Genomic DNA, 122755 nt, shown 5'->3' on the forward strand with positions numbered 1-122755 from the left:
TCCTAACTTGTCCTTGCCATCAGTGAAGTAAAGGTGTGAAGGAGAATTTATCAAGGGTTAGGAAAAACCCTCTTTATCACACATTCACACTTAGAATCGACTCCTTGTTTCATGAAGGAACCAACAGTGAAAGTATCAGTTACAAAAGCTGGACATTTTAAAGGAAAAGCATCATATAATGTAATACATCTTATTTTATTTATCTTGTTTTACCTTCTTTTAGAGATGACACAGTTTAACTCCTTCACCCCTCCTTGGTTCAGTTTAATGCGAAGCTATAAATCTAATTTTGTCTCATGCGTCACTTACCCCAGCTTCCCCAAAGTAAACACTAATTCACGAAAGGCTGCAATGCAGCAACAGATAACTAATGCAAAGTGAACCTTAAATGCATTTTGATCAATGAATGTAGATCATCATGTGGATTTGGAGAATTTATATAAATCATGGTGTCGTGGTCTCCTAACAAGTGATAAATAGACTTATGCAGCACCTTTAGCTGAGCACTCACAGCTAAATCCACCGATCTTCTGATTGGTAGCCCCACAACGAGCGAATGATCCCCAGTTTGATTCTGGGAGGAGACACAAATCCCCTGGTGGTTGTGTCGTGAAGGGCATCTGGTGTAAAAATCTGCCAAATCAAACATGCGGAGCGACCCGCTGCGGTGACCCCTGGTGAATAAGGGAGCAGCCCAAAGTAGCTCGGCTATTTAAATCTGTGAGCTTCGTGCGAGGCGGCTCGTCGATAAGCAGCAGATTTTGTTCCAGCAGTGTGATTTTCAGAGTTCAGCTGCGAGTTTAACAGGCTGCTGTTGACAACATTTCAGCAGATTATGGCATGAAATGAAAAACACACTTATAATAACATTTACATGATATTCGCCTCTTTGCCAGTATTCCTGATCATCTTCATGAACGGTCAGATGGTCGGTCGCTGTGAATAACAGGATGGCATTTCCTCCTCTCTTCTCATAAAGGATGATTAAATCTATCGTCTTTTGAGGGAGGGGAGACAGGAAGCACTGAAGCTCCTTTCTTCAGTATTTGGAGACTTCAAAAGGCTCATATTGTGGCCCCCATGCAGATACTTCAATGCCATTTCACTTAGAAACCTTAGTATTCAAACACACCCCCAATATAGTCAAGTCAAGTCAAGTCAAGTCAACTTTATTTGTCAATTCTGCCACATGTACAGGACATACACAGAATAGAAATTGCGTTACTCTCAAACCCTAGTGATTAGAAAAATGCAAATAAAATAATTAAAAAGTAAAAATTTAAATAAATTTAAATAAATACAATACAATTTTACGTATAACAAAAAAAAGCTATGTAATATACAATATACAATATTTAAGTAAGAAGGCATAGTGGTGCAAAATAGGCAAAATAGTGCAAATGGGGATTGGTAGTGTATGGTAAGAGATAGTGTAACAACAAAGGCTTATGAGGTCCAATGCTTAAGCAGTCCAATGCTCCCCAAGGTGACTGGTGCAGGCCAGTGAGTGCGTCAGAGAGTGAGTGTGTGTGTGTGTGTGACAGAGTTCAGTGAGACCGTGGTGGAGAAGAGGGGAGAGGGGGGCAGAATCGGGAGGGAGTTTAGCTTCCTGACAGCCTGATGGATGAAGCTGTCCTTCAGTCTGCTGGTCCTGGCCTGGAGACTCCGCAGTCTCCTCCCTGACGGCAGCAGCTTGAAGAAGCTTTGCATTGGGTGCGTGGGATCAGCCGCTATGCAAAGGGCTTTTTTAGTGAGACGGGTGCTGTAAATGTCCTGGAGGGAGGGGAGAGAGACACCAATGATCCTCTCTGCAGCTCTCACTATGCGTTGGAGGGTTCTATGGCAGGACGCATTGCAGGCTCCAAACCACACAGTGATGCAGCTCGACAGGATGCTCTCGATGGTGCCTCTGTAGAAAGTGTACATGATGGGGGCTGGAGCTCCTGCTCTTCTTAGTTTGCGGAGGAAGAAGAGACGCTGCTGTGATTTCTTGGCCAGTGCTGTGGTGTTGTACGTCCAGGAGAGATCCTCTGTGATGTGCACACCCAAGAACTTGGTGCTGCTCACTCTCTCCACAGACGCTCCGTCAATGGTCAGAGGAGCATGTTGGGTGTGCATTCTCCTGAAGTCCACAACAATCTCCTTCGTCTTCTCCACATTCAGAGAGAGATTGTTGTCAGCACACCACGTGGCCAGGCGTCTCACCTCACTTCTGTAGTCGGTCTCATCCCTGTTGCTAATGAGACCCACCACCGTTGTGTCGTCCGCAAACTTGATGAAGAGGTTGGAGCTGTGTGATGGAGTGCAGTCATGGGTCAGCAGAGTGAAGAGGAGGGGGCTCAGCACACATCCCTGCGGGGCCCCCGTGTTTAAAATGATGGTGCTGGATGTATTACTGCCGACCCGTACTGCTTGAGGTCTTCCGGTGAGGAAATCCAACAGCCAGTTGCACAGTGAGGTGTTGAGCCCCAGCTGGACCAGTTTTTGAGTGAGCTGTTGGGGGATTATAGTGTTGAATGCTGAACTGAAGTCTATGAACAGCATTCGAACATATGAATCTTTTTTGTCCAGGTGTGTGAGTGCTGAGTGGAGTGCAGTTTGTTCGGGAGAGAGAGAAGCCGCTGCGTGTGCACGCGCCGCCATGTTGAAAAGGATATAGGATGAATAAGCACTATGATTCATGCAAAGCTACCCTAAAAGACTAAAAGGATAAAAATAACATGTTGCAAATGTTGGAGTGTAGTGTACTATTGTAGTTTAAGACTGGATTGTAAAGCAGACTATTCAGCAAAAGGTGAGAAACAAACTGCATGACTAAGCAACTCCACCAGGAACATAACAGGCCATGCAACAAGGCAAAGAGGAGGCCAGGACTATCGGTGCATATAACAAGTCAATATCAACACAGACAGGAAGTGAAACCCAGAGAAAACAGGAAACAACCCTACAGAACACCAATAGAGGAAACAGGGGAGGCAAAAATAAAAAACTCAAGACAGGAAGCAAAATGAAATGATGAGTCAGTGCAAAGAATTTCACAGCAACAACCAAGATATTTTAAAATAAGAAAAAGAAATGTAAGTCCAACAGTACGTCTCAGATTTTAAGAAATTCTGCTGTAGAAAAGGAAAGTAGTCTGTCAGACTCTTTGGGTATAAATTGTAAAAGATAAATGTGTAAAATGACAAAAAAAAGTTCTGTTAGGCGATCGTGCAGACTGTCCTGTTAATTCACAGAATATATCCTTATTTTATTTTTTAGCACTATTGTAAAAACCAAATTTCCATAGCAGTCGAAAATGTAGTGAAAAAAACAGGAGCTTTCTGTCATTTAACTGTTTATCTGCTACTTATGATTTATGCTGGTGCATTATGGCTGCAAAAATACAGTTAAAAATCTAAACTCTACGTCCTCCTTCACATTTTCCAAAGCCGCCCAGTGGGCCAGACTGGAGCCCCCAGGCTTTATTTTTGACACCCTTGGGCTGGAAGCTATGCATACCGTCTGAGAGGGTCTGTAAAAAGGAATGGCACTGGCATGAATAATGGGACTGGCTGACTGAAAGCGGCGAGTCGTAGTTTGTATTCCTTACTTGTGATGAGTTAGAGCAATGAGAAGAAGAGCCAGAGGGCAGGCTCGGTTCCAGGAGAGATGAAGAGACGGCAACCAGAGAATATGGATTTCAGCGGAGGGTGCAGGGCTGCAAGCATGGATCTCCACGAGGCAAGGCAGGTAAGTCTTACAGGTAGGTAAACAGTTTCCTTAAACACGACACAGAACAAGAGACTGGAGTTACATGGTGAGAACAGAAGTCATCAATGAGAGCCAAATTACTGCGATAGTGACATAGAAAAACATTAAACACGAGTCCAAACATAACCAGCCTCAGCGGCCATGGCAGCATAAATGTTCCCCTTTACATTTCAGGTAAAGACCTAAGAACTAAGACCTCATCCAATGCATAGAATACCAACCCATTTCACAAGCTTCAATATCATAGCTTTTCCTACCTTTGGTCATTTAATAAGAATTAATTGAGCCTGGTGTTAAAGAAAAGTAGTTGATCTTTAATCTTGCCCTTGCCCGAGGATGACAACCCAACAGCTGTGCAGGAAGTTTGGTGAAGAACCAGCAGAACAAAAGTTTATCTGAACCCTTCTGCCATGCAGCTGGTGGTGCATAAAATTAAGCCTCTGTTCTCTGTCTTTGAGTCCATAATTTGTGTTAATATTTACATTCAAACATCAAAGTGATGAAGCTAATTACTTTATTTTACAACAGAAATAGTCTTGTGGCCAATCAACACACAGTCTTTACACTCGGTAAGGATAAAGGCTGCTCAGTCTTCGACCGCCAGTGAAACTGACTTCCTTCAGCTTCAGATTTCCTTTTTGTAGCCATTCTGTGTCAGCTAGTCCACAGTTACAGGTGCTGTAGAGCTGCACCTGTGTGTTTAGTTCTAGCTATAAATGGATGAGACAGAATTTTACACTGACACGAGAGCCAGTTTAAAAACTGCAAAGGACCAGATCTGGCACAGTGTGAGATGAATAAGGATCTTTATTGAACTTTGAGTCATGCAAAGCTGAATTCTGTCTGGTATGATCATTTTTTTCTGATACATCACTTTTTGCTGAACTGAAACTGAGATTTAGTTTAATAACTCAGGGTTTTAAGGCTTTTATGTAGCCTCTAATTCCTTTTTGATTAGATGGATGTAAAAAAAAAAAAAAAAAAAAAGTCAATTTTGCAGTTTTTCAAATCTCGCTCACAGATTTGTTGTATTAATAACTGTGTCTGATTCACAGAGCCCAAGGTTGTTCAGCTTGGCCTCACAGCTGTTACTGACTAAATCTGACTCTATCTATATGCTTTTTCATTTTAAAAAAATATCCTTACACTTAAAGGATGACTAAAAGTCTTTCTGTAAGAGCCAAGAATATCACAGTTAAAGTCATAGTTGGTTAAAAAGCTTATTCCTCGAAGAGCAGGGTTCCAAGGTCCTTGAAGCTACAACTAGCTTCCTTCTGCTTTAAATTCAACAATAATCATCATCATCATCATCATCATCATATTGGTCACAATTTTCTAAGTAAGCCATTAATCTTAAATCATAACCTTGGAAAAGCTGGGCATCTTATTACTTTCTATAAGACTATAAAAGAAACATTACCAGTATTGTGGCAACTGTGCTGGGAGCTCTCTGCCTGAGGTTAAAGTATTAGCCAAACACAGACAAAAACAGCAAAAAGTATATTTTCTTGAGTATTTATGCAGCATTATCTGCACAGACGTGTCCGGTGAAGTAATGAGGGCTTCAACAGACGTTCTTTTGTGCCCTGAAGTATGATGCAATACTGGGTTTTACTTAAGAGTTTGCATAACCTTAAACTAAAACATCAGACCAGAGCACAACAGTCCCAGCAGATGTCATCCTGAATCAGCTGACAGCCCAGCTGATTCTAAGCATCTATTTAATGAATCGCATACATACGCTGCTACTGCAGTCTGCTGCTGCACACATGCAAGCCGCTTTGCAAACCACTTCCATGAGCTCACAACACATATTTCAACACAAACACGTGACCCAGTCATAAAACAGGTCGGGAAATTTGTACCAAAGCCTCCACATGTGTGCTGACAAATGTCGTCAGCTCATCAGTAAACATCTCCTGCACAGTTATTTTAGTTATTTTAATTTTGTAAGTGAATTGACTAAAACTAAACTAGACTAAAACATCAACACTTTGTTTTATTTATATATATATATATATATATATATATATATATATATATACACACATTTTTTTTTTTTTTTAACATTTAATAAAGTATAATCGCCTCGACAGGGGCAAATAACAATAATAAAATAAATAGGTTCTCTGTGCCAGCGTTGATTTTATTAGTAATTCTTTTTTCCCAGCTCTAGTCGCTCAGTTTGCCTGTTGTTAAAAAGAACGATGAATCCGGAGTTTCAGAATATAAAACCAGCAGATGAAGCTGGTGTGTGATGTTCAAACGTGGAGAGCACCGTGTAACTGAGGCGTCAGTAAAATAAAAGCTCAGCACAGTGACACATCCGTGCAGTGAGCTCTCAGCAGAGTGGCGCTTCCGGAGTGTAAATCAGTCAGCATTTGTCGCCACCTAGTGGCTGCTCTCATTGTTGTAACTCACTCCAGAGAATGGCTCAAGTCTCTCTTGGACATAAAAACAAATCACAGCTCTTGCTGCTGCTAGAGGGCGTACAGACACCTGCAGCAGGAGGTGACTGCACTCTTTAAATGTATCCTTGCAACAACATATCTGATAAGGACAATAATTATGGCTTTGGATTAAATATGTTCATTTTACAAAGCAAACATCTCGATTTTTAATTTTTGCATGAAAGCAACCCTGTTAAATTCACATTACATGTAAATACTGCAACAGCAGTATACCACAATTAAAGGGTTGAGAGCATGGCATCTTTTGTATTTTTTGTTAATAATTTCAGCATTTTAAAAATTAAAATACAAAACAAACACACATTTTGTCTCCAGCTTCCAGTATGTTTGGACTCTTAGTGTTTTAGAAACCTTATTCAGACCTTTTCACCTGTCTGCCTGTCTGAGTAGTTTTATTTCTCAGCTTCGCTCATATTCTTTTCTTTACATGTTCTCTTTTTAGTTTATGTGTTTAGGATATTATAGCACGGATTTATAGTGTCACATAAACTTTTAGTGTTTAATGGGATTTGTTGTTTCCTGTTGTATAAAGCTACATAATCACAGGAACTTGTTGTCATGTGCAAGGAAAGATAATTTTAGCCCCTGAGTGTCCTCATTAAACTGCACTGTTGATGCAAGCTGCAATTAAATCGTTGTTTGGTCAACAAGACACCAATCTGCAACAGGATTAACAAGGATTTAGAAACATTCTTCTCTTCCACATCCATTTCTTTGTCTTGTCTAATTTTAAATCGAATAATTTTGCACCACAGTTGGTTTAATTAACTGTAAAGCAAACAAAAGACGTGTTTTATTGTACTGTGCGATTTTAAAAATGAAACAAACTATTTAATCAGTATTCTTGTGGTTAATTTGCACTATTTAAAGTTATAACAAGAGCAAAACACACACAAGTTTGGTATCTTAACACTGGCTCACAGTGTTTTTAGATTCATTGTCTCACTTTTAACAAGCCAGTACATTTAGCACATTGTTGCTCCTAATAATAACTTCATTATTGATTGATTTGCTAGTTAAACAGCAGTGATAAGTGGCTTGTTTTGCCCACTCTGGTTTCTGGACGGTTTCCGGGTTATAAATTAAGTTTAAAATAAATAATTAATAAGCTAGTGCCGCCCAATTTAGGGACCTGACTCACACCAGGTGTCTTGAAAGATGATTACAGGTTAGTATTAAATGACTAAAAGCTAAATTCTTTAGAGAAATGTATCTAAAGCTACAATTTTACCTGATTAAAAGTAAAAGTAAGTTTCTCATGGACACAGACGTGCGTCAACCTCGTTATGGAGGTTGTGGGAACGGCTGCATTAGGTTCCTTTAATTTATGTTTTGATGGTCTTCTGTCAGTGTCTGTATTGCTAATCCCGGCAGTATGGAAAGGTGTTGATGTGTTGTGTATTTGTATAGCTGTCACTATTAATTAACCATACTCACTTATTTTACAAAGCCAATGTCGAGACTCTGAATAAAACCAATAATGTGACATCTTTGTGTACTATAAGTTTTACATTTTGGAACATTTAACCAAATGGGGAATCAAGGAACTCATTAAAATCCCAATAATATCCATGCTCATGATAAGTGGATGTAAACCTCTGATTACAACTGTAGCATTGCTCTTATTTTTTTATTCAGGTTTTATTCAGGTTTTTAAATGTTAACGTTATACTTAAGTTGTCAGAGATTAATAAAAAGCTGTCAGATAATACAAATATACAGCGTCCCTAAAAGAACATGAGGTGTGGCGTGAAAGTGAAATTCTTTTTTTATTCAGACATTGAGACGCAAGTAAAACTTTAAATTCAATTTTGCATAATAAGCAGTTAAAGTCTGTCTATTCTAATGAAAGCTAAAATGTGCACAGAAAATTACCATATACGTACAGAGATGTGATTATTCTTTTACAAAACCAGCTATGTAAGTCAGGCTATAAAGATACATATATTTTTGAATACAAAAAAATAGGTTTTCGTGTAAATTTCGCAGATAAAAGGTTAATAATTGCGTTTAACGTCCAAAGTTTGAAGCGGTAAAGTGAATAATTTCACTTCCCTGTAATTTGAGAGCACTCTAGTCTGTTTATGTACCTGTCACTACCTCATGTGGACTTTACTTTGAAAATTGCAGCTCGGAACGTTTGATGTGACTTTAATTTTGAATTGAAGCCAGCACAAAAAAGAAAAAAAGAAAGAAAAAAAAGCTGACGCGTGGATTTCAGCTTCACTCCCACCCGGACGAGTGTGAAAATTAATGTTTCATTAAAATATTAACCAGGTCGTTCGCTTTATTTTGAAATCTCCTGCACAAGATCTCATTTCCTGCTGTTCAGCTCAGGTTGTTCGGGCAAACCTGGTCACGTGGTAGAAAGTGGCAAGAGGACGGGATCATTTATCAAAGTTTAAGGTTATATGTGTGACTTTGTCCTCAGGGAGATTCCCCTTCCTCCTCCTCCTCCTCCTCCTCTTTACCTGCACGATAAGTCAACACCTTCAGTCGTGGAGAGGATGTCCAACCTGCCGGATGTTCCTGCTCCGCGTAAATTCCACTGGATCCAAGAAGGAAGCGAGGACACGTTTAGCGGCTTGGAGTTCAGAAGTTTAGTTCTGGTTTCGTCCGATGAGAAGATTTCAAAGTGTTAAAGACACAAAGAAGAAACATGTTTTCCTTCCTGCGCTCAGGTGAGTTTTCCCTTTGGATTGTTTCCTCGTGCAGCACAGGTGATGATGCCTGGAGATCTACACAGACACAAATTATAGGATATTATAGTGACAGATTTATCGTGTCACAGAGTTCATATTAACCTAGTCGTGTTTATTGGGTTTATCGTTTCCTGTTGTATAAAGTTACACTATCACAGGAACTTGTTAGGTAATTATACCCCCTTAACTGCCCTCATTAAATTTACAGTATTGATGCGAGCTGCAGTTAAATCAGTAAAGTAACCCGTGTGTTATATTATAAAATTCTAAATGACTCTATAATAAAAGTAATTGTCCATCTGTGGAAGTTTAATTGTACCAATATTATTTAGAAATGTGTGATGAGCGCTGTAAACAGAAAATATGTGCGTAAAATACTGATACTTATAAATGTGTGATTACAGGCTTCTTTTCTGATGTGATTTCAAATAAAATGCTTAATCATTTAAAAAGCATGCTGTTATGAATAAAAACTGTAACTATTGAGCTGAATGAGCAACAAAAGCAATGTAACATTATTTTTGGGGGGCTCAGGCTTTTATTAGAGGTACACGGTGGGTGTCTGCATCTGTTAGCCTGTAAGACTGGAAAGTGTCTGATTGAGAGAAGCTTCATTTTTCAGCATGACAGTGATCCCAAACACACTGTCAGTGCAGTAAAGTCATACCTGCACAGAAAAGTATACAGTGGAAGTCTATCAGTCATGGATTGGCCTCCCCAGAGCCTGGACCCCGACATTATAGAAGCATTATAGGGACATCTGGACAGAGGACAGAAGAAAAAATGAGCCAACATCCAAAGTAGAGCTTCGAAAGTCCTTCCAGAGGCCTGGAGAACTAACCCCGAAGACTGGTCACACCAAATATCGACTTTCAAGCTCGTTATAATTGTACAAACTCTGTTTTTTATCTTATATTGCACATGTTTCAATAAATCTTTGCACCTTTTTCACATTTTGCAAGAAAATTTTAAAAACTGAGGCGTGACTCAAGACGTTTGCACAGCACCGCACATGTCTTTTGAAGTATTAGAATACATAATACATACACATATGAGAGAACTGAGTGGAGCCCCGACTACACATTTGTACATAGTTTCTCATAGTTTTCTGTGTGTGAAGGATTTGATTCTGTGTATGTACTCTGATTACATAAATCACTTTAATCCCAGTATAATTACCTGTTTGCTTCCAGGCAGAAACCCCGCTCCTGAGCAGATCCACATTACCTCGCTACCTCCCAGTATTCCCACAGACCAGGAGCCAGAGCAAGCTGAAGGACAAGGTGAGGATGTTTATCCTGTACACAGCGTTTTTTTTAAGGACTCATCACATTTTTATGAAATACATGAAACCTTTCAGCCAGACTCACTCAGCGACATGGAGCGCTACAGGAAGCCGTTACAGCGTCGTGACAACAAAACACAAATCTGCTCCGTGTCGGGGGAAGTGAAGCATCAGCTCCTCTTTTCCCCTAAAAGCAGAACAAACTGTTGACTTTTATCGTATTATTAATTCATCTCTGTTCAACCAAGACTCGAACTTTGCTTTCCCTTTCCAGGCGTTAACAACTTGCCTCCAAATAGATTTCTCAACAAATTTGTGTACAAGAGAATTAATTTGAGTCCTCTGATTTTTTTTATTTTGCATCTTTTTTCAATTAAAATATGGAGACCATTAAATTACTAGCTTGCAGTATTTCTGTCTCCTTTTGGAGTCTCATTTCACAGCTGACCAGGGTTATGGTGGTGCATCTTCCACAGACATGCATCTTAGGTTACCTGATTCTAAATTGGACGTAGGTGTAAATGATGGTTGTCTCTGTGCTGTGGAAACCTCTCCTAGATATACAGTGGGGCAAAAAAGTATTTAGTCAGCCACCGATTGTGCAAGTTCCCCCACTTAAAATGATGACAGAGGTCAGTAATTTGCACCAGAGGTACACTTCAACTGTGAGAGACAGAATGTGAAAAAAAAATCCATGAATTCACATGGTAGGATTTGTAAAGAATTTATTCGTAAATTAGGGTGGAAAATAAGTATTTGGTCACCTCAAACAAGGAAAATCTCTGGCTCTCACAGACCTGTAACGTCTTCTGTAAGAAGCTTTTCTGTCCCCCACTCGTTACCTGTATGAATGGCACCTGTTTGAACTCATCATCTGTATAAAAGACACCTGTCCACAGCCTCAAACAGTCAGACTCCAAACTCCGCCATGGCCAAGACCAAAGAGCTTTCGAAGGACACCAGGAAAAGTATTGTAGACCTGCACCAGACTGGGAAGAGTGAATCTACAATAGGCAAGCAGCTTGGTGTGAAAAAATCAACTGTGGGAGCAATCATCAGAAAATGGAAGACATACAAGACCACTGATAATCTCCCTCGATCTGGGGCTCCACGCAAGATCTCATCCCGTGGGGTCAAAATGATCATGAGAATGGTGAGCAAAGATCCCAGAACCACACGGAGGGACCTGGTGAATGACCTGCAGAGAGCTGGGACCAAAGTAACAAAGGTCACCATCAGTAACACACTACAACGGCAGGGAATCAAATCCCGCAGTGCCAGACGTGTTCCGCTGCTGAAGCCAGTGCATGTCCAGGCCCGTCTGAAGTTTGCCAGAGAGCACATGGATGATACAGCAGAGGATTGGGAGAATGTCATGTGGTCAGATGAAACCAAAGTAGAACTTTTTGGTATAAACTCAACTCGTCATGTTTGGAGGACGAAGAATACTGAGTTGCATCCCAAGAACACCATACCTACTGTGAAGCATGGGGGTGGAAACATCATGCTATGGGGCTGTTTTTCTGCCAAGGGGACAGGACGACTGATCCGTGTTAAGGACAGAATGAATGGGGCCATGTATCGTGAGATTTTGAGCCAAAACCTCCTTCCATCAGTGAGAACTTTGAAGATGAAACGAGGCTGGGTCTTCCAACATGACAATGATCCAAAACACACCGCCCGGGCAACAAAGGAGTGGCTCCGTAAGAAGCATTTGAAAGTCCTGGAGTGGCCTAGCCAGTCTCCAGACCTCAACCCCATAGAAAATCTGTGGCGGGAGTTGAAAGTCCGTGTTGCTCGGCGACAGCCCCAAAACATCACTGCTCTCGAGAAGATCTGCATGGAGGAATGGGCCAAAATACCAGCTACTGTGTGTGCAAACCTGGTAAAGACCTATAGTAAACGTTTGACCTCTGTTATTGCCAACAAAGGTTATGTTACAAAGTATTGAGTTGTATTTTTGTTATTGACCAAATACTTATTTTCCATCCTGATTTACGAATAAATTCTTTACAAATCCTACCATGTGGATTCATGGATTTTTCTTTCACATTCTGTCTCTCACAGTTGAAGTGTACCTCTGGTGCAAATTACTGACCTCTGTCATCATTTTAAGTGGGGGAACTTGCACAATCGGTGGCTGACTAAATACTTTTTTGCCCCACTGTACCTTCCCTCTTCCGTATGAGATCTGGGATAGGCTCAAACACTCCTGAATAAGCTTAGGAAAAAGGGATGGATGCCTGTATTAGACCAGTGATTCCCATAGACTGTATATAAAGATGGACATAGCCACTGTGACAGTGGTTAGTGACATCTTGTTATGAAGCACGGAGCTTAACATGTCTGCCGTCTGTCATATTTTGAAAAAAGGCGTAACAAGCAAGGGTGGGGTGGATCTGACAGCCTGACAGGTTTATCCTCCTTCCTGACTTGAAGAGTGGCCACATATTTTCTAAATACCTTTTAAACAAACAACTGAACACATAAAGTCACCAGTAAAGTATTTACTGAGGCCTGTTTTCCCCACAGGCATCTATACAACTTAAAGGCTTTTTGCACCCTGCTGGACAAAAGAATACATGTTTAAGGCGCCTTCAGATTAGCTTTTTACCCTTTTTTTTAACTTTATCTTCGATACTTTGCACACACTCAGTCCCCAGTCCTTTGTGCTGCTTCCAGATGGTGGGAATTATAAGACTGTACCAAATCAACAACCCCGACTGACAGCAGGAAGGAAATATGATCACTTTTTTCCTGTGGCACAGACCGCAACTAAACACCGGTGCAGACGACCGTCCACCTAAAGAAGAGAGGGAGTTGGTACAGACCAAAGTGACAGCTCCCTGTCTTCTGGCTCCAGCTGGACTGAGGATGTCAACAGCCTTCAGCTCAAGTGTGTCACCCGCCTGGAAAAGCTGGTTAAAGTTAGCACGATCCCAGGCTAAAGAGACAAACTGCAAACCAAATGTGTGCTCTGAGAGACACCTGGTCTGCTCAGTGTCTCGTGAGGCCATGAAGGCAGGACGTACACCGGTTGAGTGGGGACACTTGTTAGATGTCAGGCTAGATCTGTCAGCGCAGAGGTGTGCGCACTTTAAAGACGTGAATTAAAACAGTGCTGAATTATGCTAAATATATGCTAGACATAGTAGAGAATAACCGGTCCTTGTTTTAAAAACAAGATTTTTTTTTAAGGAAAAAGTTGAAAACTTCTGTTTTCTTTACAATTGGAGAAAATTTGTTACAGTTTATAACTAAAAGTTTGTTTGCAAACTCAAGTGGAGCGTCCACAGTTGAAGTAGACTTAAATCATATATGATGGTCTATGGACCAGTTCTGGCCCTGGGGCAGTTTTTCGCCCATGATCTCCATGTTAAAAGAAGAAGAAGGCCGTGAACCGAGGATATATCAGCAGACGTACGTTTTTTATTTGTTTTTGTAAAGGTGTGCCTTGAAATTTTGGCTTGCCCTTTGGTGTGCCCTGGGCAAGAACATTTTGAGAAAACTGCTGGATTGAAAGTCTTTAAAAAGTACAAAACAATAAAGAAGACGTTGCGATGTGATCAAGAGCTCCTGAGCGGTGATTGTTGGTCACCTGCTGATTGAAGGTAAAGAGAAAAAAACCTGAATCTGAGTGTTTCTTCTGCTTGACTCAGAGAAGTTCCTCAGGCCGTGAAACGCTGCACTGCATTTGTAGTTAATGCACTTCTCAAAGGGCATTTCCACTCATAAACATATATTGGCTGTTGCTTATTTTGGGCTGGACAGTATTGCTTAAAATGCCATCAGGATAGATGTCTAAATATCATTCAATATAAATATTTACAATGATAAATGTCAGCATGTTGTTGATTTTTTTTCCTGGCAGTTTCCTGCCGAGGATTAGGCTGATGCTGGTCGACTCATGGGGATCGGTAATGTTCCACTCGCTGCTGTTATAGGATGTGAAATAGTCTCAGTTTATGCTGTTCTGATGTTTGTCACATTGGAAAAAGCCCCGAAAAACCTCTCCTGAAGTAATGACAAGTTCTTATGAATTATAAGCTTAAAATTGATCAGCTCTTTGCTGAATATTTGAGTTTTTGTTCTTATTTTATTTATTTTAAATTATGATAATGATTTTATAACTTTTCTCTTGGATGTTTGAGCTTCACTGTGTATAAGGATTCAGGCAGAAAACTCAGGATCTTCTGCCGAAAGCTTTTCTGAGCTCAAACAAAATTTTACTTTAAGCTGCAAAGCTGTGAGCAGGATTTATGTCATGGCTGGTCTTGGAAGTCACTCCTGGTCCAACGGGCAACTTAAACTGGGTTAATGTGTTTTAGAAGCATTAAGACACTTTAACTTTACACAATGTTCTTGATATGAAGAAGAACAAGTTCTGAATGTATTCGTGCTCAGCCATAATTGCAGCTCGTCTGCTCAGATAAGACTGATGCAGCTCATGTTCCTGATAGCAGAGACATTGCTGGCTCAGATTAAGAGACTAAAACAGGAGAAACCTGCTGTAAACAAAAGCCTTCACATGACCTGGACCCCTGAAGGCTTCAAAAAACAGGAGGAACAGGGAGGAGGCATAACCCATCACGTGTTCTGGCTGAAAAGTGAAAAGGCGGAAAGTCATTTTGCTAGAAAGTTGAAAATAGTTCTACAAAAAAAAGGGCAGCAGACTAAGAAGTAAATGTCAGAACGGATTATTTTATCAGGGGTTTTATCATTTTTATTGCTTAATTGATGAAAGGATGTTATTAAACAACTAGAAAGCCCAGGATGGATATCCAGCAGACGGTGACGTGTCCAACATCAGTTAAAGTTGGATTTTCAACCAAGACCAGACATTTAGAAAAGACAGTCAGTTAGCCATATTTTTTTAATATTAAAAACTTCTTTACACCACTGCGTTCTCTCTACATGTGAAGCATTGTCTCATGGAGTGTTGCATGATGAGCTTATTTGTTTAAGCCTCTAAACCTACCGTTTCCACCTGCTAAGTCAACACAGTGATGCACTGTAACTCTGACGCCTCTGAGCAAGAGATGCCCGTCCTTAAAGTTTGGAGAAGTGTGGCACTTTCCAAGCAGATTTAGACACACGTAATTTATTCTTTGTCTTTTCGTTGACCTTAAAACCTTTTAACCATAACTTGATGTTGTCTAATAAAATATTCTTCAACAAGTTTTCGCTGTTTGGGATGAGCTGTGTGGAGATCTGCACGCGGACAGTGGAAACGTAGACCTGAGCCTAAACTAAAGACTCTAATGTTGACTTTCCAGCTCATAAAGTCATGTTTTTAAAGGATTTTAAATAAGTGTTTGCTGGGTGTGAGATTACTGTTTAAAGCAGAGTATTTTTTATTGTATCTTCAGTTATGTGTTTGGGGCCCTGTAATCTCAGCAGACACATGGTTATAGTTAATAGATGTTTGGATGGACGATAGACTTTATCTGTTTAAAGGATAGGATTTACAGAAAACGCAGAGGAAACAGAATAAAAGAAAGGAGACAAAACACACATCTGACTGAACGTGGCAGCATTATTACCTGCACCTCTGACAGCAGTTAAACTTTGGTTTATATGAAAGTTTAAAACAAAACTGCATTCTCAACAAGCTAAAAGATAAACATGGAACTAGGGCTGTTCGATATAACGATGTATATCGATGACGATATAAAAACATCTATCGTTTCATCTTACGCTATCGTTTGTTTCGTGGTGTCGCAAAATAAACTGTTTGCGGCAATATTTTTTTCATCGTTCTGATGGTCACTGTAGTGGCTATATTAATTTCTTAAAGTTCTCTCTTTGTCTTATATTTAATATAACCACACTACTGACGGACAAGCGCCTTTTTTATGCGTTGTCGTTAGCAACAGCGACGGTAACACCTTCGCGTGTCCGCTTGTTTATGTTCCACATAAACCTTTCACAATAAAGCTCAAGATCCTGTTGAGACCTTTCAAAATAAACTGAATCACGTGAAAGAGCAGATTATTTATGGATGAGAATTAAAAAAAAAAAAGAGCCGCCAGGTGCTAAAAAATAAACTTTAGACTCAAACGTTAGAACAGGCTTTTCCGCAAGTCGAGCTGCCCGAGATTCACAGAATTTACAGAAAATTTAAAAATTTTGTGATTTATATCGTTATCGGGACGATAGAATTCTTATATCGGGATATGAGATTTTGGTCATATCGCACAGCCCTACCTGGAACACATTATGTTATTATACTATAAGCTTCGCATTTTTATGTATATATCAGTTGTTTTCCTACCCGTCTGCCTGCCTAACATGCTGTTTGTGTGTTGTTGACCTGTGTAAAGTTCACTTTTCTACTTTCTTACGATGCTTTTGTCATTATGTTGGTGTTAAATTTCAGCGGATGACGTGGTTGAAGAGAAAGGGGTGATCCAGACCACATACACTCACAGAGTACACTCCACACCCTCGGTCTTCCTCCAGAATCACAATGATGAGCCTGTTTCCAGCACTTACCTTGATGAGAAAGTCCCTGTCCCTGAGGAGGACGGCGAGGTAAATCAACCCTGGATTACATATGCAAACCTGAGTTAAATCAAGATTTGATGTTATTAGTGGTGCAACTTTTGTTTCCCCCTGCCACAGAGGTGGATAAGTCTCCGCAAGCTCTGGGCCTTCACCGGCCCGGGGTTTCTGATGAGCATAGCCTACCTGGATCCAGGTAACATCGAGTCTGACCTGCAGTCAGGTGCCAAAGCTGGCTTCAAGGTAACTGAGATCATGCTTGGTTTGTGTTTTGGTTGATTAAGAGTTAGCTTATGTCAGAGAAAGTTAAACTGAAGTCATTTTTATTTGCAATTATGATAATTATTTGGTAATTAACTATTTTTCCACTATACTTCCCAAATTATTTTGTACAAGCAGCAGTTTTGTCCCCAAATATCTAAGTTATAACAACACAGGACCAAGAAAGGCAACAAATTCAAAAAACGTTGATTACTTGGTTACTAAAATTAAAAAGAAATGCAGCCTTAGTTAAAAAACAAAGTTAAACATATCTAATATTTACAGTGGGAACCTTTTGTTTTAAAATATCTGCTCATTTTAATTTTTTTGCCGGCAGCAAACTTCAATAAAGTTGAGACAGGGGCTGCTTCACCTCTTCTTCACACTCTGTTAGTGTTATTGAAAGCATGAGTTTCTATCATTTTGAAATAAAAAATATCTTCCTGTTCTTGCTTGAGGTAAAATTTGATTTGCTCAACAGTTTCTGGCCTTGTTTATTGTTTAGTCTTTTACTGTCTTCCAAATGTTTTCAGTGGGTAACAGGTCTGAGTGAGTGTACTGCAAATACAGACTGATGGGTCGCACGTCTTGCTTTTTTAAACTTGGCTATGTCACCATGGTAACCTATGCTGAACACATCAACTGGTCCAGAGCAGGTTACGTTCGGATTTCGGTTTAAATTTGTCTGAAAGTGCCACATTCACTAATTCTTTTCTCTAAATTTCTTTTTAACATTTAATCTGTTGAGAAGTACCTCACAAAGTTATACCAGCACCAACTGTGCGTCACATGTATGGATGAGGAATGTGCATAAATATGATTTTCAGCTTGGTCCTAATCAGATGCCCAGTGTTGGAGTTGTAGCAAACACAACATGCATTAGATTAAAAAAGAATCACTGTGTTTGTAGGCTGTTTATCACCAAGCTGATTTAGTCAATGAAATTCACTCCACACTCATCCGACAACTAAACCAAAGTGGTTTTCTCCATCATCGCGCTTTGGGCCAAGTCAGATTTTAAGTTTCTAACTTTGCAGCTGTCGTGTTAGAAATAAACAGCAGCACTGCAGTGAAAGCTTGAGTATTCACAATATTAGTTGCAGATTTATTTGCAGCACCAGTGGCATGTTTAACCTCTCATATTATTTATAAATTTCTATCTCCTGGTGTAGGCAGCAATGAAATAGGTAGCTCTCAATGACAACATTTTGTGCAGAAGAAGACTTTAATGACGTGCCGTGTTTCCACTTTTCTGTGAGCGTGCACAGTCTTTGTCTTTCCAAGCTAACACAAAGAATGTCTGGCTATATTGAACTTCCTTTCAAGAGCGTTAGCAAGCCCGTTTAGCGCTCAGACTCAGATTATGGAGCATTGCTGCTGGTAAATGTGCAGAACAGACAAAGCCTTTACCTAAATCATCATGTGTTGCTCTGCAACCTGTAGATACCTTTCAGCATTAATGGTTGCTCCGGTTATGTCATTTGTTCTTTTGCATTTCAGCAATATTTCTTGAAAGACAAGTCCGACTTTGAAATCCACCAGTCCCACAGCACTGCAGGTCAAAGTTTAACAAAAGTGTCCTTTGCCCTTAAACAGGTGGAAACATTCCTGAACTTCGGAGTCGCATCATTTAAACTGAGTGAATGTTTACTGAGACTGGTGTAAGAGTGACCGGGCCCTAAGCCTTAATCCTGACCGTCAGTCTTGAGGTATGCAGGGCTTTTAAAGGTTGTGAGCCTCAGCCAATCACAGCGACAAGGCTGCAGCACAGTCACAGAAAAGCAGTGCTCAAGAGTCTCGTAGCGGCTCAGTAATGTGAGGATTAATTATTGTTAATTAAGACAAAGTTAATCTGTTTAACATTTTTCAACAACAATAAAATTCACATTGCTTCTCATAAAATAACATAAAAAGCTTTGAATAAAACTAAATGCAACATAAGACTGTGTAAAAGCACATTAGAAAGAAATTGGTTCAAGAATTAATTGGTTTTAATAAAAGGCAGTGGCAAACAAAAAGTCTTCAGTCTTAGTTTACCAGAACACAGAGTTACTCCTGCTTTATGTGAGTTTGTTCCAGACATGTGGAGCAAAAAGCCTGAAAGCTGCTGCTTCTATGTTTAGTTTTATCTCTGAGGACAGAAAGCAGACCTGTACTGGGAGACCTGAGGGGTCAATACGCAGCAGACCAGACATGTAAAACATGCTGGCTTATAAACCGTTCTGTGCTTTATAAACCAGCAGCAGCAGTCTTTTCAAACAAACATTGAACACATGTGCTGAGAAGAAGTGTTAATTGATTTAATTCAGATAAGGCGATCAAAATATGTTTGTTTGACAGGAAAAAAAGAAAGAAAGACATAAACAGATTATATTCAGAGTTCTAAAATGAAATAAGAATATAGATGAAGAGTAAAGCATCATCTCCGTCATGGGGGAGGCAGAGGGAGTGCGAGACATAAGAATAAAACTGCATTTCCTTTATCGTTTTTAGGTTTTCCACCAAAGAAAGAAGTATGTCGCAACAGGGGAAGTAGAAGCAGATGGTAAAAAAGGGGTACGGGACTCGTGAAAGTTCACGTCAGGTTAATGTGGCCGCAAAACAACAGTCTCTTTTCACAGAAAACGCGCTCACACTGACTGAAAAGCAGAGGCGCTTCATAAAATGCAAAGGTTCCAGTTTTCTATATACGCAAATCTGTTTCTGTCAGAGGGCCACAACTTAAGATAAAGAAGTCAAGCTGGGCTTAGACGTACTTTATTTATCCCAAAGGTTGATAACTTGCTTTGTTACAGAAGATAAAACATTGACACAACCAGTAACAACATATAAAAATAGCTCAATAACAGACAGTAGTGCCAAAAAATAGAATTACTTTCAAGTAAAATACAGTTTACTATAATCTAAAAGAAATTTATATAAGCTGCATCGCTCCAAAAAGTAAGTGGGCCCTTGATCATCGGTGTAACACAAAGTCCGTTACACTTCAGGGCTATATTAGTGTGCAGTCAGGAACATAAACCACTGAATCAGTTTATGCTTCCTAACTGACGTTTAACCGTTTTTGTTTTTTTTTTGAGCAGTGTAAAATGGCTCAATAAAATATAATAAAAGTGTAAAATGGCTCAATAACACACAATAAAACAAAAATAAAGCGGAAATTCTAAAAATAGGATACTAAAGGTAGTAGAAGGAAAGGTATGAGGTTTAGTTTTACAGAGTTGAGTAAGTGTAATAGTTAAAAACAGAGTCTTGGGAATAAATTAATGTCAGTGCTGTCACAAAGCCAAAGCAAACGTGGTTTTATGTGTGTCTGTGTGCATAACAGAGCAGAACTTTCAGAGCATGTTCACACCTATAGTTCGTTTACTCTGGTCTGAATCAGTCGATGAGTTTGTAAACTTGTTGCTTTTCCTTGTGGTTTAGTTTGTTTTCACACAGAGAAAAATCCAAATGAACTCGAAGCGAACCGAAATGAGTCACGAACAAACCACATAAGAATATTCGGTCTGCTTATCGGCCAGATGTGTCTGGGGCGGGAACAACAAAAGTAAATACAGGAAGCAGGTGCCGTGTTCTGGACTATCAGGGAACACGGAGAATTTAGGTTTGTTTCACAGCTAGCTGCCAGCCCGTACAGATCCTTGCACGTCTACCTTGCTGCATCTCTGGATACAAGACAAGCTTGCAATGTACCCATGGTAGTTGGTTCAGATCACGTTCACAGGATAAACAAACCGTTCTGAAGTTCGTGTGGAACCGTACCAAGACCCGAGGCGATCTCAGTACGGTTGTTTTGGTGTGCGATTGTTGTGTTCACATCTGCACAAACGAACCGCACCAAGAGGGAAAACAAACCAGTTTGATTTAAACTGATGAAACACGGCAGCTGTGAAAACAGCCTTAGACAAAAGATAAGAACCACTGATTCAAACAACCTCAAACTACACGTACTCGAGCAACAACTCGCTGGGTTTCAAGCTGATCGAAGGGCAAATAACAGACAGAACGACATACAGAGATTTCATAATTTACTGGTGGTGTTTTAAACCACTTCCTGGCTTCAGTTTCTTTTCAGATCTTAGGGCAGCTTCACAATCATGTTACCTATCAGCTCACAGGCTCTGATTAACTGTTCGGCTCTCTGCCCTCGTCCTTTCAGCTGCTCTGGGTGCTGCTGGGTGCCACCATCGTCGGCCTGCTGCTGCAGAGGCTGGCGGCTCGGCTAGGCGTGGTCACCGGGATGCACCTGGCTGAAGTCTGCAACCGCCAGTACCACACTGTGAGATACGTTGGCCGTTATTGTCCTATTTTCCGTTGTTGTTGTTGTTGTTGTTGTTGCTGCTGCTTCTGCGCTCTCTCTTCTCATCACCGTTCTAAAACACGAGCAGGATGAAGTCTGACTGAGAGGCTGTGAGCAGAAGCAGTCTTAGTTTACTGAAACTGCCTCCTTGCATTACAAGCACTGCTGTTACAGTAGCTGTAATCCTTGGATTATGCGTCTCAAAACATTAAATCAAACCAGCGTGAGCCGGTGACACTTACAAAACAGTGACAGCATGAATTATTCATGTGGATATATTTTTAAATCCAGCTTATAAGAAATATTTGCATCTGTAAAACATGAAGAGAGAAAATAACTGTTACAAATGTGCCTCTGTTTGCTCTCTTTCTGTCCTCTCAGGCTACACTGCCCACTGTTGGAAACATTTTTTTAAGCTTCAGTAGGGAAACGTATGCAGAGCTGCATGAATGAATTGACTTCTTATCTTTGAATCTGTTAACTTTTCTGAGTTTACAGGACTAGTGACACAGTTGAAAATGCAAATGCTTTGACTGCCGGCTTGGTTTATTAATTGATTTATCGAATGATGAAAAGCTGAAAAGAAGTCCCGGAAAATTAATTTGTGCCTATAAGTCAAAGGTAAATTAAGGCTGTGTCCTCAAGCAGGAATGCATGAACACCTTCTGCCATCGTAAATTCACTTTATATGTTCTTGAAAAGGTTTAAGGCGCAACCTGTCCCAGATGGGATGGGAGAAGAGCGGGCAGAGAAGGCTTCTGTCCTACATCAAAGTCCTTGAATTGTGGTGTGACTGTGTATGATTGTTGCACCTCCACGTCGACATGCCTTAAACCAATAATTCTCATTGTGCAGCTTCAGCTTTTCTGTCCTCTGTTCCTCACACCTCGCTCACATTTTTGCAGAGAAGAGCTTAGACATAAAACTAGGCCTTCATTTATCCACGTGAGCAGCGTGACGGCAATGACCAACTGAAGCAGCAGAGGGCGAAAGGTCCTGACTTTTATTGTCAGGAGATTGCTGGATACTAATTCAATAAAAGTCCAGTAAATACGGCACCAATCATGCTGTTTAGTGCTTTACAGGTGATGGACAAGCTGATAAGACAGCTGAATTCCCAAACACTGTAAGAAGCAGTAGTTGTGCCACAGAGTAAAAATCTCCAACAATAAAAGGTTTCCTCACATGCCGGATGTGTTGCAAACTGAATTCTATGTCAGCTCAGACCTTTGTAAACACTGCCTGACTCTGATAGGTGCCTCGTATCATCCTGTGGGTGATGGTGGAGCTGGCGCTCATCGGCTCAGACATGCAGGAGGTCATCGGCTGCGCCATCGCTTTCAACCTCCTCTCCTCTGGCAGGTGGTGTAAACAGACTAAGCATCAGTTTAACGGCCACTGGGACTCAGTCGCAGTTTGATGATTGCCATAAAATGAGTCGATTACTTCCTTGGCGATGATCTTTTCCGTTGTTTGTGTTTATCCACAGGATCCCCTTATGGGGGGGTGTCCTCATCACCATCACTGACACGTTTGTCTTCCTCTTCTTGGACAAGTACGGTAGGTTGGATTAATCACTTCCAAACTGTACGTCGGCATGTCAGCAATAAATGAAGCACGCCGCTTATTTTTTGTCTCTGCAGGTCTGAGAAAGCTGGAAGCCTTTTTTGGTTTCCTCATTACAATCATGGGGATCACATTTGGATATGAGGTATAAACACTTACACACGATTATCTGGAAATTAGTTGGGGGGGGGTCTCTCAATCAGCGGGTCACAACATGTCAGTGGGGGAAAAGTAAGCAAAATATTTTTAATACTACCTGGAAGTCCCTGGATCCAAAATGATGTCCAAATCTCAACCGGATATTTTTTTTAAGAATATCAAGACAATAGACCTCATTCAATAATATGTGTTCAGAAATGTTCTTACCCCTGTGCAATCACACTCATTCTCAACTTGTGCCCACTGTGTGAAATCTGCTTATTGCCACTCCTCCATTTCTCTGTATAAATAAACACACTAACTTGAGATGAAACTGAGAAAGTTAAAGTTGAAGTTGAGTGACCTTAAATCTACCCTCACTTCTGATTACAAGCTCTGGGTAGTGACTGAGAGAATGAGATGGTACAAGTGGTGGAAATGAGCTTTCTCCAAAGGGTGGTGGAGAGAGGGAAATCAGTCAGACTGAGAGTAGAGCCACTGCTGCCAACATCGAAAGGAACCAGCTGAGGTGTTCCACACGTCCTTCCAGTAGGAGGTAGGAGGAAAGGCTCAGGACATGCGAGAGCGATTATGTCTCTCAGCTGGCTGGGAATGCCTCACTGTTCCCCTGGATGAGCTGGAGGACGTCCAGGCTTCTCTAGAAGAGGAATTGATGGATGGACTTTCGGCTTCCATCGATTATTAAAACAAGAAAATAGAGATATTTATCAAAATGATCATGATTATGATTTTTTGGCATAATCAGTAAGTCATAGTGGGAAATATTGTTTTGGTCAAATGTCACAACATCCCTGACACCTCGACAAGATCACAGACTCCAGGAAATACAGAGAAAGGCAGTAATCCCGTAGACAAGACAGAGGAATGGAAAGACAGGGAAACACTGGGAATACTAGGAACAGAAGAATGTGGGAAACTCAACAAAAGAGGAACCAAAGTTATATAAATACAAAAAAAAAACCACAACACATGAGCTTCAGGTTGTTAAGACTTCACTGAAAACCACAAATGTCGCATTGAAATCTTTTGATCACCGTGTTAAGATTTTTCCTCTAAACATCACATGAATGTTTGTACCAAGCTTGAAATGTGCCACCCAACACTCACTCTGAACTCTGGTGGTGCAAAATCACCAAGTGTCTCTGGTCTCTTCAGGTTCGTCCTAATTTACATCTTCTAAATGTTTTGCTTTTGAAATCACTCTTTGCTTCCTTTTCAGTATGTAACAGTGGGTCCAGACCAAGGCCAGCTGCTGAAGGGGATGTTTGTGCCGTACTGCGAGGGCTGCGGACCCGTCCAGCTGACTCAGGCCGTCGGCATCGTGGGCGCCGTCATCATGCCTCACAACATTTACCTCCACTCTGCTCTCGTCAAGGTCAGACAGTAATGAAATCCCTGCTTAATCAGCTGTGTGAAACCTGCATTGGCATCGTCAGTGAGTTTCTAAATCTTCTCTCTCAGTCTCGAGAAGTAGATCGGTCAAACAAAAAAGAGGTAAAAGAGGCCAACAAATACTTCTTCATCGAGTCGACCGTCGCACTGTTTGTCTCTTTCCTCATCAATGTGTTTGTGGTGGCCGTCTTTGCTGAGGCTTTCTATCAGCGCACAAATGAAGAGGTGGTAAGTATCTCTGCAGCTGCTTTATGATCTAATAAAAGTTCAGAGTCGAGATGGAAATTCAGCAGTCTGTTTTGCTTTCCTCCCTCCCCCCGTTTTCTTTTTTCAGTTCAATGTCTGTAATCAAACAGGCAGTCCGCATTTAGACCTGTTCCCTCTGAATAATGAAACTCTCAAGGTGGACATCTACAAAGGGGTAAGCTTTTATGTATGGGCTCAAAATGTGGTCATAAATATTTTGTACTTGTAAATCACTTTTGTATGTGTAAAAAGAATTTGTGTGTGTAAAAAAGATTTGTGTGTGGACCCCTGCAAGTTACAAGTATGAATTTTTTCTTCCTTTCATCTGATTGGTCAATGTCATGTCAATCACAAATGTAACAATCCAATCAGAGAACAGATGGGTTTGGCTGTTGGAGGGGCGCTTTTTTTTGAAACATGATAAGAAAAGTCTGTGACCATTTAAATGTATAACAAAACAAATATGTTTACAAATAAACAGGTAAAGATACTGTTGAATGCACGCCTCTCAGCATATTTGCTCATACCACATGTTTAAATTGAGTGCGATTATAAAGTAATAAGACTCAAACTACAGTGGTCCCTCGTTTATAGTGGTAGTTACGTTCTAAAAATAATCTGTGTGAAATCCGCGAAGTGGCTAACCTGATTTTTTTTTACAGTTATTATAGCTGTTTTAAGGCTGTAAAGCCACTCACTACACACTTTATACACTTTTCTCCGACAGGCTCGAACATTTCCACACTTTTCTCTGGTTTAAACACTCTAAAAGTTCAAACCTTCGTAGAAAAATAAGTCCAGTATTATAGAACGAAACGAAAGTCACCCACGGTTGCCTTTGATGGTGCAAAACATTTCATCGAAATTTTTGTTTGTTGGAGAAAACTTACAAACATACAGTACCTCACTTCAGAGTCACATTGGTAGTGATCGAAGATTTAGGTAAATTTGACAAGGTGAACCAATGACTGTGTAAAACATGGACGACGCGACAGCTCCCCAAGAATGAAGCCAAAACGTCTCTATCGCCCCCTGGTGTCTGGCTGCAGTATAGGTCATAAACCCCGCCTCCTCCATGTTAGCGGATAGGACCATTGACAGTCATTGAGGTGAATCAGAAATACTTTATTAATCCAGAAGGAAATGGTCTACAGCCAATGTGCTGTTTAAAAAAAAACAAAAAAAAAAAACATGCAAAATTGCATAAAAAAGATCTACAAAACAGCGAGACCACGAAAGGTGAACCGCGTTATAGCGAAGGACCACTGTATACCAAAACTTGACCTAATTTAAAGATTTTTAAGGTCATCTCCTTGTGCATGTCTGAAATGCTATTTTTTTTTATGCTTCTTGCAATTCCCGTTGAGATCAGTGATGAACAACAGCTAAAATCGAAGTCTGTGCAAAGATGTGAATTGATGCAAATTCAGACCAGGTGACACATTTAGAGGCAAACACGTGTCTGCAAGCTTTGATCCACACAAAATGCGAACTTTGTTTTTTCCTTCAGAGCTGGCATCAATTAAAAAAGCTGCTGGAACGCAATTTAAGATTTTGGCCCATATTCACATGATAGTGTTACACAGTTGATGCAAATCGTCCGTTTAACCTCATCTATTCAATTGACATCTACCATCCGAATGTTGCAGCAAAAATAAAGAACACTTTTCTCCTATTGCCCAGTTTTGCTGAGCCTCTGTGTATTGGAGCCTGTTGCCTGCTCTTAGCAGACAGGAGTGGCACTGGTGTGGTCTTTTGCATTCAGAGATGCTCTTCTGCATGCTTTGGTTGGATTTTTTTCCCCCGAGAACAGCTGCTCCCTAGATATTTTTCTCTTTTTCGGGCCACTTTCTGTAAACACTAGAGATGGTTGTTAATTATTTAAATCACAACGTGTTTAGCAGCAAGTTCTCTTTACCGTTCCTGAATGTATTGATCTGCTAACATTTAATTAACTCATTAGAGCTTTGCCTTAATAAGCAGTTGAACTGTATCTAATGAAGTGACCGTATGTAGTGGAATTACAAGAAAAGGAGTGAACGAACTTAAGGGAAAATATTTGTGGCTTTTTTCAGAAACTGTGTGGACACATTTGGTCTGAGCATACTTATACTTGCATATGCATGTGTGATTTCACCACAGAGCTTTAAATTGCACAAAGAGCTATCATCAGCTTCTGCGTCAAATTGACTCAGAGCGCTTGCTGGGGATCATCACTGATCTCCAGCTACGGCCCAGAAAACAAATAGAAAAGCTCGGGGTCATTTCTTATTTTTAAATTTAAAGGCTCATTCATGCATGTGTTGCTACATCAGATTATCTATCCAACCAATCACTCGTTTTATTTGCTGATTATCCAGCTAAGGTCTGTCCATCACATTCTATTGCCGTATATTATGTCGTTTTCCACACTGTTATGAAATATTCCTGTAATAAATCAAAGACACCCATCAGTACAGCTCATTGGGCTACACTGTAGGGAATAAAGGATTCCTACGCTGTAATTAAAAGCAGAAGTTATCTGTGAATTCACAGAAATTGTTGTTTTTTTTTCACTATTTTAAAAAAAGTGGTGTGTTTGACGCCCCTGCTTGCGAACAGAACTCGGGGTGTTTGTAGCCTCCGTGTAGTTTATTCAGTAAAACTTAAAAGCACATAAACAGGTCAAATTTGCAGCACATAATGACAGGATTGTGTTTTATATAATATTTCTGAGATCATCTGGATTCAAGCCCTGCAGGAAATGGTGACAATGACATTAACATGCATTTATTCTTAACTCCCTCTCTGGTTTTAGTGGCAGCAAAGTGGGCCTGCGCTGGTTTTGCAGAGCATGTTTTCTGTTTTTTATCCACTGTCATCTGTGTTTGCGTGTCTGTAACAGGGAGTGGTGCTCGGCTGTTTCTTTGGCCCAGCTGCTCTCTACATATGGGCCGTGGGGATCCTTGCAGCTGGTCAGAGCTCCACCATGACTGGAACATACTCCGGCCAGTTTGTCATGGAGGTCAGTGAGAAAGGAAGAACCAGATGTGAACAAAAACCACATGTAAAGCTCAAACAGTGGAAATGTCAGCACTAACTCTTTCCCTTTAACGCAGATATGTTCTCCCATTCTTTCTTTACTTGAGCCCTTTATTTGGCCTGTTCAAAAGCTCCTGCGTGTAATTTACTTATTTACTTTTAATCACGTACAGCTGCAGTCGGTTTGCTTCACTAAATCTTTTGTAAACAAGCCCCGTTTTCTTGTAAATGTCACCGACTCATTTGTTCTTCTTCCCTCAGGGCTTCTTAAACTTGCGCTGGTCACGTTTCGCTCGGGTGTTGCTGACCCGCACGCTTGCCATCATGCCCACCCTGCTCGTGGCCATCTTCCAGGACGTGCAGCACCTGACAGGCATGAATGACTTCCTGAACGTGCTGCAGAGCATGCAGGTCAGACAGAGGTTAAAACCAGTTCAGCTTCATTCAACCATCCGCCAACAGCACCACTATTCTTTTAGGCTTATTTATCTTTGTAGTGCTGTTCTTATTAAGTGCATTAAGGTCATTAACATAACTTAAATGCACAAGCAAGCAGGACTGGTTTTCAGGTTTTGGATCAAGTTCTAGGTTGGTAAAATCAAAACAGGCTGTACTCTTATCGTTAAATGATAAGATAAGACTGTCTAAGTGGCAATAAGAATGCCTCGTTGGAAAAAAGAAACAGGGTTGACCCAGTTGCTTCAGATGTAATCCTGCAGTATGAAAGAATTTATTGTCTGTAGTGAATAAAATGTTGCCAGACTGGGTCCAGTTGCTTCAGAAATATTGAATACACAGCACGAATGAGTTGCAAAGCATCTTTGTTACTTAATTTGTGTGTAATTAATGTTCCTGCATACTTAATATACACTGATTCACAGTCCCCAAGGAAAGCAGGCAAACCTTAGGTCCAGGCATTCATGTGGATATTACTTTGATACATAATAACTACTTTATTTTCTTTAAAGGAACCCATTCTGTTCTATTTCAGCTCTGTATAATTATCCCCAGAGGCTACTACAGTAGCTTTAAGCAGCTTAAGCATCTCTCCCTTTAAGCTGACTTCTTCTGATTGGCTGCACCACACAAACAAAAGGTTTGAGCGGTAGATGGACGAGTTTCTGTATTCCTGAGATGACCATGTTTGTGATATTCGCTCCCAGATATTTCATACTGATCCAAGACAAAAAACCTGTCTGAAACAGTTTATGCCTAATTCTGTGGAGAATCTTTGTAGAGCCTAGGATGTAACTTATGTAAGGGCCCAGTGTCATTGCCCACATGTATGCTTCTCTAGTGTGGTGCATACGTGTTAATCACAGTGCCTGTCCCGAAAGTCCTAATATATTATATTGATGCTATGATTATTATTCCTTATACTGAGGCGGTTATTGTTATTCTCTCGCTGATAAATTCAAAAACAGCAGTGAAAATGTTGCAGGTGTTAATCACCATTATAAGTCAGGTTTACTCATCGTGGTTTGTGCTGCTCAGTGTGTGAAAACAGTTAAATATGATCATTAATCTTTATTGCTTAAAAACAGCAATATATCATCTGGACGTTTTCAGTGGGAGAAACATTTTATCACTCCCACTGAAATTGCTCCATCCAGATGGATCGGCTTTCTGGGATTTCCTTACCTGGATGAGTGAGCGTGCATTAGGACAGATGCATGCTCAGATAAGCTAAGCAAGACAAAAATTACAGGGGAAAAATTCAGCTGTACCACTGTCTGCATAGTGGGATTGGTCATGTGTAGAACTACATCTTAAAACTGATAAATGAACATAAAAGAGCTTAAAGGCATTAAGCCTCCTCAATTGAAATCACTGTGCATCACTGCAGATTAATTTATACATGAGGTTTCTTGAAGGTGTTGACTGCAGCAGCTACAAACACTGCAGCTATGCATCATTGTAGTCTATCATTATAACAGCAGGTGTCCTGCAAACAGGTGTAAAGAAGCATTTTCACTCTTTCCATAACTAGGAAGGGAAAATGTTTGCTTGTGCGTACATCGTACGACATTGTGTATAACTACCTTCATCATGTCTCATTTGATCTGTAATAACATGTCTACTAATATGTTTTTGGGGGAAGTTTTCATAACATGAGGAACAAAAACCTGAAGACTTCCTCAGGGTTTTTTCTCAGGGCGAGGTGTTAGCTAAAAACCAGAGTTACAGAGTGGTGTTGTGGATTATAAAGGCAGTGGGCATGGAGGTTTTAATGGAAAAACACGAGCTGCATCTGGGAAATGTGGGATCAATCCTTTTTGGGGGACTTTAATTTACTCCTCAGTTTCCCTCAACTTTACAAGCACCTAGAATCAAACAAACACCACATCCCTTTGAAAAGATAAGTTTGGACACTTATTCCTTAGAGACATCAACACTGAACACATCAAAACCATGCCATAGTTATTGATATGGAAATATTTGTTGGCTGTCAAACAAACTCAGCTGGGTTTTGGTCAGATTGCTGCAGAGGTCAGGTCACTCCATCACTCTATTTCTTGGTCAAGCAGCTCTTACGGTGCTGCTGGAAAAACAAATTATGGCCCCACTGAGCATGAACCACATGGGATGGCGTTTCGCTGTGGGATGTTGTGGTAGCCATGCTGTTCAAGTGTTGCCTTGAATTCTCAATAAATCACCAACCGTGTCTCATGCTTCACAGTGGGAACCACACATGCAGATAACATCCGTTCACCTTGACTGTGCCTCACAAAGACACAGAGCTCACATCTGGATTCATCCAGATGTCTAATATTTGTTCCTCCAAGTTTTCTTCTTCTTCTTGGTCTTCTGAAGTCTTGGTTTCTTTGCAGCATTTCTATCATAAAGGAATCATCAGTGGTCTGATGTGAGCTGTAGTCTGAATTATTGATTTCCAGTGCTCAAACTTCCAAACTTAACAAGAGAATTTCTAGATTTTTTTAAGCATTGCTTAAAAAACTGTTGTTGTAAATGTTTTTGGTTAAAAAACAACCTCATAAAGCTGAATGTAATGATACTGTGTAAAGTTAAATAAATCCAGTCGAGCCATTTAAGACCACTAAAATCAACAGTTTTGCTCTGCATTGCACAAAATAATGAAAAACCTTTTAAATAAGTAGGGTTTCTAAAAATGTTAACAGTAATACTTAGTGTATGTAGTATTTGAATGTAGTAATACTACATTCAGTATGATTATTACAGCTTTAGTTAGTTATTTGCTGTTAACTAACAAATAGTTGATAACTAGTAATATCTCCAGAATTTATGTAAACCTTTCACCACCAGGGGGCAGCAGTTTAGCGGGAAATGTTTTTTAGATGCCTCACTCCTCTTTGAAGTCACTCATATAAAGCCAGGGACACCTTGTTGTTCCTCCTGTGCATGCGAAGCGTTGTAGGAGAGTCACCCCCGTGTAAACCACACCTGCTTAAAACCACAAGTTCCTTTCCTAAAGCTAACATAACTGTCTCCTTGGAAGCGGCCTCACTGTGTCGAGTTTACTTGCTTTCTCCAGGTATTACAGCGTCCTCACACAGTCCAAAGACATGCATGGGGTTGAGTTCATTGATATAATTCTAAATTTAGTTGTATATCTCTGTGTCAGCCCCTGCAGCAGAAATAAATAAATAAGAAGATCTTTGTAAAATCTCAAAATACACAATTATTTAAAAAGTACATCAAGATTACATTCATTTGCAGCACCATCTTGTGATACAGACTGGTATTACATCAAAGACCAGCTCTAATTCATCTTCAGTAGATATCACTTCAACACAATACATTTGAGATGTGTTTGTTTTTTCACATGCTCCAGTGTTTGGTGTATGGTAATGTGTAGTGTGAAGCCTAAAATAACCAGGCCAAAGCCAATCAAGTAAATAACACGGTGCTATGTGAATGGACTGAGTGCAAAGACTGAGACTTAAATGCTGCCAGTTTCATTGATTAGCTCTGCCAACAAGGAGCCTGCCAGACAACACAGAGGGACAAACAAAGGAAAACATCTGCCAGTGAACTCCAACACTTCAAGTGCCCATAAAAACAGGAAAGCAGCTAAATAAGTATCAGAATAGTAAAATGTACCCTTTTTTCACTGATTTGAACTTCCTCATTTCATTACCTGAGTATTCTACCTAAACTTTACTACAAGTACAAGCAGACATAGAGGTAGCTAAAAAGAAAAAAAATTACAAAATCACTCCACATGTGCCAAAAGACTTCCCTCTGCACCTCCCAGTGGACGAAGAGGTTAACAGTTGGTGTGATCATTTAGTGTAACACATCATCTTCTTCTTCTTCTCTCCCAGCTGCCATTCGCCCTCATTCCCATCCTCACGTTTACCAGTTTGCCATCTCTCATGAACGAGTTTGCCAATGGACTGTAAGTAAATCAAATCAAACCTGCTTGTTTTTATTATAACCCTGTTCTTTAAACAAAGCAAAATACAAATCATATTATAAATGCGTATATATATTTAAATATATATTTAAATGCAAAGTGATGACACTGAAAAATTGTGGGGTTTTTGTTTGTTTGTTTTTTTTTAAATAAAAGCTTCTTTTGAATTTGATACCAGCAACACCCTTAAATGGGAGCAACAAAAGACTGGAAAAAATGAGTAAAAAAACGTGATGCATCATCTGAGAGCAAATGCAGTTAATTAGTAACATAAGTATAAAATTACACAGAGAGTACCCCAGAGAGGAGGACTTTAGAAGCAAAAATGAGAAGGGGTTCAACACTGTGAGAGATTACAAGGGCAATTTGTTTAATAATTTGGAAATAATTTTCTTCAACATCAAATTGAAAAGAAATAGAGGAATTCATCATCTCAGAGAAATCTCTGTATACAAGGCAAAAGTTTAAAAGAGCTGCGATGCTGCAGTTAAAATCTCTGCATGGGCTCAGGAACACTTGGGAAACCCTCAGTGGTGCATCCACAAATATAAAGTTAAATATCCACCATGCAGACAGATCTAAACGCCATCAAGAAACGCCTGTTCAGGGCTCATTTAAGAGGCACTGTGGCCAAGTGGAGAGCCTGACCATCCTATGTCAAAGTTGGTATCTGTGCATGGATAATTTGCATATCTTTAAAGGCACCATCAGTGCTTAATGATGTGCGTGGGTTTTGGAGCAACATAAGCTGCCCTGCAGACTTTAGCAAGTCTTTGCCAAACCATGTTCTGCACGGTTCCAGACATGCCAAGCACGAGGACATAACAAATATAACAAAGGCAACGGACCGGTAACCCATGGCAACGGACAGTTAACCCATAACAACGCATGTAAACGCATGGCAACGGACAGTTAACCCATGGCAACGGACAGTTAACCCATAACAACGCATGTTAACGCATGGCAACGGACAGATAACCCATGGCAACGGACAGTTAACCCATAACAACGCATGTAAACGCATGGCAACGGACAGTTAACCCATAACAACGCATGTAAACGCATGGCAACGGACAGTTAACCCATAACAACGCATGTAAACGCATGGCAACGGACAGTTAACCCATAACAACACATGTAAACGCATGGCAACGGTCAGGTAACCCATGGCAACGGACCGGTTACCATGGCAACGGACCGGTTACCATGGCAACGGACCGGTAACCCATGGCAACGGACCGGTTACCATGGCAACGGACCGGTAACCCATGGCAACGGACAGTTAACCCATAACAACGCATGTAAACGCATGGCAACGGACAGTTAACCCATAACAACACATGTAAACGCATGGCAACGGACAGTTAACGCATGGCAACGGACAGTTAACCCATGGCAACGGTCATATAACCCATGGCAACGGACAGTTAACCCATAACAACGCATGTAAACGCATGGCAACGGACAGTTAACCCATAACAACACATGTAAACGCATGGCAACGGACAGTTAACGCATGGCAACGGTCAGGTAACCCATGGCAACGGACCGGTTACCATGGCAACGGACCGGTAACCCATGGCAACGGACCGGTAACCCATGGCAACGGACCGGTAACCCATGGCAACGGACCGGTAACCCATGGCAACGGACAGTTAACCCATAACAACGCATGTAAACGCATGGCAACGGACAGTTAACCCATAACAACGCATGTAAACGCATGGCAACGGACAGATAACCCATGGTAACGGACAGTTAACCCATAACAACGCATGTAAACGCATGGCAACGGACAGTTAACCCATAACAACGCATGTAAACGCATGGCAACGGACAGTTAACCCATAACAACGCATGTAAACGCATGGCAACGGACAGTTAACCCATAACAACGCATGTAAACGCATGGCAACGGACAGTTAACCCATAACAACGCATGTAAACGCATGGCAACGGACAGTTAACGCATGGCAACGGACAGTTAACGCATGGCAACGGACAGTTAACCCATGGCAACGGTCAGGTAACCCATGGCAACGGACAGTTAACCCATGGCAACGGTCAGGTAACCCATGGCAACGGACCGGTTACCATGGCAACGGACCGGTAACCCATGGCAACGGACCGGTTACCATGGCAACGGACCGGTAACCCATGGCAACGGACAGTTAACCCATAACAACGCATGTAAACGCATGGCAACGGACAGATAACCCATGGCAACGGACAGTTAACCCATAACAACGCATGTAAACGCATGGCACCGGACAGTTAACGCATGGCAACGGACAGTTAACGCATGGCAACGGACAGTTAACGCATGGCAACGGACCGGTTACCATGGCAACGGACCGGTAACCCATGGCAACGGACAGTTAACCCATAACAACGCATGTAAACGCATGGCAACGGACAGTTAACCCATAACAACGCATGTAAACGCATGGCAACGGACAGTTAACCCATAACAACGCATGTAAACGCATGGCAACGGACAGTTAACCCATAACAACGCATGTAAACGCATGGCAACGGACAGTTAACGCATGGCAACGGACAGTTAACGCATGGCAACGGACAGTTAACCCATGGCAACGGACAGTTAACCCATGGCAACGGTCAGGTAACCCATGGCAACGGACCGGTAACCCATGGCAACGGACCGGTAACCCATGGCAACGGACCGGTAACCCATGGCAACGGACCGGTTACCATGGCAACGGACCGGTAACCCATGGCAACGGACAGTTAACCCATAACAACGCATGTAAACGCATGGCAACGGACAGTTAACCCATAACAACTCATGTAAACGCATGGCAACGGACAGTTAACCCATAACAACGCATGTAAACGCATGGCAACGGACAGATAACCCATGGCAACGGACAGTTAACCCATAACAACGCATGTAAACGCATGGCAACGGACAGTTAACCCATAACAACACATGTAAACGCATGGCAACGGACAGTTAACGCATGGCAACGGACAGTTAACGCATGGCAACGGACAGTTAACCCATGGCAACGGTCAGGTAACCCATGGCAACGGACCGGTTACCATGGCAACGGACCGGTAACCCATGGCAGCGGACCGGTTACCATGGCAACGGACCGGTAACCCATGGCAACGGACAGTTAACCCATAACAACGCATGTAAACGCATGGCAACGGACAGTTAACCCATAACAACACATGTAAACGCATGGCAACGGACAGTTAACGCATGGCAACGGTCAGGTAACCCATGGCAACGGACCGGTTACCATGGCAACGGACCGGTTACCATGGCAACGGACCGGTAACCCATGGCAACGGACCGGTAACCCATGGCAACGGACCGGTAACCCATGGCAACGGACCGGTTACCATGGCAACGGACCGGTAACCCATGGCAACGGACAGTTAACCCATAACAATGCATGTAAACGCATGGCAACGGACAGATAACCCATGGCAACGGACAGTTAACCCATAACAACGCATGTAAACGCATGGCACCGGACAGTTAACGCATGGCAACGGACAGTTAACGCATGGCAACGGACAGTTAACGCATGGCAACGGACCGGTTACCATGGCAACGGACCGGTAACCCATGGCAACGGACAGTTAACCCATAACAACGCATGTAAATGCATGGCAACGGACAGTTAACCCATAACAACGCATGTAAACGCATGGCAACGGACAGTTAACCCATAACAACGCATGTAAACGCATGGCAACGGACAGTTAACGCATGGCAACGGACAGTTAACCCATAACAACTCATGTAAACGCATGGCAACGGACAGTTAACCCATAACAACGCATGTAAACGCATGGCAACGGACAGATAACCCATGGCAACGGACAGTTAACCCATAACAACGCATGTAAACGCATGGCAACGGACAGTTAACCCATAACAACACATGTAAACGCATGGCAACGGACAGTTAACGCATGGCAACGGACAGTTAACGCATGGCAACGGACAGTTAACCCATGGCAACGGTCAGGTAACCCATGGCAACGGACCGGTTACCATGGCAACGGACCGGTAACCCATGGCAGCGGACCGGTTACCATGGCAACGGACCGGTAACCCATGGCAACGGACAGTTAACCCATAACAACGCATGTAAACGCATGGCAACGGACAGTTAACCCATAACAACACATGTAAACGCATGGCAACGGACAGTTAACGCATGGCAACGGTCAGGTAACCCATGGCAACGGACCGGTTACCATGGCAACGGACCGGTTACCATGGCAACGGACCGGTAACCCATGGCAACGGACCGGTTACCATGGCAACGGACCGGTAACCCATGGCAACGGACAGTTAACCCATAACAACGCATGTAAACGCATGGCAACGGACAGTTAACCCATAACAACGCATGTAAACGCATGGCAACGGACAGTTAACCCATAACAACGCATGTAAACGCATGGCAACGGACAGTTAACCCATAACAACGCATGTAAACGCATGGCAACGGACAGTTAACGCATGGCAACGGACAGTTAACCCATGGCAACGGTCAGGTAACCCATGGCAACGGACCGGTTACCATGGCAACGGACCGGTTACCATGGCAACGGACCGGTTACCCATGGCAACGGACAGTTAACCCATAACAACGCATGTAAACGCATGGCAACGGACAGTTAACCCATAACAACGCATGTAAACGCATGGCAACGGACAGTTAACGCATGGCAACGGACAGTTAACCCATGGCAACGGACCGGTAACCCATGGCAACGGACCAGTTACCATGGCAATGGACCGGTTACCATGGCAACGGACCGGTTACCCATGGCAACGGACAGTTAACCCATAACAACGCATGTAAACGCATGGCAACGGACAGTTAACCCATAACAACGCATGTAAACGCATGGCAACGGACAGTTAACCCATAACAACGCATGTAAACGCATGGCAACGGACAGATAACCCATGGCAACGGACAGTTAACCCATAACAACGCATGTAAACGCATGGCAACGGACAGTTTTGATTGATTGATTGATTGGTAATTTATTTCAACATGTGAACAATATACAAGTACATTTAGAAAAGAAATGAGAGAAAAAATATATATACTATACAAATTACATACAAAAAAACATTCTGATTAATTTACATGTTGAAAGGGAGTGGGAAGAAGTATACACTCATTTAATCCCACCCCTGTCCCATAAATTATCAGTGAATATTTAGTCAGCTTCCTTACTGATATAATTTGTAATAAAAATAGTGAACAGATTTCTGATATACTATATACTATAATATCACATCATGAATTTTTTGTTTGTTTGTTTTTAAATAGAGACATTCACTTAATTTAAATATTTTCCTTTTCTTTATAGATCGAGAAGATCATATTTTTATAACTCTTTTTGAACAGTTTTATGTTTGGACATTGCTTTAATTCCATATTCAGTTTCTTCCATAGTTTCACTCCTTGAACAGAAACACAAAAGCCTTTTCTTGTAGTACAAAGGAAGTGCTGAGCAGCTGAAATTTTATACCAGGCACGAATCTGAAAATATTTTGCTTTCAAATATAAAGCAGAAAGTCTCCTTAGTTTCCAAACTGAGATGAAACAAGAGTAAAACCTTACCATTGTCCCGACCTTCCCCCCCCCCCCCCCCCCCCCCCCCCCCAACTGGGGCATCGGTTTTTCAAAAATCCATAACATCTATTATTTTCATCAGCTGATGTGTTGTTTATGTGCCTTTTTAGCGCTAACACATCATCTGAACTTTTATTGGAGCGTGCCTCCCTTTAAACTTCACCCGTTCTTATCTTTCTGCAGAGTATTTAAGATAGGAGGCGGAGTGGTGATCTTGATCGTGTGTGCCATCAACATGTACTTCGTCGTAGTCTACGTGAGCATGCTGGGCAGCGTGTGGCTGTACGTGCTGTCGGCTTTCCTGTCCATAGCATACCTGGTGTTTGTTGGATACTTGGTAGGTAACAGCAGGTTGTATGGGAGCTGTCCTTGGCAGGGTTTAACTTTGTTTTACTGAGTGAACATTAACTTCTTGGGCATTTAATAGTCAAAGCGTGTTTTCACAAATCTTCAGAGAATTATCTCTGAGCTCCCAACTTAGCCTAAAATTATTAAAAAGGAATTCCAGCTTCAGAGTGATTTTGGAGCAACTCTGAACAAAAAAGGGACCAAAACTTTTACGTCAGTGAGGAGGTGTGGTTGTGGGTTTAATGGACCTTTTACTTTTTACATGCCAGAGCCCATCGATGACACGCATATAAAGGCACAATGCAATTTCTGCAGTTAAGCATTGTTATTACAGTGGCATGTTTAAATTGAGTTCAGTTGGTTAACTAACCAGCCAATCAAAATGTTGATCATCAGCGAGATACATGAGAATTGCTCTTTGGGTCCATCTTTCACTTTTTTCCATCAGCAACTGTACAAAATATAGGAAAAGAAACACTCAAAGGCAGCTACGATAACCTTTAATTAGTAATGTCCTCTTGTATAAATGAACACTATGAATCAATCACCACATCTTAACCCTGTAACACTGTGTCGTATTTTTAATTTTTGTGTCAATAAATTGCACAAAAATGCCAGATATTGTCCTCTTGCATACACGGTGGGGATAGCAGCACAGAACAGAGCAAGATCAATGACAACAGATTTGAGGTTGTTTAAGTCAGGAAAGTCAAATCAAAGAATTGGAGTGGAGGTGTGTTGTAAAGTGATGTGCCGATACAGGCCAGAGCTACAGCATGACCAGGTGGATGCAAGGATTTCAGCTGACGAGATTTGGAGTTTGGGGCAGAAATACCACAAATTTACTGCTTCTAGCCTCGTGGCCGTCAGTGTTTGCTGTTTTTTTTAACACAAAAAATTATTTTAAGATGTTAGTTATCATACTAAGCTTTTTAGACCATTAAAAAGTGATTGTCTGACTAAGTTGTCGGTGTGTATCGCTCTTGTATGTTTGGGTAATTTTGCTCCTTTTGCATTGCATTCTCTAATTTAAAGTTATGCAGCCACTTTGAGAAGTATTCAGGTCCCTTCACTTTATTAACACTTCTTTTGTTTCGAGTTTTAAAGCCTATAATAAACAAAATAAAAATATTTTATTTTTTTAAATGTTAGAAAGTCTCCGCTCCACTGAGCAGTACATAAACAGAACTGTTTAGCCAGGACTTTGCAGAAGCAGCTGCAGCTTTAAATCTCTTTGCGAGAGTGTCTGCAGGATTTGGACACCTGGATTTGGGCAGTTTTCTTTCCAGCAGATCCTCTTGAACTTTTCAAGGCTGGATGGGAAAGCATCTCTGGACTGCCGTCTTCATCTCCGCAGATGTTCTGTGAGGTTTAAATCTGGTCTTTGGCTAGTCCACTCAAGGACAGTCTTAGACATGTCCTGAAGGCTCTCCGGCGGGTCTGAATGCTTTCTCAAGTGATGCATAACTTGAACAAATTCATTCTGTAAACCTTTTTTTTTTTTTTTTTTTTGGCCTGTGTGTGTGTGCTTTTTTTCTTTTTTTTTTTATTCTGTCTTTTTTTGTGCTGCAGGTGTGGTTATGTCTGATCGCTCTGGGGGTGTCCTGGCTCGATCCGAGCACCAGGAGAGGGAACGACACGACCATCCTGATCCAGCGGCAGCCTGAGTTTGACTCATGACATTCGGGTCAAAGGTGCATCTGTGGACAACCTGACTGACTGTGTTTAGCTCCAGATGAAGTCTTATTTAGTCCCAAGTTATTTATACGAGATGTTTGTTGACTTTCAGATGAACTTTGACGTTTGGTTGGTGCTGTACAGATTTTTTTTTTTAGTAATGAAGAAACAAATTTATTTGTCACTGTAACTTTATTAAAAGGTAACATGCTGATTGTGAAAAGCTTAGGTGAATTTTAAAGATTGACAGGTTTACAGACGTCTGATGTTTATAATCATTTTTTGAAGGACTTAATATGACAGAAAACATGTCAGGACTTTTTTAAGAAACCAAACAGACTGAATCCCTGTGAAGAAGATTTACAAATGATACCCAGGCTTTTAAAATCAGTGGTTTCATGTTCAGGAGGGAGTTTTAAAGTTTTAAAGACAAATTCATGTCTTCAAAAATGCCTTTCAACAACAAGGCAGTGACGTGCTGGATTTCAGCAGACATATTTTATTTTTACAGCTCACTATCACACATTTGCTCAAGAAGCTTCAGAATCTCAGCAGCATACGGAATCTTCTGACATGCAGCAGAGATAAGGAGAAACTTCCCCAAATGCAGGAAGTCGCTAAAGAAAAAAAGAGGTCAGGAAAAGCCGCTGAGGAAGGATCCAGGATGTTATGCTCAGAAAAGCAACAGTGCAGACTTCCAATGTGAACAACTGAGATGACAAAATTAGACCTTAAACGTCTGAAGAAACTGAATTTATCGGAGAGGTGTTAAGACGTGATGAAAAAAAGAAATATAAAAATAAATGAAGTAACAAAGTCAGCTAAAATTGCACTAATATAATTAAACAGGAGAATAACGTGTAAGTTATTAATAAACAGACTCAATTTTTATTCTTAAACGGCGCTAGAAGTGTGCAAAAACAAAGTTTTCTGGAAGTTCACTTACAAACGCTAAAGACCGCTTCAATCCAAGAAATACAGTAAACAAACATTTTTTGGTTTGGTTACATTTTTTGTATTTTGAGCTAATTGAATTCAAACTGCAGTTTCTCTTTCAGCCACAGGGAGGTGTTGCAGGCTTCAGGAGAGACTTCTCATTTACAGTAAACATTTCACTACCACAGCTTACAGCATAACACATTAAAGGACATGCAGGCTTACATCATGCCCATGTGCAGTCACCAAAAGCAGCGTTACTGTGTGAGACTAAATGACTGCTGAGCGCTGAGACTCGCTGCTGCTGCTGCTGCACATGCCTGTGGTGGTATGTCAGAAGAGTTGCAACTTATTGTGCAACTGAGAGCCAAACACTGCTTGTTTCACTGTTTGAATTCCAGTGCTGAAGTGCTTCGGCTTTGCGAGCTGAGCTGAGGCGGATGAACAGGTTTTTCTTTGCATTGTGGCGGGGAACTTTTTTTTTTTTCCTTCTCTCTCTCTCTCTCTCTCTCCCTGTCATGGAGGCAGACTTATGTAAGAGGGGAGAGTCTTCCCACCGCCCCTCTCTGTTTTTGTTTTTCTCAATGAGCCAATGTCTCCCTGCCTAGGCCTCACAGCCTGTCCAGTAGGCCCCTTTCCTGGAAACATAGCCTAGCAGAGGCCACTCAGGGGCAGGCCTGTGAGGTGGGAGGGTGGGGTGGGGGGGCTCTTCCAGCAAATCACATGATTTGACCCTACAGTCATAGCTCTACATGAGGCTCAGATGCTGCAAGAACATTTCAGCAGCCAGTTTGTCATCAGCATGATTGGATGCGGCTTTAATGCATGGCAGAGTGCATGAGGCTGTAAGTAGACTCCGTGCATCCCCAGGTGTGACATTTTTGAAGTAGAAACACAACATCTAAAGGACAGTGTGTGTGTGTGTGTGTGTGTGTGTGTGTGTGTGTGTGTGTGTGTGTGTGTGTGTGTGTGTGTGTTCTTTAAAGTCAGTTATGTCATTTATTTTTATGTTGTTGGCCTTAATGCCAAAATAAACTTGATGAACAGTTTTGCAGAGATTAAAAAAATATATTTTAGTATTTGATTATGCTCACCATGATATTTAAAAATGTAATATTGATAGAGTGTCAATAATGCACATGTGATAATAATTGTTTTTTTGTGTGCCATTTCCACAGCGATGGTTACAGACTCTCCTTTTGTAGTCTTTGCACTTATTTTAAGTTGAAGTTATTTGCCATAGATTAACATTGTAGCTATTTTTCTCTCTGTATATATTGCAATAATATTGATTCAGTCTGACAATAATTGTTAATTGAAAATCCATTATTGTGACAGCCCTACTTGATGGAAATTCAGTGATGTGTTTCATCCAATCTAAAGCTGATGCATCGAGCTTCTTTATTGTGTGTTTGTCTTTTATATTTCCAGTTACGTTGCTGTTAGAGCAGTGGTTCTCATTCTCAAAGTGGGGTCTGGGTTCGTAGCCATGAAGCAGTCTTTGCCTTCCCAGTAGATACATCTCTGGTGTTAACCCCAAATCATTCAGTTTTAATGCTGAAAACCTGCATTTAAAAATGATCAAACTTACACAAAACTTCACAGTTTCATCAATTTATCTCGACTGTTTTGGCCAATATTAGAACACAGTTGATGTTACTAAAATAATCATTTGCTTTGAATTAGTTAATTGACCTTCATTATATAATAAAGAACACAAAGATGTGAACATTTACACCATCCAAACAAATATCTTGTGCCCTTTACTCCCACTCATTTCAAATATGAGCCAGCAGAAGCTCTGATATGTTGTGACACATTATGCCACGTGTCTGACGTAGAAAGGCTAAAAATAATTCCCACGTAGTAATTTAAATACTAGCAGGATTAAAAGGTGGTTCTGGGAAATGTTTCCAAGAACCCCCTGGTCCCCGGCCCCCAAAAGGTTGAGAACCAGTGTGTTAGAGGTTAAAAAGTCAATGATTGATTTTTTTGTTTTTGGACAAATCTTTTGATTACCCTCGTTATGGTAGAAAGCACCGTAGTGTTTTTATCACTGTGGCTCACCAGAACTCACTGTTTTAATGAGTTTCAATTATTAAAATCATTAACTGTGTTATTGAATTGTAAACAAAAAGCTCCACACTGGGGGGGGGTAGAAAATGCAATAAACACTAACATGGCTTCACATGTTGACTTTAAAAAATGCACGGGTGCACTTATTGCTCTTAAGTGGTTGCGCTTTGGTCCCGTTAGAGCACTGGAAGATTGGTGGAGGGTTACGCCTGCAGCACCCCCTCAACCCTTAGCCCTTTTAACAGCTGCTGACCCCGCTGCTCTTTTGCTGTCTTGGAGAGGAATACCAGAAGATGAGGGCAGCAGAACGCAGGCACTGATAATGAATTTCAAGTTGATTTAGTAAACAGTGGCATCAGCTTTAAACCACATGACATTTTCCAGCTGTGCGGCCCGTACTTGTTTTGTATATATTTTTACACCGAGCTGTCAGTGCTGCCTTAAAATGTCCCACACCAGGAATGCAAACAGCGGGGCCATTCTTGTTTATGTCTTGCATTGTGGCCGCTGTGGGCACTGGCTGAGCTCGCGGTATAATGGGCCCACATGTGTTTGGAATGGACCGTCTCAGCTGTGTAGTTATTCCTTTTATTAACAAGCTGCTTCTCCATTTCTTCCTACAGGTTTACGGTCTGTGCCGCTTTCAGTGTGCTTTACATGTGTGTTTCGTGTGGTTAAATATAGCAGATATGTGCTGTTGCTTAATTTCACACCATATTTGCTTACTGTATGCTGCAGGGGAGAGGATCACTTTGATTTACTCAGAGGTCTTTGAGCTTTCAGAGGATGAGGAGGAGGCACTCTGCAGAACCTCCACGCTGTAAATATAAATATCTGGGGACCCGATGGTTGACCACATTGCCTAACATCATGTCAAACCCACTTCTGTTTATTTGAGCAAGGTCAAACAAATGTGTTTTAGTTCCAGCTGCTCAGAAAATCGCTATACTCGGTGTAGTGAAAATGATTATATAACACACAGGATTTGTCTGCAGTTCAATGCAACTTATTCAAATGAAAAACAACTACAACCACAACTGTTTGTGATTTTTCCCCCTCCCTCCCGGATGAATAAGTGGATGTAAAGACAGATAGCTTTATTAAATGCCACGCTGCACGACTCTATTTCTATATGATGCAACCATCCTGCAATGTTTATGAGCAGCAGCCTCATGCTAAAGTACAGTAACTGCAGCACAGTCTGAGTGCGTTATTGCGCAAATGTTCAGTGATTGCCATAACACAGTGGCTCCCAGGGCTGGAGCCGCACCCCCCCCCTCCACCCAAGCAGTTTTAGGCAAAAAAACAAGTTTCATTTTAGTAGGAAGTGAAATGAAAGAGAAAAATGAAAGGAGCTTGGGTCATTGGTTTCACTCTGCCCTCTCTTACCTCCGTACATGAAGCTCTCCCATGTACTCCCGCATGGGGTTATATCTCTACCAGCAAAGCCTTTCACGTCTCCATGAAGGAAAAGGTGAAAAGCTCTTCCTGTCACATGGATTAAAGGTGATTATTTCAACTTTTAAATGAATCTTGTACAATTGTAAAATACTTTGTTTTTGAAAAGAGACACTTGAATCTTCTTACAGCCAGGGTTCTTTAAAAACTCTTATGTGCTCACGTTTTACTACTGCTACAAACACAGATTCCCTGTGTATTTGTTTAGTGTTTATCACTTTTATGTCCTTCAGTGAGCCTGGTGCTGAGCTCTTCCTACTCTTTTTCTTCTAATCAGAGGTTATGACATTGGAAAAACCAGGAATTTAGGGAGGTAAAGTAAAAGTTAAGCCAGAGGAAAATGCTAATTAGAGGCAGAAATCCAAGTATTAAAAACACTAAAAATAATGATAAAGCAGTATTTGCGGAGGTGCTGGTGGGTGTGTTTATTATTCTGGGCTATAATTTAAAAAAATGGTAGCTGGTCATCTGGTTTAGAGGAATCATTATCTTTTAAAATTCATGGTAAGAGACTGATGAGAAGCCTGGAAGTTAAGTTAGCTCATGCTCGTTTCTCAGGCGGCAACCTATCTTTTGGCAGCAGATTGAAGGTTGTGCACCAGTCCCTGACTCTGCAGATGCCAGCACTCTTAAACCCTTTGATGTCACCCATCATTGTACCTTCTACAAGAACCATTCAAATAGAAAAATACTTTTTTTTCTCCCCCATTTACAAAGCCATTCTTGTATATATTATGACTTTTAAGGTTTTAAAGTTTAGGTTAGCGTGCACAGCAATGCATTACCTTAGATATCTCTCTTGTGACTGTTATTATTAAGCGGTCTTGGGTGAGACAAGTATGTCATTGTATGTTTAAGCTCATGTTCTGTGATGTTTTATAAAAATGAATGCTCCTGCTTTTCCTTTTGTGTCACCTTGTTCTTGATTTTTTTTTATTATAATTATTTTAAATCTTACATATATGTGTGTTTGAATGTAGAAATACATTTCTGCATATATTCACAGCCTTATCTTGACAGACTGCTAGTATCAGAACTGTGCAAAGCCACTTTTAAACACTGATCTGTTTTTTTATTATATATATATACATAACTTTTATTCGGCATTTCTGTAATGTACATTTTATCTCTGTGTCCTTTTCTTGGTTGTATTTCTATCCCTGAGAGATGCCAAACAACATTTCAGAGTACCTGAGCATAGTTACACTATAGATGATTTATATTTTATGTAATTTACATTGATTTGCCCCTGACTAAATAAAGGTTTCTATAATTACTTGGACATGATCACAATTTCAGCCACCTCTGATTTAGTTTTAATTAGAATAATGCACGTGAACAAACAACAAAATAAATAAATAGCGTCCCTAGTGTTTAGTTTAATAATGAGTGTATTTTTTTATTCCTCGTACACTCGCATGTTTCTTGATTAAGTTGTGTTCATCAGCATTCGTTTATTTATTTGTTAATAATTCACAAACAACGTGATCTCATTTGTTGTACGAGCAGCGCTGGAATGTGTTCGCTGCGGCGCGTGCTGGCCGGGGAGGAATGCCTTGACCACGCCTCCCCTCCTCCCTGGTGTCCAATCAGGGCGCGGGTACCGTTTCAAGGCGCCCGCGGAGTCCCAACCGTAGAAAAACAAAACCTGGGATAACAACAAAACTCTCGTTTTACACCCAACTACGAACCAGAATTCGTTTTTCCGCGCTAGATCTTCCGTACGCGATCGATCCTCGCTGTTTTCCGTCGCTCCTAGTGGCCTCTCGGGCGATGTTGTTTATCTGTAGTAACGGGGGGCTTGAAACCGCCCTCCCTTGCCCCATTTCCTCGGTTGTTTTCCTTCTCTCGCCTGGATTCTCCATGTTGTTGCTGCAAAAGTGAGGACTCTCAAAAGAGAGGGGGGCTTCTCTGCGATATTACCAGCAATACAATCGGCACATCCGAGAAGACGGGCCGCACGGAGTCTCAAATAGCGTCCGAAGAACATATCCAAGTGCCTTGCCCCCTCCCCAGGCGGACCCTCCGAGGGAAGAAGAAGAAGAAGAAGAGGCGGCGGACGGGAGAATAATAAAGAAAGCCAGGAACAAGATAAATCCTACTCCCATCGAGGATCGTAACTGAGGCGGATGACAAGTTAACTCGGCGAATAATAACGTCAGCTTGTCAATAAAACCCAATGAGGGATGCCCATCAGTACTCGGGGACAGGATTTGAGGATTTTGAGGGCTCCGTGATTGTCAGATGGAAAGTTCTGTTATCACCCAAGTGCAAAAAGAAGACGTCCAAGTGTCACCGAAAACAGGTGAGATTGGGTGTTGTTTACATCCCAAATATTCCCAGTACTCTCTTTTATGTGTACTGTTTTCTTATAAGTGATTAGTGCGGTAAGAAATCGCGTAGTGCGCCCTTTTATTTGACAGTTGCGCGCTGCGGACGCGCGGTAAGAGAGGCGTATTACCCTTTTTTGACATCCACCACCGAGCAGAGTGTAATCTTTACATCTTATCGCTGGAAAACACAAAGAGACCGTGCCGAAAGCTATCTTAATGTGTTTATTCTGTTTTGCCACAAACCTGTTGTTTTCCTCCACCAATCGACTGCTGTTGAATTTGGAAATAAAACCGTGAATATGAATAAATCCCTGTGTTTGTTTTTGTATCGGGGGCCAGATCACCGTGTAGTTCAATCTCCGTCATATAGCTGAATTAATGCATCGGACGTAGGCTCAGGTACAAGTTCACAGTCTCCATTACGCACCGAGCTTAGTAGCTATTGTTGATCCAGTTTTTGCCTCTCTTTTTCTTTGGCAGTGTGTGTGCTCTTGTTGTGCAAACCCATCTTTCTGGTGTATTTTTTTTACCCCCCCCCCCCCAAGTTGTTCTCGGTGTCGTTGCCATGCCCAGCTTTTCCAAAATAAAAAACGAGCTGCTGTATTTATATCTATCGGGTTCCAGCTCGTTTGGCAACATCCCATATCCTTCTACTACTACCACCAACACCAGGTCGAGAGAACACGGGGAGCCCTGCCTGACTGTCACCACAGGCAGCACTTACAGCTCGGTGTTTTTCAGTCTTCACAAACTACTCTTCGTGTTTTTGTTAATTGACCATGGTGGTCACATATCCGTGCGCCGTCGCTGGCTTCACGAAATAATGCTGCGCTGCTCTTTTTTTATTTATTTATTTTTATTTTTATCGTTTCATTTGACAAAACAGCCCGAGTGGGATTTGTATTACACCATGCTGTATATTACAGGCCAAGAGAGCTTTAAGGGCTGCTGATTATACAGCAGGATTGTATAGAAATACCCGGTGCCGCGGTATTGACAGCGGAATGCACAAACACACCCCTCTGCACACGCCCGTTGTAGCGCCGTTTCAAAGATTTCGTTGTTTGCACACTTTGCTTGCGCTTGAAAGAGGCTTTGCTCGTTGATTCAGCCTCTTGGTTGTAGTTATTACAGGTCTGTGGTGCTCCAGGTCATGTGTTGGTTTTACAAAATAATTCTTCAGCATTATTCTTATTATTAATGTCATTTTGCATTGCGTGTTTTGTGAGATTAAGGGATGTTTTGGATTTTGGATCCGTGTGTGTGTGTGTGTGCGCCATTCATAAAGCTCTAAAAGATTAATCTCCTTCTTCTCATCTCTCCATCCTTTTACATGCAGAGGAGATCTAATGTATGCTGTTATGTCACACATGGCCAATAATGTCTTCCTGTGGAAATCAATAGGCTGATTTGCATGGCAAGATGCACATTCGTGGGCTATAAATAATGGAGGTTGTAGTTTTTCCCAGTGAAAATGCTGTGTGCAGAATTACCAAATCAAGATCCAGTGTCCTTTGTCTCCTAAACATGGAGTTGTGTAACATGCTTGTTGTTGTCTGCATTATGTCTTCAGAGTGTAGAAGTAATAAATGTATAAATCTCTGAGTATGCAGTTGTTTGTCACTCTTTTCCACACTTCCTCTTTCTAGCAGGGACTAGAGAGTGTTTATGAACTATTTTGATGGGTAAAAATTCTGCAAGTCCTCACATGAAATGCACTAGAGGGGAATCACAGGGATGTTTTTCCTCCCTTTTCTTACACTGGCGGTGGCACAAGTCTTTTTTGAGGCTGGGACGCTGGTGGTGACTGATCAAAGACCTGCACAGAGCACTGAGGTGTGACTGCCTGTCCGACTCGCTGGCTGCCTGACTGCCCGACCAGCTGCCTGTCTGGCTGTTCTGGCTCGCTTCAGGCAGCCCCGAAAGGTCCCCGAGTTTAAAATGGTTGGAATGTTTTCTGTCTGTCGAAAGGTACTGCTGAAAAGTGTGGGTTTTCCCGCCCTCTGTGATTATATAACATGTACCAGCCATTTCCAGCAGCAGCAGCAACAGCAGCAGCAGCAGAGGCATTAAAAACAGATTTCATGTGGAGGCTGTGCCATCCCTGTGGACAGATGGATGGTACCTTCAGGAATTAGAGAAACTCAATCTGTGTGTCACAAGCAGCTCCTGCCTAATTATCTTTTATGGATGAAGAGGAAAAAACAAACAAGAAAACATTTCAATGTGTTTGCATCAAGATTTCATTTTGGTATAAGAAAAAAGATTAGATAACATGTATCTGACCCAAGTTGTGGGCTGTAATTCAGGCCTCCACTCACCATGTTTCCCATGTTGACGACACACAGTTTCAGTGTCCGACATTACTTTTTTTTACCAGTAGAGATGAAAATTTTACTAGCCCAACCCCAAAAACGCAAAATTAGTTATTGCTAGTTTTTAATCTAAATTTGCAAAATAATTAATAAATAAAACTTTAAAATAAATGTTTTGTTAGCAAAGGGCACTCCTCTCTTTAAACACACTCACAGGGAGGCTTTTTGTCATCTTTTAAGTTTACAAGAAATCTTTGCAAACGAACAGGCAGCCTTCATTTTATCTTCCTCTGGATGTAGTTGTGCCATCGCTGCGTAAAACACATCAAGTTAAAACTATCTTTGTGGACATTTTAATGTAAAAACACCAACTGGAAGAAAAAAGTCCTCCTCGTGAGGGTTCATTTTAGCCAATTTGTTTCACAGGTGAACTCAATTTGTGGAAATGCAGTAGCTGGCCAATCAGCTTGCTCCACATACCTTTTTATTGGTCCACAAACATTGGGAGCACTGGTTCTGTTGAGTGCTGCTGTTTCCTCATGAAGCGTGTTTGTGTCTCTGCTCCCGGCAGGCCAGGTGAGCCGGTCTGCCCTGAAACAGCCGCGGAGTTGCAACATCTTCAAAGCGCTTTTCTGTTGCCTCCAAGCTCAGGATGGCCCCAAATCACCAGCACTGCCGCCGCCGCCACCGCCGCCATCACCCTCCCAGCAGGGATTGCTGGAGTCACAGGAAAATGGGATGGTTGTCAAGGTAACAGTATTCGCATTTCAGAGATATTTCCGCACAGCTGAAATCAATTTGAAGACCTCAGCTTCAGCCCCTGCCTTTACTTTTGTTTATTTAAGATCTTACTTCCTTGTTGCACACACACACACACACACTGCTTGCCATAAAAGAGGTGTGTGAATAGTTTAGCCATCTGTACGGATAAACTTAACACGCTGTTGTAAAACTGCACTTATTGTTGTCGTCTTTTTACAACTAAAACCACCGCTGCACCTGCTCTAAACGTCTTGAAAGCTAACCGCAACTGTCTGTGGATATGGAATCACTTTGATGTTCTCGCTTTATCCCCCCCACCCCCCCGAAGGAAGATAAGAAATGAGAGAGTGACTATCAGTCCTTTAGGCAGGCAGAGAATCGGTGTATTGTGTTCCTCATAATTGCTGAGGTGGAGGGGAAAAAAATAAAATAAAGCTCAGAGCGCTTGCTGGCCACGCTGGTGAGCGCTGTCAGCTTGATTAGGGCTTCACCACCATGTTAGGGGTATTTTAATGAGATGCCATGTTTGTTCATGTTGAGGAGTGTCCTCCAGCATCAGGAGCAAACAGCAAGCAGCATCTGTAGGACCCTGGTTATTGTCTGCCAGGCTCCTACTGATATGAAACCAAATTAAACATTTGGCACCGCTAGCTTTGTTTCATTTGGTTTCTTGTGTTTAGTTGAACAAAATTGTTCTAGCAGTCTCCCAGCACCCCCTCCCCAGCATAGTCTTTCCTCGATCTTAATTTGCCATCCGTAATAGATAAGCCATTTCTGTTATGTAATAAAATTAATAATTAATTTCACTTTGCCTCTTCTCATAAAGAGGCTGGAATGAAACAAAACTAAGAGTGTGTGTGTGGGGGGGGCTGGCTATCTGAAAATGAGTTTGAATCAAGGTTATCGTTTTCCCCTGCAGGTGAATTCCTGTTGAGTTTGACAAGATGCATTGGAGAAATACTGCAAAAAAGACACATGCTAATCATAAAGCTATACCACACAGAGGCTGTTACAGTAAATCCTTAAACTTCCACACATGCATGCTTAACAAAAACCAGTATAATCGAATTTCCCCAGAGGTAAAAATCCAGACCAAGCTTTCAGGTTTTCCATATAACTCAATGCCCTGTTGGCTACTTTGTGTTTCTCAAGTGTAATGATGAATATGACAGTCTACATGCATTTCTTTAGCTATCTGAACCAAACCTGCTGCCTGAGGTGACGGCCCAGGACCAAGGGAAGCTATGTGTGGTCATAGACCTGGATGAGACCCTGGTGCACAGCTCATTCAAGGTACCGCTAACACCGGCCCAACATTATTTCAGCATGTTTACCCATGTCAGTTGGTGATTTGATGTTTCAGCTTTTCCTTCCTGCAGAAATGACAGTTGTATTTGGGTAACATTGATTAAACGACCGCCTGTCTATTGGGCGTGTTTCTGCTGCGATTCTTTGTTTCTCTTAGAAAAGTCGTCGCATGTGTTTGAGGAACATCAAAGCAAGTCATATTCTATTTGTGTAGCCTATGTGCTGTGATTTATGGCAGCGATGAAGAGCCTGGTTCTTGCTGTTCAGCTGTTATGTAATGCCATGTGAATGTACACAGCGTGGCTTATGTGAATGAGCATGCCAACCATCTCCCTCTGTGTTCTCCCTCCAGCCTATTAGTAATGCAGACTTCATCGTGCCTGTGGAGATAGAGGGGACCACACACCAGGTAAACTACTCTGTATGAGTGCCTTTCCTGTAAGGGGGTGGGGGGGTGTATGTATGTTGTGTTTGCAGTGGTTGCTGAGCTGAAAAGGGATGGGTCAGTTAAGTTTTTTTTTTAAGATGGTTAAACAGAGCCCTCTAGTGGCCAGAATTTGAACAAGACTGCACAAGTCAAAGTGGATGCATCAGCAGGAAAATGAGTCATTTCAGCTAAAATGTCATTAATAATTGATACAGTGCCTCTGCAAGGAAGATTTTGAAATAAATACACAAGTATAGCATTGTGTTGATCTTTGGGGCACAAGGTCTTAAAGTTGGACGTGTGGAAATATTAACTAAGAAATGTGATTCGAGCGACCCCTGTGTGATGGTAAGGAATCCTGTGGGCCTCTGCCTGGTTCAAGTAATCCAGGATAGGCTGGTTAACACTGCACGGCCTATTCTTGATTACTTGTTTCAGGAACTGGCCATTAGCAGCTGACGGATGGAAATGAATCGTGCAGATGAACAAAAACATGGAAATCCCTATTAAACCTTCACGCTTTACAGACTAGTTGATCTTGCAACTGCATTGATAATGGACATGGCACAAAATCTTTCAGAAGTGAGAGATGCACTTTTTTGTTTAATTTAAATTGTATGTTGTGTACTCTTATTTCCACTTGAACACTTACAAGATCCCAAAGCAAGCTGCCAGTTTAAGAAGTTATTGCTGCACTGATCTTACCAATTATCTGTAGTGTCTGGAAGACTAATAACTACCTTCTCTTTAAAGTGTTCTCCATGTATTGGATATCTTTAGGATTGGCATATTTCTCTTTATCTTGTGCTAAGTCTGCATTTGTTTCAGCTTCCTGTCTTGATAGTGTATTTTTTTTTTTTAAAGGTGACAGCTTCCTTATCCTGTTTCCCAGTTAGTTTTAAAAACTTGTGTGAAATCAAGCTGAGGCATAATTATTTTTATAAGACTTAACATATTCTAAGCTCTACTTTACAAAAAAAGCCTTGTCCTAGACCTCTTGAGCACTAAAATTATTATTATTTTTTTTTAAATATACTTTAAGCTTCATTGGCAGTATTTGGTTAAATGACAATCATGTTTGTTGAGCTGTTCACCAACCTCTTGCTTCCCTTTCAGGTGTATGTGCTGAAGAGGCCGTATGTGGACGAGTTCCTGCAGAGAATGGGCGAATTGTTTGAATGTGTGCTGTTTACAGCCAGTCTCGCTAAGGTACTTCACATCAGATATTGACAGTGATCCTGAAATTAGATGCTGGAATAAAACATGAAGATCTTTGTTTAGCTGATGTCTGATCTATCAGATCTGCTTTCTCTCACCTTTTTAGTTCCCTCTCTTACTCTAACGTGCTGGTAGACACCTTAGTGAACACCCACACCCTCCATGCTTAAAGGAATAGATGGGTGTCAGTTTATACACAACTCATCTTAAAGTCTTAGTGCCAGCTGTGTCCCAGCTTAATATTCTGTAGCAGCTTGGGACAGCTTAGCCCAGCCTTGTACATCCCTGCTCTTCCCTCACCTGCTACCCAATCCTCCCACCAGTACGCAGACCCGGTGACGGACCTGCTGGACCAGGGAGGAGTATTCCGGACCCGGTTGTTTCGGGAATCTTGTGTATTCCACCAGGGCTGCTATGTCAAGGATTTAAGCCGCCTAGGCAGAGACCTCCACAAAACCCTCATCCTGGACAACTCTCCTGCCTCTTACATATTCCACCCAAATAATGCTGTGAGTTTGGACCAGTCTCTGCAAATCTGGTGCACACTGCCTTTCATAAAGGACTTAGTTGGTTGTATGTGTCAAATTTAGCTGTCTGAGAACTTGAACCACAGAAGTGAATTTGCTGTATTTGATCAATCAAGCCAGGAACATAACCAAATTATGAATCTGTCTGTACTAGGAAAAGGTTTTCCTGACCAATATGATGTAAAACCGCCAAACTAAACACTTGTCTTTAGATCTTTTTCCTGAAACAAAAGGTAAAAATTACTTTAGTTATCATAGGTTGCTGTTAAGGGTTGAATTGGCTTTGTGTTTACTTGGTGCACGCTTAGCTAGGGTAGATGCACCTTATATAATCGAGTGTTTCTTTGCCCCAGATTCCGGTGGTGTCGTGGTTTGACGACGTGGATGATGCTGAGCTGCTAAACCTTCTTCCTGTGTTTGAAGATCTTAGCCAAGCTGATAACGTTTACACCCGGCTGGACCAGCTTCGTGGACAATAGCTTTCAACAGACCTGCTCGACTCCAACGGGAGCAGCAGCGCTAAAGTTGACTAAAATAGCCACATGTATTCAGAACATAGACATACGTTTCCAGACTGTTCTCTTTGCCTGCGCACAAAATCCTTCTGTTTAGAAAACTGCATTGGTATGAGGTCAAGGAAATTCTAAGCCTGGGGAAAGATTGTTGGCTCAATTGAAAGTGTATGTCACAAAGTGAGGCCTCTCCTCTGATCCACAGTGCTGACAATAATCACAAATCACTACTTTTAAGCACCACGACAGAGCTGCAAACAACAAAAAAAACACCAACCAAAGCACTCCCATCACAATCACTCCAGTTGGTATGAATTTTAAAGGGGTTCTTTTGCCAAAGCAGAAGCCTGCCTGTCCTGACTTGACTTTTGGACATTGTTTTTTGTTAATTGTGCCTTGTATGGAACAACAAAAACACCTTTTCTAATAAACGATTTTATACCTTTCATTTTAATAGGCTGTTTTATAAGGAAATCTATTTTTAAACGGTCAGCGCGGTTCCTCTATGCAACCCAGTTCTGTGATCACATGGACAGTACCTCTTGCGTCGCCAGTCAAGCAGACATTACTGTAGCCTTATTTAACTATAAATGGGTGTCAAAACAAGTGTATTTAGTCATTTGTATCATGAAAGTGGTTTCTACATAACATGCAATATAAATCCTAAGTGGTCAAATTGACATTTGATACTATTGGTTATAAAGTTGGATAAATGGGGTGAAATCTCGTTTTTGGTCCTTTCAAAAACAGACACTGGAATTTTTTTTTTTTTTTTTTTTTTAATTGTTTTTCATAGGACACATTTCTAAATGCCACAGTTTTAAGTCATAGCTTAATATTTCATTTGTTACTATATTCTTCTATTGCTCAATGGCAAACAACTTGCACTTTTATATTGACAGTGCTGTAAGTAAAAGCTGTGCCTTTTGAAATTAGGACAGAATGGTGTTTTGCCTGAACAGAGATTTGTAGGCATACACACTGATGTGTCATGCTGAGCGTGAGAAAACACTGTCAGGAGCAAGTTTAATGCCAGGGGCTGCGGTACTTGCAGTGCAACACTTGAAAATATCAAATTTGATATATTTGGGTTTCTTTTTTTTTTTTTCTTTTTTTTAAACGTGTCTTTTTCTATATTTATTGGCCAAAAACTTGTGTCCAGTACTTCATAATGCTCAACCCTGTGTATTGTAATCCGTTTGCCTGTTTTGAGGCTGGCCTTGTGTTTAACTGTTTTATCTGTGCCTAAATCATGCACGTTTTGCTGTCAGAATTAACTATACAAAACCTTACAGTTAAATCAGCGATCGGATGTAAAGAGGAGATTCAATCATTCAAGCAAACATACATTTGAAATCCAGTACCACAGAGATTTTGAGAGGTTACGTTTTTTTGGGGGGGTTGAATGGTTTTTTTTTTTTTTCTATGATGTTTTATGTCTGCATGTCAACTAGTGAAACATGACAATGAGAATATTGAAACCAGTTGTGATGACCAAAAGTATTTGTTTAAAGTCACAATTTGTCTTTGTATGAGAATAAATCCAGAACTTAATTTTTCTCTACCTGGTCTGACCAAAACTCTAAAAGACCTGCTACCAATTTTTATTTTCAAATAGGTTTTATTTTCAAATAAAAATTGGTTCTATTTTACTACCTTTGCGTATGTGTGTTTTATGCCATGTTACAAAGAAAATCACTGTAGTGTATTAAATATCTTTAAATATTTGATTAAGTTTTTACATCTAATGAAAGAAAAATTACATGTTTGTACAGTATATAGTACTTTCATGACCAACTTTACTAAGGTGCTGTTTTTAGGGAAACATTTGGGAACCAAATTACTTTTTGTCTTTTTTTTTAACTTCATTTCAGAGCAGAGAATAATTTGTTTACTCGTTTAGAGTTCTAAAAAACTACCATCGTACAATTCGTACTTAAAAAGAAATAACATAATAAAGATGATACAGGCTTTTGTGGACTATTTAATTTAGGATTTTTCTTAAATGGATAAAGCGAAAGAAAGAATTTAAAGCTTAATTGGGAACTAATTTACACGTCGAAACATTTCATTGACCAAAATTAATGTTTAGTGGAAGCTACTTCAAGTATTAAATTTAATAAATATTTAAGATGTAACCATAAAGAAACACATTTTTTGCACATTTTTCTTTTCTTTTGCAGAGCTTAACAACTAAGTAACTTATACAATACAAAGTGCTATATTTTTGTCATTATAAACTATTATTGCATAGGCTACTTTTGGTATAATGACTAAAACATAAGTGAAAATATTTCACATGTTGCATGCAGTTGCACCATTCGTCATGACTGATATCTCGGTCATATCATCGAACTTATATTTACACTCTTATATCCTCCTTATTTCGGTTTGATTAGAAACCGTTGAGACGGTTAAGTGGTTTCTTTACAGCGTTTATTTTGTGATCAAACAAACGTTGTTTTTACAGCACTAAAGACGCTTTGCTGATGATATCAGTTACATTTTGTGTCGGCCATTTTAGGTGCACCGGTGACATTCTTCGATGACAAACCAGGCAGTGCAGCATAATATAAATGTTATTCGAAAGTGAAGAGAAAATAACTTGTAACGTTTAATGTTTTTGAAAAAAAGAATTCATAATTACAAACAGCTAGTTGGCTCATTAAATCGCATTAGATAGCCGGTGATATGTCGTACTTTCGACCTCGCTGCGCGTGACTGGACTACAATCTTCTGGGCGTTTCCATGGTGACATCAGCAGGCTGACACGTACGGTTTTGTTTTAGAAAAAAACTTAACTGTAAAGCAGAGAAAAGGAAACAGCTCGTAACAGAGAGGTAAGTAATATGCAGGTACAAATGCAACCGTTTTGTGCTTATCGTTTTGTCGTGTTAACTGGGGCTGAAAATAACCGAAGAAAGAAGGGAGACGTCGAACTGTGTCGTTAGCTCGCCAGGCTTCTTGTTATTTGATGGGTACTGGCTAGCAGCGTTAGCTATTAATACATTCCCAGGCGTCTGCTTTTTGGCTGTCTGGTGCTCAGCTATCGTGTCGAATGGCTTATTCTCGTATTTCTGTAAGAATAAGTAGTTCAAGCAGTCACCATGCTTCCCGAATCGGAGGCATGGCGACTACTAAACAGGTTGTTAGCATGTTTGTGTGCTAGTTATGGCATAAAGCTTGACATTTAAAGCTAACCTGTTGTGTAACTTCATCAAAGTAGACTACGCACTTCTAATCTTCTGTGTGAATTTCCTTAATAATGAAAGTAAGAATCACATTATTTTCATAGTTTAGACTCCCAGTTGCTAAATTAAAGGTTTAGATTTGCTGGAAAATAAAGAGTATGGGGTTCGTAGAAAGGCCCTTGTCATTGTTCTAATGTTACTATTCATGTTATAGTGATAACGAAATCGCCCTATGTATGAAATTTTAGTGTGAGACGCTTGTATAGCTGTTGAAATTGCTGCAATGTAAAGGTACATACCTCACTCTGAGTTGCTCAGTCACTTTCATTAAAACTTTGAGTTGTTTCTCTACAACTTTAGACACCGACAACAGCTTCACGATACACAGCTCTTTTCAAAAAGCAAATTACTTTTGTGAAACTGAAATAATTATGCTTTTGCACCAGTGCATTACATGCAAGCAACCAGATATTAAGTTTTAAACTCAATAAGTTGGCAATATTTAAAAATGCTAATTTGTTGGTTCAAAAAGTTAGGGTAAGCTTAATTTAAGAATGTTGTGCTGTGCTATCTTATACTGATTGTGCATTGCTAAAGAGAGAGAAAACACACGGACTTAAGGGTATGAGAATGTAAACATAAAGCAATATTCTGAGGTGCTTTTTAATTTTAAAGGATCTTCACAAAACCTTAGTTTAGCAAATTAAACTTATAACTACTAAAACTACTAGAAGAAAATATAAATATGGATATCTGAAGTATTTTTTTTTTTAAGAAAAGTAAGAGAAATTGTACACAACACATATCTCTCACTTTGTTTTGAGACTGATCAGGTTTTTGTCATGTGTCCTATACACTGCACAGTTTGACAGATTTAACATTTTTAAATGTAATTTTACTTGATAGGTGTGATGCACTTTAACACAGTTCCTACACAGAGCATGAAACTGATGTGCTGCAGTTTAGCTATCTCAGCTTTTTTAGCATATCTGTGCCCCATACACCACAGTTACAGTTAGACTGATTGCACCATTCATGTAGGTTACTGCAAAATAACATTTACAGTAGCCTGTAAATGCAGTAAGAGTACATCAAGTGAAACTTGGGAAATGCATGACATAAGGAAAGGATGGATAAAATGCATTAAAATCTGAGACCAAAATGTACTTTATCCAATAAACTGATCATAATTATGAATAAAAAATGTAACACAGTATCACAACTGAAATAATAATGGATAAATACCCATGTGAGTCACATTATTTAGAAATATTAAAATTATGTAGTCATTTAAACAAGAGTGCACAATTGTTGGCATTCTTGTGCTTTTACGGTGTAGTAGTAGTTTTGTGTATGAAGGCCCAAGAAGATTACATTCAAGTTTTTAATTAAAAGAAGAACAAAGTGTGGTATTCTGCGCATAAAAATACCTTTAAAACTGATCTTAGTACATGCATTCTTAATCTCCTCAAAAACAAAAGTGCACCTACACAATTGAGCTAAATCTCCCAATCCTTACAGGTTTCGGAATAACACATTGCATGCTGTGTTGCCTTGTTGTAGGCAGCGAGAAAAGTACTGGGGTGCTGTGTCTGAGTGTGAAGAAGTAAGTTGTGTTATAAAATTAGAAACTGAGTGTAAAGAGGAGAAGGGTTTGGCACACTTGGTGAATATTTTGGCTGCAAGTGTTAGTGGCATCAGTAATCACCGTTACTATTTAAACATTCAGAGAAAACTGCAAAGATATACCCAGTTTCTTTCCACTAATCATTAACAAATGGTTGCACTTGTACTACCTGCTCCAGGCTTACAGTCATCATGATAGAGGAGTTTTTACTCTTACTGTTTTAAGTGGAGCAGAAGTTTAATTTACGTTCATATCTGTTAAGAGAAGACAGCGTTTCATCAGAAGTCTCATCAGATCTCAGTCCCTGATTTCACCATGAACGTGTTTGACCGCAGCATCAACATTGATGCCCTCTTCAAGTTCTCCCAAATGTACGTAAACAATTTATGTGGTAATGAAACGGTCGTCATGGTCTGCTTTTTAACTTGCCCTTTCATCACTCATGCCTCGTTCATGTATTATCCCTCTTCCTGCAGATCTCATTCCACCCAGGTGCACTTGAAGAATGTGTACTCAAGCTTGGCAGTTTGTATGTTTGTGGCCGCTGCCGGCTCCTATGTCCATGTCGTCACACGCCTCTTTCAGGTAAGCATAACGAGATGCCGCTTGGCCTAGCTGTACATGTACCTGTAGATGGTCTCCTACAGGAAAGTTTGTTTTATCCTCCTATGCTAATATAATTAACATAAATTGTACCTATCTAGGATCTGAAACTATCAATCTCAGATATTCAGTATATCACTATGCAATATCTTTTACATGTCAGATTAATAAAAAATATATTTGGTTACAGCTAAATAGAAGGGTACTCTGTCTTTATGTAAAACAAAGGAAAAAAAGTAGTCCTAGTACTGACAGCACTTTTATTTTCTAAATATTTTATTTTATAAATGTTGCCTTATAAAGGTCTGCAGCACTTCATTATATGGATGCTGATCTCCACAGTGACCCTAAATCAAACACAGTCACACAGCTAAGGTGGGAAGTTAGTCCAACAAAGACCAGCTAAACTTTCATTACTGATATTTATTTATTTCATGTGATTATTATTATTATTATTATTATTATTATTATTGATGACAAGCTCAAAATTTGTTGCACAAATTTCTCTGGGGATGTTCTGCTGTTCTTCGGGCACATTTTAAGCTCTTTTTTTTGTCCTCTGTTTCTCTTTAAAACACCCCAAAGGTGTTTGCTACTGGATTTGAGTGAGGTAACATGTGTCCATTCTGCTACAGTCTACTTCCTCTGTTAGTTGTCTGCAGCCAGGCAGGCAAGTTGTCACCCAGTATTTTTGGTATTCCTAACAGGCATACCTGTAACCATCCATAAATCCAGACTTTTCCAATACTCCTCAGGCTTCTTTTTATATTCATTGCATTTTTTAAATTCTTGGATGTCATCTAAAGCAGCGGTCACCAACCTTTTTTTGCGCCATGGACCGGTTTATGTCCGACAACATTTTCACGGACCGGCCTTTAAGGTGTTGTGGATAAATACAGCAAAATAAAACCAGTATCGGTACAAAAAGATGGGTTGGGGACCGCTGATCTGAAGAGAATAACATTATGCAGTCACTTTCATGCTCTGTCATAGAAAGTGTTTTTCTCCCTCTGATAATCCTCCTGCCAAGCCTGAAGCACAAGGGTCAGATTGTGCAAGCACTCGGTCAGTGACATTGTGGTAGTAGGAAAGACATCCGAGCTCAACTAGTGGCCTATTCTGTACTTTGTGATTACTGCTTCAGCTATGTTCTGACTGATTTCTAGTTGTTAACAGAACTTCATGTGTCCCCTTTTCCTCTTTTATGAAGAGCTTGCAATCAAGTTTCAATTCCTCAAAGTTCTTTCACATGTGGAGCTGTGATGCAGACAGCCCATGTGTCCAAACCTAGAAAGCTCTGGAACAACCTATTTCATAATCATATTTATTCATTAAGGCTGATTGAGCCCATGATTTTCAGTGAGTTGTGTTTCAATAATCAACATTTTCTAACTTGTGTGAAGTAATCATAGGTGTAGCCTATTTTGAAGCCTGTATTTCCAGTGTAGTGTGTCTCTCCCTTCACCCTGGATCATCGAGTGGTGTTGGATGACTTTGCGTGATGAGTCTTTCCTTCATCAAAAACAAGCGGCTCATGATAGGTACTGATGTTGGCGTAACAGAAAGTTACAAATATTTATGTTCTGGCATCAAACTGGTTTAAATGCAGTGAAGATGTTTCAATAGTCCATCAGAGAGGAAATTCAGTTCCCTCAACTGAGTAAGTAATTCTTTTTATAGAACTATAAAAGAAGTATTTGGAAGTATATAAATCTGTATTTTAGTTTTTGCATTACTGCTTGGTTCACAAACCTAAATCTGTCAAAACAATCATCAGTCAGTAAAAAAGAAAAATAGGCGTGGCAGTCTCATGAAAATGAGTAAGATCTCAGGTACGACTCAGGCCATGTTTGTCATTTATAACAGGCACGTCTTCACGTCTTGTACCCACGCTCACACAGGAAGCGGCTTCAAGCAGCCACAGGCAAAATAACCACTGACAATGCAAAGTAGCCGGGTCCCAGGTGAGGTGAGGAATTGAAGCCACTGCTATTAAGAGCACATGATTGCAGTGATTTCCCCCCCATTTCCATTCCCTTATTTTGTGAATTCGTGTTGCAAAACAAATTTCCACAAGGAAAGTAAATGTGACCAAAAGGCCTGCGTTTGCATTGTTTTTGGCAGACCTGAGGGAAAGTTATGGAAATCCAGCCTGCTCAGATACTATGGAGCCCAAAAAGCCAGCTGATTGGGTGGTTTGAGCAGGAAAGAGGAGGCACAGTTCAACACAAAGAGGATGTTGGGGGGGGGGGGGGACATCAGACATAAAGTAAATAAGTGGGCCAATTTAAAAAGACAAACAGTGGCTGCAGTGGACAGTTTTCATTGTTTAAACACTTGGTTTCACTTCGCGAAAAAGTTCTTTCGCTATTATGTCTTCTGTCCACAGCATGACCAAGAATAGCCCACATTACTGGTTGTTCCACATATTTTTATGCCCTCCAAGTCACAGTACACAACTACAATATGTACAACTAACATACCAGACATGTTGAGCATGACATCTTTGTTTTTGATTATTCATTTAACTTTACAAGTAACTTCCCAAGTTTTGATGCAGTTTCAACCAGTCTGTCATTTAACTGATTATTGCACAGAGATGTACTCACTTGTGTTGTGTAGTGTTTTTACTGGACAGAATAACACCAAATACTGACAGCTTTTCTTCAGCAAGTCTGCTGCTGAGGTGGCTTGTTTGAGATGTAGTTTTCTACTAATACGATTTTGTTCTGCTCTTTCTTTGTTTTGATTTGGTTTGTTTTTTGTTTTTTTTCCATTACATTTGAAATTCAGGTAGTTTCCAGAGTAAGTTTGACAGTTTCGGTTTTGTTTTTAATGTTCGAAAAGTTTTACTTTCGATTGTGTTTGTCAAGGGGAAGATTTTATAGCTTCAGAATGAATAAAACAGGACAAACAGATCACATTTTAAAAGTCTCAATAGGTAGACAAGGCTTCTCAAAGTGACAAATACTAAGACTAAAGAAATTTCCTTTATATTTGTTTTATTAAGTCAGTAAGAACATAATAGTCTTTGTTTGTTTTTTATCAGGTTTTTATTCCAGTTCAGTTACCTAAAATACTTCTTAAAGCTTGATTTAACTATAATAACCTTGATCCTGACCTTATTCTCACAGTAGCAGATTATGGTTGTTTACACCATCATGTGCTGCTGTAGATGATGGTGTAAACAACAGGTGGTATTTACTGTCTAACAGATTTTTTTTCTCCCCTTAAGGTTTAAATACTGTGAGAAACCTTGGTTGTATTTGTTTTTTGTTGTTGTGGGGTTTTTTGGTTTTTTTTCCTCTTTGTGAAGTATAGAAGGTCATCGATGGTCATTTACAGTGAGCATTATCACCACTAAGCCACTCAGCACATACTTTGAAGCTTAGTCACCTCTATCCCATGTTTGATGTGATAACAACAACAGCTTTTAGAAGAAAATGGGGGGGGAGTCTCACCATTCATCAGCCATCTTAGATTAAGTCTGAGCAGGGCTTTTAAGCCACTATTTAAGTTAATTGGGACAGCCAATTTTAAAAGTTATTACTGGGAGTCAAAAGTCAAATCTAAATTAAAAGAGGTAAGTGTCTCTGTAGTTATTTGGTAGCAAGACTTGGACGTAAAGACTGAAAGACGTAGGTGACAAATTGGAAGGAGCACAGACATTTAAAACCACTGGCAATAAAGAAGTCCAGACGCTTTTCTTTGCAAGCTCCTTTGACTACGATGACCTGGATGACTGAGAACCTTCACAGACACTGGCAATAACCATGAAAGAAAATCATGCACACATGAAGAGACACCATAGAGCAAATGGCCATAACAGAAGCATTTATTGCGCATCACAACTCTGCAGGTGCATTTCAGATAATGCTCGTACAATGGGTCAAAATACATGTCTGTAATTTGAATCTGAATTTTTATATAAGTAGTTTATTAACACCTTGTAGCTTTTTTTAAAATAATGTATTGTCTTGGCCACAGTACTGGTACCTGTGTTTACCCTGTACCCCTGTTTTTTAGGGTGGTGTGCTGTCTGTGCTTGGATCCCTGGGGTTGATGTTCTGGCTTGCCATGACCCCCCACAACCCTGAGACAGAGAAGAAGAGACTGGCTATCCTCGCAGGATTTGCCTTCCTCACAGGTAAGTTCACAATGTGTTACTGTTTGTGTGCTCAGAGGTGAATGGTCTGTAATTATGCAAAAGCCTAACACAGTGTTTACTCACCAGGTGTTGGCCTTGGACCCACACTGGACTTTGTCATCTCTGTCAATCCGAGGTAAGTGACAGATTAAACTTTGTCTGCTAACAGCTCAGTGAGTGAAAGTTAGTCACATAAATCTGAACCTCTTTATGCAGCTCTAAGCAAACCAAAGAGTCAATAAAGAACATATTATTTATTTGTCCTGGTATTCTTCTCCTCAGTATCATTGTGACTGCCTTCATGGGAACCTCTGTGATTTTCATCTGCTTCACTCTCAGCGCCCTCTACGCCAAACGCAGGACCTACCTGTTCCTTGGAGGTAATTGTGCTATCTGCCACCCATAACTAAGACAGTTTACATCAGTTTTTGTCCATAAGACAGATTATAATTATTGTAAACTCAGGGTTCACGCTGTAGTTTGTGGATCCAAAAACAGATTAAAAAAAAGACCCCTCTGTATGTTTCATTTAGTCACAAATTAATTCACAAGTTTAAGTATTCGAGTTAAAAACAGCCCAGTGAAAGATTTTTGTTTTTTAATATTCACAAATATACTTGAGAAATAATAAAAAAAAAGCAAAACCAAAGCACAAAAAATACAACTATCATTTTAGGTGGTTTTATTTAATTTTTTTTATATTTAGTCATCTGATATTAGAAAGTTTAAACAAATACTAGATGATATAAAATCCACAAACTCTATACCTGGTAGCTACTGAATGAGTTCAGGCAGAAACGGTGCTTATATATTCCTGGCATACCTTCTTCTCATTACTGCTAAATACCCTCTAAAAATTGTATTTATTTATCTATTTATTTATTTTTAAATCAGCCAATTAAATACAAATGAAACCCCTCAAATGATATTCGCTGCCCTGATCTGGAAAAACCTTTGTACAAGATCTCCAGTTTACTCTCCCCCCCCCCATCCTCCACCCCCCTAAGAACACCATTTGCATTATTTTAAAATACACCAAATTGTTAAAGTGACAAAACTGACGGACTGAGCAGTCAGGGAAATAAAAGCAATCAACCCAGCCTAAATCTATTACAGTTTTAGGCTATGTCTACACTAGCCCAGATAAATTTGAAAACGTTGTATACGTCTGAAAACGCTCCGCGTCCACACTATTGTTTTAATTTGTTTTCACAGAGTTGTTCATCCACATTGAAACGGCCAAAAATGCTTACGTTAGAGTACTGCGCAAGTACTGCCCTATTTCTGTCTGCCGTTTATTTACTTTCCGGCTCTTTGAAACATCGTGGCAAAATGTTAAGGAAAAGCACCGAGTTTTTAAAATGGACTAACAATGAGGTGTTGTTGCTGCGAGTAACACAAAGGTGCAAAGTTGCAAAAGCGAGTGAGAATTAAAGAATTTGAAGAAAAGCTATGTGGAGCATGTGCAAACTGATATTAATCTTTAATGCGGCTGTCACAATTGAGAGCAAACAAAACAACTGCTGTGTAATGCCCTCCGCTATCTTAGTTTAATTGGTCACATGACTGCATCACATGACTAAAATGTGTCATCGTTTTCGAAAAGGCTCCGGGTTTGCTGTCAACACTGTGACGTGAAAACGGCGTTTTCAAAACGCTCCGTTTTCCTTGACCCAAAACACCGTCTCAGTGTGGACGGGAGGCCAAAACGGAGAGAAAAAGATGTGTTTTCAAGCTAAAACGTATTAGTGTGGACATGGCTTTAATCTCAGTTCAGTTTTGGCAGCAGTGAACTTTCCCTAAGAGCACAAATTCACTCACTCGTCAGTGCAGCTGAAACCAAAGTGAGTAAAAGTGCAATAAGAAAGTCTGTCTGGAGCTGATAAAACTTACAGGTTCACTTACAGCATAGGTGTCAAACTCTGGCCCGCGGGCCAAATTTGGCCCGCAGCCTAATTACATTTGGCCCGCGAAGCCATACCAAATTACTATTAGAGCTGGCCTACTGGTATTATACAGTTAATATATATTGTTTAGTATTAAGCTTTGCTTGTTCCATATTCAGTTTTTCAGCAAAACTTGTTTGAGTCCATAAGAAAAGATTCATTCTTATATCTAGAGGAAGATTTTTTTTTTTCAATAAATATTAGCGTTAGCCCGCGACTTTGTTCCAGTTTTGAATTTTGGCCCACTGTGTATTTGAGTTTGACACCCCTGACTTACAGAAATCTTGTAGGTGTGTTTGTCTCTAGATTTCTCACCTGGGCCAGTTTCAGCTTTCCATTCTTTTCAAACTGTTGGAGCGTTTACCTCTATAATCCAGAAATCTCTGAGCTCCAGTACATCTGTATTGTTAGCAGTAAAAACTAACATGATTGTACAACAGTGACAACAGTGAGCATAAGCTAGGTTTTAGACAGGCTTTACACCCAAAACACCCTAATCTGGGCTTAAAACTCTACCAGATGAGGCAGTCGCCCCCTCGCCTGATTTTTGTTTTTGTTCAATTTGCTTTTTCTTTTAAATTATATCTGAAGCTCAACAGAATCGTAAAAGGGTCCGTATAAGTTTAGGAACTGTGTGATGTTTAAGTTACTTAATCATATTAAATAACCAAATAAATAAATTAATAATAAATACAATTTTTCAAAATTTTCTTATATATTCATAAACCCCTGACATTAGCGGTAGCATTATCCAGGAAAAGTGATGCCCAGCTAACCACTTTGTCTCCTCAGGCACACTCATGTCCGGCCTTTCCCTCCTGTTCCTGATGTCTCTGATGAACATGTTCTTTGGATCTATGGTTCTGTTTAAGGTAAGTGAACCAAACAGGGCCATCCACCCTCTGCTAGAAGTTTGATCAGCTGTAAGTGAAAATGTGCCGTTTAACATCGTCATCTTCTCTGACAGGCACACATGTACCTGGGGCTGCTCATCATGTGCGGCTTTGTCCTGTTTGACACTCAGCTCATCATCGAGAAAGCAGAAAACGGGGACAAGGACTACGTCTGGTGAGGAAATGTGCTCACTGCTAGCAAAGTTCCCATGAGCCCTTTATCTGCTGGCCTACATTTCCCTATAACCAAATGCTGTGCAAATGCATCATCCCACAGTGAGCCATACAACTGAGCATCAGTTCTCAAAAAAAGTAATTTGATGCACCACATTGTATTATCAGACGAGCTGGCAGCTCGTTCTACTTGATGATGTTCTTCAGTCGGTCTGACTGTATCTCAACTGACTGATTTCTGTAGCAGAGAGGGAGATTCTCAGTTAGTAGACAACAGTATATTTGACGATGACCCCGAGGCCACGACCAGTTCTGATAAAAGACAGCATAACTCTTATTTGGGTAACTGGTGTGTTGAACAGTCTGTTATATTTAGTGACAAGAGTTGTGCCTGTGGCGGCTGATTAACTGTGACCACAGCCCTCTCTGAGAGGGTGGAGTTTGTTTTTTGGCTGTGCTGACGGAGCTGTGGTCATTTGAGGTACTCCATCTTCAGGACTTTAAGCTGGGCTGTTGGATTGTTGATGGATCAGATGTGTAATGTGAAGAGCTGAGCCGGAAGGCAAAGCTTTGGCTTTATTGATCCATCTTGGTAAATCACCTGGCTCACATTTAGACCAGTTCGACTCATTGCAAAGACTTTGGGTGTAATCACGCTGCTGAAAATGCTGCTTTGTGTTCGCTTTGCATTCACTTTCCAAAAGATTGATGGAGTTTCCTCAGCTTGATAATGGCGATAATGTCCCCCCCAACTGTTTTCCTGCAGTTCATCAGAGCGATTTCTTTTCCAACCAAGAAACCGCCATATCATGTTATGAGGCCACAATCGATCTACTCAGTGCTGAAGATTGATTGATCGGTCTGGGCCTAGAAAAGCTGCATACTGTATGAAAACGCCCAATATGTTTTTACAGTTCAAAAACCACCTCTGAATATCTGTTTTTATTTTTCAGGCACTGTGTGGACTTGTTTCTTGATTTCATCACCATCTTCAGGAAACTGATGGTCATCCTTGCCATGAACGATAAGGTACTGATATTATATGACTGCAAAATACGGTCTTTGAACATTTCCAGGAATGTCTAGTGATGGCTTGTTGTAATAACAAAAGTTGTTTGTGTACATTTTAACAGTTAAAAATACGTAAGGGAGTTTCCCTGACGGTCTAGTCTATTACTCTAAAGCTATAAAGAACTACAAAAGCACTTTAGTTGTTTTGGCTCAGTCCCAAATATACCATCTTGCTGCTGTACAAAGTCATTAGAGCAACAAATGTGTAGTCTTCACTGATGTAAATGGTCTCCATCTTGACTAAAATCATCACTGCTCAGCTGGTTTCACAAACTTATTTGTAAGACCATTTTTGTGAGCTGTTACTACAGAACTTAAACATAAACTGACTTCAAGCTGAAATCCAGTGAAGTATAAAAAGGCTTATTGTTTTTTGGCCTTTTCATGCTTAACAGTAACAGAAATATAAAATATGTTTCATATTTATTTTAAAAAAAAATGCTGATGTTCTAAAAGCCAGTTCACTAAAGTCACACAAAGAGCACATTTTCTTATTTGGCCCTCATGAATTTGAGCTATGCAAATATTTGTGGTTTCATTTGCTGAGGTTTTGAGATATCTGAGAAAGCACCACAGTACAATGACAGGAAATTTTATTAGTGGTCCACAAAAACAGTGAAAACTGAAACTTAGCATTGTGGATTTTCACAAACAGGGTCACAGAGATCTAAACATTCGTAGTGTTAACGTCTTAATTTCAGGAAAAGTTTGTTTTAAAGCTTTTTTTTTTTTTTAGTATTCTTAATTTTAACTTCAGACAGAAGGTACTTGGTACTTTTAATTTTAGTTAACTACACCTTGGACAGTTTTCATTTCACTTTATACTCCAGACACCTGTCTAATAAACTCGCATGCACTCATGAAGAAAATCATGTAATGAAGAAATAAATGCCATACTTGTAGCTGTAACTGTAATTTAAAACTGGGACGTCTGATTGTATCTGAGTGATGACGATACTCGGAGACGGGTAACTAAAAATATTCGGGATCTTCCGTGTGATCAGCGCGGCTCAATATCCTGAGGCTGAAGTGAGACACTCTGTTTCATAATACATAACTACAGCACTCACAACAGCAGCTCGACCAAACTAACTGTCCGTGTTTGTGTTTTTGTTTTCAGGACAAGAAGAAGGAGAAGAAGTAAAGAGTCTTTGAGTAGCAGGAAAAAAAAACAATCAGAAAAGGCACAATTTGCAACGCACTTGGTGCTTTTCACTTTGTCTTCATTTTGAAATTTAACTCCTATGTGGTCTTACATTGTTGAAAATTCTTTGATTTATCATATACTTTTTTTCTAAACTTACAAGGGTTGAATGTAAGTTTATGGTATGGTATGCTCGTCCCATCCTGGCTGTGAATGAATACTTTAACGCTGCAGTGATAACGCTTGGCCTGTAGAGGGGAGCGTTGCCCTATGATTGCTCCCAGAAGCTGAGCGGCACCTAATGAGGATTTTTTCATATTTACTTGTTCTTTAGTGCCATAAATTAACATGATAGGCTCCTTTTTATAGTGGGTCACGTGAGCTTCTGAAACTGATAATTGTAATATTTTATGTAATTTCATTATTTATAGTTTTCCTTGGATCTCTTAAGTGAAATGTTGCCACATATGGTCCCATGGTTTTTGACAGCAGCTCCTCCTTTTCAGAAATTTTCCTCTGATTTGTTTTGCTCCCACGTTTTTTGGTTTTGGGTAAGAGTGAAGAGTGCTAACACTGATTAAAACCCCAGAAGCCTGTCAGACTTGTTATGATCTACACTGAACTCATTCAGAGGGACTCTCAGCCACTTGCTGGTTTGGATTTTGGATTTTGGCCTCATTGAGGAGGAAGAATTGCTGCCATCTGTCCTTTTCTCTTTCATTTTGTTCCTTCAACTTGGATTGACGGGCGAATGATTCAGACCGCTCCCCTTGTAAATCTGTTGTCTAGACAATAGTTTGCCAGATGATGATGTTAACCTGAAAATTTGGCATCTGTATAATTCCTTTTTTTCCTCTTTTTGCCTTTTTTTTTTTTTTTCTTTTCAAAGTGTATACTGTGAAAATTTTATTTTGTTGATGTAAAACTGAAACTAATAATTTGATACATTTGCTCAAATAAATGTGTTGAACGTACTGAGACAAAGTGATTGTGTCTTTATTACAGGCCTCTGTGGTTGTACTCTAATCTATGTAATCTGTACCTGATGTGTTATAGATGTGGGGGCATCTGTGGCTCAGGAGGTAGAGCAGGCCGTCTACTCAGATCCCTGTGTCAAAATATTCTTGGGCAAAATACTGAACCTCGAGTTAGCCCTGATGCATCCACCAGAGTGTGTGTGTTTATGGGAATGCTGGGGAAGCACTGAAGCATAGAAAACAGCAGTTTAGCTTTTAGAAAATGTAAGATTTGGCTTTGAAAATTGTTATTCCAAAGCTTTGAATCCCCCCCTCCCAAAAGGACTTTTCTACTCAGAAAAAACACTTTATACAGCCTACCTCTTTCTATCTACCATCCACACTCTGGTGGGCACACCAGAGGGGAACTTGGGGTTAGTTTTTTGTTCAAGGGTGTTTGGCACACAGACTGGAATCAAACCACCAACCTTCCAATCAGTAGGTGACCTGCTCTACCATCTGCACTACAGCCAATCTGTGAAGCAGAAAGGTTTTGGTGCCCTGAATCTCTCAGTAATAGCACAAGAAACAGCTTTTCGTCACTCATAATAAAACTGTAGCTTTTGTATCTTGCATGATGTGGTACTGATTATTAATTTTTTTTATCGTGTTATGCATTTGCAAATGTTTTTATAATTAATGCTTCAAATATTCAAATATATGTAATTTTTCAAATAAAAAAAGCTAATTCTAATTTTTTATTTGCATAAAATATTCAGAAATAAATTATTGCCTTGATGGGAACTATAGGGGCAGGGATAGCTCAGTAGGTAGAGTGGTTGCCCCATGATCGGAAGGTCGGGGGTTCGATTCCCCTTAACAGCTACCCTGAGGTACCCCTGAGCAAGGTACCGTCCCTACACACTGCTCCCCGGGCGCCCAATGGCTGCCCACTGCTTCACTAAGTGAATGGGTTAAATGCAGAGAGCAATTTCCCCACGGGGCTCAATAAAGTACACTTTCTTTCTTTCTAACATTTGTCCTCAAGCCTGTAAGATGTTAGAGAGATGTTAGGCCCTTTATTCTCAGTAAGATTATCGCTCACCCTAAGGGGACAGTTTAATTTAAAGAATGTAATTTACATATTTTTTCCTCTGCCTTGTAGTGCTGTTTAGCTGTTTATCCATCTAGATTGCTTTGGTGTGACTTACCCAGTTTTTGAGATGTCTGCCTTTTCTTGAGTATAATTTAAATCAATAGTGTTTTCTTTTTGGGGTTCACAGTGTTAAAAAATACATTTGAAAGTCAGCAAAAATGTCCAAAATTATTACCCACTTACTGAAAGAAATCTACAAACATTGTTGTGAGTCATGTCATGGAAGAATTTTAGTGTTAGCTGTATGGCTCACTAACATGGGAGGATGTACACAATAGAAAAGATTCATGGAAGAAACCCGTCGCTTTATCCGTGAGACATAAACATAGTCAAAACATGCTTGTGACAGTCACATGGCTGCAAGCAAGATGTACTGTTTTTGTATCATTGTTGAGTTCTTGGTCAGTGTTGCAGTTACTTCATGAATGTAATCCCTGTGAGCAAAAGGGTCAGGCTTCAGGTTGCTGCAAACACTCTGCTGAGACAGTTTTTTGTACTTTTGGCTCTGTATGATGTCAGTGAGAGTGGGAATTCCTAGTAAGACCATCTGAGGCCCAGAAAGCCCACCGACCTGCTGTCAAATACGTCTTCATTGGTCTGATTTTGAAGCCTTAAAACGAATGTTCTCGCCGTTACAGTCTTTGTGTTTGGAAACTGGATGCGCTGAATAAGAGGTTGATGTGACTAACTCAAAGGTGAACAATTTGTCAATCACAAGTCGTTGATTCAGTTCTTTGTCCTGTTGTATGACTGCATTTGGGCCACGGTTTATTTGTCAGACAGAGAAGAGCACGGCTGACTCGATGACCGCGAGGTGCTGTCCTGTGTCTGCAAAACAGGCCAAAATCATCACCCTCCTACCACCGTGCAACAGTTAGTATGAGCCGCTTGTGCTACTGTGCTGTGTATGACTCGGTGCATCTCCACCAAACATCTCCACTCCAAAGTATTGCGGTTTACTCAAATGCAGCTTTTCAAAGCTAAAGCGTGCTGCCATGCTCTTTTTAGGCATGGCAGCAAACAAGCCGCACTTGTTCAGTCTTTTTCTAATTGTCTTGTCATAAACTTTAAAATGAACACGTTAATTGTGGCCTGTAGAGTCTGAGAAGCAGCTCTTCAGTTTTTTGCAGTTTTGTCTAAATATGGCACTTGGAGAGCGTTTGCTGTGACGTCCACTTCTGGCACGATTGTGGCAACATGTCAACACAAACCTGAATGCTACAGATGAGAAAAACTGCTTGAACTTCTGCTTTCATAGAAGTGCTCACACTCACTGATGATCAGTGAATTTGATTAGCAGAACCTGGCTGGTTACCCTCTATAGAAACAGTAAGGGGGTAATTCGTTTTTCACAGGACTCCACCGAGTTCTATAAAACCTCTTTTTCACAACTGTGCAAATAACACTGCAGATCCAAGTCTGTAAGCTACTACAACCTCATATAGTTACTAAAAAAAAAAAAGACTCAGACAAAACTAAATCAAAACATTTTAATTAGAAAGTTGAAAAACGGCAGTAGGTACATAGGACCTCTATTTTTGCTAGGGAACAAATGGCAATAGAGATGATGCAACACAAAATATGAAGATAACCTACTAAGCGAGGAAACTGCAGTTTTCACAGAAAGATTACAAAAAAAAGATGACTGCAAATGATGAACATTTAAAATAAATAAATAATAGAAATACATATTCATTGAATAGTGTAGCCATTTCTCTTATCTATGTTATTATTGCTGGTATATATTACCTTTAAATGTATTATGATTTCAAAACAAACATACTCTGACAACCTTCCTTGGCCGCAAAACAATATCAACATGATCAATAAAATCGTTTATACATTTAAAATCGTGATGCATGAGTTTCGCAATTAAGAGTCACAGACATGAACATTCATTTTTTTTAAAAGGCGCTCCATGTTTTTTGTGGGGTTTTTTCTATTTTTTTAATACATTATGCGGTGAAATGATGCCAAGAATAGAATGGATGTATTGATACAGTACAGTACGCCATCTGTTGAACCCCTCGCCAATTTTTTCTGACGTATGGGACGAAGCTCCATCTACGATGAGAGAAACGAAAGAGAGGTCACCGAACGACAACTGGGAGTGACAACTTTTTGTGCTGCTCATTAGCTTGGCCATGCGTTTTGTTGTCCTGTACACATGATTTAAAGAGAAGTGTCCACAGTCGAGTCTGATCGTGAAAAAGTGAACAACCTATACGATTTGGGTGGCTTTTGGCTTCACGTTTATTGGAAATCCTGAGGAGATCAATCCATCTTTCCAGTTACAACAGCTGATGAGACGTCACCAGTTTTTTCTTCGCGGATGTCGACGGGGAGCAGTCTTCTTTTCCTCAGCAGCATCTCAGCGCAGCCATCGACCAGGAGACGCATCCTCCCCGTCGTCGTCGTCCTCCTCCCTCTCCTCCTCCCGTCCTTGGCTGCTTCATCCTTGGCTGCCGCAGGATGACAGACTGTCGTACAGAGAATCGCTCAGAGACTCTGGAGTCTCCAGGACCTGAGGGCGACTTGGGGATAGGGCTTCCTCTGGCCGCTCCCTGAGCAGCTCCAGCCCGGCCTCCCGGCTCATCTCGGGGACGCTGGGTGTGCGCGTCTTTCCCCGGCGGCTCATGCCCGATTGGGCGGGGACGGGCAGGCTGCCTGGATCAACCACCCGGCTGGAGGAGGGGCCGCTGGCCTTCGTGCTCTGAAAGGAAGCAGAAGGATGGGAAACATTTAAGGTCATGTGCTGTTGTCTTATGTAACGCCTTCAGGTGACACTAAAAAAGTGGGTTACAGGATTCATCCAACTGTAAATTTTTAATATTCAGCTGATGAATAATTTGTACAGGGAGAATGTGGCTCTGTGTTTTTTTACATTATGTAAGATGTAAGTGCAGATTTAAAAATGTATCCCTTCTTTTACTGCCTGTAAAGGATTTCAGCCTGTAAGTGACCCAGATAAGTCCTTTTCTCATGCTCTTGCTAAGCACTTTTCATTAAGTACAGAATAATATTCTCATTAAACACTCGTTAACGAAAGCATAATAACCTTCAAAGCTTCTCTGGTTGTTCTTCCTAAGGACTAGTCTCTAGTCTCTGCATTCTTATTCTTCAGTTTCTTAGTCAAAGCTGGGATTGGTAGTTTGAGTTTCACTGCAGATGAAAAATTGATCTTCTTTGAGTTGTCTTGATCAGCGGAGGATAAGAGCTTGTGTCCACAGGAAGTGTTTTTTGCACAATTTTCTATAAAAAGCTCAGCGTCAGTGACACATGGAGTCCTCAGCTTTTATCTTTCCCCAGTTTACGCCGTCAGTGAAATAGTTTCGGAACGGTGCTACACTTGTTAACGTCACTTCTCTTTCACCTGCTGATCGAAATCAAGGCAGGCTGGGACTTGAAACACCGTCAACTAAGGCTGTCACTATATTCAGGTTGTCATGTTACAAGTATGCACTTGACAATACAGTAAACATTCCAATGGCAGGACAATTACAGTTAACAGCAACAGCATTTCTATAAAATGCAAACAGAAATCAGTTTCCCACAACGCCCTCCCCCAAAAAACAACCCTCAGTATATTAGACTGTTAGTCATACAGGCGCAGTTAAACAGTCATTACTTTGCTGAGTTGTTGTCTCCTCTTGTTGCTCCTCACCTTTTGTGTGCGTTCCAAACATTTGGGTAAACAGTAGCTCCTCTGTGGAACTGTGCTACTGTGCCCTGCACCTTGACTCACAGGAGCCTATTCAGGTTTGTGGATGGTCTGATTGAGTCACTGCAGTTTAGTGCAGTCATGTAGGCTTAGAGACCAGTTATTAGGGGGGGGATGTGTGTGGTGAGTAGTTGTGGAGAATAGCAACTATGGTAGCAGAATCAACTCATAGTATCAATAATAATGCTTAATAATATCAATATAAAAATATCAGTATATCAATGTAACCTTGTCAGGTCAGTTACCTCTGAGAAACTTCTGGTCTCTAGGAAAAAAATACTATTCCCCCACTGGTTGACAAGGGGTTACTGGCTGTCATGTATTGTGTCAAAAACCTCATTATGATTGCTTTTGTTGCTAGCAGATTCCCACAGTCATTGTATTGTGTATAGAAGATGCCAACTTGTCTGCAAACACTTGTAATTTCTCACTAAGTGGTTGTGAGACTGTGTGACACAAACCAGAAACTCAGTCAAAGCAAAAGCGGCGTCTTTGGTTTAATCGGTAAGGTACAGCTTTTAATTTGAAGGCGAACAGTCTCCCTTTCTTGTTTGCGTTGCAGTAATTAGTTAGATACGATTTGCAGACAAGTCGATGTCTTTCATGAGGATGGGTAACTGCAGCAATCTGCTAGCAACCATAGCAATCACAAGGTTTTTGTGCAACACTTCTTTGTGACGTTTTTCCCTAGAAAGGGCCTGTAACTGGGGCCTTGTCCGGGATGATAGTAAAGTAATAAAGTTATATGGATAAAATAAAGCTCATAATGATGTTTACTGACAGGAAATAAAATAACAAAAAACTGCTAATGATATATCACATTATTACTGATAATGTGAAATTTTTTTTGCTACAATAATTATAAATTGAAATTAGTGAAATAAATTAATTTCCAAAGCACTTCCAGGCCCAATAGTCAGTCGTGGTAGAGGATCGTGGTCGTTACTGACCAGCCAGTTATTTATGATCTACGAACAAAAGCATTTTCTTCATGTGTTGCTTGAATTGAATGTTGCTTCTAACCCTGCAGAGGTGTTCCAAACACCGGAACTGATAAAACTGACAAAAGATTGAAATTTCTTCACCACAGTAAAAACAGGAAACGATTTCAAACTCCTGACACGTGCACAGCTGCTCTCAAGCACTGCAGGTAGAAGCGAGAAAAAAAAGCGTTGATTAATTTGATGGCAGAAGAGATTTCTGCGTCGCAAACCAACCAACAGTATAACCTCTTGATTGATCAGCCAAACAGCAGAAGTGCCGTGCCTAACCTTTCCCGTAAAGTGAAACGTCGTTGTGTTTTCTCCTTTGTTGTTGTCGTCTATGCCCCTCAGGGCCACCGTAGTTCTGTAACCTAGCAACAACAAGTGCTCTGAAAATGAGGTCATGGATGCTTCCACTGCAAAAAATAAATAAAAAAATGTTGCTGTGGACTCAGAACCAGAGTCTTGTGCAGATGTTATGTGCGCACCAAAACAGAAAAATTAGCTCATCGGTCAGGAGTTTTTCTGACTCAGGAAGGGCTTTTTGTTGGTTTCTGTGGATGCTGTTAAACATACAGTAAAGGCGGTGATTCCACATGACCTTAGCTATCAGAAATCTTTGCATTCTTCAGTTATTTCTCACCATTAGTTAATGAAATACGTCCATTATGCCTGAGTACATCAGCAGCTCTTTCTGTGCTACAAAACAGTCCTCACAACTTCGTTTGAAGACGATAAAAGGTGCATTTGAATAACAGTAAAACCACAGTATGCCTACCCCTCTGAATGGTGATCCAAAGGATACCGCCTCCTCCTCTTCCTCCTCCACTGCCAGGTACACCTCCGCAGGTCCTGCTGGAGTCTTCAGGTTGGGGAAAGTCCAAGTCTTGGAGCGAGGCGAAAACATGTTCCCTCCATGTGCCTCTTTGTCTGCAGATGGAACAAATAAAGATGAGTTTGTGTTTCTTGTGCCGAGGATTTTCTCCCGTGGGTTATTACTGAAGTGAATTTAAGAGCACAAGTACTTGTCGAAATTCCCAACATGAGGAAGGTTAAAACTGTTTAAGTGTTAGGCTAAAATGGTTACTACAAAAGGGAATAAATGTGTTTTGTAACCATGCTACTGGAGCTTCATGGCTTTGCAGAGAAAAGGTTTGACCCAAAATGAACCAGCTAAACATTTAAGAGGGATATTGGTGGTTTCTGGAGGATAAAAGTTCTTTAATACTGTTTCCTTTATAATTCTATATTTCTTAGTGTCCTCTTTATGCTTTTATTTACACTCATACCATCCTAAAACACATGAACGTAGGGCTGGGAATCGGCGTAACAGATCCCATTTAAGTAACACTGTCCAACAACCTGACCTCTTCCATCTGTTATTGTTATGTCTAAGTGGGGCGGAGTGTTGACACCTTCGCGGATGACGCCGGCTGAGCCTCTTCCCTCCAACACGGACCCGTACTGAATGGTGGGAATCAGCTGCTTGTGTGGAGCGTAGCAGTCCTCCTGTGATGTCAGCTCTCTGTCCAGGGTGCGAGCTCGCCGTCCGGCTCTCCCTGGGGAGCCACCGCCGGAGTGGTGCTCGGCTCCGCCCTTCGTCTTAGACAGGCCCCGTGCAGCTACACCGCTACTGCAGTCGGGCAGAGGGAACGTACCGATGCCGCTGTCCAGGGTGTAGGTGGAAGCACCGGAGCCTGCGGAGGAAAAACACGGGGGAGGGAGATTCAGCAAATGTGAATTAATGAACTGCTTGCATAATTTAAGAATTTAGAAGAAAAAAAAAAAAAAGAAAAAACTTCACAAAGCAAATGTGTAAATTGGTGGCGTCCTCATTTATTTGATCTTTTACTGCAGCCTCAGAATGAGTTCCCCTCGGGGGTGTGCCCTGTTTGTTCACCTTTGATATGCTAACAAAGGTGTGAGGCAGCTTATTTCCCCTCAGTGTTTCAGTCACGCCCTCATGGAGCATCGCTGATTCTCAGTGCCTGAATGTGTGATCATTTACACAAATAATACCGCAAAAATACTGAAAGTCCTTAAGGAAAAGTGTGTAATTATTATCTACAAAAAACATGCTTAAATTATAAAAAATAAAAGTACTCAGTGAAAAGTACAGATATTAAATGATTGGGGATTAATACATTATCTACTGTGGTTTAGAGAGAGATACCTATTTCACAGAGGTATTGAAGTTGATCGTAAAATGATATGTCTAATCGCCATATTTCTTTTTTTTAATACTCAAGTTTTCAATGCAATCATCAGCTGCCCTATCCTGTCCTCAGAGAAGGAGAAAGCAACAAACACAATCCATTTACTGTGAATGTGAAGCCCGGATGACACGAAAAGATAAACAAAATTAATTGACCGTTGGAAGGTACTAGTTCAAATTCTTTTATTTTGAAAGTCTTTGGACTACTGTGTAAGTCTTCAATATCCTTCAGCTGGTGTAGAGGATCCCCATTCACCTCTGATGGGACAATATTTATAATATTTAAAATGTATAATATCTAATATTATATAAGCTCTAATACTATTGCATAACATCGAAATGTGTTCAGCAAAGTTTGGTAAAATGTTCCAATCTGAGGAAGGGCTCGTAGGATCACAGTAGCAGTGTTTATTTCCATATTCCTTATCATAAAAGCAACATTTTAATATTGCATCCTGTTGGTGTGAAGCTAAGCTAGGCCACTGCGCACAAGCAAAGTAAATAGCAACTTTATATTAAAAGTGCAATATTTTCTCTCTAAAATGTATCAGGGTAGATATATGAAAGATTAAGTAGCAGAAATACTCAAAATAGTTTCATTTTTCATCTGAACGTACACATAGTTTATATTGTTATCACTTTTCTTTCTTTTTTGCATTTAATTTACCTACTTCCCTTCCTCTCTGTGAATTTCTTATTAACCTTACTTCCCTGTGACTTCCACCTAAGTCTATTTTGATCCTCCACAAAGGCTGCAAACCTTTTTAGACTCCCGGCAGACTTATCTTACCTGCAAAGTGTTGAGAGTGAACTGAATCTGCGAGGTTTTCATCTGATGTGATCTTGCCGATTCTTTCTGATCCCTGCATGAAAGAACAACAGAGATGCAGAAAGAGCCGTGACTGTGCGGAAATCTTCAAATCTCAATGCAGGAGACAAGTCTAAAAAATTAGATGCCAGGTTTAGACTTGAAAGTCGGTTCAGTGTAAACAGATTCGACTCGATGAAAGAGAGCTCCGTTTTTAATGTCCTCCCTCAGGTTTCTTTTAAACTCTGTTAGTCTCTGAACTGCAGATTAATAAGTAAAGAAATACCTTCTCCATGTCGTCGTGACTGGTGGTGTGACTGATGATGTCGCTCTGCTGGGTGAACACCGGCTTCGACGTCTTACAGTCGAACGACAGCCGTCGCTGGGGCACGCTGATCATCTCCTTTCCGTCCACTCTACATTTAGAGTCAGAAACGGCTTTATTGGCCAAGTCTTTGCACACATACAAGGAAGTGGGCTCTAGCTGTACATGGTTTACACAGCTTGGATTTGTTTTGTTTTTAAACCACACACAGGCTGATTAAAAAAAAATAATGACGACGTCTTTGATTCCTTTATTTAGACATTGAAGACGTTTTACATAAAAAGCAGCATTCATGTGATAGTTGGTGTAGGAGAGGAAGAGCTGTCACTGCTGGAAAACGCTGGGAAAGATTCATGATATAGCTCAGTGGAAAGTTTCCTGTTTTCTTCCTGCATTAATTATGGATTTTAAAACGTATTTAATTAATGACCGTCATCAGCATGCAGGAGGACACTTGCACTGTCTGCACCGTGAATTTCATCATTTACTAGGCAGAAGACTGGGCTACCTTTCATTCATTATTCAAGGTATGTGGTATTAATGAAAGTTAATAAATAAAAAGGACAAGGGGAGCTGGTCAGATTATTACTGATTAACTTTTTTTTGAAAGACTAACATTAAATAAAATCTCCCAGCACTCAGTGCAAGTTGTCGTATTTCAGCAGTTTCTTGTTTTAAAGGATGTTTACAGTGATCTTAATCCCTGGATATATATACATATGCAAAAAGCTGCTCCAGGCTGGTGCTTGCGATTAGTATTCAAATGCTACTTGGCTTCTACAGAAAATAATTCTTGAGTTGAGACCAACATCTATAATTGATTTTGCATGTACTAAAAGCGGCTTACATCTCTGCCAGGAAGAAAGAAGAAGTGTACTTTCTTAAAATATTACATCTCTGATGTCCTTTCTTGAGTCCTCACCTGTTTAGCAGCTGTTGCATGAAGTTGTCAGAGCGCGCTCCCCTGTACATGACCGCCAGCTGTCCCTGAGCTTGATCCATCACCACCTCACACGAGTGACCCCTGCCTGATCTCTCCACATAGGCCCGCTCCTCCTCCAGGGCTCTCCTCAGCCCCTCAGCCTTCTCCATCAGAGTCGAGATGTTCAGACCTTCCACGCCTTCTTTACACCTGGAGGCCATTTTCACAGAGTCCCTGCCGACCGAGGGAATGTTTATCTTCCACTCCTTCTTCTCCTCCTTTGCTTTAGTGCCGTCGGTCTTGCGGCTCAGCGCGGGGAGTTTGCTCTTCTTCAGGCCGAACCAGCTCGCGATGCCGTTGGAGGCCTTCTGCTTGACCTCTCCGCCCTGCCCTCCTCTGTCCTGCTCCTGAAGTTTCAGCACGTTCTCCTCGATGCCCTTCATCACCTTCTGCTCGATGGCGGATTGCAGGGTGGAGACCGGCAGCGACGGCTTCTCCACCTCAGATGCCGGAGGTCTCGGAGGAGGAGGCGGGAGGCTGTCTCCGTACATTGGATTCTTTTTCCCTTTCCCGCTGATCTTGGTCCTCTCCTCTGACTTGGACGAGTAACGCGGGGCCTCTGCGGACTTGCCCCCTCTGTGGACGGACGGGCCTTGGCAAGGTTTGGACGGTGACTTTGGAGGGATTTTGTTGGGGCTGTTGCTACTGTGAGGAGCGATGCTGGCTTTAACGTTGTAGGCCAGATTCAGGGAGCCAGGACACTTGATGTTGTTGCGTAGTACCTGGGGAGCATCTGTGTTGGGTGACGGCAGGCCCATTTTACTCTTCGGTCCCTCTGGCTTGGTCACACAGAGTTCTTGTTTAACCAGTGCGGGACCAGAAGATTTTACTGGCTGCTCATAGAGCTGAGATGACCCCGGATACTTCAAACCACCACTGCTACCTTTAGGCTTACCGTCCGAAGAGTCTGTGAACTTTGAATGTCTCTGTTCCTCCTTGTGGATCTCTGCCGTCTTGCCTCTTTCTTCTCCGTAGGTGCCTTCATTCACCGCATCAGTGGGCCTGAGGCCGCCTTGTAAATCCTCCGAGCTCCTCAGCTTGCCGAGCGCAGCCAGTCTGTCTTTGAAAGCGTGGTGACTCGAGTCGGCCTGAGATCTCGGCGCCCCAACCGTAGGCCTCTTGGGAATGGACGAGGAGTCACTCCTCCTGGTTGGAGGTGCAGGCGGACCCTGAGTGACCTCAGAGCTCGCTATGTTCACCTCCCGTGTGTGCCCATCCTGCTTCTCTCTGGTTTGTGAGTAGTTAGTTTTGCTCTGAGCTTTGCTGAGGGCAGAGGAGTTGGGTAGGCTGTGATGATTAACCCACACAGGGCTGTCTGAATCCTCTTCATCATCTGATGTAGACTCTGATGTCGATGAGGACGACTGCTTTCGCTGAGGCGCGGGATTCAGGACGCTTTCTGGTAGCGATTTAACAAGCTTCCTCTCACCAGCGTTTGCCTTAGTTTGAGATGGAAGAGTGGTTCTTTTCTCCTGACCTTGGGTTGGTTCCTCCTCTTTAGAGCCGATGGACATGTCACAGACATTTTCATAATGAGGGACCCTCTGAGAAACTTTGGGTGAGGAGGAGGGAGCGCCGATCTTTGAGCCCACAGTGGGTTTAGGTGCAGACAGGCTGCTATAGCTTATTTCCTTAGCGGGTGGGGAGCAGGTGTCTTCGGGCTGTGGAGGGGAAGTTGGTGCCGAGTGTGTGGCGGGGTACGACTCGGACCGGGCGGGTGGAGGAGGGGGCTGCCTGCACCTCTCAGTGGTGGTCGCTCTGCGTGTGGGAACAGGCGAGTGGTAAACCTCGTAGTTATTGGTGCGGCAGGGGATCCTGGAGTTGCGAGTGAGCTGAGGGCTCAGGCGGACAGAAGAGGTGGGAGCCTGCGACTTCTCCCCCATCGAGGGAATCTTTAAGAACTTGAGCAGTTTGGATGGGGAGTTGATAGCAGCGGCTTTAACGTCGCTGAGACAGGAGGGACTGGGGCTGACGGATGCGCTGGCTCTTACACAGGAAGCCTCCGGATCTGTGCCGTCTTTCTCAGGGACGGCTGAGGGTTCATCACCAAATGAGAGCGCCAAACCATTGGGAACGCCATCGCTTGTATCCAAGTCACAGTGGGCCTCCTGTGCAGAACTAGGCAGGTGGGAGGTGGCACAGAAACCAGTGAGCTCTTCAGAGGCACTAGCGTTTAGCTCCGAGTTATCCTCCTCTCCTTCCAGATTCTGACTGGCTGCTTCTGCGATGGATGAGTGGGCGGCGGCGCCCGCTGGTTGCTGGTTGGCTTCATTCTTGGTGCTCTGTTTAGACTCTCCCGCTCTGGTCTTACTGTGACATTCACTCATAGCAGCTGCAGGAACTATATGGCTCTGGGTGGCTTTTGAAGGACTACAGACATGGTTGCATGGCTTTGGAGGGCTCTCTGGGCTCCTCTTGCAGTGTAAACAGCAGGTGTTCCCCCCCTCACACTTCACTGCTCCGTCACCATTCACATGCTGGTGTGTGTCTGTGTCCGAGCAGGAGCAGTGGCAGTGTGTGTGGTGGGATTTGCACTGCAGCGGGAGGGGGTCCGCAGAAGCCAAAACAGCCTCTGTGGACATGAGCACCTGGCTGTAGTCGCAGAAAGACAAGCTCGTCGTGGATGGGTGGAACTTGAGGGGGTCTGTCTCCTCCATCTTGCGCAGGACCTCCAGGATGTGTGCTTTCTTCTTGAAGAAGGGAGACAGGGCCTCCATGTTGGCGGCGGGGCCACGAGGGCCCGGCGAGGCATGTTGTGTGCGGTAGCCATTTCCCTGTGGACAGACACAGATTACCATCAGTATACAGTTCACGGAGAGAGCCAAACAGCTTAATTCATCGGGACCTTTGAGTGCATGCGTACAGGAAAGAGGGCGAGGGAGATTAGAAGTGGAGTCTTTTTTTAAAGCACAATAGTTGAAAGCAAAGCAAATGTCAGAGCGGTTCAAACATCACACGCAGATGGGGATTTTTGTCTGATTCAGAGGCTCTTATGGTTTGTAACAGTCACCTTGGCTTGTGCTTCAGTCTGTGCCGGCTCCACCTGTTTGGCCGAGTCATTGTGCAGCTGTGCATTGTAGTCTGGGAGCGGTCCCGCCTGAACCTGTAACAGGAGATTCATGAGGCAATTATGATGAGACTGTATATGCTACAGGCTATTATATACACAGACGACTGAGAGCTACATTGTCCTGGCATCGGCAGAAACTATTTAGAGTACAGGTGAAAAGAGCGAGCTCCGTACAGGCCCACTGTCGTTGGAAAAATAACGAAAAATCAGCAGCTTCAGCGCTGCACTAACACACAGGTTCTTAAAATATACTGAGACATTATTGGATACCTTGCATTAAAAAACCCCAATAAAATATAATCAATTATTAAATTCCGTTATTAAGCAGTTAAAGTAGTTCAAATGAGCGCCGCTGTGACAGTTTGCAGACAAACTGCAAACTGACTGAGTGTGCAGTCCTGCCTGTTAAGGCTGGTAGAGAAAAGAAATCAAAGTAAAGATATAATTTAAGAACCACGCTGAGGAAAGAAGGAAGTGCAGGCAAAGACAAGACATGTTAGAATGACGAGTGAAAAATTCTAACTTTATTTATTATGGATTTGCAATGTGAGAAGCACTGAGAGGGTGGCAAGTGGGGGATAAATATGGAACAAAGGCAAAGACGTGTGCCGTTTCTTGACGATAATGGAGCTAAAAAGCACTCAGCGAGTGGTGTTCAGACCACTAAAAATATACTCCGCAGCAGTGTCTTTCCAGAAATAATGACCCGGGCTTATAAAAAACTGAACTAAACTAAACAATACAAAACTCATTGTGACTAGTTTTCTAAAGCAACTATTTTCCTTCTATCAAAATAACATCTGCCAACTTTATCGCTGAAGGAAGCGCATTGCTGCTCATCCACCAGCAACAGTGCAACAGGATGTAGGTATCGAGTGCATTTCCCTCAGCTGAGCTGTAATATTAGCTACATGGGTGCTTGTTTTGGTTGGCAAATGGAAACTATAGAAAGAAAAAAGTGTTTACAACAAGGTCTTTTTGATAAATCAGATCATCATAACAAAAAGCATGCATGCTTTTTAACCTCCTAGGACCTGGCGTCCACATATGTGGACATCACATTTTGGGTTATTTAGACCAGAATACTCAATTTTGCTCTACAAGGGCCCGATATCCACTTATGAGGACATTATACTGCTACTGTTCCATCAAAATTTTAAACGAATATCCTCATATGTGGCTCTCATCTTTCTTAGAAATAAAAATTAGGTTAAAAAAATCTGGTAAGTCTTTATTTTTACATTCATCCCGTCCCAATCAGCCCAAATATCAAAGAGAAATTAACAATGCATGCTGGTGGAAGAGTTCGGGACTTAGGATAAATAAATATCAGCAAAGTGCCATTTAGTTCCATTATATTCAAAAGAAAGCAGACATTAAATCTCCACAACTGGCAAACTCATAAAAACGTACTGGATAAAATCCAGTCCAGCTGATAGCCACTTGGGTTCTAGATTCAGGTGTTTGCTTTGTGATTTTACTTCACACACTGTCAATAGTGACACGAACACAGAACCATAACCATAAGGGACATTTGCTTCACAGCAATCTTCTTTTAAGGTGGACCTTTAATGTTTTCCAGGTCTATATTATTATTATTGGACTCTTACACTTCAAGATAATCTTCATTTATCTCATACCGAGCCTTTGGTGCACCTGCTCTCTGAAACGAGCCATTATATCTCCTCTCCCTTTAAGCCAACATTCTCAAACACAAGTTTGAACAATAGGTGGACGTTTAGCCAGAGCCCTGTGCCCGAGATGACCATATCAGTGACCGACATCATACAGAAAAGAGGAGAAAAAAAATGTCTGAAACAGGGAATTACTTGTTGGAATTACTTGTAGATACAATGACCTCATAATTTTCATGTATAAACAGTATATATGAAATGTATACATGACAGAAAATTAGGAACAGTGACGCATTTTAATACTGTGTGTCGTAACAAATACGTAACACAGGAATTATAGAAACACAATGGAGGGTTTCTGTTACAGTCTTTGGTAAAAATGTCTTTTGTTTTCCAACTGATGCAACAATCTTTGCCGCTTAGAAATCCTGCGGCTGTAAAGGCGACTTTAGAGATGGTCCGGCACAAAGACTCAGTCCTCTATTTTATGTTTACCAGCAGCTCCAAACACAGCAGGTTATGAGTATAGGAGTGGCTGAAGAAAAAAATATTTTCCTTAGTGTTCTGCAAGTTCTGCACTGGGAATCTGATGCTTTCATACTGGTGGACTGCAGAGATGGCTCTGCACACAGACTCATGCCTCTAGCTCATTTAATTTGCAATATGCACACCAGCAGAAACAGAACCATCAGTGCACTCACAGCCTGCCGGCTAAGCTTTGTGCAGCCTGCAGCAGAAATAAAGTGCAGCTACAGAGATCTCATAAACTCGGTTATTTCTAGTTACGTATTCAGTATTTTTTTGTCTAAATAGAGAAGAAACGGAGTTTGTTACCTGGTAGTGAGCGGTGGGGTGGTTGGGTAGTTTCTGCTGAAAAAGCTCACACAGCGCTCGGTTCTGTCTCTCCAGGTCAAACACCAACATCTTCAGCTTGATGCACTCCTCCCTCAGATCCTGTTCACAGACACAGAGCAGTGAGACACGATGGATGGCGCTGAGTCTATAATCCAAGATAAATCAAACCTAAATATAGATATTTAACTTTAAGTTACCTTTTGATTCAGCAGAGCTTGGACCACATGGTTGGCAACCTGATAGCGTGAGAAAGCATTTACATGAGTTTACGTTTCGTGAGTGACTTTGCAGATTTTATAACTTTCATCGTGGACTCACCTCATCCAAGCATCTCTCGTAAGCTTCTCTCTGACTCTCATTGGCCAGCACGAGAGCTGAATTCTCTGCCTGCGAAGCAAATGATGAATAAATCATGTAAACATGAAAAAAAAACATTCAAAGGTCCCAGTATATGCTTAGTACCCAGCAGACACCAAAACTACCACTGCAGTCCAGTGCAGTAATTTCCCACATATAACATTACAATGCAAAAAAACAGATGTTGTAACATAAAACACAATTTAGATGTTTTCATTATCATCCAACCAGAAAAACCTGTTAGAAGCAAAGCCTTTAGGAGCCATTTGACATTTGGTGTAATGAGCTTATTACCAAGACTCAAACAGAAGAGGCCTGAGGAAGTTACTGATTCCAGTCAAGAAACAGTATGCAAGATTAGGCACAGTAAAATGTCAATTGGCTGTTTTCACACTGTTTTTTGTGGCTTAAAGTCCCAATGAAAAGCAAATATATATCTTCAAGTTTTAAACGTGTGTCTCTGCGTCCATTCTGCTAATAATGCTCCAGAAAGCAAAATATTAGAATTAAATCATTTTGGTCAAACATAGTTAGATTATTTTATTTGAGAGAAGACAGGAAGTCTGGGTAAAGCTACTGGTTTGTCTGCACTAACACAGGTGCTTTTGCCACATATTACCTTCCCACCCTCAACAATTTATTTTAAAATCCACCCACGTGGACACATGTAAATATGTCACATCGATAAACGTATCAAGGCAAGCTTCCTTCAAGCAGCCTGCTAATCCCCAACAAAAAGATTTTGTTAGCTTTAAGGAGAGCTAGGTGGTGAGTAGCTTCCGCAATTCCAGTCAAAGCTAACCAGCTGCTACCTGTAGAGTTATACTGGAGTGTGCAATGTGCTCATCTATCAGCAAGAAAGTGAATAACTGTAACTTTGTCCTTTAGAACATTAGCAAAGAAGTGTAAACTTAAATCAATATCAATAAATCATTGCAGTCTTTGTGAGCAGTTTCTTTCCTTTGATATCACCACCTTTAGATTTATTTTTACATTTTAAATTTCAATTTGAAGCCTTCACAAAGTCAACATTCAACATCTGGGTTTATGTAGCCAGAGCTGTGCACCCAAAACGACCGCTTGAATTGTCTCTTATGGCCCAGATTGTGTGGTCTAAAATAATACCAACATCAATGACAATTTATTGCCTGCAGTTGCTTTTGTATGTAAGAAATCTCCACAGAACTAACGGGAAACAGCAGACAAACGTGTGTCGCTGCCACTGGTGGAGGTGGTTTGAGTTGTCAATGATCCCAAAGAGGACGGCGAGTCTTTCGCTCCCTCACCTCCAGCTCTCTCAGTCGGTCCATGAGCTCGCTGCTGTTGTCCTCCAGGTAAGACTCCACGTCTCCCTCCTCGCCTTCCTCGTCCGAACCAAAATCCTCGTCGCACATTCTCTGTTCTGTCTCATCAGACATTGTTTTCATCTGCAAGAAATGAAGGTTGTTACCACATTACGATTAATCTGAAAGCATGAGACCAAAAACGTCAGTCGCTCGGTGGGGCGTCTACATACAGTTCATCTTATTTGTGGAGAAATCACACAGTGTAGACCAAAATAAGTCATAATGAGGCACCAGCAAGATTGAGCCCATCCTTCTGTGCTTTCAGAAATGGAAATGTTAAAGTTTGCAGCTCTGAGCTGTCAAAAAATACAGAGAAAAATAAATAAAATGACAAACTGACAGTTGTGATGTTAACTGGCAATCTCTCAGGTGATGATGTGGAGTAATTTGAAAGCAATGAAACAGAGAGTGTTCGATTTACATATATTTTTTTAAACTAAAGAGTCGTGAAGTAACTGAAGCACTTCTTTCGACTCACAATCCAAACACAGACCAACTCAACAACTTCTGCCCAGCAATAAATACTAAAAATAACCCTTATCGTCCGATTTGTTGTATGCATGGTGAATAAAAAGGAAACCATGAAATTGTCACGTCTGACACACTGCTGTTAATCAATCAGTCATTTCATGTTGTCTCAGTTCCTGCTGCCTGCGTCTTATTTGTGCTGTTGCTGTAAACTCCACCCGTCTGGCTCTCCAAGCAAACCAAAACAAACACCGGGGATACCAGTAAACTGCACCGAGGCCTGTTTTACATCAAACCCTGTTTTCATCTCCAGGAGTGACGTTAACGTTATTACCACCATTAAACTCTGTCTGTACTCTGACAGCAGCAGCGTCTCGTTTCAACACCACTTCAGAGTGAAGCCCTCTACACTCCACGCGTGAGCAGCCTGTTACTGCCTCCGCATCGCAGTACCTACTACATATCGAGGATCGCTCCACAAATGCATTAATCCATGGATCCTGCGTTGTTTCAGACACTCTGGACAGAGATAAGCCTTTGTGTCCATATTGCACTGCTTCAGTAAATCCACAGATCGACGTGCAGCTCCATGCTGAGCAAACCGGCTGCCCGAGTCTGCGAGCATGGCACACTGCGGGGCATATGGCTGAGCACCAGTCCATCAGGCACGGCTCCAGGTGTGTCTCAGAGTACAGAGAGAGAGAGAGACAGGAAGTAGGTGTGACAAAGTGGACCCAGATCCAAAAGCCACATCTTAAAGAGTCATTAGAGCGGATGAAACAAGGCTGATTCTGTGGCTGGAGGCCAATCAGGACCTGGCACACTTTCCTGTCTTCCTGACACGGACAGGTGACACACAAACAAACCGCCGTGTGCACTTAACGCATGCAGAGAGGCTCTAATATTCAGGGCACAGTGTCCAACCTCAGTTCTGTTTCCTGAAACATATTTTGAGCCTGAAAACCTGAAGTTGGCATGTAAGGTCGTATTATTTGAAATCTTTCTTTATTATTCAACCAAAACAGTTCAGGTAATATTCACTGCGCTATCCACACCACTTCACCCTTACTGTTATACAGGGTGACGCCTTTGCTCTCTACCGTCAGCCCTATATACACCCTCCTGCTGCTATAAATACTCACCGGAGAAACAAATCTGGATTAATCCAAGGCTGAAAATAGTCCCAAAGAAACACACGATTTACTCCCGATGACTATGGTTAGGTAAAAGCTATGTCCTTCCACTCCTTTATTAGTGTTTTTTACACAAAGTTACACCTGATTCTTCCTTTTTAATCAGTTTTCAACATATATATATATATACTAACTTATTGGAAGTTACATTTCTACTTTTTATAATACACAATCTGTTCTTTTCCAATTATTCTAAATATTCTTGACTATTTAAACACTTATCTGTACTTTAATTTTAATAACTGTACAGTACTCTGTTTTGGTAACTATTGTCCATGATGTAAATATGTAAAAAAATGTGTGTGTTTCTGTTCTATGTCCTGTGTCCTGTTCTGTTTGTATATGTGTTTTTTTGCTGCTGTTACAACCAAATTTCCCCCTTTTAGGACAATTAAAGGATTATTCTATTCTATTCTATTCTATTCTTGTTTTGGTTGCTAAATGCAGCAGAGTATCACCAACTAGCTGATAAAGTGACAACTGCCATTTTTTGAAAAAACAAAACAAAACACCAGTTAAATCTAAACTGCAACGTCGAGGGCTGAGAAATGAAGCCAGTGTAAGAGTGCAAATGCAGTTCCTCTCATGGCCACTTGACTGGACCTCAGACTTGAGTCCCAGTCCTCAGACTTCCACCGTAGCCTCCATCCTCTATCCAGACCTCTGCAAACTAACACGGCAGTGGCCACAATCTGAAGTTTGAGACTAGGATTCACCATCTATGGCCTGCTGAGGTAATACAACGATAATGATTAGCCTAAGCTAATGATGAAAGTATTGCAAAGCTTATAAATTTTAAGGATTAACAACTAGCGTTGGCGGCGACATTCCCAGAAAAGCCATCATTGAAGCAAACAGAACATTTTCTTCTGCTGCTATCGAAACCCGAGTTGATGCTCATTATAAAGTAGCCACAGGAAATGCGAGGTGCTCGTCAGCAGTGAGCTTACAGCCATCAGTGAATCAGTCTGAGATTTCTGCATTAGTAACAGTCAGAGAAGGAGCCACGGTGAGCTGTTAGAAGAAGAGCTCCAGGCGACTGCTGCACGCCTCCAGCTTCGCAGCACTGCGCCCTCCTGTTGACAGACTCATGCCGAGTGCAGCAAAAAGTGACGGAAAGAGAAAAATTATTACCAAACTTCTTTATTAAAGTGAAAATAATTTAACTTTAGACACCTGCAGCATGAAACTGGGTTTGCTGTTCCCACCAGTGACTGAGATGAAGTATTTCCTTGTTTGTGACGAGTAAAAAAAAGGACGTGGATGGGGTGTAACTTTTTAGTTTTTAAACTTAAAGAGAGGGTATCCCTTTCAATATTCTATAAAATGTGTGTTTGTCACTACAATATTAACAGAGAAAAATGGGGGACTTTTATTTTGGAAGAAAATGCTATAAAGCTCCAGTTGGTTGCTGTAAAGCTGGATTGGTTATGAGTGACAAACAGTTTGCAGCAGAGAAACTCATGCAACATGAAGGAAACAGCAAAGGTCAGCAGTTTAGAGAAATTTAAGCTGATATATCAACAACTTCTATTTGTATAAAAGTTTTTCACTTAACCACAAACTGAGGTCGAGTGAGTGGCTGAAAAGATACAAGAACGACCGTTTGTCTCTCTCTCACTTCTTCTTTCATTATATTTGGTTTGACACTTGTCGGGTTTTACTACACTTACACTAACACGTCGTTATGTTGTCAACTCAGTTATTTTTATTATTTCACTTCACCCGTCTCTTGTCAGCTACACGTCACACACACAGTGTGTGTGAGGAGCAGCAAAAGGAGGTGCACTCAGACGGAGCCGGTAAACAGCAGCAGCATGCAATAATGACCTACACTGAGCTTAAAGGAGACTAGTCTGAAGAATTTAAAGTGATTAACATGAACCTATAAATACCATCCATCCAGCCCATAAGCAGAGAAGCCCAGTAACTTCCTCCAGTTCCTGTATCCTCCGCCCTCCGCCCAGTAGGACACGCCTGCAACACCTCACCCAGGAGGTGCCCAGGAGATGCTTGAACCACCTCAGATTGCTGGTTTCTATATGAAGGAGTAGTGGCCCTACTCTGAGTCCCTAACAAATGACTCCTCACCTCATCTCTAAGGATGAAGCCCACCGACCTTCAGGGAAATCTAAAATTCATCGTTTGTATCAGCGATTTTTTTGGTCATCGCTCGGAGTTCGAGGCCATAGGTGAGGTTAGAGAGGTAGACTGACCTTTAAATCAACAGCTTTACTTTCACACACACCTCTCTGGACAAGCAGACTGGTATAGCCATCTTCTCTTCCTCCCTAACTCATGTAAAAGATACTTAAACTCCTCCATGTGGTGCAGCAAAGCATCCCTGACCCGGAGTAGCCACTCCACCCTTTTCTAGCTGAGAACAATGGCCTCAGACTTGAAGGTGGTCATGGGAAAAAGCTGTATCGCTGCATTATAAAATAAACGATGAGAAGCCGAAGTCATTTAAAAACAAACAAACACACTGAGAATCTGTGAGCTGTTTCACAAACGTGTCATCATGTTACTGATGGATTAGAACCGTATATTAAGACATTGCAGAGATGTTTGTGGACACCAACTCCAATGTCAAGTGCCAAAAAATGCATCATTTTAATGTCACGTTATTGGCCCAAGTATTGAAGTACAACAAGCCTTAAATATGAACTCAACAAATGCACAGAGAATTAAAAGCACTGATTGGAAATGTTCAGTAGCTTCTAATAGTTTAAAAACATAAAAAATAAAAACTCAGCAGAGACCCACCAGGCCTCGTGTAACAGGAGCTGTTTGCAAAGCGTTTACGGGAAGATTATCGAACATCGCTGGGCTGTGAACGCCGACTGACAAACCTGAGCAGCACCATCCAAAGTGTAGGCTGCTTATTGAGCCGCGATCGACTCCACGCGGCCGAATCTACACGTATAATGGAGGGATGATCAATGAACCCCATCTAAGAACGGAAGCAGATATTAGTATCGTTCCTGCATCCAAGGTCAAACGGATGGCTGAGTGGTTATAAATACCAGATCTTCTCTTCACTAATGCACATCAAAGCTCCGGGCAGCAGGATGGAGCAGCATGCACACATCCCTCTGTGTGTGTGTTTGCGAACATTCACATGGAAATTACAGTGTGCACCAAAAGACAACAAAAGTGATTCTAAATATAACACGAAAATGTGGTTTTGCCTTGGCTGCTGTGGTTTTTCTTTTGAAGTGCACAGATAATGTCACAAGCCTCTCTGGAAAAAAAACGAAAAAAAAGCCACCAGCAAAGAAGCATCTGTTAGAACGAGTTACGCTCATTTTTATTTTTATTTTACAATTTACGGTATTCAGCTTCTTGGGACATAAAGCAGCAAATCTTCACATCGACAAGCAGCCAGGCTGAGGTTCGATGACCGAATAATTGATCAACAATCAAATTTTTTTCCTCAGCAAATATATTGTGTGCCTATTGACTAATCGGCTATAGACTGTACAGAGAGATTATTTACCATAAAGCTAAACACAGAAGCAGCTTTTCCCCTAAATGCTGTGCAAAAGTCTCGACCCACCTTCCATTTCATCACATTTTCCTAAGATAATGGGAAACAGGTGCAGCGACTTATTGAAATATGTGCAAACATACATGGAACTATAGTGTTTAAGGTTTGTACAGTTCTAACAAGCCTAAAAGTCAATATTCAACACAGTCTGACCTCTTTTAGGCAGTTTTCTTGTACTTTAAATAGTCTTCAGAAATAGTTTCCAGGCTTTTTTAAAAGACATTCAAAGCTTTTCTTTGTTTTTTTTTTTTATCTGCTTTTGTTCAGTGCTCTGTCAGGATGATCCCTGCTTCAGTAATGTTGAGGTCCAGGCTCTGGGGAGGCCAATCCATGACTGACAGTCATCCACTGTGTGCTCTTCTATCCAGGTTATTGCCAATAAGACACTTTTTCAAATGTTATTGTATGATGTAACAAAGTCTGAGGGAGCTTTTACTAGAAAAAAGTAGAAGAACGGTGTTGGGGATTTAGACAGAATCTCTAACACCTCTAGCTGGCATGCATCCCCACAGCTGTAGACGCTGCTGTAGCTCTGTAACTGTAACCTGGATCCACTGTTACAATGGTAGATTCTCATATTAGACATGAAGAAACTTGAATTCTGCTCTAACGCTAATGCCGGTTCAAAATACACGATATCAGCCCATCTAATCTGGACCACATAGGGCGTCTGAGACTGGAACAAAAAGTTTATCATCTCATCTTGCACACTGTGTCACAATGGACAAAAAAAATGATGCTGCAACTGATACGCCTCATAAAGTGTGACAAAACAAAAATGCCACAAAGTCTTTCCACAACAGCTCACTCACTGTCGTGACGCTGACCGCTTTTTCTGTGTACGACTGCAAACATCACAAAAGCAGAAGGCGGCTGGTGTAGATGTAGTTTGATGCAGCTATGAAACTAAATTGACCACTGATGTCAGACATGCTGCGTCAGCTGCCATTATCTGTTTACATTCTTTGTTTTAAAAAAAGAAGCAAACTTTAACTCTTTTTCCCCCATAAAGACGAAATTTGACGACCTTTATATTCAATACACATGCGGTCTGATGACCTTCAGAATAAGTTCTGGGATTTTCCAGTTTAGCCCCAGTAAACTGTACAGGCAGAGATAACCCTCTCTAATAATCGCAGTCATTTTGTTCTGGAAGCAGGCCTGAAATCTGACAAACTATTCAGCTCAGAAAAGAGAAACAACTTTTTACCCCAGGCAGTCATCCAAGGTGGAAAACAGTTAAACTATCAGCCATCATTTAATGACAAATTGGCTTCTATTTTTTAATTTCTGCACTTTTAATCAATGACTAGCAGATAAACAAAATCCCAGCATTTTGGCTAATGTGTTCACATCATTTAAAAAAAAAAAAAAAGTATTCTTACTAACAGACCTCTTTTAATGCAGTTTTTGAACACACTCAGAAATATCTGGACTACAAAGCGGGATCGTATTTCTCCCACATTAGCTTCCCTTCCTTGGCTCCCTGTTAAGAATTGAATTTAAAATCCTTCTTCTCACATACAAAGTCCTGAAGGATCAAACCTCCATCACATCTTAAAAACCTTTTAGTATCATGTTATCCCAGCAGAGTGCTTCGCTCACAGACTGCAGGCTTACTTGCGGTTCTTGGAGTTTCTAAAAGTAGAATGGGAGGCAGAGCCTCCAGCTTTCAGGCTCCTCTCCTGTGGAACCAGTTTGGGAGACAGAAACACTCTCTGCTTTAAAGATCTGATTTAAAACTTCCCTTTTTGATAAAACTTATAGTTAGACCAGGATCAGAAGCATTTCTTAGTTATGCTGCTATAGGATAAAGCTGCTGGGGGGTTTCCCATGATGCCCATTTTCTCTCCACTCCCCTTTCTTTTCACTATTAATGTCTTTAAACACCATCACTCCATGATGCTAACTTTTGGCTTCTTGTTTGTGTTTTCTCCCTTTCTCTCTATGGTCTACATTTTTCTTCCTTCTTGCCAAGCACAAGTTTTCTTTCTCATATTGTGGGCATTTACTGTGCAATTTTAAGGGGGTTTCAGCACGACTACACAAAATCTAGTAAAGCCAAAAGGTGGGCAAAGGAAGAATTCGTTACATTTTGAACCAGATCTGCAGCGCTGACCTTGGCAGATGATGCACTCGCCGACTGCTTTTCTGCTTCATTCATCTGCAGATAAATTGTTTCATCTACAAAGTGTCTCAAAACTGTGAAATATTTCAGCTGTAGCTGCCTCGTTTTGTCCAGCTAACAATCCATAACCCAAAGAAATGCAGTTAGCAGATCATCAATGAAAAGGAAAAGCATCAAAAGCTTCGCTGCTATTCATTTTCGGTCTCAGTGTTGATTTATATCGAAAGTAAGCCACATATTCATTGCCCTTTTGTTGGTACTACAGAGATAAACTTGCTGTAACATCTTTGGGAAACACGGAGAGGGGGAGGTGAACTAACAGACAGGGAGTGAGGGAAGGAGGGAGTGAGGGAGGGAGGGAGGCTACTTCTGGCTGCTTTCTGAACTGCGGTATTGTCACGATGGGGGTGGTATAAGAGGCTGTGACTGGCCTGAAAGTGCACACAGAGGCTCATTGACAGGGCAGAGGAGAGGAGGCTCGGTGGGTCCCGGCGGGGCTGCAGCAGTGCCAGCAAGCTCCTTCCACAGACTCACAGCCGCTGGTGCTGTCAGAGAGAAACCACGAGGGGAATGCAAACGGAGTCGATGCTGCTGCTCTGCTCAGCTCTTTTTTTTTTTAATCCACCTACTACTGAGCGAGGCAATATTCTGAGCACATTTTTATTCATCACTGAGAGCAATTGACGATAAAAAAAAAATGTCCTTGCGACGGCATATTCTGATAGGATAGTGATGCGACAAGGTCGATGTGGGATGTTCATTTATTCACATCTGAACAGCCTGATCGCTGAATTTATTCTCAGGTGCAAGAAAAAGACTTAAAGGGATATTCCACTGATTTAAACATGTATTTAACCATCACAGTGGGGAAACTACACAGACTGAGAAATTTAAAAATAATAGAGTTATATCAGCTTTGGGTTGAGAGTTTAATTTAGCCATTAGCCCTGTAAGGTAGGGACCATACTCTGCTGCGGACAGCGTGGATGAGAAGTCAAGCCTGCTGTAGTCGACTGCAGTGCAGCATTTCTGTGGACGACTCTGTGGAGTCACACATGTCAGCACAGAGCCTCAGTCCTACCCTTCACCAAGATCCGAGCATACTTGTGCACGCAGAAAGTCTAAAACACTTTTATGGTCTAATTATTCTTGCATCCCTTCACAGGCTTCCAGTAAAATTCACAATCAACTTTTAAATTCTGTTACCAACATATAAAGCTCTACATGGAAAGGCCTTTACCAGAACAGCCGGCCTCGCCAGTCCTCTGATGTGTGCATGTCGGGATGAATGCCTGACTGTATGGTAATCAGGCGATAAACTTAAATTAATAATTAAACTACCTGATGCTAAACAGTTTGCAAAAAAGAAATCTTTCGCCAAAACACAGAATTACAGTTATGATTGGTTCTCAGCATCCTTCAGCTGGAGGTGTGCCATTTGACAAGAGGGGGCATCCACACTTTCACTCAGTGTGTGTATCTTAATGGAGGATCCACCACATTAAAGGCTTTTAAATGAAGTAGACTTATGTGGAAAAGAGTTAAAAGTCCCCCCAACACCAAGTCTGCACCAGTGTGAACTCATAACGCATCCCACCCACTATCCAAACCTTCTGTTTACCAGGGCCAGCCAATCAAAAGGACGGGCTCTAAGAGATAATGAACCGAGAGGCTACACCAGTATAACATAAATAAGGAACTGCACTGGGAATCCCAACAAGCTTATCAGGCATCAGAAACAGATACTGTTTGAAATAATCGGTCAAAGTATCAGCAGGTTAACCGATAACAAAAATAACTGTTAGGAGAAGGATGTGATGAGTTGCAGTGAATGTAATATTCACTCGTTCCTTTATGCATGAGCAGTAACAAACATCACAGTCACTGTGCACAATATTTGCATTGAGTGGGCAATAAAATCCATTCCTGTGGAACCAGTTTGGACTCGTGGGACAGAAACTCTCTCTTCGACTCTCACGTTCAGCTTCAAACTTTCGTTTTGGTAAAGCTCACGAACGGGACTGGATCAGGTGACCCAGAACAAATCCTTAGTTACCATGCGACGTGCTCAGGCTGCTGCAGGACTTCCACGATGCAGAGAAGCTTTCTATGCATCTGTTATTTCCGATTTTATAATCTTTGCATCTTCATGCTCCCTGCACCTTTCAACTCTGGAGCTGTATGTTTCTGATCTACTCCAACCGATAAGACTAGTGCAATTCATCATGGCCTCCAACCATGCATGTCACTGTATCCTACATGATAACTGGACAAATATGTCCAATACTAATAATATCACAATAACCCTATAAAGTCTGTTAAAATCATCCATAAATTTATTTTTGTTTATTTTTAAAACAGTACTGGCAACTTTAACTTGTATGAAGACATATTCCTGCAGAACTCAGATCAGACAGCTCCAAATCACAGGGCACCGTAACACCATCTCAGAGGAACCGACGTTAGCCCGAACGCTGGGTAAGCAGAGGAGCAGCAGGAAGACAACAAAATCGTAATTAAATTAAGAATTAAATTAAGAATAAAATCTTCAACAGTCTCCAGAGCATCACTCAACAACATAACAGCAGCCTGACTGCACCTGCATGAGTGACTCGGTCTAACTGGGCTGAAGTGTTGTGGGAAAGTGAGTCTCTCCAACTGCAAGATGGGATCCAGCCAAAAGAGAAGAGAGCCAATATAAACCACAAAATGTGGCCCAAACTGTGCTGCTGCTGCTGCTGCTGCTGCACGAATTCAAACCACAATTATCGATACCTTTATATACTTCTGTACTTCTGTACTTCCAACCAGATTATCAAGATAATCAAGTTAAAACAATCATCTGTCATTTTGCTCTTTTTCTTCTTTTTATCTGAAGTCAGGTCACAGTGGCAGCAGCTAAACTGGGTATTCCACACATGCTTTCTCCTAGCTACACTTTCCAGTTTCTCCTGTGGGATCCCAAGTTTCTCCCAGGCCAGATGAAGCACATAATCTCTCCAGTGGGTTCTGGATCTACTCTGAAGTCTCCTCCTAGTATGGCATGCCTGAAAAACCTTCAGGTAGACATCCAGGAATCCTTTGGACAGGAAGGAACTCTACTCAGAGCTGCCCCTTGGTGTCTGAGCCCAGGCACCCTGCAGGGAAACCCATTTGACCTCGTTCTTTTGGTCAGCGCACAGCTCACAGGGCTGGCTGAGGCAGATTTGCCTTAGCGTGAACCAAGACGACTGAAAGAGACTTTGGTCATCAAGAAAATTAAACCCTGCTGGGAAACGTTTTAGCTTCGAGGAGTCTGGAGAGGAAGTTCAACAAATGCACGAAGTTGCAAAAGCTGAGGTAGTATGATGAGGATTTTTTTTAAAAAGGAGCAGCCCCCGCTGAGGCCCAAAGGTTGTCTTCACTGGCTCTGTCTGAGGTTTCTTTCTGTTAACAGGTTTTCTCCCCGTTGCCACCGACAGCTGCCTCGGTGTCATTCTACACTACTTTAAGGTTTTGGCCTTGCTGTGTAAATTCCTAAAATAAACTCGGCCAAAAAAAAGTCTTGGTTGTTTTTTATGTCTATAGAAATAAGGAAGCAAACAAGAGGACACGAGCAAGGATGCACGCATAAAGAAGGGATGGGAAAAAAAAAAGAGCAAACAGATAAGATGAAGGTCAAAGTGAGCACAAAGTGTTTTGTTTTTGTAAATGCACCCTTCTGGAAAACACAGCCACTCAATCAGACATCGCTAAGTGTAAACACAGGGCAGCGAGGCGCCGCGTTCGCAGCTAAAAGCTCCAATCAGTGAAGAAAACAGGCAGGATCATGTGTTAGCCTCTGAGCCAAGCGGGCATGTGGTGCTTTTGTTCCTCCTAAAATGACTCAAGCGGATACCTGCGTATGAAAAATGTGAGCTGCGGGGACACTGCTGCACATTCATCAGCAAACAAATAAAGTGCAACTTGACACCAGAGGAATACTAACATGTCTTCTGCTGGAAACAAATAGCTGTGGTGTCCTTTAAACAAATCAGCCAGCAGCGACTGCTGCAAAGGACGGATTAACTTTTCATGGGTGTAAAGCATTGACACAGAAACTACCAACAAGCCTGATGACTAACAAGCAGGGAGACGGAGGAAATGAAACAGAGAAGTGGCACCGAAACCGAGTCAGAGATACATTTTTTTAAAGCTCAGACAATAAAAGAACTGAAGCAAAGGACAGAAAGGAAAGTTAATCTGCAGATACATTCATGATCGCCTGTTTTTTAATTGAAGATGCAGAACTTTCTTTGTGTTTGCTCCTTCTTAAATGTGAGCATGTGCTATAAAATCTATTACGGTTATATAATTAATATTTACATATAGAGTATACACATATAGGTTTGAGACTTGGTGATTAGTAACATTTTCATATCAATAGTGTGTGAAATTTTGGTTAAACACTGCAAAAAACCTCATTTCCTCACTTATCTGGTTAATGAGGCACACGGATGGTTACAGCTCCTTAAACGTGAGGATGTGGTGCTATTCTCCTTATATTAGATTTACAGTTACTGTATGTGGAACAGTTTGTGGTTTGGTTTTGAGATTTTGTGCACGAAACACCAAAACAATAAATCATTAACTCAACAGGTAGCAAATTAATACCGAGCAGAAGATTTTCAGCTCATTTAAAAACAAATATGAACATAACAGTTTAGATTAGCTTTCATTGCATGACATTTAAATAAACAAAATTGATGCCAGCTGAGTTTTCATTTAAATTTGTTATATGACTATTTTGCATCTTTATTCCGATACTTCCTGCCACGTTGCTAGCCGATTTGAATACGCGCTCCGACGCCATCGTAGGATTGGACACGTGCCAAGGAGTTTGAGGGAAACATTAACAGTGAGTCACGTTTTCCCTTTCCCCCCCTTTTTTCTTTCACAGTAACATCTTCACAATAATGTGCTGTGTGTGTGAGAAAATTGCTAAACTAGCACAGTCTAATCTGAGTAGTCTAACACAGGGTTAACCCAGCTGTGTACTCTGGGATTTTGAGTGAGTATGAGATTTAAATTTAATGGTACACATCAAAGGGTCTGATTAATAGTGAGGAAGTAAAACAGATGCTTTCTTGTGTGAAGGAAACTGTAATCAACTAAACTGTGGGTGTCACGCTGCAAGTGTGCTTTCAAAAGTGCCTTTGTTTGACATTGTATAACTAAAAGAATAACTGGCGACATTTAAGACGACATCCGGGCTATTTTCTGCAAATATGAAGGAGCGTGTGCCTTTTATATGTGACATTTTATAAGCTCAACAATGAATCAATTTGTACACAAATACAATTATAATAATAATTATTAGCCTTCAGGAAATCATAACATTATGAATCATGTACTCACCTGCGGGGTCAGCTCTTGTAATGATCCTTGAAGAGGAGTCAGTCTCCCGTCAGGCACCTCTGTCTCCCAACAACAAAACCACGGAGCTGGGGGCGAGAAAACCGGGACATGTTTTAAAACACAACAGCTCCGAGGCTGAAAATCTCCTCGGCACAATGCATGAGCGGACTCCCGGGAGGACACGGAGAAGGATATCTGAATCTTGGATTAGATTGCGGTATTTTATGGAGAACATCAAGTCTCTGTATTTCTCTCATTTCATAATTTGACACACATTTGTGAAGATATGAAAAGAAAGGTGCAGTTTTAACCCCCCATCAAACAATGGGGAAGAATCCTGGATTCAGATCGAGCCTTTTTTGGAATAATCCTGCTAACAAAGACGAACCAACCAATCACAGAGGCTCCTCGGTGGAGGTAATAAACCCCCGGCCTCATCTTTCCCCCTCCCATCCTCCTCCTCCTCCTCTCTGCATCTTAAATCATAAGAAGAAACCGCAAAATCTGCCCGTGTGTAACCAGATCTCAAAAAGTTTGATGCCGGAGTTTAAGATGGGGTTTGAGGTCAATGTCACCTCTGCGATGGGACGCGGGGAAAGGCCGCAGCCTTCCTCGGCTCCACAAGCGAACAGGAAACCGAGAGGAGAGGAAGATGCTCCCTTTGCCCTCGGGAGACACCGGCACTCGGCAGACGCCAGCCATGCAAAGACCACAAGCCCCCGCTCCTCTATCTCGCCCTCTTTCCTCAATCTCGTCTTTCCTTTCATCTCTGAGTCATTGTAAAGTGTAATGAAAGAAAGATGGATGAATAATTCAGTAGACAGGATTTAAGAACTCCCCTTTTATGTCTTTCTGAGAATGCAGGACAGTGCCACACAAAGATTTCCTTTAAAGTTTCAGCCTAATGTGGGATTCCCCCATTAATCGAACTCCCCGTTAATTATGCTCGCTTTCTACAAAGGTTTACAGCATAAGTGGGGCGCCGCGTCTGCAGTAGGGTCTCCTCAGCCAGCGTTTTTTTTGTCTCGTCAACACAGAAATGTTTGGGCGCCGAACTGCAGTATTAACTCTTCATTTCCAAACGTGCTCTATAAGGTAACGGGGCCTGATCCTGTTAGATCTTGTCAAACTGAAATGGGATTAGAGGTGTTGAGCATCTGCCCACTCAATCTGGGGTTTTAATAGAGCAAGAGCAGATCCGCCGTTCTGGCCTTGGTTTGCCAGGTGCTGAGAAACGGAGACCACAAAGTGGCCGGCAGATCGAGAAAAAGCCCTAAACAAGACTCTTACTTTCAAATCCTTTTTTTTTTTGAAGGTGGGATGATAAAAAATTTGAAATATTCAAGGAGGCAAATTTAGGTTTTCAAAGTGGTTTGGTGGGATGCTGGGGATGAGGATGAGGAGATTCATGGAATGAGGGCAGGGATAGGGGGAGAAAATTCAAAGGCGACTCAGCCAAAGCAGAGCGAAGAAATGCACAAAAGCTTCTTAAATCATGTCAGTCTCACTCTTGGGGATAGGCAAGGCCATCCGAGTATATGTCAAACACCACCCTTTCCATCTGCCAATCTGTAAAGGCAAAGACTGAAGTTCTCGCTGTGTACGCAAAGTGTGTAGGCGGGATATGTAAACAATGTGACAAAAACCTCAATCCTCACACGCTGGAATTAAGCAAGACTCGGGAATGGCTGAATCTCTCCCAAAAAATGTAGGCCAAAGTCATTTTTTTTCCTCGTTTTCTGCAGACGCACAGTGGTCGGTATCATTAATACAGATGCAGATAAATATCAAAGTGGAATAGAGATGTGTGTGAGACAGAATCAGGCTGGCGGGTTCCCTCGGCACTGCTTCCTGTCTGATGTTTGGCTACATGAACCGAGACGAATCGCACACAAGCAATATTTGGGATGAGGAGCGAGAGGAGGTGGGGGAAGGGATGGATGAGGAGAAGGAGGAGGAGGGGAGCTCCCTTCCCAAAAGAGGTCTGAGAGATTGGAAGTGAGCCATTGCAGGTCTGAGAGCAATCACACAAAACGCAGGGATCCTTCTTAAATCTGTGCCAGCCAACCTCCACACCCATGGAGGAAGCACATCAAGGGTCCCTTCATCCTCCTGATATCACACATTCAGGCAGCATTCAGGCAGCACACCATCCACCACCTCCACCCACCCTCGTGCACGTTTGGCAGATTTATGGCACTTTGTTAGCGGGAACCAAAACAGGATTTGGAGCTGGTTCAGCCAAACATTTAAATAAAAAGGACACAGAGTGTTAACAGTGCTCAGCCTGCTGCTGTCATAAAATGTAAGCTAACCCACGGATATTAATGCTAACCTAAACAACTCACACACACATATGCACACAGGGAAATCAGCCCTCCTTTAGCAGTCATCTCGTGCCTATTCACGTCAAGTCAACACCACAAAACACGAGTCCCCTCGCTGTCATTTCAGGGAGAAAAATCTGCTTCACTTGGACACAGAAACAACATCCCAACAGGCAGACAGAGCGCCGGGCGCTGAAGACCATGTCAGCTGTAAAAACTGCATCACCAATACAAATTAACCCCCTCCTCCCAAAGTACACATTTTGGGTCATCTCACCTTTCTCCTTCTGCCTTTTCTGTCATCCAGTCATCTGAGAGCTCCTCACACCAGAATGAAACGTAAGGCACGAGAAGCAAAGAGGATAAAAAAGACATGAAAGGAGGCCACAACCTTACATTTCTGCTTTCCGGCCGCCGAGGAGATTACGTCCCCCCCCTCCCGCACCACCTCCTGTTAAAAGTGCCGTCACTTTGCGAGCGTGGCGAGGAAGCCGGTTTCCTCTATGCTACAGCTAGAAAAGGCCTGTCCTTGGGCATGAGCATTGTGTATGTGTCTGTGCTGTCTGCAGAGGCTGCCATGCCTCCCATTGTTCCAGGGCGAGTGAGGCAGGCTTCCTACCCCAACAGACCCTGCCTACTACAACAGCTGTGGACCAGCCCCCACCTCCCAGTTGCTCTCCTTCTCCCCTCCTCCTCCACCTCCTACAACTCCTGCCTGTGCTGCTGCTGCTAAACATTAACCCCACAGCTGCCGGCTTGGGTCATAAAGAGGAGGAGAAGGGGGAGTTGTTTTCACAGGAGACCCTACCTTGTACGGACAAAGGGACGTAACAGGGAGAGGATATCCGACATCCCGGCCGAACTGACAGCAGCTCTGCACAGAGCCATTAAGTGCCCTAGAAAGAAAACAGGCTCTGCACTAAGAGGATTGTCCTTCTCTTTCACATTGGCAGTACGTGTTGGACAGAGTCCTGTGCGACGGCACAGAGGGAAAGACTGGAAATCAGGAGGAATCAGGAGGCTCCAGGTTATGATTACTTTCATTAGAAATTATAGTCTCAATTATTCTCTGCTGTGGCTTAGAGAAAATGGAGCAAACACAGCAGCTAGAGTTAACAGAGCCCAAATTATGTGCCGAGATGAGGTGACGGGAGGAGAGGTCCAATTCAGGGACTTCGGTTCATGGAGGTGAGACCTAGCAGGCAGCGGGTTCAGTTCAATTTGATTTATTTAGCACCAAATCAACAAACCATGTGGCACAAAGCTGTCACCCTGGGTTTGATTCTGTCCTCGGTCATTTGCTGCACGTCTTCCTCCTCTTCTTTGGATTGTAATGATATTGATATGATAGTGGTTAAAAGAGTCATTGAGGCTATTATAAAACCATTTACATACATCTGTAATTTATCATTTCAAACTGGTCGATTTCCAGACAGAATGAAAATAGCAAAAGTTATACCTCTATACAAATCTGGAAACAAACACCATTTCACAAACTACAGGCCTGTCTCTTTACTACCTCAATTCTCAAAAGTTCTTGAAAAACTGTTTAAAAACAGACAAATTTATAGATAAACATAAAGTACTCACTGAGAGTCAGTACGGATTCAGATCAAGCAGATCAACATCATCGGCACTATTAGATTCAATAGAATACATCACAAATTCCATAGACAAAAAGCAATATGTGGCTGGGTTATTCATAGACTTGACAAAGGCATTTGACACTATAGATCATGATATATTAATAAGAAAACTGGAACGTTATGGTGTCAGAGGGGTAGCTTTAGATTGGGTCCGGAGTTATTTAAGTGACAGAAAGCAGTTTGTGAAAATAAATGGTGGTTGCTCCTTATGTATGGACATTGCTTGTGGTGTACCCCAAGGGTCAGTTTTGGGTCCAAAATTCTTCAACTTGTACATTAACGACATCTGTAAAGTGTCCAAAGTATTAAAAATGGTTCTCTTTGCTGACGATACAAACATTTTTTGCTCTGGTGATGATCTGCAGAATTTATTGGAGGATATGACTAATGAAATAAGTAAAGTGAAGTTCTGGCTTGATAAAAACAAATTATCATTAAATTTGAATAAATCTAAACTGATGTTATTTGGAAATAGTAGTTTAAATACAAATGCAAAGATTCAAATAAATGGTGTTGATATTGAAAGAGTCAGTGAAAAATAAATTTCTGGGGGTAATAATAGATGAAAAACTTAACTGGAGAGCTCACGTAAGATATATTCATTCCAAAGTATCACGAAGCATTGCAGTACTAAACAAGGCAAAACAGGTATTCGACAGAACATCACTTCATATTCTCTACTGTTCACTGGTTTCACCATACTTAAGCTATTGTGCAGAGGTCTGGGGCAATAACTATAAAACCACATTACATTCACTTTTTACTCTTCAAAAAAAAAGCAATTCGAATCATCCACAATGCAGGTTATAGGGAACATACAAACTCACTATTTTTGCAGTCTGAAATATTGAAAATTGACGATATAGTGAAATTCCAAACAGCACAAATTCTATTCAAAGCAAAAAATAAAGAACTGCCAGGTAATATTCAGAGTATGTTTTTTTTGAAAGAAGGAAGTCATAATTTAAGGGGTTTTTGTAACTTCAAAACAATGAAGGTACGTACTACAAGAAAAGGCTTTTGTGTTTCTGTTCATGGAGTGAAACTATGGAACAAACTGAATATGGAATTAAAGCAATGTCCAAACATAAAACTGTTCAAAAAGAGTTATAAAAATATGATCTTCTCGATCTATAAAGAAAAGGAAAATATTTAAATTAAGTGAATGTCTCTATTTAAAAACAAACAAACAAACAAAAAGTTCATGATGTGATATTATAGTATATAGTATATCAGAAATCTGTTCACTATTTTTATTACAAATTATATCAGTAAGGAAGCTGACTAAATATTCACTGATAATTTATGGCAAAGGGGTGGGATTAAATAAGTGTATACTTCTTCCCACTCCCTTTCAACATGTAAATTAATCAGAATGGTTTTTTGTATGTAATTTGTATAGTATTTTTTTTCTCTCTTATTTCTTTTCTAAATGTACTTGTATATTGTTCACATGTTGAAATAAATTACCAATCAATCAATCTTCTCTCGCCCACCTTTCCTGTCTACTCTCAAACTGTCCTTTCATAATAAAGTCTAAAAAGCACAAAAAACATATCTGTGAAAAAATAATAATGATAAAAGAGGGGATCCACAAATGGCAAAACTGCTTTTTAAAACTGTGAATTTGGATATCTTAACATGGTGAGTCTATAGGGATCGACCGGCCATTAGAGCCAACCAAGTGCCCGTTAGAGGAACTGCAGCTCCTCTAACAGACAGTGTTGCCTTGACATTTCAGTCTCTGAGCCATTTTTTTCATTACACACACAATATTTGAAGTATGGGAGGAAACCTGAGCATCAGCAGGAAGAAAATGCACTACATTCAGGTGTTAGAACACACTCCGTGTCATCAATATTTCCTCATTTGACAGCTGTAATCTGCCCCACTCAGCAGACTCTCTCTATCTGTGTATCTGTTTCCATGCTTGCTTGTTTGTTGTTCATCAGTCCTGGAAGTTGCCACTTGTGACCCACCAAAAGAAGAAAGGTTGCACCGATGTTGGTGTAGCCACAAATAAAATGGAATCTATCGACTTTAGTAGCCGATGTTTATGTGTTGTGCAACATCCGTTTTGCGTTGGCTCGGAGACACTGGGGTGAACCCATGATTTAATAACGGCATCCAGAATTTCACAATCTGTGGATCCCCAAAAAGGAGAGAAAAATGGGGCCCGCTAGCATTACAGCTCAGCTGATGTGGATGGCATGACTGTTTGCATCCGGTCACACTGTCACAAGCCTCTCGTATGGGTGGATGAACACATCCTTTTTCTTTTTTGAGTAACTGGGATTTTTGGGGCGAGACACTTTGCTGAGTACTTCAAATAAATTTGTGTTAGCACCTCAAAGTAAGAAAGTACAGTTACGTTATGTTACGTGAAGATATTTGTTACACTTGGACCCGAGGGGACCCTAGCAGACGCATGGATGCGGATATATAATCCCGGGTTTAATGACTAGCCTGGATGATTTACTGCTCCCAAGTTCAGCCTGACCCTAGCTCAAAACCAGTCATAGTGGTTGTTTCTTTATCTTCTGTTGATAGCTTTAGTTAACTTCTAGAGGTTCTAACCTTTCTTTCCTTTTTTTTTTTTTTAAACACAGAAAGAATTAAAGTTCCCTGAAAAAGTCTCTTTTCTCCAACCCACCATGTAAGAGTCAAATTAAAAATTAAACAAGTAAACTAAACTGTGAGTCTTTTTTTGAAAGCCTCTGATAATTACTTTTTAATAAAATATGCTGCTTTATTTTCTCAGTACAACAGTCCCAAACCCAAATGGGTCACACATTTCAGAAGTATGGGTGAGAAAATGTTTGGGGTTTTTTTGGTTTTAAATAACTGAAACAGTTATTAGTTCCAGATTAATCGCTTCAATCGATTAATGAGTTAACAGTGTGGCTGTTGTGCAGCAATCTTTGTGAATGGGGGGTCACGGCTTCCACAATCAGCGTCTTGTGTGAACCGGTCAGCGCCCTGGCAGGTTTCTCGGCACAGCGTCTCGGTGTGGTTTCTCTCCCCAGGTTTTCACCCGGTGTGACTCAGCTGCTGTCCTTATTAACAAGGCCACATCATCCTCACATACCAGACACAATAAACCAAGTCTGATGACAAAATGACTGGGAGCCACGGCAACAGCGAGAGGAAGAAAACACGGGTTTCATGAGCAGAATGTGGGAGGATAATATAATAAAGCAATAATGGATGGCAACACATCCCTGCAGCATCCCTGCCTCCGTAAACAACTCTTTAAATCGCAGATATGTAGGTCCTGATTTAAAGTAATAATATGACCCTAATTAACCAGACAAAAAAAAGACACCTAACCCAAATTGACCTTGCCCCACACCAGACATCCTATAGTGGAAATCAAATGCCCCGGGGCACTTACAATTGTATTCAAATCTCAACAAAACACCCGAGCCCGTTTGGCAAGTATAGAGCTGCCCCAGATTCAGTTCCTGGGAAATGAGACGGTTTGTTTTTCCAAGATTAATGCTGACACTCATGAATCCCATATGGAAAAATCACGGGAACCCCCAAAGACAAAAATGCTGCTTTATCAACTCAAATGAGCTGTTTGTCTGCGGAAAATTTCACAGGTCATCATCGAGAATCAACCACAACAAAGAAAAAAAAAAAAAAAAAAACAAAAAAAAACACACGACAGATGCCGAGCCTCACATCAAAAATCACCCAGATCAAAAGAGCTTGTGTCCACTGAGGATTTATCCTCTTATTGCTGACACATATGGCCGTCCTGCCCAGTCTGTACTCACCACCTAGCCTCTAATCTGTGTCCGCCTAGTGGCTGAAAACTTTAAAGAAGCCGTCCTAATCATCCCACCACCACGTGAGCAATTAAACCGTTTCTGCTAAACTCCCAGGGTTCTTGAAGGGCATTACATTCATTCACAATTCACATTACACTGCGGTACAGACAAAAATAGCGTTTCTGTTTACTTTCAGCTCCTCTGGAGAGACTAAACTCTTAGCACTAAAAAAATGCACTTAGGGTACAGAAACGCTACCTCACTAATGGTTAAAAAGCTGTAAACCAGCACCAAAATGACAGTCACAAACCAAAAGCCACCACTCTCTTAACCAATAAAAACTGTTTGATGTGTGTATTCTTCATGTGTGGCCTTCAATCCGGCACTCAGTCATCAAAACCTTAAAAACCCATGCTATAATCATTGAAGAGCTGCAATAAAAACATGTAATCTGTATTTATTTTGACCAATTCTTAACTTTTTAACTGTAGTTTTGAAAGCAACAACCAGAATATCTTTATATTGTTGTTTGGAGAAAGCAAGACGTTTGAAGAAGACCTTGTATGTTTTTGTACCATTTAAAAATTACATTAATCTACTAAATAATCAGAAGAGCAAAGAAGTAAACGGCTTGTGGTGTCACTTTGTGATTGCCTAATGTCTTTCAAAAGGATGAGATAAGAGCCATCTGAGTCCATCTAATCAAGCTGGGTTGTTCCTCTTTGTGTTAAAGGGACAGTTCACCCCAAAATCTCTTTTTGCTTTGCCAAACTACACCCGCCAATCACAGCACTTTGCAGAAGGAAGTGTTCATCCTGTGATGAGACTGCGAGTCACAGCATGACAGGATGTAAGCTCGCTGCACGCTTCTTTTTGTTGGCGGATGTAGACAGAAAAAAATAGTCCCTACATGTTACTGCTCATGAGGTTTGTGGATTTTGTGAGTAAGTGCATCATAATTTTAATAAAGAGAAATTGATGCTGAGCAGTATTTAGTTGCATTATGTTAAAACGACTAAAATAGGCGATGCACGCAATACAGATCAATAAACAGCAGTACAGCTGGCAGGAAAAAAAAACATCTGAATTTTATTTTCGGGTGAGCTGTCTCTTTAAAACTTTTACTGATGCTCGGTGAGGAATCTGCTATTTTAAAATCTTCCATTATTTTCAAATTTACATTTAAAGAGCTTAGAGGAAGTGCTACAAGTAGGAAAAAGTAAAAGTATGGAAAAACATTTTTAAACTTGGCTGTGGTGGAAAACTTGGTGAAGTAAAGCAAATAGTGACAATGTGCAATAGAAAGAAACCTGTTAAATGAATCATGACAAACCAAAGGAGAGAAGTGCAGCTCTGTGCGGGACATCACGATACTCAAACCTTCATCAAATTCAGATGATTTTTCTCATTTTGTCATCATAAAAGGTGATTAATTGCACCATATCTTTTCTTCTCCTTTCAAACTGCATCCAGTGGGAGAATTGGCAAAACAATTCCTCCAATATGCCTCTAACAGTAGGGAATCCGCTTTTTTCATCTGCTTTGGCCCATTTTTATAAGACTTGTGAGCAGAGATGGGCAGTAACACGTTACTGTAATCCAATTACTTTTTTTCAAATAACGAGTAAAGTAAGGGATTACTATTGCAAAAACGGTAATTAGATTACCGTTACTTTCCCGTAGGAACGCTGCGTTACTGCGTTACTAAAACCGTGATTTTTTTGCGAGGATGTCTCATGACAGTGACGTAAGCGAGTGCGACGTTCATGGCAACAGCTGTGTGCAGATCAACAATGGATCATATATCGAGTGCGGGAGAGAGTATGAGCGTGCAGCGTTTAAAGCGTGGAAGTACTGACCTTACTTTGAGTTTGATTCCATAAAAAGTGACAAAAACATTAGCGTCCGTTGTGCGTGGGAAGAAAACTTCTTTTTACACCGAAAAACCCCCCTAAACAAGCACCGAGTGCGCAACGACGTAATGGGAAATTCGCAGAGAAACTCGCGGATTCTTCCACTGACCGCTGCGACACACCTGCACCAGGGCAAACCTCCACCTATGCCACTCCTGCTTTACAGGTGAAAATAGAGCAACAGGACCGCTGAGTCTTTGACTTTATTTATTTTCTGCTGTGTTTTACTTGCATCTATTTGAAAGACTGAGTGTAAACACAAAAAAAAATTTTATTTTATGTGCTGGAATGTGCAGAAAATAGGTTTAAATGTTAAACTAATTTATTCAAGTCAGAGAATGTTGCATATAATTAAATTTTTGCTTGATGCATAAAGTTAAAAGATTAAAACTAATGAAACAAGTTTTAAAAAGAGACTTTTCCATTTGATTACATTTTGTATGATGGATTATGTAGAAAAAGTAGAATTGGGCTGAAAAATCTATCACTTTATCACCTCTTCAGGTTTTAAATCGTGTTTTTAAAAAGTAACTAAGTACCGTAATTAATTACTTTTGAAAATAAGTAATCAGTAAAGTAACAGGATTACTTTTTTGGGGGAGTAATTTTTTCAAGTAACTTGACCAACACTGCTTGTGAGACAACCAGATAAAAATTGGAAAAGAAAATCATGGACACACAAAGGGAGACTTAACTTTAAAAGGCTCTAACCCAATGCTCTGCTTTGTTGCCTCAGCAGGTGGAGAACTTGCGTGGTGTTGCGGTTAGCCAGAAGTGTGGACCTAAAGCTTGAAGATCATCTAAAGAGCAGAACAGTCCTGTCACCAGAGGAGTTTGAGTATGTCCAGCCACAGGAAGAGAAACAGCAGCCCGATCAGTGAATAAGCTGGTATACTTGACAGGAAGGACTGCATCTAGATGGCTAGAAACGACTGGACTTTCAAAATAAAAGCAAGGCATAAACTGATAAATGTGCAGGTAAATTTGGCACATGCCCACCACCCTGGTGCCACTTAAGCCTTAAGATATTTTTAATGTGTAGAGATACTTTTCGTCAGCAGCTGTGAGAGTGCTGCAGTCACGCTACCTGTGGAGTTCTGACAGAGCAGTGTTAGCACTACCATATCGAGCTCAGAGGGAAGTCAGGTGCCCTCTTTGATATCTCCGGTGGAGGAAAAGGTGGGTGATAGGAAATCACAGTCAAATTTTTCCAAACATGCACTTACGACTACTTGATGCTTCATGTTGCCGACTGAACGACCGTTTTTGCAAATGTTTGAGAAGGCAACTTTAAATGAAGGCAACACAGAGACACCTGAACAGGCACTCAAATATAACCGAACATAAGATATACAGATGTTTTATTAAACATACTAATGTTAGTAATCCCTGCACATTCGTTCAGATTATAGCAAGAAGATTCTTGAACGATTCAGATGCTTCCCCTTTCACACTATGGGTTTCAGGGTTTCTGTATCAGCAATGTTTTATTAATATACTTGATAAAAATAACACAGGTCTATGGTTAACTGCCACATGCAGCTCACACAGTACATAACGCATCTTTGTGGCACCTGTGCACAAAAAAACCTAAGCTTGTCAACCCGCAGCGCTGCGCATCAGCAGTTAACATGTCACTTGAAAAAGCTGAATGAAGGGCTGTCAGGGGTTTGTCATAACGCTGCTGTGTCAGGCATTAATACACACAGACATCTGTATGGGATGAATGGGACATTGAGGGAGTAGCTTCCCTTCTAAGAGGGTCAAAGACTGAGAGCGCCGACATGACCTGAATGAGGGCTGGTCACATGTTACCCCGAAGCTAACACAAGGGAATGAGGATAACTCACAACATAAAAGGCCTATTGTAACCCCCCTCCGCCATCCACTCTACCCCTCGAGTGAGGATCTTCAGCAGCGGCTCAGAGAAACTCAATGGTACCAAAAACCATGAGCCAAAGGGTGATAGAAATGCATCTTAATGGAAGGAAACTCGAGGGGAAGAACATCTCCTGGAGGCATCCTGGCAACGGTCATGTGGCCGACTTCAAATTCAATGCAAACAACACATGAGACGTGACCTGTGACAGTGTCACGGCGCCGTCTGACAGCTCTGTCTCAAACACGCCGTTCGCACACTTGCAGCTCTTCATGTGCTGATTACATAAGATGACATAGAAACCCCCCCAACCCCCAAAACAAAGAACAGCAGCAAACAAACCATCCAGACAGGAAGTGAAACAAACGGTCGACTAATCAATGATCCACAGAAACATTTAGGGCATCAGCTAATGATTATTACTTTAATTACTTAATCTGACAGTTGCTCTCTACACGTTCATAGTTTGAGCTTAAAACTGTTGAAATGTCATCAAATGTTTTGTTTTCTCCAGGAAAGACAGAGAATTCATTGCAAGAACAAAGAAGAAGCAGCTGATGAGGTCATTTCTATTTGCTCACAAATTACAATTTTGTGCCACCATCAGAAACTTTATTGTCATTGTCATGAGAACAACGAAATTAAGAATGGTCCCCGATCATTGCATCATCCCTAGCAATATCAAAATATAAATACACAGTTAATCATTATATTTGAATATTAACCACACTATTTTCCAGCATAAAGACTCTTTTGAGCGATAACTGAACAAAAGTTGTCTGTTAAAAGGAAACTTTTTTTTTTCCAAAGCAGAAACATGAAACACTTCCTCATTTTAAGTTGTCACTTGAGAGGATTTGCTGCATGTTTCTAAAACGCAAATATTTTTGGACTGTTGTTGGGGAAAAACAAGTGATTTAAACCTTCTTTTCCATAACACCAGAATGTGTCTTTAAAGTTTAATCAGAAGAAATTATTTTTTCATGCTTTTATACCCTCGGTTTCAGCCCAGTTACAGCCTGAGCTTTTATGTCGGTGCTGATGACGCCCCTCTCAGAACAGTGCAGTCCCTTTCCTTTTGGTCCCCAGGCCACAAATGACACTAACAACCTCTGGTGACTTATCATAACTCTTTGAGTTTGGCGGAGCTCTCTAATAACTGTCAGTTGCTAACAAAAAACTTACACACTGAAACCAGAATCTGAGCCAGAAGACAGAGATACTTATGCAGAAGTATCTACAGTGAGATCTGGTGACCGACGAGGCCATTTTGAGTATAATGAACTCATTCTGCCTTCAAATCAGTTTGTGATGATCCTGCTGGAAGCAGCCATCAGGAGATGGGCACGCTGTGGTGAGAACGGGAATATTCAGGTAGGCTGTGGCACGTAAATAAAGCTCAGTTTGTACTAAGGACGGGACGGATCCATGTTTTCATGCTGTTTCTTACGGTGGCCCTGAGAGGCCAAACGGACTGCAACTTAAGAAAACACCAGCGATAAGAAAAATGCTGCAAAAGCACACAAATAATAATGGATTGCATTTATATAGCGCTTTTCGAGACCCTCAAAGCGCTTTACAATGCCACTATTCATTCACTCTCACATTCACACACTGGTGGAGGCAGCCACAGTTGTAGCCACAGCTGCCCTGGGGCAGACTGACAGAAGCGAGGCTGCCATATCACGCCATCGGCCCCTCTGGCCAACACCAGTAGGCGATAGGTGAAGTGTCTTGCCCAAGGACACAACGACCAAGACTGTCCGAGCCGGGGCTCAAACCAGCAACCTTCCGATTACAAGACGAACTGCCAACTCTTGAGCCACGATCGCCCCAAAACACAACAGAAATAGGAAAAAACACAACAGAAATAGGAAAAATAACCCAATAACCCAACGGACCAGTTGCAGGAACCCAAAACATGGTAGGCATGTTTTATCATGATTCATATAATACTGATGACGGATTTTTAGGCTAATAGTTATGCTAACACACTTACTTCTCATCTTTTCTTTCCTCACAGAACCGATAGATCCTTCACTTCTTTTAAGTGTCTCCCAGCGCAATTCTTAGCATATTTTGGTTCCTGGAACTGGTCTCAACTGGCACAAGGGAAGGGAACCCGTCAGGTTATTGTATCCCCAGAAACACTTCCCTTGTGCTTTTGGAAATCTGTTTTTCCTTATTTCCATTGTCGTTTTTCCTATTTCCTTTGTGTTTTGTGTGCTTTTGCACCGTTTTTCTTATTGCCCGTGTTTTCTTAAGTTGCAGTCCGTTTGGCCTCTCAGGGCCACCGTAGTTTCTGCCAAATTCTGACCCAAAGATCAAAATGTTGCAGCAGGAACAAGAGACTCATTAGATCAGGAAACATCTTCTAATGGTGTGTGTTGTAAACCGTGGCCTCAGTTTCCTGTTCTTAGCTGATAGGAGTGGCCTCGTGTGAGATCCTCTGCTGCTGTAGTCCATCTGCTTCAAGGTTCGACATATTGTTCCTTCATAGATGCTCTTCTGCGTACTGTGGTTGTAACAAGTGGTTTTATGGATTAACTGTTGCCTTCCTATCAGCTCCAAGCAGTCTGACCGTTATCCTCTAACCTCTGACATCAACGTGGCATTTTTTTCAAGGACAATCAGCTGGTTCTGAAATATTCAGACCGACAACTATGACACACTCAAAGTCACTGAAATCCCTTTGATGCCCAGTTTGAACTTCAGCGGGTCGTCTCGACCACATCAACATGCCTAAATGCACTAAATGCTGCCATGTGATTTAAAGACTGTGTTAACAAGCAGTTGAACGAGTCTGTCTGAGCCACAACAAGCTCATTTAATGAGTGGATAATACTTATTTAATCAAGAGCCTCATTAAATTGTACAGACCACAATTTACTTGTGTACTCTTTGAAAACACAACCAAAAATGCTTGTTTATTTTGATAATAATTACAAACTTAGCCCTTTTTCAAGCACAGTTACAGTGTTTCACAGTTTGGATATTTAAACATTTAAACTGTGCGGCTTTCCAAATGTACGGCTATAGCTCAAAAGTAGGGGGTGGGAATTCTTCACATGCAAGCAGGTCTTCCTACCAGTAACGGAAGGTTTGGTGTACTTTATCGTAGTCGAGATCTTTGAGAGTAAGCGGTGCCTACTGTTGTGACATCACAATGTTATTGAATTCCTGACTGCTGAAATATGAGGCGTGCATTTGTTCCATTGAATGAGTGTTTAAAAAGTTTCACTGTGCTTATAAAGCCACCAGATCTTTTTGATAATAAAAGAAATCCACAGAAATCGCCCTTCCTATAAAATCAAACCTTTAAATATTTTACCTGTGAAGTTTAAAGAAAAAGTGGTTGAGAGTGTTCTCCTTTTTGCCATTTACTAGTCCAAAAACAGCTAGATAAAAACATCTTTGCTAAAAAAGCAAAGATGGCATAATTTGTTTGTTTCTAACTTTTTTGTTAAGATGACATTTGGTTGTGTAAGTGATACCACGGTTCCTGCGGAGAGACTTTTTTTTCCTTTACTCAGATTTCTCAGATTTTAAACCAACTGTTTGTTTTTGGACTGTTGGTTAAAAGAAGCAGTTTCAAGACATCGCCGTGGGCTCTGCTAAATCGTGATTTTCCTTCATGTTCTATTAGATTCATTGAAAAAACATCTGGCACATTTTTTTAGCAGATGGTCCATCGCTGCCATTTGTGGTTGGGCAAAAAGAAGCAACTGTCTGAATAAGAGCTGTAAATCAGAGCCGTGGGGTACAAACGCCCATTGAGAGGCAGACAGTTTAATGTAATGTGCGCAGCCCCAAGTGAGGATGGAGTGCTAATCCACCGACATGAAATGTGACACCGGGATGTGCGGGGTCTACAGCTGGGGCTATAAAAAAAACCTTAGTGTTAATTTGCATGAAGCTTCGGCTTAGTCGGACCTCATTAGGAAGTCAGGAGTTGTAACCGGCGAGCCATCATCACCGGCTGGCTGTGGTCTGCCTGGCTGATGGTGTTTGCTGTGCAGCAGAAATGGCTTACAGAGAGCACAGAGTCAGCGGCATCAATCAGTCAGCAACTCTCTATGGAAACAGCTTCAGTAATTTTAAGATCAAACAAAGTAAAATATTCTCTATTTAAGCTTCTCGTACGCAAAAATGTGATGCTTTTCTTGGTTAACTAAAAATCGTGCTTTTGAGACGAAATCTAGAAAGCAAGCTGTAAAAGACGCATTTTCTACATGTAATAAAAGAGAGAAATAATTATGCGTATTTAAGGGGTGCATTACACCAAGCTGCTGCCAATCAGTGAAACGGGGCGACAGGCCCTAGACCAGACTATCTTTGCATAATTCAAACTTTAAAATAATCCCTGTTCATCTTAAACTGGGCCTTGTTAGAGCTACTCACTTCATCTTCTGCCTGAAACAAGGCGTTTCAGCTCCTCTCGCTTTAGGACAACTTTTTTCTGATTGGCCCCTTATTGGAAACTTTCACCATGTTTAATATCTTCATCCAACACTGAAACAATATAGGAGGTGAGACTGCTCCTACACAATGTAAAAACTGGAAAAAAATCTGGCTGCTCCGTTGACATTAGGAAGGAGTGTCGGGGAAATCCTTTTTTCTCAGTGCATGAAGCTCCATTAGCACTGGGCACAGGACCACCCACAGTGTGTCAAATGGTAAGCCTTCAAATCGATTTTAACATTTGCGAAGTGGATGAAGGTGCAGGTAGCCAAATATGATGTGATGGTGGTCCCGGTATAACTTTCAGGTCTACAGTGAAATCGTAGAGCTTACAGCGTAGCGCTGGGTTTATACTCAGCTGCAGACACCACAAGGGAGTTCTTCGTTCCAGTTATAGATATTTGAAATCCGACTAAGGGTGCTTTAAGCGTGCATTGTAGTTTTGTGTGTCTGCAGAATTGTCTGAGTGGTTATAAAACATTAAAAAAAAATCTGATCCGTCTGATGATGAAATGCACATCAACCAGACCCAGGCAGGTTCGTGGACACGGAAACGATAGCACACATTTAAGCGTTCAGAAGTTCCAGGGAGCAAACTAAAAATAGCATCAAGTCAGGAAGCTGCCTTAACATGTCTAACAACAGGACTGTAAACATGAGATCATCCAAATTTTAATCAGAGAAGGTTTGTCGCATTTATTTTTTGATCACTCCTCATATACAAGACAGAAAATAAAGAAAAGGACACAAGAATCTCCTAAATATTCCTTAAATATGCCTCCACCAAGGCAATGTGCAGGTTTATTTGCCCTGTTGAAAATCATTTTAATATACATAATCTTTAAGAAACATAATTGTGGCTACAATTATTTTTACTTATGCAAATTCATTCTCTTTCTCTTGATGAAAACCCTTCTTTTTAAAGTAGTGCTGTCAGCGTTAACCTAATTAAAATGACGTTAACGTCACAACCGCATTAACGCGGCAAATCTCCGTTAACAAGTTAACGCGGATCGCCCCGTGCGTGGGGCTGCAACACGTGAGCGCGCTTAGCTTGTTAACGCGTTAGCGCCGTGCAGCCCGATGCATGGGGTGACCTGCGTTAATCTAGATTAACGCTGACAGCACTACTTTAAAAATCTGAAACATTGTAACATCTGCCTTTGCAAGAACAGCTCTTTGTAGCATTGTTATCACTTTGACCTTCAGATCAATCTATTGACAAACCAAAGCAGACAAAAGCCTTTTTTTAATCAGTATTAAAAGCCAGTCAGTAGTAATGTGTTTCGGCTTCTCCAATGCCTCCTCACTTTTAATGACATCAATGATTACCTTTGCATTTTTAAGTTGTTCTTTAAGCAACTGTAATTGTAACAATTTGCTTTTTTTAAGCTTTTAAAGACCAAATCATGATTATATAACCATGAGAATAATCAATTAAAAGAAAATGTTCAGGTGCAGCCTCGTTTCCCTGTGTAAACTTTAAAGCAGCTTAGTCTGATTCCAGACGGTGACCTTAATAAATCGCTCACATGTGAAAAGATTCAAAGTATGCTCCGCAGTCCATTTCTGCGATCATAAAAACCCGGTAATGAAAACCATTTGTTGTGGCCCCTGTAAAGGCAGGTTTCGTACCGCTGTAAATACTCCGCAGAGAGGTGCCGTCCTCTGCCAACCAGACGACGAGCTCGGCAGCCAGAGGAACGGCTGCACTTCGTCCACCGCTGCACCACATTTCCATGTGTGTCAGCAAAAGCCTTTACTACAGGTCTTCGGTGACTCATTTTCACATCAAACTGTTGAACCCTGACATGCCTGGAAAAAATGTGAAGCTAGAACAAGACATGCTGCTGACGCCAGACGAGCCGATCCAGGACAAAGGCTGCTACAGCGTCCAGTTTAGAGAGCTGCAACGAGGCCACTCTGAAACAGGTGAAACCAGCTCTGGCACAAAGATTAGCGACTTATCCAGCTAAATTTGGGATTAAGTCAGGATTTAGCAAGTCACCTATGTGCGCCATTCCACCACAGGAGCTTTTACGTAAAAGCTTAGCGAAATATCCACGTCTACACTCAGCCAGCTTTTTGTATTGGCACCCATATTACAAGGCTAAAAACAGGTAACTCCTCTTACTGAGTCAAAGACCAAATTTACACCAAGGTAGTTACATTAGTAAAAGTTGTTTCCCCTCAGTTTTTAACCTCCGTTTTCTTTTACTTTCCTAAAAAGCAGCCAAACCTTCTTTTGGATTTTCCAGCAAACAAACCACAGATCAAAATGTTTTACCCCCAAAATCTTTGGGAACTTTTAGCACTCTGGTATTTTCCACTTTATAAGATTTTCAGCTTGTAGTTTTGGCCAACAAGGAGAATATTCAGAGGTAACTTGGATAATCTTTATACTGATTTTGCGATCTTTTACCTCTTTCTATTGACAAATACAACACTTTGGTCAGAGCCACTGAATTTGTCTTAAGGCAGGCTCCTGACTGTGTTAAAAATGCACATAAAAACTCTATAAAATGCAGTAATCATGTTTTATCAGCTATTTGCAACATATTAGTCTGTTCCAGTTGTTTGGGTTCATCTTATATATTTCACGTCGCTCTAAGTAAGGCCTTCCTGCTGCAGTATCTATATATCCTCATGGGGATCATCATTTCATCCCCTACCATATTAAATTCTCTATCTGATGCTGCAGTTGGGGATTAGCTTGTAATTAACTACTCTGCCTCATTTCAAACAGAGATAGCAGTCATCCGGACGTTTAGCTCGGTGAAGGCTGATAACCTAAAGAAGATCCAGAGTGCGAAAAAACAAACAAACAGCAACACCAGAGAAAAGATGGAGCGCAACATGGACATTTTCTGCAAATTTGGCCACATCTGCTTGCCAGCCGCAGCAGCTCAAACTCAACCAGGATTCAGCCTTAGTAATCATCATCATCATCCACATCCTTTTCCCAAGTTCTGGCCAAGAAGAAGACCTATTTATGGTACAGACTATATGGAGGGTTACATATGGAGGGAGAGCTTTGTTTGAGCTCCAAAGGGGGGGGAAAGTGCTCTATATCTCTCTGACAAACAGTCTCGATGGGAAGATGTTTTTAAAGCTGTACGACTGGAGCTGATGGGCGAGGTTTTTGAAACAGGAAGCTCATGAGATTCTGAAAACACTGAAGCTGCAGAAGCGGCTCGCCAAGCACCTTGTGGGAGGCGAGCGGAGGGAAGGGGGGAGAGGGATTGAAGGAGTAAGGTGGGGGTGCATAAATCTCCTCAATAGCAACTTATTTTAAGACAAATGAAAATGAACTGCAGCAGTGCACAAAGACACACTGTTCAAGGCAGGCTGAATTAAAAAGAAAATCTCCCTCTGTCGCTATTCTTTAACCGCAGAGTCATCACGGGTCACGACTCCAAGTGTAAATCTGAGAGAGGAATCTTACAAGATTGTTCCTCCGTCCAAAACTAAACAAAATGTGGCCATTTAATCCTCTTGTTTTTTTGGCAAGGCAGGACGTGGTGGGGACCCGGTTAGCTCGCGAATTGATTAAAACTTCATTCCAAGCCATATTTTCTCTGGCCGGACGGATGAATCGAATGTTTGTTACAGCTGCGGCGGCTAAAGTGGTGTTTTGCCAGCTTCGATGTTTGCACGACCGCAGATTCCTCTGTAGGGTGGCCTCTGCATTTGGTGGGAGCTCTATTAGCATTCCTCGAGCACGTTCAATCATGCATATTTTAGAGGCCACATTTGACACAGCAGGCTCCGGTGCAGTTTGCGCGAAGATGGAGAACACGAGGTCAGGGCCTCAGGCTGGCCGCTTGTGACTCATTTGGCTGATATTCTCTGTGATGTGCACACAAATAAGCAGAATAAGCTTCGTGTTGAGGTGGCGGGGGTTCTGGGGGGAGTAAACAAAGGGCTTTGGGGGAAACAATGCAGGGGGAGATAACTCCTTTGATGTGAGTGTTTGTGCTGTGAGCGTGGAAACAGTTGGGATGAGGATGATGATGCCTTGCAGAGCTCCCCGTCAGTCCCGCCTCCTGCTGTGAGCTCCGTCTTACTGCGCCGACTCTGTAGGCAGCTGATGGATATTTGCTATGCTAATGCAGGAGTGCCTTTGGTGTATAACCATGGTAACTACACTACCTGCATGCATCAGACAGTGGGGTGATAAATGGCTGAACTGATAGCTGATAGGGAGCAAGGCCCAGCCCCAGCCCAGCCTATCTTCAAAGCACGAAGAGGAGGTGGGGGGGATACGGAGGAGATAGGACGACTGCGGGAGGCTCTGACCTGTCTGCAAACCCCTACCAGACTTCAAATCGATTAAATTATTGTCCCGTTGCTCTTTCCTCCCACTTAAAGATGCGAACAACCACCTAATAAACTGATATTTCACAGCCTGACTGACCTTGAATGTCTGAAAGGTCCGTTGAACCACATGTTATCTACCAAAGTCATGTCAGCTCTGAGGCCGAAAGGATTAGTTCGTTAACGCTCAAGCAACCGAGATATTTTAGTGACTTTTAGAAAAAAATAAATCACAGTATGGTCACTTATGACGATTTAATGGCTGCACTGTTGTTCATCATGTTATTCCATTTCCACTACCCGTGGCAGATATTCAGAATTATAGTTATTAATGGTTTTAAATCTTTTTTTAATGCAAAATCTTCATCATTTGAGTTGTTTTCATTATCGGTTTGGTCATTAAGTATCTGCCTCGAGGCTTCTGAGGCAGTAAATCTCGCTGCTCTAGTTCTGTTAGCTGTAAAACATGATAGTGCAGTGATCCACACATGTTTGTGTCACACCTTCTTGCATCTGTTTCTCAGATTTATAAGACACATATGATTTATTAATGCAATTTGCTCCAATCTCTTCCACAACCTAAGTCTAACTTTTCGGTCTTCTTTAACATAACCTCATTTTTATTTACGTTGTTTTACAATCAGTGTTTCATATGTAACAGTTTTGCGCTCTCTCGCAGTATAAGACCGTCACTATGCACCCGGGATGCTTTTACTTTAACCGTGTTGTTTATTTATTGCGGGCTGTTTTATTTTCACGCTTCATCCCACTGCTGTAACGCAACATTGATCTCACAAGCGAGAATAAAGAGTCTATCTATTAGAAAAGTAGAATAAAATGCACACCTCAATCTGTAAGGATGCAGAATCTCATATACACAAAGTGACTTTTTGCACAATACTCAGTCTTTCGCACATTTCTATTGCACTGTTGTGTCTTTGTTTTGGTTTTTTTGCAATTTCTGCACATTGCACTTTATGTAGTCCTGTGTTGATTGTCTGTTATATGTCATACGTAGCATAGATCTTGGAGGAACGTTGTCTCGTTTCACTGTGTTCTGTACCACTGCACATGGTTGGAATGACAATAAAGCCACTTGACTTGATTGGCAGAAACTGCATTTTTCTGCCCCCTTGATCAACAAAAATATTTTATAGACTTAAGTAAATGGGATCCCAACTAGAAATAGTATTTTAAAGAACGACTTCATTAGGATTCTGGTGATTTTTCAGCAGTTGGATCTAAATATAATCACACTAGCATGTATAAAAACACAGCTGGGGTCACTCAGTCACTTGACGGTTTGTACTGCAGATTAGCCAATCAGGAACTGTGTTGCTGTATCCTGTATCAGACACAGGAAATCTTTTATACCTCGTGCAATAATTTTGTACAACACGACACATCTGTCGAGCAGAGGATCCGCTGTAAACTCAGCCCGGCTGTGTTTAGCACACGTTGTGTCTTACATTGTGCTCCAGTTGTTGTTTTTTTAACATTTACATGAATCCATTTTTAGTTCCATTTTCTCTCGTTTCAATTGTTTGACTTCATAGATTAGCAGCGATCGCCAAATTCGGAAAGTCCTGACAAACGACGATCAAAACATTTTCTGCGACCCAACAAACTTTAATACCATCTCGTATCATCGCACAAGCCGAAGATTTCCGATGACTCATTCACAGACTTAGCTGATATTTCTTCTCCATTAACAGCTTTACTTCCTCTACCCGATGGCCACTCACTACATTTGTAAGACAACCTCTGGATCACAAATAAGTCAGAAAATGAAGAATTATGTCGAACTGCTCTCTGTCTTTCAAAAAGAGCTTATTTTTGTTTATTGTAAACTACTCCTAAAGCTGACCTGCACTTCCTCCTCGCCTCACCAGGCGAGATCCTATTATAGTTTTTCGTGTTATTAGTTATGTTTACAGTATAATATAGTATTTTTAACAAAATGTAAACAAAAACAAACAGTCTGGTTCGAGTGTCCCACATTTCTTTGTTTTTGGTTAACTCGCGTTTGGTGGTGTCACTTTTAACCTTGAAAATTGGAAGGAACATTTTTCCTCAACTTTTTTCTCCAACATTTTAAACACCAGAAAAAAACCTTTACCTTCTCAGGATCCAGTACTGTCATTTTGTCAGTAGCTGAGGCGACCAGGAGGAATGTTCAACCAGGAGGAGACATCAGAGGCAGACCCAGGACACCCCGGGGACTTAATTTCTCCATCTCAGCTAGTTTGGGAATGTCTCTGTATCCTCTGGGGGGCTACAGGGGGTGGCTGGGGAAAGTGAGGTCTTCTTTTGTGCCTTATCTGCGACCCAGATAAGGCACAAAAGAAAATAAATGGATGGGGGCCTTTTGGAGTGAGTCCCTTGATACCAAGATATATCGGTCCTCTTTTAAACAGCATCAAAGTTTGCATTCTGTGGTCAAAGGCTGGATGGGTGGTGGTGGTGGAGTCAGTTTGTTAGCCTGCAGATGACAGTTTTTATCCCAGCAGGGACTTTGTTGTGGTTTGTTTTCACTCACTTCCTGCTTTTACTGCTTTCACTCGCTGCTTTGTCAAGACAAACACAGATTGTGTTTTGGGTTCAAATACACACTTTCACAACGTTAATGTTACATATAGGAATGAGTCATGTCCAGTGATTTTAAATGTAATGCAAGCTGTCCTTTACAAGCTATGTGCTGAGTAGGAAGTGACATCTGATGCTTGTTTGAGCAGGGTTAGCGTGAAGGCAGTCTGTGGGCAGTCAGGGACTGCCCGTCTACCTGCAGACATTGGGACAGAGTCACAAATATGCGGTACCACCGGTCTGTGGGCTACTCCTGCTTGTAGCCCACAGACCGGTTGTGTCACATGTTGGTCTGTCAGGCAGCCGTGGAGAAGAGCAAAGTTATCTGAT

At 41.2% G+C, this 122755-nt stretch overlaps 4 protein-coding genes across 6 annotated transcripts; 3 read left to right on the plus strand and 1 right to left on the minus strand.

Annotated features, from left to right (window-relative positions):
* The first annotated feature begins 8858 nt into the window (after positions 1-8858).
* LOC146611230 (natural resistance-associated macrophage protein 2-like) lies at positions 8859-39732 on the plus strand. Its single transcript, XM_085345488.1, has 16 exons — positions 8859-8905; positions 10120-10209; positions 16591-16745; positions 16836-16958; positions 21139-21258; positions 22535-22641; positions 22769-22839; positions 22923-22990; positions 24224-24379; positions 24466-24624; positions 24731-24817; positions 27527-27646; positions 27925-28074; positions 31971-32044; positions 37888-38041; positions 39625-39732. The coding sequence occupies exons 1-16, from the start codon at positions 8884-8886 to the stop codon at positions 39730-39732; spliced, it is 1764 nt and encodes a 587-aa protein (XP_085201614.1). The 5' UTR covers positions 8859-8883.
* Positions 39733-45871: 6139 nt separating this feature from the next.
* ctdsp2 (CTD (carboxy-terminal domain, RNA polymerase II, polypeptide A) small phosphatase 2) lies at positions 45872-55190 on the plus strand. Its single transcript, XM_085345489.1, has 7 exons — positions 45872-46504; positions 49419-49597; positions 50801-50902; positions 51270-51326; positions 52461-52553; positions 52886-53071; positions 53443-55190. The coding sequence occupies exons 1-7, from the start codon at positions 46444-46446 to the stop codon at positions 53566-53568; spliced, it is 804 nt and encodes a 267-aa protein (XP_085201615.1). The 5' UTR covers positions 45872-46443; the 3' UTR covers positions 53569-55190.
* Positions 55191-56192: 1002 nt separating this feature from the next.
* Positions 56193-69369, plus strand: tmbim6 (transmembrane BAX inhibitor motif containing 6). Of its 2 annotated transcripts, none has more exons than XM_085344708.1 (10): positions 56193-56441; positions 58687-58790; positions 58896-59004; positions 63049-63169; positions 63257-63305; positions 63452-63549; positions 65908-65987; positions 66083-66183; positions 67136-67211; positions 68374-69369. In XM_085344708.1, exons 2-10 carry the CDS (start codon positions 58735-58737, stop codon positions 68395-68397), a joined length of 714 nt encoding a protein of 237 aa, XP_085200834.1. In that variant the 5' UTR covers positions 56193-56441; positions 58687-58734; the 3' UTR covers positions 68398-69369. The 2 variants fall into 2 exon arrangements, with proteins under 2 accessions (XP_085200834.1, XP_085200833.1); XM_085344707.1 differs by having other exon boundaries at positions 56194-56441; positions 58682-58790; positions 68374-69368.
* A 3592-nt stretch (positions 69370-72961) lies between these two features.
* On the minus strand, positions 72962-99566 carry nckap5l (NCK-associated protein 5-like). Of its 2 annotated transcripts, none has more exons than XM_085344872.1 (12): positions 99521-99566; positions 86746-86886; positions 85421-85489; positions 85300-85338; positions 85082-85201; positions 82554-82646; positions 79484-82317; positions 78523-78652; positions 78219-78291; positions 76629-76910; positions 75992-76143; positions 72962-73222 (listed from the first exon to the last, which is right to left on the minus strand). In XM_085344872.1, the coding sequence occupies exons 2-12, from the start codon at positions 86884-86886 to the stop codon at positions 72962-72964; spliced, it is 4194 nt and encodes a 1397-aa protein (XP_085200998.1). In that variant the 5' UTR covers positions 99521-99566. The 2 variants fall into 2 exon arrangements, with proteins under 2 accessions (XP_085200998.1, XP_085200997.1); XM_085344871.1 differs by lacking the exon at positions 99521-99566 and adding an exon at positions 87731-87898.
* Between the last annotated feature and the right edge of the window lie 23189 nt (positions 99567-122755).

Source organism: Diplotaxodon limnothrissa, linkage group LG20 (assembly GCF_057381915.1).
Source record: "Diplotaxodon limnothrissa isolate DT_005_m linkage group LG20, D_limnothrissa_male_GT1.1, whole genome shotgun sequence".
NCBI lineage: Eukaryota > Metazoa > Chordata > Actinopteri > Cichliformes > Cichlidae > Diplotaxodon > Diplotaxodon limnothrissa.

What these genes read in the sequence shown, in the direction of transcription:
- LOC146611230 (XM_085345488.1), top strand. Translation starts at nt 8,884, where the DNA reads ATGTTTTCCTTCCTGCGCTCAG. An exon ending in GTGCCAAAGCTGGCTTCAAG is followed by an intron (nt 16,959 to 21,138) that starts GTAACTGAGATC and finishes TCGTCCTTTCAG; the next exon opens with CTGCTCTGGGTGCTGCTGGG. An exon ending in AACGAGTTTGCCAATGGACT is followed by an intron (nt 32,045 to 37,887) that starts GTAAGTAAATCA and finishes ATCTTTCTGCAG; the next exon opens with AGTATTTAAGATAGGAGGCG.
- ctdsp2 (XM_085345489.1), top strand. Translation starts at nt 46,444, where the DNA reads ATGGAAAGTTCTGTTATCACCCAAGTGCAAAAAGAAGACGTCCAAGTG. An exon ending in AAAATGGGATGGTTGTCAAG is followed by an intron (nt 49,598 to 50,800) that starts GTAACAGTATTC and finishes GCATTTCTTTAG; the next exon opens with CTATCTGAACCAAACCTGCT. An exon ending in TTACAGCCAGTCTCGCTAAG is followed by an intron (nt 52,554 to 52,885) that starts GTACTTCACATC and finishes TCCTCCCACCAG; the next exon opens with TACGCAGACCCGGTGACGGA.
- tmbim6 (XM_085344708.1), top strand. Translation starts at nt 58,735, where the DNA reads ATGAACGTGTTTGACCGCAGCATCAACATTGATGCCCTCTTCAAGTTC. An exon ending in GACCTACCTGTTCCTTGGAG is followed by an intron (nt 63,550 to 65,907) that starts GTAATTGTGCTA and finishes TTGTCTCCTCAG; the next exon opens with GCACACTCATGTCCGGCCTT. An exon ending in GGGGACAAGGACTACGTCTG is followed by an intron (nt 66,184 to 67,135) that starts GTGAGGAAATGT and finishes TTTATTTTTCAG; the next exon opens with GCACTGTGTGGACTTGTTTC.
- nckap5l (XM_085344871.1), bottom strand. Translation starts at nt 87,898, where the DNA reads ATGCTCGCAGACTCGGGCAGCCGGTTTGCTCAGCATGGAGCTGCACGT. An exon ending in GGAGCGATCCTCGATATGTA is followed by an intron (nt 86,887 to 87,730) that starts GTAGGTACTGCG and finishes CATTTCTTGCAG; the next exon opens with ATGAAAACAATGTCTGATGA. An exon ending in ACCCCACCGCTCACTACCAG is followed by an intron (nt 82,647 to 85,081) that starts GTAACAAACTCC and finishes CTCCTGTTACAG; the next exon opens with GTTCAGGCGGGACCGCTCCC.